Raw genomic sequence first — 144,179 nt, forward strand, 5'->3', positions numbered from 1 at the left:
GTTCATAGCTGAATTTCATCAAATATTTAAAGAAGAGCTAAGACCCATCATTCCTAAAGTATTCCAAAAAGTAGAAGAGGAGGGAATACTTACTTCCAAACATTTTATTAGACCAGCATCACTCTAATACCAAAACCAGACAAACACATCACAAAAAAAGAAAATTACAGACCAATATCCCTGATGAACATAGATGCAGAAATATTCAACAAATATTAGCAAACCGAATTCAAAAATACATCAAAAAGATCATCCATCATGATCAAGTAGGATTTATTCCAGGGATGCAATGATGGTACAATATTAAAAAATCAATCAGTATCATATACCACATCAACAAAAACAAGGACAAAAATCACACGATCATCTCAATAGAGACTGAACAAGCATATGACAAAATTTAATGTCCATTCATGATAAAAACTTTTAACAAAATGACTATAGAGGGCAAGTACCTCAACATAATAAAGGCCATATATGACAAACCCACAGCCAACATCATACTTAATAGTGAAAAGCTGAAAGCTCTTCCTCTAAGATCAGGAATAAGGCAAAGATGCTCACTCTCCCCACTTTTATTCAACGTATTACTGGAGGTACTAGCCATGGCAATCATAGAACACAAAGAGATAAAGGGAATCCAAATTGGTAAGGAAGAAGTTAAACTGTCACTGTTTGCACATGACATGGTATTATACATAGAAAACCCTAAAGACTCTGTCAAAAACTATCATAACTAATAACTGAATTCAGCAAAATTGCAGGACACAATATTAATACACAGAAATTAGTTGCATTCCTGTATCCTAACAACAAATTAGCAGAAAGAGAAATCAGGAAAACAACTCCATTTAAATTGCATCAAAAAGAATACAATACCTAGGAATAAACCTAACAAAGGAGGCGAAAGACCTTTACTTTGAAAACTACAAGACATTCATGAGAGAGATTAAAGAAGACACCAATAAATGGAAATACATCCCGTGCTCATGCATAGGAAGAATTGATATTGTCAAAATGGCCATCCTGCCTAAAGTAACCTACAGATTCAATGCAATCCCTATGAAAATACCAATAGCATTCTTCAATGAACTAGAACAAATAATTCTAAAATTCCTATGAAAACACCAAAGACTGCACATAGTCAAAACAATCCTAAGAAAGAATGAAGCTGGGGGGATTATACCCCCTGATTTCAAATTCTACTAAAAAGCCACAGTAACCAAGACAATTTGGTACTGGCACAAGAACAGATCAATGGAATAGAGTAAGAGCCCAGATATAAACTCACACATATATGGTCAATTAATATATGATAAAGGAGCCATGAATATACAATGGGGAAATGATAGCCTCTTCAACAACTGGTGTTGGGAAAATGGACAACTACATGCAAGAGAATGAAACTGGATATACAAAGAATTATTTGTAAACTCAAATGGTAACTCAAAAGTAAACTCAAAATGGACCAAAGACCTGAATATAAGTCATGAAACTTTAAAACTCACAGAAGAAAACATAGGCAAAAATCTCTTGAACATGAACATGAGCAACTTTCTTCCTGAATACATCTTCTTGGGTAAAGGAAATAAAATTTAAAAAAAAGAACAAGTGGGACTACATCAAACTAAAAAGCCTCTATACAACAAAGGACACTACAGAAGAAGAAGGCATCCTACAGTATGGGAGAATATATTTGTAAACAATTTATTCAATAAGGGGTTAACATCCAAAATATATAGCAAGCTCATATGCCTCAACACCAAGAAAAGCAAATAACCTGAGTAAAAAATGGTGGAGAACCTAAACAGACATTTCTCCAAAGAAGAAATACGGATGGCCAATAGGCACAAGAAAGATGCTCCACACCGCTAAACATCAGGGAAATGCAAATTAAAACCACAATGAGATATCACCTCATACCAGTTAGGGTGGCCAGTATCCAAAAGACAAGAAACAACCAAATGCTGGCAAGGATGTGGAGAAAGGGGAACCCTCCACTGTTGGTGGGAACGTAAATTGGTTCAACCACTGTGGAAAGCAATATGGAGGTTCCTTGAAAAACTGAAAATAGAAATACTACTTAACCCAGGAATTCCACTCCTAGGAACTGACCCAAAGAAAACAAGATCCCTGATTTAAAAAGACGTATGCACCCCTATGTTTACTGCTGCACTATTTACAATAGCCAAGATATGGAAGCAACCTGAGTGTCCACCAATAGATGAATGGATAAAGAAGAGGTGGTACATATATACAATGGAATATTATTCAGCCATAAAAAGAAAAGAAATCCTACCATTTGTAACAACCTGGATGGATCTAGAGGTTATTACACTCAGTGATGTAAGCCAGGTGGAGAAAGACAACTGCAAAATGACTTCACTCATTTGTGAAGTATAAAAACAAAGCAAAACAGAAGGAACAAAATAGCATTAGACTCATAGACACCAAGAAGGGACTAGTCGTTACCAAAGGGGAGGTGTTGGAGAGGGTGGGTGACAAGGGAGAAGGAGATTAAGGGCACCATAACTTGCAATCACAATATCAGTAGATCACAGGAACAATAGCACAACACAAAAAATACAATTAATGACTCTGTAACATCTTACTACATTGATAGGCAGTGACCACAATGGAGGGGGTGGAGGACTTGTTAATATGGAAGAATGTTAAACACTGTGTTGTGTATGTGAAACCATCATAAGATTGTATATCACTGATACTTTAATAAAAAAAAAAGAAAATTCCAAACTAGTTTAAACTATATCAACTCACCCAGTCTTACTTCATCTGTATGTTCAACAAAATTATTTTGATGTAAACCTTGTACATAATTCCACCTGCAAATATTTCAATATATATTCTAAAAGATAAGGACTTTACAAAAATAATGATGTCCATATCACACCTAAAATAAATCATTCTTTAGTATTATTATTGTTCAAAAGGTTCTACTAGAGTAGAGTTGAGGGACAAGGACAGGTCCAAGTTCAGGAGTCATCCTCTTAGAATCCTCCCTGCTATAAGGGCAGGGCTTTCAAACTCACAGTAAGAAACACATCTTAGGTTGCACCCCAGTGCACTAATACCTACATATATAACTGAAACAAATATTTCACAAAACAATATTTACATTTACCATATGGGCTCTCCATTCGCTACTCTCCCCTGTCTCTCTCAATCTTTTAATGCTTTCTGCAACCCACTAAACTGACTTCACTTTACACTGTATTTCTATTATCTATACTTGAAAAACCATCTTAAAAAGCAAACTTCTAAATATTAACTTAAAAGGTTTGAGATAAATTTCGGGTACCTATTCTGAAAGGAGGGACAGAGAAAAGGATTTCATCTGCATGTGTCTGGTGTCACATGTCAATCCATTACACATTCAGCTCATTCATATCCCAAATTGCTCTTATCCATATTGTTCATAATTCTCCTTTTGCTAGAGATCATTCTAGCAGAGTGTACTTAATAGCTTCAGTATAAGTATACTTAATTGTGTATTTATAAAGAGTCAATACAGAATATTGAGATTCCACCGCCAGTTTCTTCTATTTGAAAGTGTATCAGTATCTCTGACCATTTCTGCTTGATATTTCAATATCTGCTTTGAACAAAATAGTCGAGCACATTTGTTTTCTATATACTTATAATGAAAATATGGACTATCACCCATCTACCCAAATTACTATAGATTGAAAATTTAATCAAGAAGTAGAAATAATTCCAAAGGTCAAAACAAAAACAAACAACATTTATCTCTTTGAGGGTAAGTTCTGTTGATAGCAGTCTTCACTTTAGAAATCTAAACTATGTGACCTTAGGTTCAACTGAAACAAATAAGCAGCTTTCAAACCAAATTCCATAAAAAAAATAAACTCCTTCAACACTAGCAAGTACAATTAAGACCTTGCCACATCCATCTTTAGTAACTATACTCTATTTAATTCTTAATACTTAATATACTTCAATAAGTCCATTCCTTGGTTTTTGACCTTTGAAGAAATGAAAGATACTCATCTTACGTAACTTAAAAGAGCTTTATTTAGTATATAATCTCCATACAATTCAGTAAAACAAATTATAAAACCTCTTTGTAAGATTTTACCCATAGGATGTTAAATACAGAATACCAGTTGCCAGTTGACATAAGAAGCCACTCTCCCATCTTAAAAGCTTTTTTCCACAAGCAGACAAGCCCTCTCTTCTAGGCCAAAAGGTTGTCATACATAACGGGAACATATTAACCAAAATATATGACTTGAGAACATTTTAATATCTTCTTATTAACTCCAAGGTTTAAATGAAATTTTAAAAATGGAATATTTCTATGTTAATTCAGGCAGGTTTTAGCCAAAAATGAGCTAAAACGGTTACATCTTAGACAAAATTCATGTGGAATTAGAATAAACATTTTTAGTTATTTGTGAAGTAAAGATGCAGACTAGATGAAATAGCTACACATGTCCTTGTTATCTGGCAGCACTCACCACACACATACATACACACACACATACATATATATATTTATCTAGTGATCTCACAAAGGTCAAAAAAATCATCTTTAAGTGGACAACAAATGGCCTATATAACACCTAAGTATGCTCCTGGCTAATATATCTTAAATGAATCCCCATTTTTTAAGTCTGTAATAAAAGTGACTAGAACATTTCAACTATAGTAGAATTTCTATTAGCCACTATGATCAGCATCAGTCATTTAATGAAGTCATTTAATGAAGTAACTAGATTAAAGTAGGAAATCATAACTTTTAAGTGTATAAATGTACATTCATTTGCTAATCTTTTGATGTAAAGCCAAGGCCTTTCCTTTGCATAAGGGTCCAATAATTGCAGTTCTATTCTTGCATAAATTATACCAATAATATGACTTGGGTACATTTTAATACCTTCTGGTCAATCTAGATTTATATAAGGTGGAACAAATACTTACATAAACCTATGAAGCAATCTAAGCTCATAAATTTTCTTGAATTTTATGTTTTTCCCAATATTTTATAATTTTCCCAATCTAATTTATAAGTAATTTTTATTAGCAACTCAAACTTTATCAAATCTTACCAAAGCATCCAAGATATTTTTTGCAGAAATAACCCTTTCTCTTTACACCCATATTCTCTAGGCTTATGTTGAACTAATATACTTACAGTAAGAAGTAGCACTTGCACAAAGAAGTTCAACATGGGTGTAGAACTCAAGGGAGGGAGAATACCAGGAAGAGCCCCCAGCAGTGCTGGGTGGGCAGTTTACAAGAGGAATGGAGACTGTCGGGGGATCTGCTGAGTCTTGTAAGTAGAGGTTAATTAAGAGCACTTATTGTCCTTAGGTGTTCTTCTGAATGTTAACTCTGAAGCAAAATTAAGTGGTTAGTCTATCCATAAAAAACAGCCACAATTTGAGGCTATTACCAAATGTTAACAAAGTCACAGAGATCTGTATGGCAGGGGAGCTTAGGCACAGGTCATGTGCTTTGGCTTGGTAAAGAGCCAGGAGTCGGTCACTTTTTCTCTCTTGCCTCCCATGTACTCCAGAGAGAAATTTGTAAAAGAATACTGATGAGCACTAAAAATACTTAACATGATTCATTTAGAGATTTGGTCATCAGGAAATAAAAATGTCTCCTACACATAGTCACAGTGTCTTGGAAAGAGTGTATATATGGATTTTATCTTACAAGATTTTTTTGGCACTTAACATTTTTCACTAAAGACTTCATACTAAGTGTTTTGGCAATAATGGCACCTAAACTATGGAAAAAAGATCACTGTATGCCATCACTGCAGTGATGATAGCATAAAAATTTAAGTACTTGTTTCTTGCATATTGAAACTCCAAATGACCAAATGCTTAGATTAATACATATGGGAATGTTTCAAATAAATTGAAATATAGCTGAGAAGGTAATAGAGGCTTTTAAAAACAAAACAACACAGTCTAGCATGTTGTACCTTACATGTGCTTGGTTTCAATCGGAGTAAGGCACTCGCTGCAGGATGCACTGACCCATGCTGTCAGCTACAAGAGGCATGCGTCATTAGCAGCTGAATTGAAGTTTTAGTACTGATTAAAATGCTTTATTATTGTATTACCCTAAACTGCAGTAGTCTCCACCCTTACGATGGGACACAGGAAAGACATAATTGAAGAGTTTCAGTTGAATAATTTAATAACCCAGATACTGTCAATTTGTTATTTAAATAATTTGATAAAAGCAGAGTATCCTTACGTCTAACATGACAGTGTAAAATTTCTTTCTGAATACTGTTAGTAAGTAGCAACTGAATATAAAATCATTTGAACATATGATATATCCGTCTTGATGCCTACTGTAATTTACCTTCAATATAACTGCAAGGAGAAACATTTAAATCATTTCCAATTGGCAGGAACAAGGGAGAAAGTTGATTTCATTAGCCATCTTGATTTAATTAAGTGCACCATATGCTTTTGTCAGCAATTTTTACACATCCCCATGGTTAGAAATTAATTATAAAGGCAATTACCAAAAATTTTTTGAGTAGGTATGCATAATCCTCTTTGCTGTTTACAAATAAGCATGACTTAAGAGGCACTTGGTTACCTTTTAGTAAGGAAAAGAGTAACGCTATCAGGGCCTTCACAGTAAGAATGGAGACTACAAATCAAACTTGGTATGAAAACGCTCTCTGCCAAAAATATCATATTAGTGAATTAGTTCAGATACAACATTTAAAAAATATTCTGGCTTTGCAAGGTTCTAGGCTGTAAAAAATACAAAGGCTAAAAATAAAAAGTTTACAAAATTTTGCAAACCCAGTAAATTTAAATGTGTAAGAAATAAAGAAAAATTTTCTTACTTGCTGGATAGATTAAGTAGTATCAATAGGTTTTAAAATAATAACACTAAACAGTAACAAATTCTACTTGGCTACATAACATTTCTGTTCCTTTAAGGACTTACAAATATTAAACTTGTAATACTTTTCTGAGCCCAGCGTTAAAACATGCATGCACATGTGTATGTACACACACACACACACGCATACACTCACACACACATAGGACACATGCTACTAAAGTGCTACACATTACATTTCAGAGCACAGCAACAAAATTTTAACATACATACAAAGACATAACATGATCTTTAAAAATCTGACAACTGGAAAAGCTTATAAAATTTTTAGGTGAAACAGGACAATAAAGAGCTTTTTAAAAAGCTACCATTGGTCTTCATTAGTGAAATAATATTAAATAATTTAAATATGCATTCTCCTCAATTCGATTCAACCACAGCTGTCTTAAATCAGTTAAAAATTAAAAGTATTTCAAATCCGGAACAGACCCTGGATTTCCACAATAATATGTGGCTGCTCAGGCTACCTATGGAGCACTTATTTTTCTCCCCAGCAACAAAATCCTAGATCATTCTTAGAAAGTTGAGAACATTAGGCTAAAGAATACTGATGAAACAAGACGAAAAAGACTCAAGCTTGTATAAGATACTTCAAAGATGGTAACACTTGTGTAAACATCTGTAGAACTTACTCATATCACAGCTTTAAGGTACAGGCTACTAACTACATATGAAACATCATCTACTGAGTTTCATTATGGTAGAGTTTCTGGTATCAAAAATAGAGATTAAACAGATAGCTTTGTTACTTATTTCTAGAAATCTTGTAAACATGGAATGTTTTGTTCTGAAACACTCTAGTGAAGTATGCTGTATAGGGTGGCAGGTTTCTTTTTATCTCTTCACAGAAGCGAGGGTGGCCTGCAAGTTTCAAATCTGGATCATTTTCTCCTGGGCCATCCATCACCTAAAGCGAAAACAAAATCAAACACAATTTGGTAAAGACAACATATTCTCAAGAGGCAACAGAAGTAGCAAAAGATATTGGGTTTCTTTAAGAATGCTGTGTTAGTGAATTTAAATTGCATTATTTCAATTATCAGTGGAGATCTTCTGGTCCATCCCTTTCCCTTTCAGAAGTGTAAACCAAGGCTGAGGAGAAGAGTTCGCATCACTCAGTGGCAATGCTGGAACTAACACTTGCATGTCCTCGTTTTTAGGAACACACTACATTGTTCTCACAAAATGAAATAATACACCCAAGAATTGCTATGGTACAGAGAAAATTCTCTAACTCATTAAATGGCCTAGTTAGGAAAAGTTACACACAAAGCAAAATTTAAACACATGTCTCCGGTCTGTATTGTCTCAGAATTCAAGATGGTATGGACAATTATTTTCCTGAGGTGAAAATCTGAACCTCCTATTTTCCCCCCAGGCTTATTGAGATATAATTGACAGATAAAATTGTGTATATTTAAGATAACCTGATTTAATTCACATATAAATGGTGAAATGATTACCACAACCAAGTTAATTAACACATCCATGTTGGTCAAAGGGACAAACTTAAAATAAAAAGGTAAATTACTTCTGGGGATCCAATGTACAGGATGGTGACTATAGTTAATACTGTACTGTATACTTGAAATTTGCTAAGAGAGTAGATCCAAGTGTTCTGAATCTCAAATCCTATACAGTCAAGTTTTTTTCACATTTAGGCTAGGTTTATCATTTTTTCCCCACCTTATTTTATAAATCTCTCATCAGCTTTTATACTAATAATCATAAGCACACACTGCTTCTGAAGGGTGAAAATCTTCTGTTTACTCTATTTAAGGCTTGGCATTACTTCAAGAACATCTTCCTCAGAAGGAAGAAAGGAGAAATAGCTTGTTTTTCTGCTCTGGAGTATAAGCATGGCCCAGAAAGCTACGTTTGTGGCGGTGTGCCTGTGGATGAAAGGGGACACCCAAGGACAGAAAGCAGGTAGAGCAGTAACACTCTCCCGCCCTGGTGGGGGCAGGGGTACACAGAACACTGCTTTCACATTCCTCAGCTATCAGCCAGAACAATGCTTTGGAGCAGCAGTCTTAAAAGGTTGAGGTTTTATTTCTTATTTTGGCAGCAAACCCTTAAAAAATAACTTCAACACAGTCTTATGATACAAACCAGCTCAAGACTGTGTTGCTCTGTTTGACATGAAGTTGGGCACCTGAGCCCCCCTCACTTTCCCCATGCTTAGCTCCTGTGACAGTCCTAAAAGTGCCAAGGTAGGGAGTTCTGCAGAACGCAAAGAGGGTGAATAGCTGATTCATTATATAGCTCTATAAAGTATAAAAACATTTACATTACTTAGGGTTCAGACTGCCCCCTTCCCTCTACAGGAGGTGCCCTGCCTGTGGCGAGATGATGTGCTTACGTGTCCATTGGCAATATCCAGGAGGTCACGCAGCCGGCAGCCCCGGTGGTGCCTTCGCTCATAGCAAATGCTGTCTTCCAGGATTATGTAGTCAGTGCCAAAGGACCTCAGGAGGGCATGCACGTCCTCTGGAGATCTCTTTGCATATATCTGATAAACCTTCAAGATAAGAAAAAGTGGAATAGGCAAAATACCCTCAGCTGCCAGGAAGTTAACTGAAGAACCTCTAATGATATAACCTCCTACCAGGGATGAATTGAAGACCTAGACACCCAGCTTGCCTACCTCTTCCCATGCAGGCCACTCACTAATCTATAGTCCTGGGACATGTGTTAGAAATTCCTAAAAGAATATTGTAATTACTTAGCTTTGGGAAGAGGGAGAGTGAGTCGTGCTTAGTACATTTGGATTCAGACACCAAATAGATTTGGATTTAGAATGTATGATTTCATGTTATGAATATATTCATCAGTAGGTGCCAGTTCTAAGTATGTTTCACCATGGTGAGTAACACAGGTGAGTAAATAAGCAGAGTTGATTTATCTTTAAAAAGTGGACTTTTAGATGAAAAGGGTCCATTGCAGTGATGGTAGTTTGGGGCACATATACTTGTAAGGAGACCCAGCCTCTGACAATAGCAGTTGGGGGAAAAAAACCCATAGGGTCCCTGGCACTTCCTGCTTGACCAGAGGGAGACCCTATACTTATCTCCCTCATCCTTTCTGGAAGAAGAGCAACTTGTAGCACCCAGCAGCAGTTCAATGGGAGGCACCACGTTCCCACTCACCACCAGCATCATACACCTTAAGTGAATACACCCAGATGGTGAGCATTCTATATTCTGGGACTTGGCACTGGGAAAAGGTTGTGTGTGTTGGGGGAGGGGGTGGGGAGCTACAGGAGGCTAATGCAGAGGTACTGCTAAGTTTGTTGCCCACTGATTACTAATAATATATTTCTGACTCAAGAGATTGGGTTCTGAGAGCCTATTCAGTGGGTCTGTACAGGTGGGTGAAATGGTAGGGAGGTTATCTCCTCCTACTACTCAAACTGTGAGGTCATCCCATCTATCATCCACCACCAGGCCTCAAACTGAAAGCACTCCAAGAATCTGAAGGCCAGACTGAGGGCACTAGGGCCTTCAGGGTGTCAGCTTAAAGGGCATCAAGAACAGTACCTAGACCTTGGATCTTGGGGAGGGAGGAAGCACAGAGCTCCCTCTGCATCTGATGTCCATTCTGCATCTCCTGAGTCTAAGCAATATAGACCATCTCCCGCCTGAACTCTGGGTCTGGTGATCCAGGTACCAGCTCTCATTCCTCTGGCTAACTTGGGGCTATATGGAATACTTGTGCCAACTCAAAATTTCCTGTTTTAGCAGAGATCTAAGTTCAGATGATTCTCATAAGAAACGGGATTTAGTAAAAATTTTTTGCTTTTAGGTTAGTTAACTCTCACACCAAAAGAATATTTTCAACACTTTTTCAGCTACCAAGATGAAGTGACTGATATCAAACACTGAAAAGGTTGAAACCACTGTTGGTGAGGACTCAGGGAAACAGGTGCCTTTTTGCATGGTTGACTGGAATGTGAACTGGTATAACCTGCACAGAGGGAGAACTGGTGATGATCGATAGATATGCCCACCACCTTTTGACACCCAACAATTCCACCTCTAAGAGCCTGATGTACAGATATTGTATACTTGTACCTGTGCAGATAATGTACATACTAGTTTATTCTGTGGAACACTGTTTATATCACTGCAGAGAACAGGGAAACAACCTAAATGGTTAAATAAAATAGGCTACGTCTACATAGTATTATACAGCTTTAAATATAATAAGGAAGCTGTTAACATAATTATATGGAATGATCTCCAAAATATATTAAGTGCCAGAAAAAGCAAGATTTAGCATGCTACTTCTACAATAAAGGAGCAAATGATTAATATATGCACATACATATATTTGTATATGCATACCATGCCTGTAGAAGGGTGAGCAAGAAACTGGTAACATTATCTGCCTCCTCGGAGGGGAGCCAGTAGCTGGAAGACAAGGATGGAATGGAGACTTTTCATTATGTTCCCTTTTATATGTTCTGAACTTTGAACTATGTGGCTGTATTACCTATCAAAACACACACACACACACACACACACACACACACACACACACACACACACACATACATGAAATGGTTCATAAAAAATGGGACCAATATGCCTCTATTCCATTTCCTTCCTTCTCCAGTTCAAAAGTTTGATGGCTTTGTCCTCAAATGCTCTTCTCTGTACATCTCAAGGTGTTTTTCTTCTCAGTTACTCTTCTAACCAAGAGAAACATATGACCTAAGCAAAATGCCTTTCATGGATATGGGGCCAGCCAAAGTCTAGAATAGACTGCAAGCCCTGTGTGCTTAAGTTCTAATTTCCCCTTAACCTACAGCAGCATTAAGCCCCAGCTTTATCAAACACAAAGAAGTCCACTGGTGGTCCACAAATAGAAAGGAAAGGCATAGATGGGCCCTTACCGCTTTGGTTCGCTCTCTCAGGCTGTTGTCTTCGTAGTGTGGGTGGTTGGTTAAGGTCCTTCCTGTGCACAGCTTAACTCCTGCCAGCAACTGCATGCTTCCAGCAAACACAGCCTTTCTTGGAGTGTTAGAGCTAAAAGATTTTAGAGTCTAAATCAATCCCACTGCTAAAATCTCCTCAAAGACAATGAAGACAATATCACATTCTCAGGATCACCTAGCTATGTTAGGAAGGGCTAGGAGTCTTGGAGGGAAAAAAACACAGGAGGCTACTTGAGATTCTGATTTGCACTTAAACTATTTTATGAAAGTTTTTGTGTCTTTTTTTGACAATGGTTGGGAAACAGAATTTATTGTTTTGATAGGTTCACTCTTACAATCAATTGTCTTAGGATGTGGGTATCTCCTAAGTCTTCTAGGCTAAAACCCATAATCCTCTCCTGCTTTTGTTTCACAGGGGTAGATTCTAACAAAAGAGAACTTAGAAGTTTGCTACTGCTTTTTGTATTAAGCTTAACTAAAGGGTTGCCTATGAGTAAACAACAAATTATAAAGCCAGAAACTGCAGCTAATCATAAGTCAGTTTCAAAGGTTTTTGTCTAAAACAAGAAAAAAGATCACTGATATTATTATTACTTTTTGGAAAAACATTAGTAAAAACAAAAGAACATGGAAGGAAGATTCTAAAATAGCAAATATGCTATTATTCAATATGGGGATTTACAATATTTCTGATGTGGAAACACAAGTACTTTGTAGCCCCATGGTAAAATTTGGATATTTCACTGCTACTTTAAATATTTTTTACTCCCAGAGCAAATACAAAAGTAAAACAAACAAGCAAAGTGGAACAAAATGAAAGCCAATCACATTTTTGCTAAACTTTAAAAATCTAGATTCACTGCAATTTATATTTCCTGTGGCAAACTTAGCAGGCAAAGGGAGAAAGAATTCTTTGTCCTTAACTTAAAACATGCAGAACAGCAGATATAATGCTGGGTATTCTTCCTTCACAGATAGTTTTGCTGATACAGTCTGTGGTCTGTGTCTACAACAGCTAGAGAGCTTTTAACTGTTGAATGACACTTCTTGATTATAGAAAAACAAAGCAATTTTTACCAATGTTTGAACAAATGATGTATAAAATGAGAGGATAATTTGTTTTTATAGCTCTTTGCCAAGCTCCATAGTAGGCTGCCCAACCTGCAAACAATTTATTCTGTAAGAAATGTCACTAAATAATGACAAGGACTCAGGTTCAAACGGATTTACATTATATAATTTAAATGTCATTCCAGGAAGACCTGGTAGCATTTTGAACAAATAATCTCATTTATTTTTGAAGGTCTAGTCTTCAACAAGTTAATTATTGTTGGCCTAATGAGTAAACTGAGCATTATAATATAATGTGTGAACACTTGCTTTATCTGCATTTCAAAAATTTACAGTATTCAAATACTTCAAATAATTCATTAAATATAAAAGAAGCTGTAGGCATTTAAGGTTTGAAGTTACCCTACATCATATTTAAAATACACAGTACTTCTTTCTGCTTTGATAAAATGCAAAGGAAATTTGGTCCATTTCCTGAGTCCCACTGAGAAAATACTACACATGCAGGTTTTTGTCACTGGAAAGAGACTCTTTCCAGTCTTTTAAAGCCAAGTAGTTAAAATGTCACATCTCAAAATATTTACATCTACAGGTCTATCTTAATTGCACAATGTCAAAGAAAAATTTCAGGAACCAAAAACGAAACACTCTAAGGTCAAAAAGGAACAGGTAAGAACCACCAACTGCTGCGACATTTGGCCTTGCTGAAGTCAATGTGCTTTCTAATCACACAGAAAACCTGTAAAAGTACCACCTGGGTTTTGCTGAAAAGATATCAGAAAGTAAAGAAAACCCTAGTTTTTAATCTTTGTATTCTGGAAACATTATCAGCAAAAAGGGGTTAATAGTAACATATGCATTTAAATCCAAAGGAAAACAAGGCATACAGCACCTCAGTATAATGTGGAAGGCAGGCAACCAGGTGAAAACACACTGGCCAAGGCTGTGGAAGGTATCTCCTAGTTCTCATAGGGAAGACTGGGAGCCTGATTGCAACAAAATATCCTTGCTGCTTAATGAGATTTTAATCCCAAAGAATCTTGGTTTTATACTAAATTTAAAGTGATTAAAGACTCCAAAGACTAAAGACAGGAAACTAAAGATAGGACAGCATAGAACATTTTCTATTACTAAAAAATTAGAGCTATAAAAAGCTTCAACTAAAATAAAAAATCTTAAAAGTGGTGTCAACAATAAGAATAATGAAGAGAAGAATGAAGACAATAGTACTGAGATGAGGTCCAACATTTACCTAATGAAAAGGCAGTTAAAATGGATTGCCACCCCATGGGGAAGGAAATATAGCACAGAGAAGACAAGTAGTGACTCTACAGCATCTTACTATGCTGATGGACAGTGACTGTAATGGGTTATGTGGTGGGGACTTGATTAAAGGGAGGAATGTAGTAACCACAATGTGGCTCATGTGAAACCTGAGCATAAGACTGTATATCAATGATACTTTAATAAAAAAAAAATGGATTGCCACCCAGTGGTTACATGTTTAATGCAGTGTCCTATATATATACCTAGTTGGTGCTCAATAAATATCTATTAAATTGTATTAGTAAGTATACAACTTCAGGCATGAAATAACTTTATGTATTAAAGCTTCAAATGTTTTCACAGAAATCTAATTCCCTTTGGTATGATCATCTCATATGAATAAGTATTATCCTAAAATAATGCCCTTTGTTGTTCCCTAAGGTTATCTGTTTAGGCAAAAAAAAGGTCATAATGGAGCCCCTCAAGAAGAAAATAACCAATTCCTGCTGATGTGATGGAATCTTTCAATTTACCCTCCATGTAGAGAAGCCCTCAGTGAATACTTGGAAAGACCTGCTTTACAAATGGAAGCTCAGTGTCCCTGGAGCACATCAGTGATGCCTAAAGTAGGTGTGTGGTTTGCCCCAGCATCAAGTGCATGCAGCAGAGACCAGGAGATGGTGGGGAGGCATTTTCTCACACGTTACATTTACTTGCTCTGTACCAAAATGGAGGGTCACTTGAGGTGTCCCCTGGAGTTTCTGCAGGTCACTGTCTTAACCTGACTCAGAGGGTGCCAACTTGTAGTGGAAGCTGCATCCCAGCCCAAATAAATGCTTTCACGACTGCCCTGACAAAGGACAGACGTGAGAGTTTTCACTTTGGCTGAGAACAGAAGCAGATAGGGTGGGGAGAAAGAAGTGTCTCTCACTGACAGTGCTACCTGCCCGCCAGCGACCCACTCTGGTCTGGTGGCCTTCTGACAACTTCAGACTTTCACATATACTCCATGTATCTTTAGACAACAGCCTTTTCTCCAGCACACTTCATTCAGCCTTCCTCATTTCACAGCACTGTTACTAGTCAAAGTAGTAAAGTGAAAGTGGAAGGTCATTTTATCTTTCAAAACCAAGAAATCAGGACAGGCTAAAAGAACTAACAAGTTCATTCACATGTGTTTGAATTGAAGCCTACAGACCACAGCTGATTTAAATGTTGATTTGAACAAATATATTTTGTGTCTGAATAGACCCTGTTTTGTCATACATTCATCATCACTTAAGCTTATTTCACAAAACATGCCTAGCAGCTATTTTTGCAAAAACAATAATTTAGATTTGAGGATCTTAAAACAGGCAAGATTAGATCACAATGGAAGCAACTTTTTGGAACAATACAAATCCTTCAGTTGCTGAGAATTTTTTTAAAAAGTAAAAAGAGTATGTCTACACACAGAAAGAGGAACTGTTAGTAAAATAATGTCAGGAACAAAGACCACTTCCCTCAATGAGAAATAATAGATCAAGAGGCTGTGTTCTTTATCCTGGAATAATCTCTCATCCACAATTTTTCAGAACCAGAAATGTTACTTTAAATAATTTTCTGTGAGGAAAAGTATGAAAATAAAAGGCATTAAGATAAGTACAATCAGTCTGATACACCCAAAGACAACCTGGGGCTCTGCAAGAATACATTTTTAATGACACTCTAATTCCTAAAAGACTGGGGAGTGGAGGTGGGGTGTTTACAATGTTAATCCAGGTGGATCCTGAAGATCGCCGGCTTCAGGATTCTACCAGAGAGCGACTGACTGCTCTACAACTGCCATCAATGGTGCAATTTTAAAAACAGAAAGTATCAGTCTCACCTTCAGATACACGTCATAAATTTCCAGTTGACTATATTTAATGTAAAAGTAATTAGCTTTTCTTTATATGAATAACTCTTTTCTTATATACAATACTGAAGAAATTATTTACTCTATAATTGTCTGCCATGATTTAAAGTTAAATAAATAAAGACAAAGCACTGCTTCGTATTCTCAGCACTGGAGATACATGAAAAATTACTCATTGTATCTAGTCAAACGCAGTCTGACATTGGGACCAAAGCCACATACATATTTTAGATATAAATCTCTATAAAATCCATGTATTGCACTCAAGAGACCTAAGCTATCAAACATTTACCATCTCTTAATACACAAGCAGTGCTAAGCTGTACTGGTTAGTAAACATTAGTCATGAGCAAGAGCCAATATAGCTACTAAAAATCTAAGTGATGAAGACAATACAGCCGATCCTTTTAGAATATGTCATGCAGGATTTGCAACATCTACTTAAATGTGAATAATTACACTGCTGCTTTTTGGTTATAAAGTAGGGAAACAGAGTATTACAGGGCAAGCGAATATTGCTCAGTGTAGAAGTTTAGTTTTGCTAGTGGGAGGCATTAACAAAGCTTTGAAACACATGAATTTCATTCTGATGCTGAATACTGAAGCAAAGCAACAAAGTGCAGACAAAAATAACTAATATAATGCTAAAGCACTGTAGTGTTCAAGAGAGGAAAAGTTCTAGTTTTCATATTTTAAATTTTCTCTAGGCCTAGGCTTGGGCAATATGATTGTTAAAATGAAATCTCCACTGAGCTAGTTAAGTATGACTCTAACAACTACAGTTTACAGTATAACTTGTAAACGATTAACAAGGAAAGAATACATGTGTATGTGTTAACATTAGTGAAAAATTTGAATGGTATTAAAATGAAAGAAATGATAAAGATAAAATTGGCAGAGGGCATAAAACTTGATTTCCTTTGCTGTCAGTGTTTTGAAATGCATCCTCCAATTCTGTTTCTCTCTCCATGGGTATTTTCCTTTCTTCATGTGATTGTGTTAGAATATTTCTTGCATGGCAAGAAATTATTTCCAAATACAGAGTTTTAAAGAAAAACTCTCTGAGATGAATGTACTTCACAATTAGATTCAGAAAAAAACAAAACAAAGAAACAGAAAAAAACAAATGAGGTCTATAGTGACTCTTAGAAGGCACTTTACATTTTATTTAAAAAAATCCTCTTACTTAATCCAGTTCATCAGCTCCACTGTATCTGGATCATAGAATTCTCTCAATTCGGAGAGTTCATCCATCATTCCTGGCCAGAACTGAAACAAAAACAAAACCAAAACAAAATCCACCCCACACCCATAACTATCACTAAGATTAAAATGGAAAAGGAGAAACTGCATATAACTTGTGAATTAAATAAATGTGGTGACTGTGTATTAGAGCTACTTCTCCTTTGCAGTCAACCCTCCTAGTATTAGTGTGGTAAAGTCTGAGAAAAGTTTCTAAAATTATTTTGAGCCAAAGCTAATTAAGACTAGAGATGCTGTCAACTTTTAAAAATGAGCATTTATATTACTATAATAAAAATGCTGTTGTATGTGGTGTTAATACACAGTAAAACATTAGTTAAAATATGACAAGAAAAGCAACCACAAGAAAGTTCACAGCATATTAGAAAAATCTAACTAACATCCTGAAATCTACACTTAAATGTAGAAGACAGCACCATTTTAAAGCTGCAAAAATGTTTTAGAATATAGGACCTTGTTTTATACTCACAATTACCTGGAGAGAAAGATGATGCAGAAGGCATCATCAATCTCACTTATCTGTTTTCCATTTTACTAGTATTGAGACCTTGGCTCAGAAAGATAACCTGACTTGGGCAGGTCACCAAGTGGCAGAGCCGCAGTTTGAAACCTGATTGCAACTCCAGCTCCCTTTTCATGGAATAATATTGTGATTACAGTTTTAGAAATACAGTTTCAGGAATTTAGATTTCTATAGTAATCTGGGCAATACAGTAATTGTCTAGAAATCTGGACATATATACTAATATAATTAAAGGTACAAGGGGAGAGAATGATTTTTGAAAGTAGGACTCTCCAGGAAAATTTGGTACATTTGAATATTACATTTATGCCATTGGTGACTCTCACTCAACTTGAGTTACTTAAGATTATGCAGATAAAATATAAAAATTATACTTGATTCCATTGCTTTTCTAATATAACTTATCAATTTAACTCAACAATTAATTAAATGTTAATTGTTTTATCAAATGGCAATTGGCTAAAAAGATTTGATCATCTATATACATCCTCAGGTAAACTGTGGAATTCACTTCATACATTGGAATAGAAGGCCAATGACTATCTGTGCTTTATTAATGTTGAAAATAGAGTAATTTTATTTAAAACCACTAACTAGAAACAAAGTGGCACCTGACTGGTCTATGTTTTAGTTCTACCACTTTTTTTTCATCTCATCTTTGACTATTTTTTCTGCTCATTCACATCTTGTCTCCTGGGTGGGTGAATCAGGGAAATTGCTAGTGATGGAAGATAGGTGTTAGTATTATTGGTTCTAGGTTTTAGAAGAGATATAATAAAAACTACTGATTGGTATGTTTGTAATATAAAAACTACTGATTGGTATGTTTGTAATATTTCAATTATCCATTATCCCAATTAATTTTGATAAAAGAATACCAACTTTTAAATATATTCTAATTCTTTTGGTAAAAAAAATTTTGAAATATATGAATTCAATGTATATTAGATATTTTTCTAGTTTGAAAGTTGCTGTTAGTTCTGAAAATGTTAAAATCTAATAACATAGTCTTATAGTAAACTCCTTAAACAATAGAAAATAAGTGCTGAATTAACTAAACGCTGTTTCTAAATGATTAGTAGTTTATATAAGATTTCAGCAATCTAAGTCAATCAACATAAGGGTAATAATTTTATTAAACCCTTCATTTTAGAGTAGATATTCTACTCAGAATTAATATATGCTCTTCCCTTTGAAACAGGATTAACCTAGAAATATATATAGCAAAATTGGTATTATGAACAAGAAAATTTGAAATCCTCATTACAAATGCTATGTAAAACTAAAATCAGGCTTTGAAATACATGAGTTTATATTACTTATAGACAAATCTGTTCAATAGTTGGAAAACAGTCAGTTTCAGGGTTGCTCCTAATATACATAACATCTTTATTTTCATTGTGAATTTATATTTTATAAGTTTTGAGAAACTGAAATATCTGAACTATTTAATACAAGGAAAGCTGGATACATTAGGATTTCTAAAGCCCAACACTGAGCGGATAGGCCAGTGGTCTTTGGAATGATTCTTCAGTATTATCAGCTCTCTTACTCTGGAAATAGCTATAAAGATTTCCTAGAAATGGTGGCTTTTTCAGTGCTATAACTGATTCTTCAATAGCAACGGTTTTTAAGAGGGGTGTGGGAAGGGATTTTGCCCCAGCTCCAGGGGGATGTTTTGAAATGTCTAGACATTCTGCCTGTCACAACTGAAGTGAGGTGCTGCTGGCATCTAGTGAGGGAAGACAGGGACAGATGCCTGTCCTACAATGCACAGGATGGCCCTCTATGACAAAGAATTACCTGTTTAGATGTCAGCATCACTGCTGCTGAGACGCCTGTCGTATGCAGGGATTTCTCACTTGATGGTACATGAGCACCACCTGGAGGGCTGCTTAAAACAAGTTTCTGGACCCCACACCCACAGTTTCTGATACTTCAGTATGTCTGGAGCGGGACCCAAAAGTCTGTGTTTCTAACAAGTTCCCCAGTGATGCTGACACTACTTGTCTGGGGACCACACTTTGAGAGCCAATGCTCTACAGTTTATTTCTTCTATACTGTCCTTCCTCAATTTTATCAAGAAGTCTTCAAATAGCTTTACAAAAAAAAAAATCAATAAAATTTCAGATAAATAGCTGAGACATTAAAGAAACTCAGCCTGCACACAACACAGTGGAAAAAGATTGTTACAGTGTGAGTAACTCTTTAATGGTGAGGTAAGAATGATGAGCTGTATTTTGTTCTGTAAGGAGGGTGTTTTATCCCTCAGAATCAATGTATAAAGGTAGTTACCTCATTTATTATTAAACATATATTCTGTTTAATCCACAGATGTTGCTTTCCAGATGTTTTTAAGAAGTTTCATTTATTTACATTAAAACAATAAAATTCCCAGAGGCAGGGGGGTAGAAATAATCTATTTATATTTTCCAGTATCTAGGAATCAGCACCATGCTCTGCCCATAACAGTGTTTTGATAGAAAGGAACATGACAGAACATGATTTTTTGGATATTTACAAAACAACAGTGATTAGCAAACCTTTTTTCTTAGCCTAAAACCTTTGCTTCAAATAAAATCTTAAATGGAAATATAAACTTATTATAAAATAAATTTTTTATATTTATATTTAAATTATTAAAAGTTATAAAGCAAATACAACCAAAAGCTGATCCTCTCTGTGGGTGAGGTACCCCCTCTTTCCCATCTTAGCCACCATCTCAACTTGAGGGCTATATATAGACAGTACAGTTTCAAATCCATTTTTGCAATGTAAAACAACATTTGAAGAAAAAAATCTAAACTTAAAAAAAAAATGTAACATTTTTTTTAAAAAGGGTGAAAGCTCAGTTGGATGACACATGCTGGGCTACCTGTCCAGGTGACAATTCAAGCCTCTAAATATCAAAGATGTGATAAAGGAGACACAAAGTAGCCAGTCTTTCAATGATTCACTGTCTCTTATGGAGGATTCTTTGAACTGAAGCACAGTTAATGCTGTTTTAGAAATTAGTCAACGAAGAATATGAAGATTTTTATTACTTCCTATTGAAACTGAAGGATAGTCAACAAAGCTCATTTTAGACTGTGTATATTTATATGTGCCCAGCCCTCTTACAAAGATGATTTTAATTATTTAATAAAATATGTAGGTTAAAGTAAAATGAGAGGCATTAAGATCTCTTACTCTAGATAAAACTTTTTCTACTTTATTCACCTCAAAATAGGTCTGAAAACATCTTTATGTTTAGAATTTGCATCAGCTGAATAGTAAATTAAAACCAAAATTAAGTAGTTTTTTCTAAAATGCTTTTACTCGTTAAATACTATTTGGGAAACAAATCAGTTTTCCTATCAATGCCACCTGACTTTATAAGAAGAGAAGGAAACATTTACGACCTCTGCAAACCACTCTATTTGCCAATAATATACAAAGCACAATGAGTCAAAGCAATTATTCTGCTAAACAGATTAATGACAAGAATGAGGAAAATCAGTCTTACCTTGTAGCATAGATACAGCAGTATTAATATTGGTACTGAATACCGCATTATATATACCTATATGAGAAAGATGTTATTTAGATTACAAATATTTTGAACACTTTTGCCTTACAATTTTGCTTTGTAAACATATGCCTTTTTCATAAACAGAAAAATAACTTAATTGGAGTATGAGTCTCCAATGTGCCAAGCAACATAAGTGTCAATGTAAGGATCCCAATCATTCATAAGGTATTTATAGCCCCTTCTACCATATTGCCACCTAATGAATTTATAGGGCAGAAAAACTCAAAACTGAATTTATATGCTGTTAATTATGAGCATATCCTTATAAATAATTACTTAAGGATGATACATTATAATAATAATAGTAATTACTCTGAATAATGGAAGTATGAGTGATTTCTAATTTTTGTTTTTGTATTTTCAGTATTTCCAAATTCTATATTAATCAATATTATTAAATTTAGAGTCTGGAAAAATAAATAATTTAAGAAATAAAATTATTTAAAAATAACTCCTTATAAAATCATAATTTAAATTATCTATTTCTAGTTTCAAATTTTGGTATCCATTTTGTCAGACTGATGTACAGGCAACTAGTGAAAAAAAAAGAATTGGTATGAAAGAAATACTAAGGTTATAAAATGAAATAGAAGAAGGGAGAGCACTGACTCTCTTTGGGTTATAAAGATGGATCAGCTTTAGAAGTAACTCCCATATTTCAGGGCTGCATAAGCCAAATGATGCAAACACACACATGTGTGATGTCCAGAGGTACTTCATTCTGGAAGAACAGAAATAGGCAAAGGTCAACAAGTGCTCCTGTGCAGAAATCAGGTCCCACAGCCATAAAGGCAGCTATACTGTTTGTGATGGTAAAATCTTATTAAAACTATGTAGAATCCATCTGCCAAAGGGTTAGTTGCTAATCTCATTGCCTTCTGAGAACTATCATGTAAATAAAAATAGAGGAATGTTGATAATTAGGAAACACTGGTCAAAAATAATATTTTATACTGAAGACAGTAAACAAGGACATTTTTATGGGAATCATAATTATTAATGGAGATAATTGTCAGTTTCCAAATCATATTGCTAAACTGTGTCAGGTACAGAATGGTATAAAAAAAAATCAAAGAAATAAGACAAAAATACCTCATTGTACTCAATGCCAAAAATCCAAACAGAATGGTATGTATTAAGTTGTAGGCAGTTTCTGGTTTCAGGCTGATTGTGCACTTTCCCACTTTACCCATGGATTGTTGATTTGAAGAATTACTGAATAAAATAGCACACATACATAATTTTAGTTCAATCTTTTCTAAAGAAGATACAAGAAATTTATGCCTCATATATTTAGAAATGTATTATTTTCCTAAGATAAAATGAATCAGCATTCATCAATTTTGAATTTGTTTGAGGCTAAAAGTATAATATCAATGCATCAATAATTAGCATAACTAAAATTTAACAGATTTCATTTTAATTTAAATAAAAATTTAAAGTGCTTCAATCCTTTAAATTACAAGAGAAAAGAAAAAACCCTTTTGGAATAAACTGTAAGAAGTCTTTAAAGATTTTAAGAGTTACTACTACTCTTAATTTTTATAAATAAGAAAAAGTAAAAATGCATCCATAAATTAGATTTCACTTTCTTTATGAAACAATGATCACATTTTTAACCTACCAATACCTCATATGTATAACAAATTTTTAAAATCAAATATGGCTACATTTAAGTGACTACACCCATAAAATCAACAACGATTCCTTAACATCATTTACCACCTGTGCATGTTCTACTGTCTATTGCAATTGCTTTTTTCAGGTGGTTCCTTTGAATCAGGATCCAAACCTTTCACACTGCATTTCATCAATGCCTTCTTAAATTATCTTTCAATCAGTTAAAGTATCCCATCCTCTCCCAGCTTTCAAGGTGGTTTATTAGCTGAAGAAAATGTATCATTTGTCCTATAACTATTCTCCCTTCTAGATTTGGCTGATTTTTTCCCTGTGTTGGTGTTTAATACAGTTCTCTGTACCCATGTTTCTTATAAACTTGTAATTAGATCTAGAGGTTAATTATTAGAATCAAGTTCATTTGTTTTGGGAAGAACACTTCATGGGGATCTAATGTACTCTCTTGCATCATTTTGAGAAGCATGTACTGTCTGGTTGTCTCCACTTTAATGATGCTGAGATGGATGAGTGGATGCAGATGTTGCACAATTTGTTGTCATGGGGAAAAGAAAACAACAGTAAGGGCCACCAGCTAAAGATGAAAATAATAGTTTTATAAAGGCCCTGCTTTATCCTTCATACAAATCCAATAGACTTGGATATGTATGATACTTCTATGTAGCTAGAGAGCTATTATTTCCTATAATGCTCCTTTCATCACCCTAGATTCATTAAAATGATACTCTAAGGCAAATTTCACCACTGGTAATAATCGTTATTTATATATTATATATTACTACCCACATTCTGGCTTGCATATTGATACTAAAAGATCTCCTCCAGATAAGGAGAACATATGCTTTCAGCTGTCCTTGATACCTGAGAGAATTCTGCAACATCTCCCCCATGTCCCCAGCCAATCTAGAAAGCTCTTATGAACCCCATGAATACACAGCAGGGTGCCCCTTCAGTTGTATTCTTCACACTAATGCTGATATGCTGTAGAAACATAATGGTATCATCTTTCTCAGTCCTAAAAAGGTGAAATACTTCAAATACCTGGCAAGATAAAACAGCCTTCAAATTACTTAGAAGTTAATTTATATTAAGATTCCGTAATTCTTAAACTACTATATTAACATAGTGCTTTTCCTCTAATAAACTCCTAATATTCCTACCTGGTAGATGAGGATGTTGTAAAATCTTTATCTATACTCATACACCAAACCAGCCTACCGAGATGGCTCATAGATTCACACTGAGCATAGCAGACATTTTCATAAAACACTGCAGGCCATCTGAGTTCCTATTCTGCATGCAGTCTAAGAGTCCTGTGCACACTTGGTGTGTCTGGAATAATATTAAATTACACTGTCTAGAATAATTTCCATCTATTTTCACAGGGCTAAATTTTATCTTGGGCTAAGAACACTTCTGAAAGATACTAAAATAGTTTATAGTCAATGAAATATTTTCATGGTTCAATGTTGCTTCATTCTTAATAATCATGAAACACCTCAACTGATACAGGCTCATTTTCATGACTTTTTCCCAGCACAACTCTCTGGTGGCTGTGAATCACAGTTCACTGGCACCTTAATTGGCAAAGTAACTACATACAAAAAGGCTTTCTTCTGAGCTTCATTAAGTTTTCACAATGACAGTAGCTTCAACTTCTTACACTTAATTTTCTTTCAATTTAACATGGATAGTAAATGCAAAAATCTCCATCAGCTTGATAGTAGGTATTCTATAAGTTTTAAAAGTCTTTATATTCCTTTATATTAATTTTCTTTTAGATTACTAGACATGCTAAGTTTAAAAAAATCATCAAATGTTACTTAAGACTTTAGTAAATGCTATTAATTATGGTCTACTGCAACACAAGATCCAACAAAACAAACAATGGTTAAATCTTGATACTGCATGAAAAATAAAAAAGGCAGCTAGAAAGAGAAAGTAGAAATCGCAGGAAACTAAAATGGGAACAAAATATGAACTATGAATCAATAAAATACTAGCTAAGGATAGCTAAAATCTACAAAACATTCTCAGCATGAGGCACTATTTTAAGCACTTCATGAAGTTTTGACTTACTTCTAACAAAACCCTGCAGAGTAAACACTAATAGTATTCCTGTTCTACAGAAAGGGAAATGGGAATAGTGAAAGGTTCTATAACCAGCTCAAAGATTACAGCATTCCCAAGAGTACAAGCCAGAGTTAAACCCAGACCAGTTTGTATTGCATTCATTACTTTTTGCTGTCTTTTCACTACTCTACCCATACCTACTGAGAGTGGGATCCACTCTAAATTGGATATGTTCCCCCTTCAAGCTGAACAGTAATACTGTTTTGTGTCTGATATTTTGATTTCTAGCTTAGCAATTCTTCTGCAACATAGGACAAGTTCATTAAAGCATGTAAGTAGATTTCTGAAATACACCATACCTGAGATTATGGAAGACAACAGCTAATGCTGCAATCACTGTGATGGACAGAACAAATATATAAGCATAGAAGAGGAGAGTATCTGAAAGCCTTTCGAATGTATTAAAAGGCAGGAAGCCAAATGCTTCTTCACACAGATAGAGATTTGCATCAAAATCTCTAGGGAACAAATGGAAAGCAAAGTATTAAATTTAATACAAAATAAGTAAACTACAAATTTTTCCTCAAAATGAGCCTGAAATTAATAATTGAAGGCACAATGACAACTTAAGTTTAAAAGTTCCTGCTGATTTAATACAAAAAGGAACACAAATTTTAAATTCAGTCATACCTTGTTGCTCCAAACCCAAATTTTGCCTTCAGAAATTTAAATATGTGTTCATCTGACTTCAGGTTAAGAATTTTCTATTGAGAAGGGAGAAATGGAAAATTCTTATTAGTGTCTTATGCATGGTTTCCTTTTAATTTCCCAATGAATACATACACTCAGGGTCTAGTTAAATAGGAATGTAAGTGTGTGTGCACAAATGTGTATAAAAATTAGTAAATGTTTACAATAGTTTTTAGAACTGAGTAACTCTAAAGCAGGGACTTTAACACTCCCTCCACTCCTTTTTTTTCTTAGCAGAATCATTTTTTCAAACAAAAATCTTATGCATAAATTCAGTATGTAAAATAGATAAAAATGAGCTTCTTTGGGTTCAGGGAGAGGGAGATGGCTGAAGCCCAGCAAGTCCTATATTTTAGATCAGAACACTAATAATATGATGATCTGAAACCCACAAGGCCTGTTTGACTTCAGGGTTTTTTGTCTACAGATATAGCTGATGTAAGACTCATTCACACAAAGGCAAGTCAAGACCCAGTAGTGACCCTCAAGGGGTGAACAGACAAATGCCAGTGTTTATCATTAGTGATTATGTTATAATTTTATTTTTAATTCATGGGTTACAAAAATCCATGCAGCATAAATGGGTGAAGAAACTCTATCAGAAGAAAAACAAAGATAGAAAAGAGAATAAAATGAATCTAGAACTGAGGTCAGTAGACAAAAACATATTCACTAGAGATAAGCCAGGCCACAATTCTGGGCTTACACATTCTATTAGCAAACGCAAAGAGGGAGATCAAAGCATTTATTAATGTTACTTGCAGGGTTATAAGATTAAAACAAACCAGTTGGTCAGAAGAGATTCTAACAGTTCTGGAACTGAGACTCAAGAAATTTTTTTTTCATGGCCATGGTAAAAATAGTAAGGAGTCTCAAGGGCTATTTTTTCTAATTCCTCTCAGTGTAGGTAGCTGGCAAAACATCAAGTGCAATTCAATAGACATTATTGTTTGGGGAGTCAAAAAACAGTGGCCAGATATGTAGCTTTCAACTGGCTTAATCCAGGCATAGATTACAGAATTTGTGGAGCAGGGATTTGGATGAACCGCGTATCTTCTGTCAATCTTTCAGAAATGCTGATTGTTTTGCTCAAATAAGCTTTTGAACTGTGTGGAGTTTAAGAACATGTGACAAAGACATGTAGTGGAAGTGTTTAATGTGGCTGATTGAATGCAGAGTCTTTTTTTTCCTGACAGTCAAAGGCAGGAGAGGGAGTGCCATTCTCTCAGAGAGAAGAAGTCTGTACATGTACATGCAGATGTCCTTATTCTGAGACCAGCCATCTAGCAGCGGCAAAGCCATCTCAATCAATCACTGTAGTTTTGACAGTAAACCCTGTTTATTTATTAGCTTAACCCAATAAAAATTATGTGTCCATTTTTTTGTACCACAGTACAGAAAACTATCTTTAAAAAATAGAATTTTTTAAATTTAGAGAAATACTGGTTTAATCTTCTTAAAGTCAAGCATCTAAAAAGTTTAATAACTCAAAAGGTAAATTCCAGGCAGAACACGTTAAAGAGTTAATATAAATCAATTATTAAAGTCAAGAAAGCAATCTCGTTACTGAAACAAAGTAAAAACTGAATTAAGTGTCATTTTATTAACCTACCTTAACAATGTTGTTGAGAAAAAGTGTCAAACATAAAACCACAAATAAATGTAACAATAGTTTTCCAAGCTTATTAAGGAAGCTTCCAGTTTTCAGATTTTTCTAGAGGTTGAAAGAGTTGAGTTTTAATTCTTAAATTTTAATATAATTTCATAAACATTTAAGATGAGATTATTTAAATATTTAAAACACTGGATCATGCAATACACAGAGGGAAAATATATGTGACAAATATAACCTACTAATTTTCATGAGCTTACATTGTCTTAATATTTGTGATTTTCTAATAGCAAGTGAACCCCTTAATAATAAACTCATCTTAGGAGTTTGCCCTAGCCTTCTTTTTAAAGACCTTTGTAACCAGAGTATAGAATGTGCCACTTAGAAGGTACTCAGGATATAATGACTGAACAAATCTTTTGATCATTTATCCATTAGTTCATATATAACAGACACAGTTATAACCCAATTAAAAAGGCATAAAGAAGTAAATTGTGCTCTTTGATATATGAGTTTTCTTATAACTCTCAGATTACTTTACAGATTATTAAATATAATATCTAAAGAATTCAAATATGAATAATGTTTATTTACAACTAAGGTTAGAAGAATGAATGAGAATGACTGTATCTGATAGTCATCTGAAAGCCTGTTTTTCAAAATCTTTGTGACAGTTTGTCTATAGCAGCTCTTATGCAAAAGACTAGTTAGAAAAAGGATTTCTTCTTCGCAAATGGAAAACAAAATAGATTCTTGATAAAAAAGTGTTTATGAAACTATGTTTTCTACCTTTATCTTGCATCTACCTACCACTTCAGCATTTTATTAAAAATAAAAAAAATAATAATAATAGGAGAAATGTGGGATCAACATATAAATCAAGTACAAAAATCAAACGAATATTCATATTTGACCTGATTGTTTATAGGTCATAATGCATGATCAAAACCGAAAGTTTCTGTGATGACTGCCCTTGTACTGTTCACCATGTAAGAATTTATTCACTGTGTAAGAATTCGTCCACCATGTAAGAACTTGTTTGTTATGCTTCAGAAGATTGGAGACTGACGAGAATTAGGCTTGAGATGGATTAATGATTGTACATTGAGCGTTGACCCCCCTATACTGAATTTTATTGTTGTTAACAACCATTTGATCAATAAATATGAGAGATGCCCTCTCAAAAAAAAATATATATATATATAGTTATCTGAAAAAAAAAAAAAGTGTTTATGAGAAATCTTTCTCATATGCTTAGGAGAGAGAAAATAGGCTTTGTGACATTATTAAGGAAAAACAATTGACTCCTAAATCTCATGTGAATTTAAGGAACTTATGTCAGTGTTCTCAAATATGTTTGAAATGTCCCATTATTTCTAAAGGTATTTATTTGGATTCTCAAAAGTCTCAAAACAGAGTTAATTTTAATTCACTTAAAAATCAATAATATGGTATGGATAGAGAAAGAGTAGTTTTACTACATCAAATAATAACAAGGTGTCCACCAATTTGAAAGACTGTAATGAACATATTTCCACAAGCAACACGTTCTTCTTACTTTTGAATTCACATACAAAAAAAGGTAAAAAAGATTTATCTTTTAGCTTTAGATCAATGCTATTCAAATAAGCATCTTCGGCTAAACTCTGAATAAAGTTTCCAGTTCTCTAAGACATAATAAACATCAATGTCAATAAAAGGGATGGCACATCAGACGCCTGAAAACAGAAATGCCCTAGTGCTGTTTAGTGGGAATTTGGTAGTAAGTTTTCCTTTGTATCCTGTATGAAAATAAGGTCCAATCAACCACATAATTAAAAAAAAGTTTACTTTAAGGATAAAAGTCTTACCTGAAGTTTTCTTGCAATTAATACTGAAAGATTAAAACTGATAAGCAATGATCCAAGAATCATGGAATTAAAAAACTGAAGAACACAGACCAGGAATAAACCTGTTACCTGGATACCATATAGCCATGTTGCCTACAACAACCAAAGATTTGACTGTTAAACAGATTTTGTCAAGAGATTATGACATGCTAACACATTGGTCACTAGCCAGATACATTTCAAGTGACAAATAATGCAGGAATAGACCGAGCTTCAAGTGCTACAATCTAAAAAAGGAAACTGAATCATACACATTCTTTCTATAACTTTTAATTTCAGAACATTTAAAATTTCATAATACTAATTAAAGAGGAAATGAACAGCTAATATGAATTAGAAGCAAACAATAGTATAAATACTCTAGAAATAGGCAAATATGGTTTGTAGTCATCAATTTTCTTCTAAATTCTTATACAGTTACAGTCTGCAGTATTTTGTCATATTCTAGCAATCAGTATTTAAACATATTCCAACCATTGGTATTTTACTGCATTCCATTATTTCCTAACTTCCCACATTTACAGGGTTGTATCATACATCGCTTCATTTTATCCATTTATATATGGGCCTCATTCCCCCATTAGACTGAAAACTCCTGGAGCAAGGCTTTATCCTTCCACCTTACTGGTTTGTAGCAGGCAGCACAATGTAGCCGTCAAAAACATGAGCCCTGGAGTCATAGCACCTGTACTACAGTGCTGAGTCTGGCATAAATCAGCTGACGGACTTTGATGTGCAGAAATTAGTTCACTATGATTACACCTTCCTCAGAGCTGCTTAAAGATCCTGGCTTAAGGACTGGTTGTGGGATTGTATCAAAATGCCTAGCATATAATAAGCACTTACTAAAGATAGCTCTTGATGTAATAAAAATTGTTTAAACTCAACCAACTTGAACACAAAAAATATGCCACAAAGAAAACAAGAGAGCCTCTAATTAAGAGCTGATCCTTTTTCCCTTCTCTTTCAAATTAGATGATTCTACATTCATATTCACATATCAAAAATTCCACTTTTATGCAGTAGCAGGTCATATTTTCCCCATAGTTTGGTTTTCTTAATACCAAAGGAAACAAACTTATACCAAGCATTTAAAAGGAAGGCCTGCAACAGTCAGTGCTTTTGCTCGGTGTTACTGGAAACTCAGGGAAATGGATGCTTACAGCTTTTAGGATTATAAAGATAACATATCCTACTGTAGGAGATTTAGAAAACTCAGAAAAACATTAAAAAGAAAAAGTAGTGGATAGAAAGGTGGGCTCTTGAGTCAAAAGCCAATGCTATTAACTATAGAAATATTATTGATTTTATAGTGGTGAATGATATTTCAAGTAGCATTTTATTTATTTCACATTACACTGTGTAATTTTTTCACATCAATGACTATTCTGTAAAAACTTAATTTTAAATGGTACATAACATGCCACCATATGTCATAATTTGTCTGCCATTGGGTTACTTAAGTGTTTCCAGCTTTTTATTATCATTGAAATTAATTTATGAATATCCTTTAAAAAAATCCTTAGATCATTTTATCTGATTATAGTAGTCCTCCCTTATCTGTGTGGGATACATTCCAAGACCCCCAGCGAATGCCTGCTGTGGAAACTACTGAATCCTATATACACTATGTTTTTTTCCTACACAAATGTACCTATGATAAAGTTTAATTTTATAACTGGGCACAATGACACTAAAAACTAGGAGTAAAATAGAACAACTGTTAGAATATACTGTAATAAAAGCTAAGTGAATGTGTTCTCAAAATATCTTATTGTACTATACTTATTCCTCTTGTGATGATGTGAGATGATGAACTGCCAGTGTGATGAGATAAAGTGAGGTGCATGACTTAGCATTAGGCTACTATTCACCTGAAAGTATGTCAGAAGGAGGATCATCTGCTTCGGGACCATAGTTGACTGTGGGTAACTGAAACCATGGGTAAGGGGGGACTCCTGCAGCTCCTCATTTTGTTCACTGTTGTATCCCCAGCACCTAAAACAATGCCCACTAGAACAGTGGCACTCAATAAATATTGGAGGAATGAATGAATGAATGCCATTTTCTCAGGTAAAGGGGGAGGGGGAGACTTGTTACTTCTGAGTTGTGGTTAAAATCCAACTTTTCTTTTCTGACACCATCCTGGCAGCAAGGGGAAGGGATGCCTCATTCCCACTGGGTGGGATTGGGGGGATTCTCCTCATTGCCTTCACTGATCCTTCTGAGAGCTGGTGAAAGCTGTGCCTTCCCAACAGACTTCTGACATGGCCCTGACAGGAAGTGCGGAATACCTTGCTACAGCTGGGCAAGGTGGAAGTCTAGCCTCTCCACTGAACTTCTGCTGATGGAGGTAGACAGGCATGGGATATATAAGACAAAAAGAAAATCCAAGGAACTCACTGCCACATTCTTCCTCTGCTCTTGGGGTCACTAGGCAGTCTGCTTTCTTTTGTCACCTCTCAAAATCTTATGTTTATTTTATATGTATTGTCTGGGGCTTTTAGTTGTACTTAGTGGGAGGAATAGGGAGAAGTGCTTTTACTTCATCTTGTCTGGAACCATATGGAGTGCTTTAAAATGATCTCTTAGGTCATTGATGGTTAATGTGTCTTGTCTTTGCAATGGGTTAATAAAGCTTTATTAACCTCCGTATTCTTAATATTTAATGGAGTAAAAGTATATACTTTACAATACCATTTAGTGTTCTGCTTTACATTTTAAAACCCTATACACATTTCTGACTGAAAGCTTAACCTTTTGAATGGTAAGAGATTTTCGATCATCCACGAAAAGGTAACGTGCTGAAGAACATACTGCTTCTTGTCACTACATCAGGTTCTGAATTTGTATTACCTGTTTCTATACAATTATTTCTGACTCTTCCCCATTTGACATGATTACAGATTAGTGATTCCAATTTATGAAGGCTAAGGCTCCAAGAAGTTAAATAACTTGCCAAATTTTAAAGACCTAGTTATTTTCATAGCTGAGAGCAACAATTTGGTTTTATAACTTAGGATCCTTTCACTATACTACTGTTCCTTTTTAAATAGTGATACTTATAACAACTTCTAACACCAACATAGTTTCAAATATAAAAGTTCAACAAAGATTAGAATTTCATATGAAATAAATTAGCTGTATTATTCTTTAGTTTTTTTTTTGTGTGTGTGCACCAACAGTACCTTTTATTCTCTTTTCTCATTTTAGAAGAAAAAAATACAGGTTTGTAACAGAAAAATTCAGAAGATCTAAAGAACCAAAAGAATATAAGAACATTAATCATGTACCTGGCTGTCAATACCTTAATGAGTATCTTTCAGAAAGTTCTCACTTTCTCTCTATATATTTTACTTTTTAAAAAAGTGAGAGGGTAAACTAATGGTTATATAATACTCTATTACATAGATGCGCCATATTTATTTAATAATACCCTACTACCATCGACTTTGACTGTTTCCAGCTTTTCCTTACTACAGTATAACTAAAATGAACATGTTTGATAAACTCCTTAGGATAAATCTCCTTAGGAAGTGTTGGTAAGAGGGAAAACACATTTTTAGGCTTTTGATACCTACTGTAAAACTACACTACAGAAAAATTTTATTTTTTTCAAAATGGCTCAACATGATTAATTTATTTTTTATGTTAAAATTACTTGCTAGAAAGAGGGAAAAAGTGGTATTACATACAAGGAGGGGAAGGAAGATCAACTGGCCTAGTAGGTGCATAATATGGCATTTAGGCACTCCTTCCCCTTAGCTTACAAGTCACCATGGACAAAGTACAATGAGGTTACAGAACAGGAAAAGCAGGCAAATACAGACAGGAATAGATCAGCTTCATTTGCACATGTGGCTTTTGGAGGCATCTGGAGCTCTATTATCATTATTTAATAGCATATGTATATAAGCATTATACACACACAGACATATATAAATATTTTAACTTTGCCTTATCTACTGGCTTTATTGTATTTTACTTTCATAACCTGCCCCCTCATACTCCATCCAAATTGTTCTTCTCTTTTGTGACCCAGTTCTAGCCTCCCACTTCTATGAAATCTTTCTAGCCTAAAAAGAACTTTCTTCTAGACTTCTAACTCATCATTACTATAAACTGATGTCTATTTTTGATAGATAGATATATAGACATCTCCCTATTTGTTCTAGTTGTATCTTTATTTCCCAAGCTATATGTCAAACTTCCTGTGGGTGGGGAAATGTCTTACACAGGTTGGAATTTTCTATAATGCCTATCCTTTTACAGTGGCTCTGCAGATAGACAATGTGTACTTTAATGTTTCCCAATTCAGATTCAGTCGCTTTCCAAAGATTGTTGTACTGCTTTTGACATGGAATAAATGAGCAGCTCTTCTGGATTAGACCATATTACTGCCTTAGATCTGGAGATAATACGCTTGGAAAATGCTTATTGTTAATTCATAATAGTAACTATGAGCAATTAAAAAAATACACAATATATTAAAATATATTTCTGCACATGAAAAAAAAACATGCAATTAAATGTCAGCAGCACACAAGAAGAAAAACAAAAATTTCTTTACAATTGCCTTATTTCACATGTGACCACTGGCCAGTTAACAGGGATTCACATCCCTTACCTGTTAAATGTTACTATGAAAATTTTGTCAAATACCACAGAATTGTTGTTATATACCCACTGACTTTCTTGGAGAGAAAAAAGGCAATATATACAACACATCTTAAAAGAGCTAATTTACATTTTAAAATTAAAGTCATCTCTATGAAGGACAACTGATGCATTTGTGCTTTAAATAAGTCCATCTTTTAATGTAAAATAAGCAGAATAAAAGTTAAGATGGTCAAGCTATGGAGGTACTCTTTTCTGATAATATTCCTTTCTCTTAATTAAAAAAAAAAAAAAAAAAAAAAGGCAGTTACTGTGTGCTGACCTCCAATGAGTTCTGCACAGTGGTATAGAGGGCATGTCAAAGTGTGGGCAAAGGGTCTGTTTGTTTCTATGCAGAAGATCAAGGCCTAGCTTGGATACCCAGAAAATGAACTAAGATACGATATGAGGAGGAGCTTCCGGCATCAGCACTCTCTGGAGGACTTGTGCCGGGGGATGATCATCAAAAAGCCTCCCCAGGTATCCGGACGATGCTGCGGTTGTGGCTGCATCCAGCCCACCGTCTCCTGGACTTGCCATAGGAATGAGGAGGGAGATGTCTAGGCTGGCATGTGCATACAGTGAGACAACGAATTTGACCGGATCTGTACTGTTGGAACTCAACCAGGAGTTGGGAGGGGTGCAAGTTGTAGCACTCCAAAATCTCATGACTATAGACTATCTATGGTTAAAAGAACATATGGGATGTGAACAGATCCCAGAAATGGGCTGCTTTAATTTGTCTGATGGTTCAAGTACAGTTGGACAATATCCATCATATCATAGATAAATTTTCACAAATGCCTAGGGTGCCTAAATGGTTTTCTTGGCTTCACTGGAGATGGATGGTAATTATAGATTTGCTTTGTTTATGTCACCGTATTCCTATTATGTTAATATGTGTGTGCAAATTAGTTAGTAGTTTAAAACTTATACATACTTAAGGTACTATACAAGAAGATATGTCAAAGAAATAATCAATCCTCCCATGTTTCCTTCATATGCTACCTCTATAGCTTTTCTTCTTCCTTCCTAATTACAACCCTTAAATAGAATTCGTGCCTCATATCGAATTTACCGAGTATCATAATTCCTCCAGGTGGTAAAGATACCTCAAGACAAGTGCTGGGCATAGAAGCCACAGGGCATAAATCTGCAAAGAAGTAAAAAGCTAACCTTTGCAAACAATATGGCTTCTCTCTCACTTACCAACTTTACATTTCCCTGTATGGCCCCGGAAGATGACTGGTTAGCCAGAGACGGGTAAGATTCCTCAAGGGAGGAACAACCTAAGACAGGCACAGTCGCAGGGGGGCCATCAGGTGAGAATTTGGGGATCAACAGAGGTGAGGCTCAGAACCTCACCCCCCCTGCTTTGAGAGAAATCTTCTGCATCCATGGATGTCTTGCTGCCCTTGTCTAGCCTGGATTAATACTTAGTCCATAGTCCATAGGCACACACCTGATCATCTGATCATCTACATTTGCCCTCTTACAGCACTAAACTATGTTTTCTACCTTTATCTTGCATCTACCTACCACTTCAGCATTTTATTAAAAATGAAAATAATAATAATAACAGGAGAAATGTGGGATCAACATATAAATCAAGTACAAAAATCAAACGAATATTCATATTTGACCTGATTGTTTATAGGTCATAATGCATGATCAAAACCGAAAGTTTCTGTGATGAATGCCCTTGTACTGTTCACCACGTAAGAATTTATTCACTATGTAAGAATTCGTTCACCATGTAAGAACTTGTTCGTTATGCTTCAGAAGATTGGAGACTGACGAGAATTAGGCTTGAGATGGATTAATGATTGTACATTGAGCGTTGACCCCCCTATACTGAATTTTATTGTTGTTAACAACCATTTGATCAATAAATATGAGATGCCCTCTCAAAAAAATAAAAAAAAAAATAATAAAAAAGTTAAGATGGTCAAACTAGGCTGCATTAATTATTCATCCTCAATTGACCACAGCATATTTACATTATAGCTAAGAAATGCTTCAACTTTATCATTACACATGTGCATATTTTGAGCTTATTCTATAATATTAAACACTAAACAATGACCATCTCAAATGAGAAAAGAAACCAAAACTTACTTTCACTGCTGGCAACATGTCCAAGGAATCCAGTATGAACAGCACTAATGCTTGCATCAGCATCATAAACTGATTAAATTGCCATGTCAGACTAAAGAGAAAAGTTGATACGAAAATGGCAAGAAGTGTCAGCCTCTGTAAAAAGAAAACCTTTGTATAATTTACATGTCTCTAGTAATAAAAAGCCTTGCAAACAAATTTTCCCAAGAGCAGCCAATATCTCTATAAACCAAATGGAAAAACCATAAACTGTTGCTCTGAAAACCCTTGCATTTGTTATTTAATCTCTAAATATCCTAAAGTGACACTCTGCATATGCATATTCACATAAGGTATGTGTACTCCATACAATTATGGAGGCAATAATGGACCAAGTCACATCTCAAGAGCTAAGGCTTAAAAGTTCTGACAGTTTCACAAAATTGTGTGTGCATTTGCTGCAACTATTTAAGAATAAATTATGTACAGTACATTTTTAACATCAACAATGAGAACATTTTCTTGGCAAAGTAGGAAAGCACTCAGAAAAAGAAAATTTAACTCAAATTAAAAAACTGGTCATAGAATAAGAACTATACACATGCATGGGACACTATACACATCACATTTTCTGAAGCTTCTTAGATGAAACTGGAGAATTCAAAAATATATAAAGTATTATAAAAACTTACTTCAGAAAGAGGCTGTAAGTTTGGTCTCAGGAAATATGTAATTGCTGCTATTTGAATTGCAAAGAATGGTAGTGCCCAGTTCTCCCTCAATGGTATGGTAAACTCAACTCTTGTAGTGTCTATTCTGCATGAAGAAAACACAAATGGCCAATGCAATACTTTTTACTATAATTATCTCAAAGATTTCCTACAATGAAAGATATATTACATTAAGTATAGTCAGATTCTGGTTATTGGTTCTCAGTAATTATTTGTCCTTATCATCATCCCTGTAACATAAAATGGGCACTTGGAAAATTTAAGTAACCACTCCACATGTATGCAGTTAGCTAAGTGGTAGAACTGAGGTAGAACCCAGTTCAGTATGACTCCTGAACTCATGAATGCTCATGCCAAACTGCCTCACACTCTTATTTCTCTCTAACTTTATCAGTGCCAACTGGCAATGAATGTTTTGTATTCTCCCTCTATTTCTTTACTGCTTTATACTTGAGTTTTAAATATGTTAATGGTAATAATCTTTAAAACCTTCTTGTCTCCCTTGAATGTGAACCCCTAGAGGGAAAGTAAAATTTTCATCTTTGTGTACTCAGTCCCAAGAACTATCCCTACACAGAGTAGGCATTCAATAAATGTCTTTTATTTACTCAAAACAGGAACAATAAATTTGTCTTTGATTTACTCTTGGCAAGAGTAGTATGTTGGATTAAAATGTTAAGAGGCAGTGTAACAAAATGGTCTCACAGCCTGCATTTGAATTCTGACCAAGATTGAGCTGTGTGATATACATATGCATATATATATATATATGCCTTTTATCTATACATAAATACATATGTCTGTATAGACACACACACACACACAACTTAACCTCTTAAGTATCAATTTCCTCACCTCTAAAATGGTGATAATAATAGTACTTATCCTATAAGGTTGTTGAAAGAATACATATAAAGCATTTTGTAAAGTGCTTGGCATATAGCAAACACTCAGTAAGGGTAAAATAAAAAGTAATTTGCTTAGAATTACAAAATAAAATAATATTAAAATTCATGTCCAAGTTTTAAGACTTTAATATTGGTGTTACTACTCCAAGTCAGGTCATAATTCAATGTATCTTGAATATGTTTTTTAAAATGCTGTTTCATAATGATCCAGTATTTAGAAATTAATAGATATGAATTAAATAATGCAAGAACTTCCTTGCATTTGTACAATGCTTTCTGCTTTGCTAATTATAAGGTGCATACAACCCTATTAAAGTTGATAGTAAAGATATTATTAAACCTCTTTAAGAAATGAGATATGTGACTGGAGAAATACTGATCACAGATCAAATTGGTAACAAAATTGGAATTATTACAGATGACTGCAATTTTTTTTTTTTTTACTTTTGTAGAGATGCTGAATCCATGTCTGAGTTTCATGAAACCCACTTTTTTCTACAAGTAATAGTTTCCCCAGAGGGTTCTAAAGTTCTACTCCTTGGAACATAAACAATCACTTGGTCATTCCTGTTAAAGTATTTATATAGTATTTCCATTGTAGAGGGAACTTAATAATCATTAGTAGAGATATTTGCCAGGACTTTCCTAGAGAACTCAGGAGCCATTTGATAAAAATGAATAGCAAACACTGAGGGAAATATTTTGATAACATTATCCTCTATTATATTGTTTTTTAATTCTCTTGCATGGGTTTTTTGGATATAATTTAATTAAATCCCTAGATGATTGCAATTTAATGTTCTGTTCCTCAGCTGGAAATATATAGAAGTAGGATTTTCTACTTTATTAAATATGACAAGTAAATACTACAAAGGTAAACCAAAGAGAAAATACTCCTATACAAATGTGGCAGAACAACTTTCTCTGAACTAAAAATGAAGTAACTTCATTTTGACTTACATTTTTGAAAGGAAGAAAGGAACACTAATTGCAACTCACCTATTTGTGACATACCAGAAAGCTGCTACTAGTCCTGATAGCCATGTACCACTAAGAAGCCAGCTGGTTACATAAAGAGCTATGACATAGATTGCTTGGAGCCCAAACAAGGTGTAAATATAAAAATAAACTGGCTCTAAATAGTTCTGTAAAAAGGAACAATAAGAAATATTTGTTAGGAAGGCCCTAATTCTTCTCATTGCCATTTAATAACTATGACAGTGGAAACTGAGTATTTAGAAGCTTGGTATTAATTCCAAATAATAAGTGTGCATCACTCCTTCCCATGTAGAAGTGTGCTAGGAGCCTCTCTTTTCACTACCAAGAGCAGAAGAGGCAAGGAAGTCTTTGAGACTCTGGATTCATCCTTCAGACAAGTTTTCCTAACAGTCCATTACTACCTTGTTCATAGGAGAAGTTGTCACTGTGATATGGTCATTTTGCAAATTCCTTTTTTTAATTTCAAAGATAACTGAGGAGTGATTACATTTTTCCAAATGAAAATTTATCAGTTTCTAGACTGCAAAGATTTATTATAAGCCAGGAAACACCTATATGTAAAAACTATCTTATAAAAATATAAAAAGCAAAGTTCATAAAGTTCATAATATATATAAAAATTAGGGTATTGTTTTTATAACAAGACAGCTGAAGATCAGAATAATGTATGTGAAACTTTCAACTTACAATGGTAGATTTTGACTTTCATCTGATATTAACAATTCAATGTTAAAAACTACAGCATACCTGTATGGGTAGAACTCTATATAAAATACTGAGAAAAACCTCTTGGTAAATATTCATTCGTTGAAGGAGGTTAATTGTCCTCATAGATTCAGTTTTGTTATCATATATTAAGCCATGAAAACCTAGGTTAGTATTTGAAAAAAACAGGAAAAAATACAATTATAATTATTTATTCATTCGAAACTATTCATAGATTCCTTAGTACGTACTAGAGAATGTTAGGCATTGGGGATATAATAGTAAGCATAAAATACAATGCTACCCTCAAAGAGCTAACTTTAAATTAGATGGACATTATTTAAATGTTTTCACAAACATAAGTAAATTATAACTTCTGTGAGTATATTGAAAAAAAAAAGACATATGGTTCTTCTACAGAAATCCAAGCAAGAGTATTTTATATCCTCCTGCTGTGCCATCCTGCCGTAAGACCTGTAGTACCTCCTTTGGGAGAATATATGTGGCCTCCCCACTCCCCTAGGATAGTTTGGCCATTTGGCTTGTTCTGGCCGACACCATATGAGTAGATGTGACACAGACCATGTCTGAGCAGAATCCTTAAGGGACAGTGTGTGTATCCACCAGCAGACTGGCTCTCCGCCTTTGCCATGATAGCAGCATGTTTTAAATAGGGGCTGGACAATGAGAGAATTCAACCTGTTGTTGTAGAATTCTATTGCTATACTGAGGTCATTTGCTAATATAATCAAAGTAATTAATAGAAGGCGTGAATAGACAGTTCGCAGAAGAAAACATATACACAAGTCTTCACACATACGAAAAGACCCTCACTCCTATTAGAACAAATTAAAATTATACTGATATCATCTCTCACCCATCAGCTTGGAAGAAAATCAAGGAGTCTGACAATATACTCCGTTGGTGTGGCAGGCCCTTTTATACTGTAGTTGGGAATACAAAATGGGGTAAGCCCTATGGAGAAGAATTAAACAATATCTAGAAAAATTGCATGTGCATTTACCCTTTGATCCAGGAAGCCCATGTCTAGGAACTGATTTCAAAGACAGACTGGCAAAAAGACAAAATGACATAGGTCATTCATGCAGTGCCATCTATAAAAGCAAAAGATCAGGAGCAACCCAAATGCCCACCAACAGGAGGTGTTTTGGACTGAACTGTGTCCCCCCAAATTCCTAGGTTGAAGCCATAATCCCAATGTCTGTATAGTACCTATGAGGAGGTAATAAATGTTATGAGAAGCCCTAGGGTAAGGCCTTAATCTACGTGTCCTTCTAAGAAAAGGAACAGATAAGCAAGAGCTTCCTCACTTTCTATGCATGCACATAGAGGCAAGGCCATGTGAGGACACAGCAAGAAGGTGGTCATCTATAAGCCAGGAGAGGCTTCACCAGAAACCAATCCTGACAGTACCTTCATTTGGACATCTGGCCTACAGAACTCAAAGAAAATAAATTTGTGTTGTTTAAGCCACCCAGTCTCGGGTATTTTGTTACGGCAGCCCTACCAGACTAAGATGAGTGTTATGGACAGACTATGTCCCCCTAAAATTCATATGTTGAAACCCTCACTCTCAGTGTGATGATATCTGGAAATGAAGCATTTGGGAGGTAATTAGGATAAGACAAGGTCATGAGAGTGGGGCTCTCACGATAGGGTTAGTGTCTTTATCAGAAAAGACCCAGAGAGCTGCTCTCTGTCTCTGTCTCCCATGTAAGGATGCAGAGAAGAGCCTATCTGTAAGCCAAGAAGAGCATATACACCAGAATGTGACCATTCTGGCACTGATCTCAGATTTCCTGCCTCCAGACTGTGAGAAAATAACTGGTTTTTAAGCTACCCAGGCTATGGCAGCCCAAGGAGACAAAGACAAGAAAGCTACCTGAATAACTATGGTCATCCACACAGTGAGTACTATGCAGTTGGAAAAAGGACTAAGGAATATCTTTATATGATACCAACTCATGCCTGCATGAAGCTTATCTAAAACAAACCTATTAAGTTGGTGGTTTGGTTACACAGAAAGTACTCTTTTCAGTGACTTGAGAACACAGGAATGTTACTGTAAATGCCTACTGGGTTATATCCTAAGGACAAAAGAACTACAAAGACAGCTTGAACTGTTTTCAGGTAATTCTATTGTCAGTAGCAGTATTATTAGTTCCACTGAAAGTATTTGATTTTATTTTATATATATATATATACATGTACATAAATATACATATACATATACATATATATTTATATATACATATACATACATATATATTAGCATAAAATAAGTGATAATGTTAATGTCATAAGAAGTTAAATTTTCAACTTAAGGAGAGCAACAAACATAAAATCAAAAAAACAGATACCATTATCCTATTCTGAAATGTAGCTATATTCATATTTTCATAGGAAAAAAAAATCTCATTTCCTAGCTCTGCTCACTAAAAAGGCCTGGAGAAAAGCACCAGTTTAGTAGCAACAAGCATCTCCAGTACCAGACTGTGGTCTCTAAATAGCCACTATACAGAACATTCCTTGGAGAAATGGCTGATTCTAGGTCAGGGGCAGAAAATATACAAAATGAACTTGAAACATGTTGTCACACCAAAAAGCAAAGGAGTTTTCTAAGACTAGTGGAGTCATATCAAAGACAGCAGCCAATCTGAAGGGCATACCACTGGCCAAAGATTAGACAATTTGAATATATAATAATGCAAAAGACTGAAATATGTTAAAAATCCATGTGTTCATGATATTTTAAGAACAAAAGCTTTAGGGGATATTAGCGAGGCAGGTCATTCTAAAATAAAGGGAAAGGAACAATATTTATCCTACCTTTCCTTTAGAAACTGAAATTCTGGGTTACTAAACAGGTGATGAGAAAGTGTTTTTTCTTACAGATAAATTTCATTTGATTAATGATGAGAGGAATTATAGAATTAGAATATCACTTCCTTATGAAATTAACAGATTTAGGTAATGGTCATCAATAGTGCTAAGCCATTAGGTGAAAGGCTAATTGAGAACTTGATGGATGGATCAGTCTTAACCCACAAAGAGAGACAGCCATACATTATGTGCCCCTTAATGTGGAAGTATACAACACCATCTATTCTGCCAAGTTAAAACCTAAACTGGAGTAAGCCTCTAGATCTACTACCGACTAGCAGGAAATTCAGGAAACAGAGAAACATGACAACCATGGGTCTCCAGCAAAATCCAGGAAGTGGAGAACTCTATCAGACAACTGAATCAATGTTTTCAACAAAAAATTACACGAAAAAAGGATGGACAGATTAAAAGAAACACATAGCAAATAACTACAGTGTACAGGCTTTATTTGGATTTCAAAACTATACTAAAAATCTGTAAGACAATCAGGGGAATAAGTACGCTGACTAGATATTTGATGGTAAGTAATTTCTTAATTGTTTAAGTACGATAATGATAATGTGGTTATATATCAGAAATATACTAATATATTTACAGATGAAGCAATATGATGTCTTGGAGTTATTCTAAAATAGTAGAGGGTAGAAAGGAAACCATATTGAGTTGGTAACTGTAGTAGCTGGATGATAGATAGTGGAAATCCATTAGAGAATCCTCTATCTTTCTATGTTTGAAATTTTCTGAAAGAATAATCTTAACAAATGACTTAAATGAATTGAAACAGATCAACCACTGAGTTCATGATACTTAAAAAAGAAAGTACTCATTGTCCACCTTTAGAGCAGAGTTTCTTAACCTCAACACAATGGCATTTTGACATTTTGGGCTTGATAATTCTTTGTTGCGGGATTTGTCCTGTGCATTGTATAGGATATTTAGTAGTATCCCCTGCCCCCCCCCCCCCACTAAATTCCATTAGCACATTCCCCTCTCTTCCCCAGTTGTGATGACTCATAATGTCTTCAGACATTCCAGATGTCCCCCAGGGACACTACTGCCTTTCAACAAGAATAACTGGTTCAGATGATGCTACAGAAGCAACTCACAATTTTGTGAAATGCTAAGTACAGCTGATTCTCATTATTTGTCGTAGCTGGTTCTATAAAGTTGCAGTGAGAACTGAATTAGCAATACTGAACTAGTAGGAAATACAGAGTTAGATTCCTACAAGCCTCTGGTCATGCATTTTCATCAACTGATCAATACATGACCTTGAATTAAGGTGTGTTTCTGTTTAAAGACACTTTCCTTAATATATATTGTTGATTCATTATTCTAAAATAAAGGGAAAGGAACAATATTTATCCTACCTTTCCTTTAGAAACTGAAATTCTGGGTTACTAAACAGGTGATGAGAAAGTGTTTTTTCTTACAGATAAATTTCATTTACTTCATTACTCATAGCCAGCAGCACTCTAACTCATGCCTGCTTGAGGCTTATTTAACACATGCATTGTCTCTGTTTGCCTTCCTCACAGCCTTCTGTGCTTGAGACCACTGGGTATAGCATACCAGCACTATGCTTTGGGGCTGCAAATTTTAAACAGCAAATTACCAACAAAAAGCACAAAAATGTAAAACACACAGCACTCTATATAATAGACAGAAGACACTGTAGTATGGGCTGAAACAAGAAGGCAATGCATAACCTTGCTCAACCTCGGCTGGGAATGTGCCTATCAGTGACTAAAAAGTTTTCATTGCTCTGCAAATGTCTGTAAACAAATGTGAAAGGGGCACAAATATTGATTCTGGGTTTACAAATAAATTTTAGAGAGTAGGTGAATTTGCATATATATGGAATCCATGAATGAGGACTGACCATACAGGGAAAAAAAAATCAACACTTATTCTGCCTTTCTTGTATAAACTGTAACTCAGGGTAATCAAATAGCTGATGAGAAAAAAGTTTTTTATATAGCAGAGTTCCAGCTAATAAATACAGAAAGAATGATTGAATCAAACACCACTTTTGTGACTCCACTGTGATAACGAATATAGGCAATAATCACTAGAGGCTCCTGAAACTGTAAGTGAAAGGCTGATGGGTAATTAACCTTATTATGGGTGAATCTGACTACCAACTGATGAATTTTTATGGCACAAAAGAAAGAACCAAAATTTCATGTATCCTATTGTGATAAAATTATAAGTATAAAACATCACCTATAAAGAATTCTTGCCAAAAATACATCTGAATCTAAGAAAGTCTATAAAAAGGGCAATTCTCTGTCATGTGTACTTTACTTAACATGTGTACCATGGCAAGCATATCAAACATATATTAAGTAGAAGAGATCCTTTTGAGGCTTCCATTAGATGGAGTAAAGGTAAAGAGTATGGCTCTAGACTACTTAGACACAGTGAAAATGTGGGAAAATGGCAACTGCAAAATAAAGGAATGAATGGGGACCGGTGGACAAGCAGAACAACTGTAATTTTCATTTGTTTTATCAAATGCCTCATGTTTTTAGACAATAACGTTCACCTGTAAAAGACCTCTTCCAAAATGATCTTCAGAAAAATCAGCAGCAAAACCAAGAAATCACAAACAGATTAATTTTGGGATGGAGCCACACTGAGAAGAGAGGACAGTTACATAAAATATTATATAACTTCTTCCAGACAAAACATTTCCATGGATTATGTTAACAAGAAAAACTATACAAGTTAAAAAAAATACACAAGTTCTATAAAATTTATTATCTATAAAGCATTATTTAAAATGCTTTAGTGAAGAAGTATGTTCTGGGTGAAATATTGAAAAAAAATGCAGTAGATCCCAAATAAACTATTAGTTGTATTTACCTTGCATGAGGGTTGGAGCCTGCAGCATTTGCTTGTAGTAGGAGTAATACAGTCCGCATTCTGTTCTGAACGAGATTTCCCGCTCCACTTCCTGAAATGAAGTTGGGTCTACTGGGTTTACATGACCTAGTTATGTTTAAATATCTACTGTCACTGTAGAAACAGGATATAGAACTACAACTTAAAAGGAAAAAAGAACTCTGAAAATATAGTCTTAAAGAAATCTAGGCAAATAAAAACAACAGAAGTCTGATAACTGTTGGAGCTGGGTATGTATTACAGGGGTTTATTACACTATTTTCTCTACTTTTGTGGATGTTTAAAACTTTCCATAACAAACCATTTTTTAAAATGGGGACAACTAATTCCATGCAAGTTGATGTTTCAGAGTTAACATTTCTCTTTTATTTCATACAAATTAAAACTTTAAAAAGCCCACCACCATTTTTACACAATGTTAGTGAAAAACAAAATAGGGACAGGATAAAAACATCTCCCAAGTGAAAAGAACTATAATTGCATTAGACAACATTATATAAGATTAATAATTTTCTTTTTATATTAAGAATATAGGGTATCCTTAGTGAAATGGAGTAGACCTTTTACACGTGAACTTTACTTTGACAAGTTGTAGCCTTGGTGGGAAAATGGTCATGTAGGAAAATGGATACAAGAAATATTAAACTGCTTTTACATAGTCAATTTTAGAAGAATTTAAAGTATATTTAAAATTTAAAGTAATAGCTATTAGTCAATTTGGTTGTAAGATGCTTATATGAAATTTAAAATTTTAAATCATTAAAATATGGAGGCAACTGGTAATGAGGATGGGGAAGACTTTCTGGAATAATCCTATTAATACTCTTAGATCCTATATTTCAGATATATGCAAAAACATAAAGAACAAAAAATTATATTCTGTTATTATAGATTATTTTACACCAATGCTCAAAAAACCAGGTCTTAGCATCTGCAAAACACTGTCTAAAAATGTATTTCCATCCATGTTTTTTCCAATTACATCAGATCCATATTCCATAAACCCAACCTTATTTGGGGAAGATGATAAACACTGAATATCTTACTTTTAAGTTACCCGTTTAAAAAGAACGCAAACTTTTTTTTAGCTCATCTTTGTATTCCCCTACTTCCAACTACTTTCAAATAGTAATAAAGATTTCACTAAAAGAACCACTCATGCTATTTATCTTCAGACCTCAAATTATTTAATGTAGCTCTTCTATGCTTCAAATATTTCCTTAAATTTCTCCTATCTTTTAAAAAAGTACTTTGAATCAATTCATGAATGTAGCATTGAAGAAATATTCAATTATCTAAGACTATTAATATCTAATTAGTGACCATGAGAAAGAAAATAGTATGTCTTATCACAAAATTTTAGGAATTCAAATGTCAGTGGGCATGAATTTCCCATGTCTTCTCCTACTTGCTGGAGACCATATGGATGAAATGAAGGTAGACACAGGCTTTACAACTTACACCAAAATTCACTCAAAATTCTCCACAAATTTTGGATGCAAAATTATAAATATTCTAGGTAAAAAGCAAGATAATCTATACAATCTTGCTGATGACTTTTAACACCCAACACCAAAAGCCTATCCACAAAAGAATAATCATCATGTGGGCTTTATAGAATTAAAATTTCTATTCTAAAAGACCTTGTTCAGAGAGCCCAAGCACAAGACGAACTGGGAGAAAATATTTGCAAAATACATACTTGATAAAGGATTTGTACTCAAGATATACAAAAATCCATACAACAAAAAGAACCATTAAAAAATATTCTACTATTAAAAAAATGTCACCTTAAGATCCAAGAATTGCACCTACAGTACTTAGACGACTGCTTTGAAAAACTATGTCCCAACAAAAACCACCATGAGATTTTACACAACAGCTCTATTCATAATGACTAAAAACTTAAAGAAATCAGGACGTGCTTCAGTAGATGAATGCATAAGCAAGCTGGGGTACCTCCATGGGATGGTGACAATATGCTGCCCCAAATTATGCCTCTTGGACATAAAATTATATGAGCTGATTACTTTTAAAAAACAGACACAAAAGAATCACTGGAAACCAAGTGACGTGACCCTACTGTGAGAGAATTGTACATTTATAAGGGAATTCTCCATGTTTAAGGGTGTCTTCCTCTCTGTATCAGGAATACAAGGATGTCTAAATTTCTGGAAACTTATCAATGAAGGAGGCCTGAATGTAAATATGCACGACAACCACACCCTTGTTTACTGTGCTTTCCCTGATAACTTCCCATAACTGGCCCTCCATCTCAACAACTTTCTTCTGAAGATGGTATTAAAGATGACGGCTTGGACAGGGCATAAATCTGCAAAGAAATAAAAAGCTAACCTTTGCAAACAATATGGCTTCTCTCTCACTTACCAACTTTACATTTCCCTGTATGGCCCCGGAAGATGACTGGTTAGCCAGAGATGGGTAAGATTCCTCAAGGGAGGAACAACCTAAGACAGGCACAGTCGCAGGGGGGCCATCAGGTGAGAAATTGGGGATCAACAGAGGTGAGGCTTAGAACCTCACCCCCCGTTTTGAGAGAAATCTTCTGCATCCATGGATGTTTTATTGCCCTTGTCTAGCTTGGATTAGCACATAGTCTACAGGCACACACCTGATCATCTACATTTGCTCTCTTACAACACTGAACTATGTTTTACCTTTATCTTGCATCTACCTACCATTTCAGCATTTTATTAAAAAAAAAATAATAATAATAAGGGAGAAATGTGGGATTCACATATAAATCAAGTATAAATCAAATGAATATTCATATTTGACCTGATTGTTTATAGTTCATAATGTGTGATCAAAATCAAAAGTTTCTGTGATGAATGCCCTTGCACTGTTCACCATGTAAGAACTTATTCACTATGTAAGAATTTGTTCACCATGTAAGAACTTGTTCATTATGCTTCAGAAGATTGGAGACTGATGAAAATTAGGCTTGGGGTGGATTAATAATTGTGCATTGAGCATTGACCCCCCTATACAGAATTTTATTGTTGTCAACAACCATTTGATCAATAAATATGAGAGATGCCCTCTCAAAAAAAAAAAAAAAGATGACGGCTTGGGCCATTAAAAAAAATAATAAAATAGTGTTTTATTACTTATTCTTTTAAAAAAAACTAGGAGTAGAGGTAGGGTAGCAAACCTCCTTATATAATGGGCTTCCTTTCATAAAAACAAATTAATCCTTAGGAAATCAAACATGAAAAAAGAGGTCAATCAGTGTGGATAAAATGAAAGTTCCTGTGGCCAGGATTCTCACCTGGCCCTGGTTGGCTAGCCCACTACACACGTGTGGACAATATGGTGCTATTGACTCTAAACAAGAGCTCCACCCAGTGCTCTGGGTGACATGGTGGCATGGCTGCAGGAGAGCAGAGCAGAGGCTGGAGCACCGAGGACAGAGACCCAGAGGATGCCTATGAGGGCTGAGAAGCCCAGAGGCAGAGACCAGCTTGTTGCATGCAGACTTGCTCTGAGTGGATTAGATCTTAGTGACTGACCTGCCACGGTGGAAATAAAGTTGGATATAACCCTTTCACCCCAAGAACGTTCTACTGTCATTTCTTTGGTCACATTGAATCCATAGTGAACTTGCCTGGGGCTGAAACCCATTGGCAAGACAATTGTCGATAGTTGGCAGGGTTCATTGTTGACCAAGGAAAAAAAAAGGCTGCCCTCATGGGAGGAGTGTTTCAGCAGGCTGCACCTGTGGACGGGGAGACATTCTAGTGTCCCCCTGTGGACATGTGGTACTGAGGTCCACCCCAAAAGAAAGAACATTTGTTGCTTACTTAAATGGTGTCACTACGAAGGGCTGTGGAAATAATAAAGGATGTTGTGGTGGCCCGAGAGGAAGCAGCCCAATAAGGAGCAGTGGCCCAAGAATACATGGCACGAGAGCGCAGGCTGTCAGGTGCCGTGGTGCAGGTGAAGGATGTAGTGGAGTCCTCAGCCCCAGAAATGGTGGAGTGGAGGTTTGACACACAGGTGGGGGTGGAGGCCCTGTTGGTGTGGGAAGCATTGGTTGAGACCCCACCTGGTTGAAAGCTGGTGGAAAGCCAAAAGGACTTGGCAACCGCGTGTTCTTTCAGGAGAGGTGCAGCCTCCTCCTCAGGTTGTGGAGCACTCCATGCTCTGCTTGTATCCTCAGGCTCAAGCACAAAAGAAATACAGTCTGCTTCTTGAAGGAAGAATTTAAAGGACCCCATGAAAGTCACAAGAACCCAGATGTGAGTTGGTTTGAAAAGGCAGGAGCAGACAGAAAGAAACTGGATGACTGGAGCAGTGGCAACAACTGAGACCGGGGAGAGGGGCCCAGAGGCAGAAACCGGCTTGCAGTGTATGCAGACTCGCTCTGAGTGGATGAAAGTTCTGTGATTGACCTGCCACGGTGGAAATAAAGTTGGGTATAACCCTTTCACCCCAAGAACATGCTACTGTTATTTCTTTGGTCACATTGAATCCAGTGAATTTGCCCAGGGCTGAAACCCACTGGCAAGACAATCAGGTTCTGAAATTTAATTTCATTAAGTACACTTGCTTTATAAAAAAGAGAACATAAAACGATGTAGCTCTTTTTAGCTTTTATATTTGCTACTGATTTGTGTGGTATCTTTCATAGCAGTAAAGGCAACTCTTCCTAAGCAATCATTTAGTTCCATTCATTAAAATCTTTGAGAAAAACCACTTTATTACATTTGATAACATAAAACTAAACTGGTATCACTCATTTCTAGAATGTTCAAACTCCTACTTGGTCAAGTAACTATAAAGATGGAAAAAAGAAAAAACACTGCTTGAAGTATTAAAAGCTGACAGTTTCTGTGCCCTGCCCCTCTCTTTAATATACCCAGAATGTATAAAAAACAGAGGGGGTCCTAATTAGTAAAAATGCATTCAAACATGATTAATTGGCAATCTTGGCACCATCTGTAGAGAACCAAGTGCTATATACTTTATTAGACAGACACTTGCAAGTTTACATCTGCTTCATGCTAAGAGAACATCTGCTTTACTCATTCAAACACTTTTCCAGTTTTACAGCAATTTATACTTTGCCTAGATTGTGCCAATGGAAATGTACACCAATAAAAGTTACCCTCTAAAGAATGCAAAACGAACAAATACTTCATATTTTAATTTGCATAGATTCCATAGGGAAAGCAATGTTGAGAGAATAAAAACATTTTCTCTGATGATGACAGAAAGAAGTGAAAAGATAAACGAATTGTATTTTTAAGGAACTGTACAGCCCAAACCATTTACATAGTAGTTTATATAGTAATTTAACAGAAGCACTAAAAGGAAAATGCATCAAGAAAAAAATGATTGTTCACAATGAATGATTTGCATCCTCTGGCCACACACAAAAGGTCACAAACCCTTTTGGACAAATAACACTCAATTTGCAAAGGAAACATATCATCAGTTTTTAAAAATCTCATGTAAATAACTTTAATATATTGAACAAAAGTTTAAATGTTATAAACTTTTATTTATAAATTTGCCCCCAAAATAACAAGGCTGCTGGTAGTGAAAAAGACATTGTAAGTTTAACTATAAATGTAATCTGTTTCAGAATTAAGTTAACAAATCATTTTACCATGGAACAGTAGCTCATGATAAGACAGCTGTTCTTGAAGTTCTATACTGGGAATCAGGCCCTTAACAAACATATTTATGGCACATACATGGTTTATTGTCTGGTTAAATTCATGTCCATCTGTTAGAATGGAATGATGCTTACCCTGAAGTTGATTAAAGCTGTGACATGTGATAATTTCAAAGCACTGTTTGTAGGTTAGACTATTGTTGAAGTGACATTACTTCCACTGGGCTCACAATGAAGTAATCATTAGTCCTGGTACTACTGTAGTTACCATTCTGTGGATCAGCCCTGTTTATTCTAAAGACTCCTTGCTTTGCAAGAGTATTCAATGAGAAGATATGCAAATTCTGTAATATCAGATAAGAAGAGTAACAGTAGAAAATGTCAGCATAAGGGAAAAAGACCGGAAGAAAAAACTGAGTGACTTGAGTGCTTTTAGCCAAATAAGGATTAACCTTTCCTTATCACTGGACATTTATTTGCTGGGAAAATGAAAAGCTGTAAGAATTTAGTCCTCGATTCCAAGGGACTTAAGTTTCAATGATAAACAATAGTGTACTTTTTACAAAGGAAAATGACTATTCAAGGAAAGACAGGCATCAATTAGTAGGAATGAATAAACTATTAAACTAGCCTCCCCACTGGATTCTGTGCTTCATCCTCCAATCTATCTTCTTCATTCATTCATTCGTTATTCACACATTCATTAATTCACCAAATACCTATTGGCCAACAAGTGATAAGCATTCTTCTCCTGGGAGATTCAGAAGAAAAAAAGACACAAATCTCTGCCTTCTTGGAATTTATAATCCAGAGCAGATAGAGAAGAGAACAAACAACAAACTAAAATATAAAAAGTAAAGCAGAGAAGGCGATAGAGAAGGGGATGTGATCTTGAAGTGTGATCTTGAAGGTGGGCAAGGAAGGCCTCACTGACAAGTGACAATGGAAACCTGAAGAGGTGAAGCAGTGAACCATGTGGAAAAGACCACTAAGAGGTCAGGAGGCTAAGGATTTACCTATAAAGGAGCCAAAGGATCAGCTGGAGAGGTAGCAATAAATCCAGGAGAATGCATGGCCTGGAGTCATGAAAACATGCTAATAGGTCAAGAGAAATGAAGACTGAGACATGACCACTAAATTTAGCAATGTGGAGGTCATCAGTAACATTCACTTGAACTTTTTTTTTTTTTTTTTTTTTGAGAGGGCATCTCTCATATTTATTGATCAAATGGTTGTTAACAACAATAAAATTCAGTATAGGGGGGTCAATGCTCAATGTACAATCATTAATCCATCTCAAGCCTAATTCTCGTCAGTCTCCAATCTTCTGAGGCATAACAAACAAGTTCTTACATGGTGAACGAATTCTTGCACAGTGAATAAATTCTTACATGGTGAACAGTACAAGGGCATTCATCACAGAAACTTTCGGTTTTGATCATGCATTATGACCTATAAACAATCAGGTCAAATATGAATATTCGTTTGATTTTTGTACTTGATTTATATGTTGATCCCACATTTCTCCTGTTATTATTATTATTATTATTTTTAATAAAATGCTGAAGTGGTAGGTAGATGCAAGATAAAGGTAGAAAACATAGTTTAGTGATGTAAGAGGGCAAATGTAGATGATCAGATGATCAGGTGTGTGCCTATGGACCAAGTATTAATCCAGGCTAGACAAGGGCAGCAAGACATCCACGGATGCAGAAGATTTCTCTCGAAGCAGGGGGGTCACTTGAACTTTTTAAGAGCAGTGCCATGGCTGCATGCTGACTGGAGTGGGTTCCAGAGAGAGAATGGGAAGAAAGCGGTTCCTTCCTTTGACAAACCTTTTGGGGAGTTTGTCACCCTTTTGGGGACAAACAAAAATCTGGGGGAGTTTTGATGTTAAGGTGAGCAGGCAAATGGGACAGTGCTAAAAGAGGAAGTGGGGATAGAACAGACTTTTCCTCTCAGGATGGAAAAAAAAAAGCAACAGAATCAACTGCGAGAGTGATGTGATTACATAGAAGACTGGGGACAGGATTCTGCACACATGGTTGAGAAGGAAAGTCAGCATAGATGGGCGCAGATCCAGGCAGACTAATACCTTCAGTTTGCTTCTTTTTTATCAGTTAATGGTGTTGAGAATACACTATCCCAAAATATGAGCCTTGGCAGACTGAATATTTTAAGCTGAAGGAATTTGAGAAATGGCAGATGCAGGAAGGACTCTCTGACCTCTCCCTTCTCCCCTGAAGCAGGTCGTAAGATTCTTGTGAGAGGTGCTCTCCCCACACTCAGAGAAAAAGAACATCTTTATCTCCAAAGATGGAGGGAGATTGAAAGGAATTGCAACAGGCCTTGCTAAATTCCCCCCAGTTCATTACCCTTTTGTTCTATTATGTTCTTTCAGGGCTTTCCTACCTTCACCAAATTTAGCATAAAAATGCTGAGGTTTAACCATTTCTTTGGGCCCTCATTTCCTTATGAAGGTTCTCATGTCACATAAAACTTGTATTAAATAAATTTGTATGCTTTACTCTTGTTAATATCTGTCTTTTGTCAGTTTAATTTATAGGATCCCAGCCAGAGAAACTAGGAAGGAAGAAGGAAAAATAATTTTTTCCTCTCCTATACAGTGAAACAGAAAGCAATACCATCAGCTCACAGTGAACACTGGGTAAGGTCTGGGGAAGAAAAGGTAACATAGTCATTCAGGAGAGCTGGGGAGTAAAGTGTAAGCTGGGGAATAAAGATGAAGGAGTGTAATAGGAATGCCAGGCAGCACTTTTTAAAGGGGCCATTTGGCGTCTTCCTTCCTTACTAATTAGACAAATTTTAAAATAAAATATTTGGGTTTCTGTATATTTAACTTTGTATTTAATCCCTGCTACTTTCTGAATTTTCTTTTTGTTTGTAATAATTCTTCAGGTTACTCTCTTGGGGTTTCCAGGTCATGTTATCTGCAAATAATTTTACCTCTGCCTTTCCGAGTTTTATACTTTTTACTTCTTTTCGTGTTTGTGTACCTCCAAAGCACTGTTAAGCAGCAGTAGTAATAAAAATGCTCTGGTGCTGTGATATTTCCAGCCACATGTACCTACTTAAATTTATTTAAAATTAAAAATTAAATTCCTTGTTCCCAAGCATATTTGGCTAATGGCTACAGGATTAGCACAGCACTGATAAAGAACTTTCATCACAGAAAGTTCTATTGGATAGCATTGTTCTAGTGTTGCCCTAATGAATAAGGTCTAAGCATTTGGTTTGAGATATATACATGCTTTACTAAAAAATAAATGTGCATGCAGGGAAGATGGCGGAGTGAGTAGTTCAGAGGCAATCTCCTCCCCAAAACATATATATTTATGAAAATACAATAAATACAACTATTCCTAAAAGAGACACCAGTGGATGCAGTACAACAGCCAGGATACATCTACACCTGTGAGAACTCAGCATCACACGAAGAGGATAAGGTACTAGATGTGGCAAGGCGGGACCCAAACGCTCCCCCACCCCAAAACCCAGCGGGAAGAAAGGAGTCAGAACGGGGAGGGAGTGAAAGCCCAGGACTGTTAAACAACTAGCCCTAGAAATCCGCACCCGGAACACAGACACAAGGTGCACGGGGAGCTGGATATTACAGAAACGGAAAAGCAAAACCTGTGGGCAGGTCCCCACAACCGGCGCCCCTGAGACAAAAGAAAGCGAGTGCTTTCTGCAAGTCTTAGAGACAGGGACCCCATAGCTGGACGAAGTTGTCCTGGCAGCTGGAAATACCGGGGAAACTTAGGTGCCCTAAATGGAGGCACTGTAGCTCTGAAGCCCCTCATAGGACTAGGCAACCGGCCAGTCGTTCCTCTAACTGGCGCGGACCCTGACACACGGGCCCAGTAGGAGAGTGGGAGTGCGAGCCGGGGGCGGCAGCGCTAGAAGGAACCAAGAGCAGATCCGTGTGCCGCAGGGATAGCCCGCAGCGGCGCGACCCAACAGCCCAGTCGCGGATCACGCACACCGGCGGCAGTGAAGCCAGAGCTCGGTAGGAGCCTGCGCGGAAAAGCCCCGCACACACCAGCAGCGGAGCCAGAGGGAGCAGGCGCGCTCCCAGGAACTGACTGGAATCCCAGCCCAACGCACAGCCGCCCAGGCCAGACCCAAAGGCTGCTGCTGTCACACAGCTGCCCGGCAGGGTCGCCACTAGCACAGAGGAGCGCACCTGGCGTGCCTGCCACTCCCTGCAGGGCTCCGCGCTGCTCTGACAGACACCCCACCCATAGCAGCTTAGGAGATCAACCCGGTGGCTGCTCCAGGAGTGCAGGTAGCCGTTACAGGCAGTGGAGAAGGGCAAGGCATCCAGCAACCAGGAAAGGACTTTCTTCTCCCAGCTGACACACCCATAACCTGCCTGCAGCCACTGCAATCACCATGAAAAGGCAAAAAAATCTGGTCCAGACCAAGATAGTTACACCTGAGAAAGGATCTGCAGAGGCAGACCTAACCAGTCTTCCTGAAAAAGAATTCAAAATAAAAATCATAAACATGCTGACAGAGCTGCAGAGAAATATGCAAGAGCTAAGGGATGAAGTCCGGAGGGAGATTACAGACGTCCGGAGGGAGATCACAGATGTCCAGAGGGTGATTACAGAATACAGAAGTGAAACAAACTCTGGAAGGATTTATAAGCAGAATGGATAAGATGCAAGAGGCCATTTGATGGAATAGAAACCAGAGAACAGGAACTCATAGAAGCTGATGCAGAGAGAGATAAAAGGATCTCCAGGAATGAAACAATATTAAGAGAACTGTGCGACCAATCCAAAAGGAACAATATCCGCATTATAGGGGTACCAGAGGAAGAAGAGAGAGAAAAAGGGATAGAAAGTGTCTTTGAAGAAATAATTGCTGAGAACTTCCCCAAACTGGGGGAGGAAATAGTTGCTCAGACTACAGAGGAACACAGAACTCCTGAGAGACGGGATCCAAAGAGGTCAACACCAAGACACATAATAATTAAAATGGCAAAGGTCAAGGACAGGGACAGAGTATTAAAGGCAGCCAGAGAGAGGAAAAAAGGTCACCTACAAAGGAAAACCCATCAGGCTATCATCAGACTTCTCAACAGAAACCTTACAGGCCAGAAGAGAGTGGCATGATATATTTAATGCAATGAAACAGAAGGGCCTTGAAACAAGAATACTGTATCCAGCACGATTATCATTTAAATATGAAGGAGGGATTAAACAATTCCCAGACAAGCAAAAGTTGAGGGAATTTGCCTCCCATAAACCACCTCTACAGGGTATCTTAGAGGGACTGCTCTAGATGGGAGCACTCCTAAAAAAGAGCACAGAACAAAACACTCAACATATGAAGAATGGAGGAGGAGGAGGAAAAAGAAGTGAAAGAAATAATCACCAGAGTGTGTTTATAACAGCTCAATAAGCAAGAGAGGCCAGACAGTAAGGTAGTAAACAAGCTAACCTTGAACCATTGGTCACCACAAATCTAAAGCCTGCAATGGCAATAAGTACATATCTTTCAACTATCACCCTAAATGTAAATGGACTGAATGCACCAATCAAAAGACACAGAGTAACAGAATGGATAAAAAAAGCAAGACCCATCTATATGCTGCTTACAACAGACCCACCTCAAACCCAAAGACATGCGCAGATTAAAAGTCAAGGGTTGGAGAAAGATATTTCATGCAAACAACAGAGAAAAAAGCAGGTGTTGCAATACTAGTATCAGACAAAATAGACCTCAAAATAAAGAAAGTAACAAGAGATAAAGAAGGACATTACCTAATGATAAAGGGCTCAGTCCAACAAGAGGATATAACCATTATAAATATATATGCACCCAATACAGGAGCACCGACATATGTGAAACAAATACTAACAGAATTAAAGGAGGAAATAGAATGCAATGCATTCATTTTGGGAGACTTCAACACACCACTCATTCCAAAGGACAGATCCACCAGACAGAAAATAAGTAAGGACACAGAGGCACTGAAGAACACGCTAGAACAGATGGACCTAATAGACATCTACAGAACTCTACATCCAAAAGCAACAGGATACACATTCTTCTCAAGTGCACATGGAACAGTCTCCAGAATAGACCACATACTAGGCCAGAAAAAGAACCTCAGTAAATTCCAAAAGACTGAAACCCTACCAACCAACTTTTCAGACCACAAAGGTATAAAACTAGAAATAAATTGTACAAAGAAAGCAAAAAGGCTCATAAACACATAGAGGCTTAACAACATGCTCCTAAATAATCAATGGATCAATGACCAAATTAAAATGGAGATCCAGCAATATATGGAAACAAACGACAACAATAACACAAAGCCCCAACTTCTGTGGGACGCAGCAAAAGCAGTCTTAAGAGGAAATTATATAGCAATCCAGGCATATTTAAAGAAGGAAGAACAATCCCAAATGAATCGTCTAATGTCACAATTAATGAAATTGGAAAAAGAAGAACAAATGAGGCCTAAGGTCAGCAGAAGGAGGGACATAATAAAGATCAGAGAAGAAATAAATAAAATTGAGAAGAATAAAACAATAGAAAAAATCAATGAAACTAAGAGCTGGTTCTTCGAGAAAATAAACAAAATAGATAAGCCTCTAGCCAGACTTATTAAGAGAAAAAGAGAGTCAACACACATCAACAGAATTAGAAACAAGAAAGGAAAAATCACGACGGACACCACAGAAATAGAAAGAATTATTAGAGAATACTATGAAAACCTATATGCTAACAAGCTGGGAAACCTAGGAGAAATGGACAACTTCCTAGAAAAATACAACCTTCCAAGACTGACCCAGAAAGAAACAGAAAATCTAAACAGACCAATTACCAGCCACAAAATTGAAGCAGTAATAAAAAAACTACCAAAGAAAAAAAACCCCAGGCCAGATGGATTTACCTCGGAATTTTATCAAACATACAGAGAAGACATAACACCCATTCTCCTTAAAGTTTTCCAAAAAATAGAACAGGAGGGAATATTCCCAAACTCATTCTATGAAGCCAACATCACCCTAATACCAAAACCAGGCAAAGACCCCACCAAAAAAAGAAAACTACAGACCAATATCCCTGATGAACGTAGATGCAAAAATACTCAACAAAATATTAGCAAACCGAATTCAAAAATACATCAAGAGGATCATACACCATGACCAAGTGGGATTCATCCCAGGGATGCAAGGATGGTACAACATTCAAAAATCCATCAACATCATCCACCACATCAACAAAAAGAAGGACAAAAACCACATGATCATCTCCATAGATGCTGAAAAAGCATTCGACAAAATTCAACATCCATTCATGATAAAAACTCTCAACAAAATGGGCATAGAGGGCAAGTACCTCAACATAATAAAGGCCATATATGATAAACCCACAGCTAACATCATACTGAACAGAGGCTGAAAGCTTCTCCTCTGAGATCAGGAACAAGACAGGGATGCCCACTCTCCCCACTGTTATTCAACATGGTACTGGAGGTCCTACCCATGGCTATCAGACAAAACAAAGAAATACAAGGAATCCAGACTGGTAAAGAAGAAGTCAAACTGTCACTATTTGCAGATGACATGATAATGTACATAAAAAACCCTAAACCCTAAAGACTCCACTGCAAAACTACTAGAACTAATATCGGAAGTCAGCAAAGTTAGAGGATACAAAATTAACACACCTGTAGCTTTCCTATACACTAACAATGAACTAATAGAAAGAGAAATCAGGAAAACAATTCCATTCACAATAGCATCAAAAAGAATAAAATACCTAGGAATAAACCTAACCAAGGAAGTGAAAGACCTATACCCTGAAAACTACAAGACACTCTTAAGAAAAATTAAAGAGGTCACTAACAAATGGAAACTCATCCCATGCTCCTGGCTAGGAAGAATTAATATCGTCAAAATGGCCATCCTGCCCAAAGCAATATACAGATTCGATGCACTCTCTATCAAATTACCAACAGCATTCTTCAAGGAACTGGAACAAATAGTTCAAAAATTCATATGGAGCCGTCAAAGACCCCGAATAGCCAACGCAATCCTGAGAAGGAAGAATAAAGTGGGGGGGATCTCGTTTCCCAGCTTCAAGCTCTACTACAAAGCCACAGTAATCAAGGCAATTTGGTACTGGCACAAGAACAGAGCCACAGACCAGTGGAACAGAATAGAGACTCCAAACATTAACCCAAACATATATGGCCAATTAATATTTGATAAAGGAGCCATGGACATACAATGGGAAATGACAGTCTCTTCAACAGATGGTACTGGCAAAACTGGACAGCTACATGTAAGAGAATGGAACTGGATCACTGTCTAACCCCATACACAAAAGTAAACTCCAAATCGATCAAAGACCTCAATGTAAGTCATGAAACCATAAAACTCTTAGAAAAAAACATAGGCAAAAATCTCATGGACATAAACATGAGTGACTTCTTCATGAACATATCTCCCCGGGCAAGGGAAACAAAGGCAAAAATGAACAAGTGGGACTATATGAAGCTAAAAAGCTTCTGTACAGCAAAGGAAACCATCAATAGAACAAAAAGGTATCCTACAGTATGGGAGAATATATTCATAAATGACATATCCAAAAAAGGGCTGACATCCAAAATACATAAAGGGCTCACACACCTCAACAAACAAAAAGTAAATAATCAAATTAAAAAATGGGCAGAGGAGCTGAATAGACAGTTCTCTAAAGAAGAAATCCAGATGGCCAACAGGCACATGAAAAGATGCTCCAATCAGAGAAATGCAAATTAAAACCACAATGAGATATCACCTCACACCAGTAAGGATCGCCATCATCGAAAAGACAAACAACAACAAATGTTGGCAAGGTTGTGGAGAAAGGGGAACCCTCCTACACTGCTGGTGGGAATGTAAACTAGTTCAACCATTGTGGAAAGCAGTATGGAGGTTCCTCAGAATGCTCAAAATAGAAATACCATTTTACCCAGGAATTCCACTTCTAGGAATTTACCCTAAGAATGCAGCACTCCAGTTTGAAAAAGACATATGCACCCCTATGTTTATCACTGCACTGTTTACAACAGCAAAGATATGGAAGCAACCTAAATGTCCATCAGTATATGAATGGATAAAGAAGATGTGGTACATATACACAATGGAATATTACACAGCCATAAGAAAAAAACAGATCCTACCATTTGCAACAACATGGATGGAGCTAGAGGGTATTATGCTCCGTGAAATAAGCCAAGCGGAGAAGGACAGGTACCAAATGATTTCACTCATATGTAGAGTATAAGAACAAAGGAAAACTGAAGGAACAAAACAGCAGCAGAATAACAGAACCCAAGAATGGACTAATAGTTACCAAAGGAAAAGGGACTGGGGATGACGAGTGGGAAGGGAGGTATAAGGGCGGGGAAAAAAGAAAGAGGGCATTACGATTAGCATGTATAGTGCGTGGGGGACACGGGGAGGGCTGCACAACACAAAGAAGACAAATAGTGATTTTACAGCATCTTACTACGCAGATGGACATTGACTGTGAAGGGGTTTGTGGGGGGGACTTTGTGAAGGGGGGAACCTAGTAAACATAATGTTCTTTCTGTAACTGTAGATTAATGATACCAAAATTTTAAAAAAATGTGCATTCATTTTCCTTTTAGGTTTTGCTGAGATGGAATTCACATACCATACAATTCACTCGAAGTATACAATTCAGTGGCTTTTGCTATATTCACAGTTATGCATACATCACTACAGTCAGTTTTGGAACATTTTCATTATGACAAAGAGAAATATGGCACCCCTGAGCTGTCACCTGCAAATCTCTCACACGCTCCAGTGTGATGCAATCACTAATCTATTTCTGTCTCTTTACATTGGCATATCCTTGGCATTTCATACAAATGCAATAATTCAAGATGTGGCTCTTTTCAAGATGTGCCTGGCTTGTTTTCAAGATTCATCTACATAGCACATATCACTTATTTCAAAATTGCTGAATATTTCATTGTATGGATATACCACATTTTATTTATCCATTCATCCACTGATGGACATTTAGGTTGTTTCCTCTTTTTGGTTATTATGAAAAATGCTGCTATGAACATTCATATACAAGTTTTTGTGAGGAAGTGTTTTCATTTTTCTTAGAAGTGCTAGGATCATAGGTTAATTCTGTGTTTAACTGACAACCTGCTAGACTATTTCCCCAAGTGGCTGCTATCACTTTACATTCTGACCAGCAGTACTGAAGGGTTCAAATATCTCCACATCTTTGTGAACACTTGCTAGTATCTTTTTATTAAAGCAGTGCTATCTCTGTATTTTGATTAGAATTTTCCTGATAGCTAATGAGGTTAAGCATCTTCAAATGTGCCTACTGGCTATTTGTATACCATCTTTGGAGAAATATCTATTCAAGTCCTTTCCTCATTTAAAAAATTACATTGTCTTTTTATTATTGAGTTGTAATAGATATTAAGGCCCTTACCAGACATGATTTGTAAATCTTTTCTCCCACTTCTGAGTGCTGTCTTTTCACTTTTCTTGATAATGTACTTTGGGGCACAAAATTTTCTTATTTTGATGAAGTTCAGTTTAACTACTTTGCCTTTAGTCACTTGGCTTTTTGTGTTGTAACTGAAGGTTTGGCCTAACACGAGGCTATGAAGATTTATTCATATATTTTCTTCTAAAAGCTTCTTGGTTTCAGCTCTTACATTTAGGTCTATGATCCATTTTGAGTTAATTTTTGCATATATTATGAGGAAGGGGTCCAACTTCATTCTTTTGCACATGAATATCTAGTTGTCACCAGACCATTTGTACAAAAGATTATTCTTTCTCCACTTAATTGTCTTGGTACTCTTGTAGAAAATCAGCAGACCATAAACCTAAATGTTTATTTCTGGACTCTCTAAACTATACTGTTGATCTATACATCTATCCTTATGCTAGTACCACAATGTCTTGATTACTGTATCCTTTTATTAAGTTTTGAAATCAGGCAGTGTGAATCTTCCAACTCTGTTCTTTTTAAAAATTTAGACTATTTTGGCTCCTTTGAGTTTGCATATAAATTTTGGGACTAGCTTGTCAATTTCTTTAAAAAAAAATTCCACCTAGGATTCTGAGAGGGATCATGTTGAATATGTAGACCAATTTGGGGAGTACTGCCATCTTAACAATATTATTTTCCAATTTATGAACATGGCTTAAGTTTTCTCTTTTGTTAAATTTATTCCTAAGCATTTCATTCTTTTGTTGCTTGTAAACTGTTTTCTTAATTTCATTGGTTTTTGCTCATTGCTATAAACATAATTTTTGTATATTGCTCTAACAACCTGCAACCTTGATAAACTCACTTATAAGTTCTAATAGTTTTTTTAATGGATTCTATATAAAAGATCATGTCATGTCAAATAGAGACAGTTCTATTTCTTCCTTTCCAATTTAGATGCCTTTCATTTTCTTGCCTAATTTCCCCGACTAGATCCTCCATACAATGTTAAATACAAAAGGCTACAGCAGACGTCTGTGTCTTATTTCTGATCTTAAGGGGAAAGCTTTCAGTCTTTCACCATTAAGTATGTTAACTGTGGGTTTCTGGCAGGTGCCTTTTATGAGACTAGAGCTCTCTTCTATTTTTAGTCTGTTGAGTGTTTTTTTTATCATGAAGTGTTGTCAAATTTTGTGACATGATTTTTGGTCTCTTTTTAGATAATCACATGGTTTTTGTATTTTATTCTCCTAATGTGGTGGGATCATCCACTGCAAACTCATTCTTATTTTGAGTTACATATGTTACAAGGAAATGTTTGAATTTTTTTCAAATACCTTCTTTGCATCTTTTATAGTACTAACAAGCCAGTATAGTAATAGATTTCCCAACAATTTTCTTTGTATTCTTGGCATAAAAATAACTTTTTCCTGCTGTGTCATGCTTTCAATGTGTTACTAGATTCTCTTTACTAGTATTAATTAGGATTTTTGGTTCAATATATATAAGTGGGATTAGTCTCTGAGTTTTGTTTTTTCATATTATCTAGATTATATAGTTGATTCTCATTATCCATCTATTTGTAAATTTGCCTACTAGCTAAAATTTATTTGTAACAACAAAACTGACAGAATCAATTGCTGTGCTTTTGCAGTCTGTGCAGTGTTGAAAGATTTGACTCACCTAATGTGCACGGTTCCCAACTGTGATCTGCCTCTTGTTTCAGCTCTCACAGAGCTGATCAATCAGAAGATGAAGGGAGTAACACAGTGCAACCCAGTGGAGGAAGCCCCACCTCTGGGGCAAGGGGGATGGGGTTTGACTAACAACTGTTAGTGGGCAGCCTCAGGCAAGCCAACTTAACTTTTCTAAGCCTCATTTTCTCTTTTGTAACATAAAGAAAACAGGCTGCCAGGAGTTTTTAGGATTTAAGATAATAACCATGTAAGATATATGTGTGTATGTATTACATGTACATATTTCCCCAGCAGTAATTCAGTGTTCTCAGTGACTTTATAGAATATAACTGTTGGGAATAAAGAGAACATAACGGCTGGTAATAATATAGTTATACTCTGATCCTCAGTTTTTGGTATGTTTTGCCTGATTTATAAGAATAATTTGGAAGTCCTTCTCTTTGGTGTTCCAGAAGAGCTCAAATAATTGGGAATATTTTGGTTCTTCAAGAGTTTGGTAAAATTCCTCCATAAAATCAGTGAGGTATGATATTTGTAGGGGTGAGGGATAGGTAGCTCTTTATCAAGCTTTCTCTATCAGATCTATAGAAATAATTGTGTTTTCTGGGGCCAGTTTTGGTAATTTATGTTATTCTAGAATATCATCCATTTCATCCCTTCATAATTTGCATAGTGTAAGAATATAGTACTTTATCCTCCATTTACCCCATGGTCCCAAATACATAAGCTGGTGAGAATTATGCCTGGACTTGCCTGGGGCTTGTCCCACCTTATCTCTAAACATCCCGACCCTCCCCCAAGGCAACAAGTCAACCGTGAAGGGGAGACTCACCAAATTGAAGGCCAGTGTTGGGTGAGAAGACGAGTGACCGGGGAAATGGATGGTGAGCCCATGGAGGAGAATCGGGCAGTGAGGGTTCCCAAAGCAGCTCAAGTTCCCGGAGGAAGAGCAAAGTCAATGGGAGAGCCTCATCCGAGTCACGGCACCAATGAAAGGGTATCTCACCGCAACCCTCCTTACCCAGAACGACTCAGGAGACACGGGCCCACGCAAGAGACTTTATTATCTGAAAGAGAAAGTGGCTGCCCCAGAGGGGGAGAGAGAGAGAGAGTGAGAGAGAGGGAGCAGTAGGACAGCGAGACAGAGAGACAGAGAGGACAGAGAGAGAGCAGCAAGAGCAGAGAGAGCAAAGAGACAGAGAGAGCAGTAAGACAGAGAGACAGAGAGAGCAGCAGCATGGTGCAGAGTTGTGTCTTTTATTGTGGTGGATCCGCTTGGCCTGCCTTGGGGGAGGGTTGGGATGTTTAGAGATAAGGTGGGACAAACCCCAGATAAGTCCAGGCATAATTCTCACCGGCTTATGTGCTTGGGACGATGGGGTAAATGGAGGATAAATTACTATATTCTTACACATAGAATCAAACATAACAGTCTCCTGCAGCTCTTTACTGTTATGGTCTCTATTTCTACTGCCATATTGAAGGATATCTGCAGTTATTTGTTATTTTTTATTTGGGAAATTTGTACTCCCTATCCCATTTTTTTCTTTCTTTAGTTTTCACCCCCAAAATAATCATTCATTTATGTTTTCCTACTTTGTAGTTGATTAATTTCTCCTCTACCTTTATGCCTCCTCTGTTGCTAGATCATTTATATTCTAATTTTGTAAGTGGAATAATTCATGTTTATTCATTCTTATTTCATAATATAGTATTTAAAAGTGTTAGGCAGGGAAACAGATATGAGCAGGGTGGAAAGAGAATAAGGCCAGTAAAACCCACTAGAAGGGATTCAAGGAGTTAAACAATGAAAAATAGAAAGCTCAGAAGGCAGGAGCAACTTGGCCTAGAAGTTTGAATACTCCCCAGATAAAGAAAAGTATCTCAGCATAGCCTATCCTTTCATTGTGTCAATTAGCACATACCATTGTAAGATTTACTTTAGCTGGCTCAAAGGCCCAGCTTATTCATGAAGAATTCTATCTTAAAGCTAAGATTGCATTTTCATCAAACGGATGGTGGCTCAGCCCACATTACAGGCAGGGCAGACAGATGGTCTTGACTGATGCGCTTCCAGACAGAAGCTGATATCCTGGAAAAGAATCAAAGCAGTATATTGCTTGTGTCAAGATAAAAAAAAAAAAAAAGAAACCTAATGTCTTATCAAAGATGGACATTCTGAGACCATTTGGCAGGTCCACAACTGGCCCTTTGTCACTTTCCTGAAAATCCTCAACTGCCTATAAAGCCCCGGACCCTAAAACCTTAGGTGTGCTCCTCTCTGAGGTCACCCACCCTTTCTAAGTGCGTAACTTTAATAAAACTCTTTCCCAACCTTTCAGTGCGCTCCTCTGTCTGAGGTTGCCTGTACTTTCTAGGTGGGTGCAGCCTTAAAACTTTATCTCAGTCTTTCAGCGTGCCTCTTCTATGAGGTAGTTCACACTCCCCTTTCTCCAAGTGTACACTTGCTCTCTTTATATAAAGCTTAAACCTTTCAGGGCGCCTCCTCCCTGAGATCATCTACACTTTTTCTCTCTTTAACTGCTTCATTACTGTGTCTCTGCCCTTCAATTCTTTGTTGCGGTGGGGACAAGAACCAAGGAAAATACACAACGCCCCCTCTAACAAAGGTATAAATTTTCTTCTGAGTACTGCTTTAGCTGTATTCCACATCCTGAATATTGCTTCCATCATTTTCTAGATTTCATTTATAATTTCTATAAACTGTTTTAATTTCCTCTGTGACCCAGAAGAAATTTCTTAAGAAATATTTTTAGATTTCCAGGAAGTAATTTTTCTTAACTAGTTAGCTCTGATTTTTATTTTAATGAATGAATAAATTAACAAAAGAAGACAGTGTGAGTTCAGGCCATTCCCCTTGTCAGGAACAAGCTAAGATTATGCGCTTATCACATTGTGATTAGAGAATATTGTTCATATAATTTCTATATTTTTGGATGAGATTTTGTTAATGGCTTAATGTCAATATTTTATTGAATGTTCTGTGGATTTTTTATTAGAACATATATTTTCTTTAGATATTGATAGATTATATCTATCATATTCATTATTGTCCCTAATTCTTCCATATCCTTATTTTTGTCCATCTGTTTTTGAACTGAGAAAGAATTAAACACTCAATACTTAGGTGTTTCTGTATTTTTGTAATTGTATTTTCTATGGTTTTTACTTTATGAATATTGATGCTAAGTTATTTGGAGCATGGATAGTTTTATCTATGGTCTGCATTTTTAACATTGAAAATTTGCCCTTCTTTAACATTTTGTGTGATACACTCTTTTCCTTTTTTGCATTTATTTAGTAAGTCCTTATCCATACCTTTGGTCTAATCCTTCTAAGTAACTTTGTTCTGGGAGGATCACATAGCATGTGATTTGGATCTTGCTTTATGATCCAGAGTTCTTATTAGGTGAGTAAAGTACAATTGTATTTATTTATATAAAAATATTTAGATATATTTGTTAATACATTTTGTATCAGGTTCTTCTTGCTCTTTAGAACAATCCTTTACTATGTGACCTGTGTCTGCTTGTTTCTGCGTGCGTCTTTTAATTTGGAAGATTTACATTTTTTGTTCTGAAGGTACCTTTATAACTTCAAAGGATAACTTAATTATTTATTTCTATGTATAGTATCTACTGACATTCTATAACAAGTAATGATCATCTTATGAAATTTATACTACTCTGCCCAATTTGACTCAGTATTATTTTCCTTGGAATTTTCTTTTGTATACTATATATCTAATTCTTGACTTATTTTAAAACAAAACTCCTTCACTTCTAGCTATAAAAGATAAATCAGGATATTTCCACCATCTTTTCCCTTCTTCTTCTAACTTGTGTTATTATATTATTTTGTTACTATTAGATAGTAATTATAACATTATGTTATTACATTGTTTATATATGCTTTGTTCTGTACCTAGTCTTAGTCCTACTGTTGCATAAATTTGAACCTTACTGATGATCTTTCTGCCATTGTTTTGCCTTTAATCTCTTGGCTGGATAAAGTTTTCCTCTACCAATTTCTTCAGGTATCCTTAAAAAAAAATATATTTTCCAGAATAAAAAAATTTGTATGGTGCTCTATACTTGATGGAATGACTGGATTAAAGTATGTAAACACACTCTCTTATGTGAATCCTTTATAGATATAACTTAAGGTCTTTCAGCATTTATTTGCTACTGTGTAAAAGTTGGAGCCAGATTAACCTTTTTCTCTCCTTATTGGTAACTTGGTCTTTTTTCTGGATGTCCAAAGGTTTCTCACCTCTTAAATCCAGTAATTTTGTAGAATTAGATCCTGCTAATGATTTTTCTAGGCCAAGTTTTCCTGGGACTCATTGTGCCCTCTCAATTTGTAGATTTGTCTTCTTTTATTTTGAGAAAGTTTTCTTGAATTATATCTTGAAGCCATTTGGTTCTCTTCTTTTGGGACACAAATGTGTGTTTGCTGTTGCCTTCCTCAGCTGTCACTAATACTTAAGTTTACTAATTTAATTTCATCTATTTTTATTAGTCCCATCCAACATTTCTCTTTCTGTGCTTTCTCAAGACTCTAGTCTCCTGTGTGTTGCTTTCAACATGGTAATTAATTCTATTACAGTTATAGCTTAATTCTATTTCTTGCCTAAGTTCTGCCAGTTCATGTCTCCTGTTCTTTCGTTATCTTTCCAGAGAGGATAATACCTGTAAAGATGGTATATACCTTCTTATATCCCTGCTTTGAATTCATTTTCCATGGTGGCAAATGTTTTATTTCATTTATTTGTTAATGTAACATGTTCAGTCATAATCTTCATGTCTCTGTTGTAAAATCTTTCTGGTGGCTGTTTTTCATCTCTCATTTGTTCTTGTTTTTCTCCTCCCTTTTTTTTCTTGCAGTATCATTGTACAGATCTTGTAGTTCCTTTCGATTACTAATCATTTCTGAGTGTGGCAAGTTCTTATTAAACCAGCTACTTGCAGGAAATTCATTTAGGGGAGAAGCCACAGCCTTAACTCAGGACGGGTTTACAAGAATGAGATCCTTAGACTTTTCCTCATTTTAGTCAACTGAGATTGGTAGCCTTGGGGCTATTCAAGATGCAAATTTATTCTCTAGCCCAGTCTTCTTAAATTCCACTTTTATAAAAATAGCTTGTCTCTGTGATTACTCCCTTTACCCTGCCTAGCTTGCTGCTCTTTCATACCAAAGTATATGTAGGGAAGCTTCTGTCAAACCTCTTCACATGTAACCCCTGTCCTACCCAGGGGACCTTTGGTCTTACTCTTCACGATATGCTTAGCAACTTTGGAGAACTAGGCTTTGTGGCTTCATCTGAGATCAGCAGCCCTGAGGCTCCTCTCTTGGCACTGTTCCACATTCCTCTGAGTTTCTCTATTTTTGACAACTCTTTCTCATATAATGTGGATTACAGACCTCTCTTAGCTTCATGAAAGATGGAATCTGTTTTTCACTTTCCTTAAATGCTCTGACGTAATTCTGAAAAAAGGGACTGACATCTTTACACTGCCACTTTAAAACAAGAAGTAAAGTAAGAAATTTTAGGGGTCTAACCACACAATTAGAAACAATCTAACCAAAATTGGGAGCATAGGAGCAGTAAAATAACTAAGAGTATAACAATTTCAAAAATATTGTTATATAACTGTAAATATTTACATAATAAATGTTAAAGTTTTTGAAAATAATATAACTATATGTGGAAAAAGCACATTATGTATTTGATTATAAAAACTATATTGGGATCATAAGTAAGTAAAATACATACACATATAGGATGAAGAATGGAAGGGAACAATGAAAACTGGTTTTTGTTAAAGGTAATGAATACTCAGTAATGTCTTTCATTTAAAAGTTTTGTTGTCACAGTACAGTCTGTGAAATAAAAAACACATGTTCAAAATATACAAAGAATCAAGACCATATAGGTTTTTACTCTAGCATCTACTAAATACAAATTAAAAATACACTGACTGGTTCCTCACTTGCCAGTACTTAACTATATCTTATCCCTGAAGGCAAGCTCCAAAAGTTGTATTCTTCTGTTTTAGTTCCAACCTAGATCTTTTATAGCAGCCAGTCATCTCCCCATCTTCCCTACCTTCCCAACTTGCTTCACCCCAAGAGGCTAACTCTACTTCAAGTAGACCATTATTATCACTATAGACCACTGATAATGTACTGGGTACCAGGGAAGTACAGCAAGTAAGAGCATGGGCTTTGAACTTTTAGTCTGTTTTGCTTTAATAAAGGGCAACCAAAAAAGCAGGTTGCATTTAAAGGACATTTTAGAGTCAAAATGTTTGGTTTTGGAGACAACCAGATTAGATACTTGTAAAATGCACCTAAAATAGTGCCAAACACATAGCAGACATTTAATAATGGGTGTTCTTAAAAAATCTCATATATTTTTCCAGTTTCCCACCAAGGGAAATATAACACAATGGTTAAGACAGTAAGAGAAGAACTTTCTAATTTAAAAAATATGCTAGGATAGGATACTACATATATACTTTCTATGAGCATTTAAAACCAACATCTACAGCTTTCAAGTTGCTCTGTTCCAAGGTTCTCACATTTCAAATACTAATATTGCTATGAACACTTAGAAAATAATTTTGAATGCACAGACGCAGTGTGTGATTTGTTTATTTTATAAGCAATATTTTAACTCTCTGCATAATTGCAACTAATTTGAAGTATTCAAGAGAAGATCAAAGTATTTTCATAAAAAACTAGCCTAGCAATTTTGGTTAAGTTACCACAAATACAAAAGGACAACAGATTTACACTTCTCAAATATTCCCAACATCCTCCATTATAAAAACGGTGTAAATTATAGGACAAAATTTATAAAGGCATATTAACTCTGAAAATGAGATTTTCCTTGGGCTCTGATCAGTAACACCTCTGATTTTCATTGGTTATTCAAAGATAATATACACATATTTTTAAATTACATAAAATTTAAAATTTAGTTCCTCAGTTGTACTAGCTACATTTCATGTGTTCAACAGTTATACTGGACTTGTGGCTACTGTAGTGGACAGTACAGACAGAGATCATTTTCTTCACTGCAGAGAGTTCTATTGGGGAGCACTGGGTTTATGCCATCTAAGATAAAAAATAAGCCAAATGCCTATGCTAGAGGTATCATCAGGTTTGAGAAACAGAACATTGGAGGATTCTTCTGTGATACACACATATGCACACACATACACACACACATGCACATGTACATACATCTGCTCTGTAAGATACTGCTTGAAATAAAGGGGGAAAAATGCAGTGAGACTAAGCTCAATTGTAAGTTTTAGGGGACGGGTGGTGAGGAGAAACCTGTCAGAGCACCAGCCTGTTTTATAGCTTCTCCCAGATGGTAGATGAACACAGGCAGAAACTAGCCTAGGGTCTCTTTCTCACTGGACACACTTCTCAAACAATCTTGCCCACATATCTACAAGCTGGTCATATGAAAGTGTCCATTTTCAACACAGAAGGAACTCCTGCCTTTGGATCCATAAATCCAGCTTCCTTTACTCTACATCTCTACTTGCACTGTTTTTACAATGACTCACTGTAAACATCCAAACCAGAACCTATCTTTTCCTGAATTGCTGCCCCCTGTGTAATAAAGAATTTGGCTGGTCTTTGTCCCCAGTTCCTGGGAGGAATAAACCCTCAAATTTTCTGAATGAAAAGAGTATCTTTGTTATTCATGGTGGACCCCTTAGGACCCAAATCAGATAGTCTCTGCTAAGAAGGTAACTCATGGAGGCTGGCCATGACAACCATGTGATTACAGGGCTGAGCTTCTGGGCCAGCTGTTATCAGCAACCTCTGGGGAGTGGTGGAGGACTGTGCCCACAACCTATGAGTTTGGCTGAACTCTGGATAGTTGGTGTCAGAAGTTATTGGACCCTCCAGATCTGCTCCAGCTGCAGGGCTCATTATCACAGTGAATACCCATCTATTCATCTGCTAATGGGAGAAGGCAGGTCATTACTGGTGATTCTTCCCTCTCAGTAGTCCGCCACGCAAAAGACCAATCAACACAGCCTTCCAAGTCTACCACCAAAAAAGCTCTGACTCTGTCCACTTCTTTCCAACTTCTGTCCAGGCTACAGAACCTGACATGTTCTGGTCTTTTCCTCCCTTTTACCATTCTCCTCATTGCTCATTAAATTCTGGCCATATGTGCTTTCTCTCTGGTACTTGACAAGTTTATTCCTACTTTAGAGCCTTTTACTTGTCACTCTGTCTGCTTAGAATGTCATCACAGGCCTTAGCATGGCTGGTTCCTTCTTATCATTTAAGTCTAGATATAGAGCTTTTAAGTCATCCTCAAAATGGTCTGCTTTTCCTCCCAATTTCAGGTAGCTGCTCAGTAACTATCTCATCACCCTGTTTGATTTTTTACCACAGTACTTATTTCTTGGTAGTTTCTGGCTCTTTTAATCTCATCAGAATTAAGTTCCACATCATATTCAAATGCTATATTCTCGGGGCCTAGGTCAGTGTCAGGGACCCATAAGATAATCATTTACTGAATGTCTTAATTGGATATTCAGATATTACTGAATCCAAGGAACTGGATTCTTTTGGTGGTTTCCTCTCACTGTAGTCTTGCCCTAAAGTGCATTCTCCACACTGTAGCCTGAGCCATCTTTGAAAGACACCAATATGATGACATCCCTGCTTCATTAAAAAGAGCTCATTCCTATGTTCAAAGAAAGGTCAGAAGCACAGAGGAAAGGTCCCTTTGTGATCTGGCCTCTGTTTACCATTCCGAATATATTCCTCTCCCCATCTATTCTCCAGCCAGGCTGAACTATGCCTATATACCTTAAGCACTCCAGACTCTCTCACACCTCAAATTTCCTGTACATGTCTGTTCCCTATGACATTCACCTTTCTAATTTGCCTGATTAAAGCTTCTCATCCTTCAGGTCTCCTTAACCAACACTTCCTACAGAAAACCTTCCCTTATCTTCCAAAACTGGGTTAGGCTATCACTCCTGTCTGCCTCCACAATACTCCATCTCACCCCATCACAGTCCTGATTTTGTCTGCCTGTATCTGCTTCAAGAGCGTAAGCTCCTTGGAGGTAGGGGCCTTGTCTTATTTGGTGGTTTTGCTACCACTGAACACAGTGCTTCCTTGCAAAATGTACATGTTCAATATATATTTATTGTATTAAATTATTACACTGGAACAGCTGCTGGCAAATTCATAAGTCTTCATTATTCCTTCCATGTTCCCCATAGTGTTTAAAGGTTATCCACAGAAAAGGCGCTCAATAAGTACCAGTTAAAAGTATAATAACTTCCTTAACCTGGTAAGAGTAAAGAGGGAAAAATCAAGGATGCTCAGGTTTCTTGATAATGAGGTACACTTATTTGAGGATACTAACAAAGCCACTTTTAAGTTTTAAAGAGCTAGACATATAGTTTAAAATTAAGTTATGTGATATCTTTCAGCACATCTCCTTACTACAGTTATTAGCATTAAATTTCATCTATATGCCCACACAGGGATATCACAACATTTATTCAAAATAATTGTGTTAATAAATATGCATTAAATTGTGTAATTTTAGGGAATCTGTATATAAGCACTCCATTTTAAAGAGATATGGGTAAGTAAAATTTTTCTTGATAAGAAAAACTACCAATTGTCACTGAAAGATAAGAATTATTATTCTTTGGTACCATGACAATTTGCATAAATATATATAGACAAATACATGCTGTACTTATAAAGCAGTATGACAGACTTTTAAAATAAACATATTAGAAGTTATTCATATAAATTACATTTGTCATCCAAAGTAGTCTCCGTTGGAGACTCATTCCAGTAACAGAACCAAAGCTCAAAAATATTTTGGGAAACCCTCTTTGGAAATTGTCTTTAGATGCTGCATTGATTCTTTTGAATATTCTCACAGATGACAATCTTTGACTTGAAAGTGAATTTTACCTTTTTAGGCAACTAGTCATTAGAAGCCATGGTAGTAAATAAGAGCAAAGATCCTAACAATTTGGATCAAGTGTAAGATACATTTGGATGAAAAACACTGGCAATGTGCATTGTTTTGTATCAAAAACACTTACAATGAGTCAATTTCCTTGTGTAAGTGATGTTCTGAAAATAATACCAAATTTAAAGACAATTAGAAATGTTTTAAAAGAGACAGAGAAGAAAGACAAAGAAACTGATGTTTAAAAGTCAGACCCTCTTAAGAATGTGATGAAAATTATGGCTCCTTTATTATTCACAATAGCTAATATATGGAATAAACCTAAGTGGCCGTTCATAGATGAATGGATAAAGAAAATGCAATACATATACACAATGGAATATTACTTAGCCACAAAAAGAATGAAATCTTGCCACTTGTGACAACATGGATGGATCTAGAGGGTATTATGCTAAGTGAAATACGTCACACAGAGAAAGATAAATTCCGTATCTTTACATGGGCAATCTAAAAAATAAAACAAAACAGAAATAGACTCAAACACAGAGAACAGATTGGTGGTTGTCATAGGGGAGAGGGATGGGGGGATGGGCAAACCAGGGGAAAGGGATAAATAGGTTAAAAAATATTTTTAGGTTTGATTATTGTAACATGGTTCTGCTTTGGAGATCTGGGTGAAGATTATATGGGAATTCTTTGAACTAATTTTACAATGTTTTGTTGGCTCTGGAATTATTTCAAAAGGTTAAAAAATATATATGCATAAAAAAATATATATATATGTGTATATATATATATATATATATATGCATATTTAACCTAAACAAAAAAACCTGATCACAGTGTCAAAAAAATTAAAAAGAATGGCTCCTTTCCCCAGAAAAATAATGACTCCTCACCCCAACCTGGATTACTTGTAATATTAAAGGTACAAACACATTGAGATCATCTATGAAGATTCATAGATTCCACAGTGTAGAGTAGTGGCTTTTTATTTTATTTTTTTACTGTACCTGACAGAAAAAAAAAATGTATACTGTGACCCAGTTTGTACAGCTATACATACAATTAAAATAAAAATTTTACAATTCTCAACCCTAGTATATGTGCTAGTACTAAATGATTGACTACAAAGATTCTGATTACAAAGTTCTGAGTAAAACACAGAGTTTTTACTCTATAGCCAAACCTTTTAAAAGATTGGATTCTTTATGGCAAAACTGCATTGTTTTGGTCATTCATCTATATGGCTACCACTGATAACTAAATCACAGAACAGTTATGGAAACTTCATACCTTAATATTAGAAAACCATAAATCATTTTCATGTAAAGTGGCCAAGTAGACAGATGTAAAAAGTCCAATGCAAAGGGCAATGGTTACACCAACTGTAAATGACAAAATCTTCCATAATCTTCTATTGGTACAACCTTTAAGGAAAATGAAACAGGTAAATAACTCAGCACAGGATTTAGAATTTAAGAGTTCTACTTCACACTATCAAGTATGCTAAGTTCTAGCTGCCTATCATTCATGAAGCTTTCCCTGTCCCTAGCGGATAGATAGGGCTCCTTTCTGATTCCACAGACTTGTTTTCACGCTTTTATTATTTTTACCTTATTGTAATTAACTGGTCACTTGTCCACTTACCCAATGAGAGTGTGAGCTTCTTCAGGATAAGTACATTATCTTATTCGTCTTAATATCTAAGGGCTTGTGTTTGGCCTACTTCAGTAACTGGTTTAACTCTGAGGGTTGTTCAATGGAAGAATAAATGAGTTACATGTCTAGAATATAAACTGTCTTTTAGGTCTAATTACAATTTGTGGTGTATTCATTAAAAGATACCAAAAACCTGATTACTTAAAATTTAAAAACCCAAACCCACAGGAAAAGAAATCCATCATAGCTCAAGGGGCATATAAACTAGGCAAAATATTTATAGCACATAGAAGAAAGCTTAAATATCCTTAATATAGGATAAATACCTTCAGGATAATAAAAAACAATGAATATTCCATAGGAAACAAAGAACATGAATATGCAATGCACAGAATAAAAAAAGGGCAATAAACTTAATAGACAGGAAAAAAAAGGTTCAAAGTCATTAGTATTAAAGAAATGCAAATCAAAACACTAAGCTCTAACTATTAAAATGTTGGTCAATTTGATAGCTTAAAAATGCTAATACTATCTTTTGGTAAGGGTACAAAAAACCCCGGATTTTTCAAGCACTGCTGGTAGAAAAATAAACTGGTACCTCTCTGGAATGCAACATAGGGAGTAAAAGCCACCAAAGTAATCATACCATTTGACTAAATGTAGGCATATGCCACAAATAAATAAGGTTTTAAACAAACATTTGGCCACAAGGATATTTATCACAGTTCTGTTTGTATAGGTAAAGGGTTAAAAATCATTTAAGTATTCAACCAGGAATTAAATAAATTATGCTATAGCTACACAATGACTATACATTGACAATATTTTAAAAATACACTGACATGTTTATAACATCATAAGAGAAATATAGCAACATAAAAAAAGCTAGGGTCTCAATGTTGCAAAACTATGAATGCTTGAAGGTATGTAAGTGCAGAGAGTGACATTTAGACAGCAAGAAAAAGTGTCATAGGTAGTAGTCTCAGGATGGGTGGGTTTTGGGGAATATTTTTTTCCTTTTTGTTTTTCTTTAGTTTTCAGTTTTTTTTCTGACATGAATAAATATTGTTTTGGTAAAATGAACAATCCTTAAAGTTATATATTAATTTAAAAAACAAACTTGAATTTGCATTGTCCAAAACTGCTAAGTTGGATGGCATGACTTAATATAGATTAACTTTATTTTATAAAACTGTTTCCCCAAATTACTTTGCTAGCTCTGGCTGGTATAACATGGCTGCAATTAATATGAATTCTGTCAAATATCCAAAATAGCTGATGGACATGGAATTTTTCATGCCTACTTTAAAAAATCTTGACAGCGCTTAGTTAAGAAAGCAACTCTGAAGGCAGTAAGTTGGTAATTAATGTCACTTGATGAATGGCTTTGCAAGAGTCTTCAGCGTTACATAAACAACTTACCAAATTCTAACCACTTTCTCACAAGAAAAAAGCAAAGGAGAAAATTTCAGGAATTTGACTAAAAATAAATTAAAAATGTTTGATTCATCTTTCAACACTTTATTAAAATGAGAAACTCATTCAGAGTAAGGCTGTATAGTGTCAACAGCATACACAAACCAGAAAAATTAGAAACAGACTAAAATATGAACAGTGTGGGGGAAAGCATTACTCTACAAAGTCAGAGGATCAAAGGATCAAACTATTACAACCAAAAGCTACTGAACAAGAGGTGAGAAACAAGGGGTTCTACTCAGAGCTCTTTCATCTTTTATCCAATTATAACTGTCAAGCCAATATTACCAAAATGTAGTCAAATTATTTGTTAAACTAAAAATCAGGGTATTAGAACAAGGTTCCTCAACTGTTAGGTCTCACTGAATTTTTATCCTATCAGACAATGATATTTTCACATGCAGAAATAAAAGCAACCTCCTAAAATGTTGCTTTAATTTAAATCACCTACCAGATGGCAATTTATTTTCCAACTTCACATTTTCTTCTTGTGCTGCATAATTCTCAGAAATTTCTGTGGTTTTTATTCCTTTTCTTTGCCTGATGGATATCATGGTGTCAAAGACTTATATGCATTGTCCTTCCAAACGTTCCCGCTCCTACAAACAACAGTGAAGTCAATTGCCATCCATAAGCAGTAACCTCCCTCCTGAAAACATCCTGGGCTAAAGTGAATTTACTTGAGTGTATTCCCTCGCTTAGCATGCCCTCCCATTTTCCCATTTTAACCAGCCTTCAAAAGCTACTCAAAGACACAACACAAATATTTACTTTATATTAACACACCATATTTATGAAATGCCTATTTTACAGCAGGCACTACCATGAGTTAGGAATACAGGTAAGCATCCCAGACAAGCCCCTTTCTTCCAGGAAGCCTTTTTTCTTTGGATGCGCCAGCCCCTGCTGATCCTTTTCTTTTCGGAGCCATAGCAGTTAGCATAAAATTTATCACATAATTATGTAGTTTTATATTCTTTTCCACAGTTCTGCATTACGTGAGAGGTATTCAGTAGTAAATCTGATAGACTAATTTTGAGGAATTGAAGTACTGTTTTGTCTCAGGTATCTGAATTTTCATACTGCTGTTCTTTTAAATCAATTCACACAGAAAGCTTTAGGAATGTGCCTCAGTGGTGATGGCAGCGGGGGTGTGCCAATCAGGGCAGCTGCTATCCTAGGGAGCAACAGTGGGAGGAAGACAGGGAGCAGGAGCCTGGTTTGGAAGCAGCAAGTGGGAGGCGTGGGTATGGTAGCAGTGAGTAAGCTGGCTACAGTCCCCAGAACATCTTGCTTCACTCCTCTGAATGTGATTAACGTTTTACTAATAATTTATTAAGTATGCCCAGTTGCTGGACACGATTGTGTGGGCAGTTTAATTCCTAAAGGTAAACAACTTGCTCTATAGAAAAGAACCAACCAACCGACATCGTACGATTAATTTACTCACTCATTCATTCAAAACTAAGTGAGAAGCAAAACATACTTTTAAGTACAACATAAAATGGAGCATCTGGAGCAGCGAGATAGAAAAGGAAAATCCGCAAGGTCGTAGTGCCAGAGACGGGCTCACCCCATAATTACTTCATCCTCCAGTCGTGCCCTAAGGGCTCAGAGGGGAGTTGCAAAAACCCCACAACATACGCTCTAACACGTTACAACAGAAGGGAAACAAACATTCGAGTGCCATCTACGTGTCGGGCACTGTGGTAACCGCACGAACTACACGACCGAAGTTCCCGCATTAATTACAAGGAATGCCATCTTAATGTTTGAAAGGGGTAATGAAAGCGCGGCTGTGTTCTTGATCACTACGACGGGCTGTCCTGTACCGAACATCCCGGGGTCGCTGCAGCGCACGTTATTCGGCTCACCTTCGCACACACCCCTACAGCCCCAGGCCCCCGCAACGCCGCGCGACGGCCGCCGGACACGTTGAGCAACTTGCTCCAGGTCACCCGGGGAGTCGCGCGGCCGCGCAGGCCAGGCACCAACCAGGCCTCGTCTCCGCCCGCGCGGCCAGAGCGAAGTCGCCCGAAAACGCGACCGCCCTCCGCCAACTTCCTCACTCTGGAGTTGCCGCCCTGGGCCGCATTTCGGGCGGACGAACGCGCAGCCCCGTCCCACACCCGGGCAGCCGAGACGCTGCGAGGGCCAGCGCCGCACCCCCTGACTGAAAGACGCGGCGGGGCGGCCCGCGGGCTGGCGCTCGTCGCGGCGGAGTCCGCAGAACGCCGTCAGGCAGGGCTCAGCGCAGCCTGCCTGCCGGCCACTCCGAGGTCGACAGCCGAAGCCCCGCGCCCGCGCTTCCCCTCGCGCCACCGCGGCCCCACACGCTGCCACAGACCTGCGGCCTCAGCAGTCGTCGCGCGGCTCCGGGCAGGAAAGGAGGCTGGCCGGGCTGGGGGCGCTGAGGGCCGCGGGGGCGGGGCCACACGACAGCACGCCACACGCCGCGGGGAGCGCGAGGACCGGGTAGCCTCGGAGCTTTGTGCGACACCCCAGAAACGGGGAACTGGGGGCGTTAGCGGCCCTGGGGAAGGGGCGCGCCGGGGAGGCCGGGCCGCTGAGGCCGCGCCCATAGGCCCTGGGAGCCGTCCGTCAGTGTGAGCCCCCGCCCCGTCTCGTGCGGCGCCGGCCGGAAGGAAGCGGCGCACTTCCGTTCGCCGGGTCTGGCGGGTTTGTTAAGTCCTGTGACCCCCCGGGGACTGCGCGCGGAACCGTGGGATAGCCGCCGCCAACCCGAGGCCTCCACGTTCCTTTCTTCCCCGCAGACTCCCGCCACTCCAAGGCCAGGAGACACGGGCGGCTCGGGAAAGCAGGCGCCCGGCTCCGAGAGGGGTCGCCTCAGGTCGGATGGCGGGAGCTGTGGTGCCACTGCGGGGGGCCTGAGCGGGGGCCGGCGCGGGGCCCCGCACAGCTCTTCTTAACCGCACGGGTGGATGCGGAGGGTTCGGTTAGGCGTGTTGCGTGTAAGCCCACCGACCACGCGACCAGCTCAGCTTCCCGCCAAGTGAGGTCTGGCGCGCCCCCTTCCCGGGTCTGGACAAATTCCCAGGTCCCGGCTGCCGCTGATGTGTGCTCGGAGGTCTTGTACTGACCGCACAGGAGAGTATCCACAGAGATACTTTGGCGTCTCCAAAGATTCCCCTCTTATGTTGGGGGGTCCTATTTCCTTCTTAGGTTTGTCTTCCAGAATATGCTCCCGTGTCAGTCCGTCAACGAACTGGAGTGTAAAGCCTCTTGAGAGCGCTACAGTGCGGTACACCTGGATATCTTTGTTAATTACACTGCAAACTGCAAAGCAGTGTAACAGATAAAAAGCCTTTTGTCAGCAGATACACAAGCCACATGTTAATTGATTTTTTTGTTAAGGAATGGTCCTCTGGGTCCTTCTGTGAAAAGACTGCCCATCTGGCTGATTCCAACACAGAATCACTTCAGGAAGCCTATCCTAGTCACCCCTGTTATTTTCTCCTCCATGTGTCTTGCTATTAATAACAAGTGCACTTTCTGTGCAAATACAGTTGAGGTATCTGCTGGGTGGCTTTAATAAAAATAAATGCCAGCTGTTTGTTCAGATGGCATTTGTCATGTTTCACCATGGTTTCTTTGATGGTTGGGACCTGAGAGCAGGAACTGTATGTAGTCTTTCACCTTAAGGAGCTGTACATAAAAGAGGTGTGCGCTTAATAAATACGTATGTAAATTTATTCCTTATTAAATAGGATTTTCCCCCTTGTTAATTTTATAGAGCTTTTTCTAAAATTGTCTCATTCTCAGAAAAAATGTGTGCATGGTGAAACAAGCATCCCTCTTGAGTAAAGGGAATAGAACTCAATAGCAGCTGCTTATTTTAATGTTATAAAATGGCTTTACTAAGATAAAGCTTTGAAACTTCTTAAGTAGTTTTCCACTAATGAGAGTAAGTCTTGGGAATGAATAAGTAAATGAGGCCTTCGTTCTGATACACCAGCTCTGGGAATGGTGAATAAGGAGTAGTGAGCCTTTTTCCCCAGTGAGGCCTGGTCATGGACTGTGACTGCAGTGGTATACGAGATTAGTTGTTTGTATTATGTTTTGAAACCCAAATAGGTTCTCTGGCCTTTCCCCTATTGGGGCCAGCAACAGCTATGGTGTGGTCCTCTAGAACAGTTCAACTCCCAAGTATGGTCTTGAGACCCACCTGAGGCATCACCATCCCTCTAACAAGGGGGCTTGTTAGAAATGTAAAAAAAGAATAAATGTAAATTATACTGTAATGTATAAGGGTAGAGGCCCAGAATCTGTTTTAAGTGCTCTGTGTGAGTTTGAGCTCAGCAAAGTTTGAGAGCTATGGAAGAACCTTGGTGCTCAAAATGTGTAGGTCAGTAACCTGGGACCTTTTCAGGAGTGCAGGACCTCAAGCCCCGCCTACTTAGCCAGAATCTGCATTTTAATATAATCTTCAAGTGTTTGTACATCACACTTTGAGAAGCACCACACTGTTCACATCCTTCCTATAAAAACATATGCCTTGGGACCAAGGGAGACAGCTTTCCCTTTACATTGGCTTTTTTCTGTCTGATATACAGTGTTCCATTTTAAATTGCTTGGCTTAGTGGAATGAACACTCTTGATCACTCCTGTGTTCTGTAACAAAAGACTCCTAATATTTCTCCAGTCTACCTTTCTGGGATTCATTTTCAGTTTCTTTTGTAAGCTCCTCTTCCTTTGAAAAAAATCAATGATTTCTCTGGCTCATGACTACAATTTCCACTGATTCTCTGATGCCTCATAAATTTTTGTGTCCAGGGAATCTCCTGACCTCCATTTCCGGTATATCCACTGCCTATTGGACATTTCCATGTATGCAAGCACCTCAAACTCAACATGTTAAAAATTAAGTGTTTTCTAATCCCCCAGCTTTTCCTCCCAGGAGCCCCACTTACCTAATTGTGCAAGTCAAAAACCTAGGAGCTAAATTTGATTCCTGCCTCTTGTGAAATCCATATATCCAATCAATGACTTCTGCTGGGCTTATTCCTAAGTAGTTCAGAACTTGTTCAACTTGTCCCCACCTCTCTTAATCCAAGTTACCGTTTCTTGTTGGAATCAATTCAGTAGCTTGATTGCCTTACCTCTCTACCTGCCTGCTGCCCTGCTCACTCAATCCACCCTCCATGTAATAACCAGACTGATCTTAATAAAATATAAATCTTTTGAGTAAAAAGCTAACCTTTTCAAACAATATTGCTTCTCTCTCACTTACCAATTTTACATTTCCCTGTATGGCCCCGGAAGATGACTGGTTAGCCAGAGACGGGTAAGATTCCTCAAGGGAGGAACAACCTAAGACAGGCACAGTCGCAGGGGGGCCATCAGGTGAAAAATTGGGGATGAACAGAGGTGAGGCTTAGAACCTCACCCCCCGTTTTGAGAGAAATCTTCTGCATCCGTGGATGTTTTGTTGCCCTTGTCTGGCTTGGATTAATACTTAGTCTATCGGCACACACCTGATCATCTACATTTGCTTTCTTACAACACTAAACTATGTTTTCTACCTTTATCTTGCATCTACCTACCACTTCAGCATTTTATTTAAAAAAATAATAATAATAATAAGGGAGAAATGTGGGATTCACATATAAATCAAGTATAAAAATCAAATGAATATTCATATTTGACCTGATTGTTTATAGTTCATAATGCGTGATCAAAACCGAAAGTTTCTGTGATGACTGCCCTTGTACTGTTCACCATGTAAGAACTTATTCACTATGTAAGAATTTGTTCACCATGTAAGAACTTGTTCGTTATGCTTCAGAAGATCGGAGACTGATGAGAATTAGGCTTGGGGTGGATTAATGATTGTGCATTGAGTCCCCTATACAGAATTTTATTGTTGTTAACCATTTGATCAATAAATATGAGAAATGCCCTCTCAAAATATATATATATATAAATCTTTTGGTGACTTACTTTCTTTGTAAAAAAGGCTCAACATAGCTTACAAGTACTGTCATGGATCGGGCTCCATTTACCAGTCTAGTCTCATCCCTACTTAATATTCATAAATTTCCTTCAAAGTTTTTATAAATGGCTTCTTTGTACTAAGATAAAGCTTTGAAACTTCTTAAGTAGTTTTCCACTAATGAGAGTAAGTCTTGGGAATGAATAAGTAAATGAGGCCTTCGTTCTGATACACCAGCTCTGGGGATGGTGAATAAGGAGTAGTGAGCCTTTTTCTGTTCAGCCTTTAAATGTCAAATGATCCTTGCTGCCTGGTGTTTATACCCTTGTACACTCCCCTTTCACTGAATCGTAGTTGTTTTCTGTGTGATTAATAGAACACCATGTAGTGACATTGTGGAACTTCTGAGACCAGCTCATAAATGACATCCCAGTTTCAGCTGTGGCCTCTTGGATTGCTCACATAGGGGGACCCCAGCCTCCAGGTTATGAGGATATGCGAATAGCCTGTGGAGAAGGCCACATGGGCAGTAACTGGCCTCTGGCGGACAACAGGATCACCTTGCCAGGCATATAGGTGAGTCACCTTGGACGAATATCTGCCAGCTCCAGGTCAGCCTTCAGAGGACTGCAACCTCATGAGAGATCCTGAGAGAGAACTATCCTTCTGTGCCACTCCCGAATATCTCACAGAAATGATTAGGATAATGCTTATTGTTTTAAGCCACCAAGTTTGGGGTAATTTTGTTACACAAAAATAGGTCATCAATACAGTAATAACCCTTCATATAGAAGTGTCATTACTTAACTATTCCCCTCTAATTGGATATTTAGGTTGTTTCTAGTTTTATCCTATTACAAGCAATGCTGTAGAGACTATGCTTTTATTTATATAATTCTTGAAGATGTATTTCTAGGAATAGAATTGCTAGAACTCATATTTTAAAATATAAATATTGGCAAACTATGTTCCAAAAAGGTTAAAAATTCTATTATGTTACAGTTCTACTAGCATATATTATGTTGGTTATTTTTCCATGCCCTTGCCAACGAGTATTTTTAATCTTTGCCCATCTGAGGTGACAAATGATACATCATTTTAAGTGTATTAGTGAGATGGAGACGGTTAACGGGTTTAGTGGCTCTATTCATGATTTGTCTTTTCATGTTCTTTGGCCAGTCATCAATTTAGTCGTGATAGGAAGAAATTATTTCTAGATTATGGATAATACCTTTTTGTCATATACCTTGTAGATATTTTCTCATGGTGTACCTTGTATGGTGTCTTTTACTACGCAGTGATTTTCTATTTTTATAATCTTTAGCTTCTTGGATTTTCCATCATGCTTTAGAAATTTTTTTCCATCCCAAGACTGTAAACATTTTTAAATATATTCTTGAAGTTTTAAAAAATAGTGCATCTTTTTAATATGGATGAGATAGAGGTCTGTCATAGTTTTTTCTAATTGGCTAGTCAGTTGTTTCACTATCATTCCTGCCTTATTGACTTGAATTACCTGTATCACATACTTGTTGGTAAACTCACTATTATGTTTAAATGATTTTTAAAAAGAACTAGTATGCAACAGTTCCACATATTTTAAATTACTGTTTACTTATAAAATGCTTTGATATTTGGGAGAACAATTTTCCTTTCATTTTACTTCTTGGCAAGCTTTGCATATTTATTTGCTCATATAAACTTTGTAATCATTTACCAGTTTCCAAGAAAGAATCTGAAGAATTTTACTGGAACTGTATAAAATTCTGGGATGTTTGGGAGAAATGAGATCTTTACAATGCTGAGTATTCTTTTGTAGGAACACATATTCAGGTGAAGATAGTTTGGCTCACTACATATGTTTTTCCTACGGTACTTTCATCAAATTTGTATTTTGCCATCTTGTCCACAAGAGTTGGTTTTTTAAGTGTCCTGATAAAAGTTGGAGCAGTAATCTTCAAACTTTTTGATTTCACATTTATCAGACAAAAAATGTTGTCTTCTCCCTCTGTGTGCATTAGCTGAAGTAAATACAAATGGAAACCCTAATATATTCTGCCTGCATCACATTGTTTTATACACTCCTTGTGTATAACCCATGTCAGACACACAGAGAGAGATAGGGTGTGTCAATGGCATTCTTCTAGCCTGGTTTGTCATGCTTGGTCTCTGGGAACCTTTGTGGGGTCCTAAGGATCAGCTTCCTCAGTGCTCACAGATGCATAGGAATTGATATTACACTTGAGTCCTTCCCTCCTTTAAAAAATATTTATCAATATATTGTTCCTTCCCTGTGAGATAAAGAAAAGGCATATGAAATATTGTGAGTTTTTTTTATCTCTTCCTTTGATCAACTTTGTATTAACTAGATTTGTAGTGGTTTAGAAGAGTGAAATTTATAGGCAGATTAGCATAGGCACACAGGGTCTGTTACAGAGTATTTAAACGTCAATTTTGTTTCATTTTTCCTTGTAACACCTGCTGCTCTTAACCTCTACTTATTTACATTCCCAGCTACACCTTCCCTTTTCATTTCCATGTTTAGAATAACTGTTGTACTTACATATTTTTGAATGGGGACATGATTAGTCAAGTTATTCAATTAAAGCAGATGGTGATGCTTTATCACAACAGATTTTGCCAAATGTGACGATTCCTAGATTTTGGCTCTTCTAGTCCATAAACCAGTGGCCTTACTTGTTTTTTTCCCTATTTGTCCCTTTGGATTGTTCTAATGTCATTCCCTGTATAACAGGCAAACACACACAGGTGTCTAAAAATCCTAGAAGTAGGTATTTCCTATGGACAGATGCCAAGGCGTATTGTCTGGCTTGGGATTGGTTTTTCTGTAGGAAAAAGTCAAACTTCAGCCAGAAATGTATATTTCTCACACTCTCAAATTCAGATATTTTATCATGCCTTAAATTATGGCTAATCTAGCACTGGGTTAGATTTTCACTGGCACTTATCATGTGCTCCCCTTAAACGTTCCTGAGTCCACCATGGATACTGATAAACTTAGCCTGAAGGATTCTTTTGTGTATAACAATTCACAGTTTTGATTGCAACTCTCCTGAAGGCTTCTAATACACAAATGAGCCCAACAGTTGTGTAGAGACTACTGGATGGATTCTGTATTTTAGTGAGTGCCATGTGATAGAGAAGCAAATAGAGCCACCTCTGAGAAGTTTTTAATCACAATCTCTTGATTACCTTTTGAATTTTCAATCAAGATACCAGGAAATGAAGTTTGTATTATCTTTCCCTATATCTATCATCAACCAGTTCGTTTATATAAGAACATGCATTATCCATGGTGCAATCCCCCAACAAAACGAAGAAAATTGGTCTTGAAGTTGAAAAATATCGTAACTATATTTGTTACTAAAATACAGATATACAATATACTAAGGTATTCAAATTTCATGGGAGTGGGAGGTTGATTAGGGAAAAAATGTCCAAAAAAGGCTCTTTAGGGGAGTGATAATAAAAAATAAAGGTTGAAACACTGATATAGATTAATTTTGGTGGGGCTCTGCCCAGATCCTGGGGATATAATCTTCCCTTTAAAGGATTTTTACCATACAGATGATTCCTGACTATAAAGGTTCCACTTAGGATTTTTTCAACTTTATGATGGAGTGAAAACCATAGACATTCAGTAGAAATTGTATTTTGAATTTTGAATGTTGATCTTTTCCTGGGCTAGTGATATGCCATAAGATCCTCTTGTGATACTGAGCTGGGCTGGGCTGGGCAGGGCAGCGAGCTGCAGTTTCCAGTCAGCCACATGATCACAAAAGTAAATAGAAGATACACTCAGAACCATTCTGTACTTACAAAACCATTCTTCTTTTCACTTTCAGTAGAGGATTCAGTAAATTAAAAGAGAAATTCAAATAGGCTTTGTCAGATGATCTTGCCCAACTGCAGACTAATGTAAGTGTCTAAGCACATTTAAGGTAGGCTAGGCACACGATGTTCAGTAGGTTAGGTGTATTAAATGCATTTTTGACTTAGGGTATTTTCAACTATGATGGGTTTATCAAGATGTAGCCCATCCTAAGCCAAGGAAGAGCTGTACATAGATGGGTGAAGGGACCGACTAGTAATAGTGGGTGAGGATTCAGTATTAATTAGGTGTGGCTCCAGGAGGGAGATTCCCCACCTGGGCCAAGTTACCATGAATCAGATGAGACTGAAGAGAGAAAAGGGAAAGGGTAGGTTGGGGAGTAGAGGCTTTTTTATTCTTGTCGCTCAGTCTCTCCCAGCATGCACCTCTCTCTCTCCCTGCACTCTCTGCCCCATCTCGCCTGGCCACACGCCCTAGTGCTCTCGCTCTCCAGCCAGGGGCAGCCTCCACTTCAGTCCCTTGCCCCTTCCTTCGGGAGGGGAGGAACTCTGTAGGCAGGTCCCTGGTGACTGGCAGGCACCTGACCAATTACGTACCAGGAACATAGGGGAGGAGAGGATGCGCATTTCCTCTCCATCCCTTGCCCTGGACTGGCAATCCCATGATGTACTGGCAGCTCTGCAGCAGTGAATATCACATTTATGTGCAAACAGGCCCTTATTATGCCTGTTATTATCAAGGCCAGGCAGAATTCTGGTTGAAAACTTCCATTTTCCCAACAATCCACTCCTCCAAAATTCTTGCCTTGCGATCTGTGTGCCTCCAATATTCCCCAATGTCCCCTGTGGGAGAGAGCTAGAGCACTGTACTCACATTAACAACATACAAATAACAACAGAAATTATGATATAGATAAAAATAAAACCATGACAGTCCTCAGGCCTGAGGCCAGCTGCATTCAAAGTCCTACTCAAATTGAGTCCATAGCCTGAATGTTCCCTGGGAGGCCAGCAGCTGAACTGACAGGGAGCCCCAGGCATGCTTAGCAAGCAGCAACTGTGGCTAGGGGGTGTGCCCAAATCATAGAGACTGTAGAAGGGAACAGCCTTAAGGGTGATAAGACTCATGTTTTAATGTTACTAACACAGGTAAATCTTGTCAGTCAGGTAGGATACATGTAAGAGAGTGGCCCTGTGATAAGGACAGTGGCAGGAATGTGGTCCTGTCCTGGTCCAGCATACCAAACATTCACCCCTTTCCCTGTGGGAGTTACAGATGGGTTGATATGTAGGGCTATAGGAGGCCATGCACTGGCCATAATGATAAAATAAAACTCCCCCATAATATGCTCTTACCTTCTTGCCATTTTGGGTACATTACCATGATATTTGGAGGCCACTCTGCTGTTACTCCAGGAACACACAGGAGGCCAACTTCCAGGCCTTGCCCTTAAGGTGCCAGAAGGGGCAGCTATTGCTGGTCTATGTGTTGAAATGTCCAAGGCCATGTAGTCTCTAGGTTGCTGTGGGACTCGGTCACACAATGCACTCCTGCTGGGCTCTACTGACCTCTTCAAATGTCAGAGGCAGACCTCATTGACGGGCTACAAGTTACATTGTCTTCTGCCCTGGACTAAGTTGTCTGCTTCATCATTCCCTTGGGATGCCAAAGGCAAATGGCCTGCAAGCTGCTGCCAGAGTGCTCAGTCATAGCTTTCTCCAATCACATGGACATCCAGCTCACGAGGCCTTGATGGGTCTGTCTCACTCAAGGCCTCCATGGCCCTCACTGTCTGTTTTGCAATGGTGGAGGTAAATGCACACATTTTATTCTAGCCCCATCTGATGCTCTTGCATACCAAGCAGCACAGGGGCCTCAGAATTTGTGCCAAGTGCAGGATAAATACTCTTCAGTAGCCTACAAGACCCAAAACCTCTTGCAATAATGCCACATTTATCTGTTAGAGAATCAGAAGTGAGCATAACATCATACACAATATTGGACTCACTATTCCCAAGGGGATTCAGGCTTGTTCCACTCAGCCCCACCCCTGCAACCATTTATAACAGTGGCGGGTGGCGGGGGGGTGGTGTCCCAGAAAACTGCTCAGAGTCTCAATAAGTCAGGAAGCATTCAGCTCCTGTGTTCACCAGAGCCAGGACACACTACACGTTCACTGGGGACTAATAATTTACTGAAGTACTCAACATGTGGCCACTGGTGCAAGATGCCCCAGTCAGTCCCCCAAGACGGGTGCCTTGACCCTCCCCTGTCAAACCATGGCACTCAGTCGTTATCTAGCAAGGGTCCAGGTGGGGTCTGTATGTTCTCCCGCAGGAAGTCCTGCAGACACACTGGCTGGACCTGGGGCTTTGTTTCTGACTTCTATTTCTTAGAGCTCAGAGACTGGACTCTACTGCTCTGGCTTTAAGTGTTTCCACAGCTCTAGCAAGATCTAATTGGGCTGTCTGTCAAGTTTCTCTTTCCCTTCCCCCTTTTATCAAATCAACCCACATCTGGGTTCTTGAGACCTTTATGGGGCCCTTTAATAACTCTTCTCTCAATAGCAGATTTTATCCCCTTCTGTGCCCTCATTGTCTCAACTTCTCCTCCCAGATACGCTATAGTACAAGTAACCTCATTTATAGGTTGCCCTGAGTAAGTGAGGGGCAAGAATAGTCCCTAGGGACCCAAAGAGGGACGGGGGAGCTGTGTGGAGCACCAGATTTCTCATACCTGTGGTGAAAAACTCCTTATCTGGGCCCTGATGGTCCATACTGTAGATGATATTTTTCATGCCCAACTCCTGCAATACCTGTTGGAGCTCAGCATACGTCTGCCATCTAGTAGGGAAATATGGCAAATCACCCTGATTAGGCCATACAGTGTAGTGTGCCACTGTCAGCTAATCCAGCAGCTCTGGGGTCTGATGAGCATTTTGTAACCTCTTCTGGAGAGAGGGGTGAGTTGTCGGGGAAACCAGTTTCCCCATTTCTGACCCAGACAGAACAATGCTGTCTACTCCTGAATCCCAAAGACGCAAAAGCCATGTGGGCAGAGGCTCTGAAGGCTTCTGCCGAGACCGGGAGCTCAAATCCACCAGCTCAGCCTGGGCATAGGGGGGAGCATGGAGTGCTCCACAACCTGGGAAGGAAGCTGCTCCTCTCCCTGAGGAACCTATGGTTTCTGTGTCTGTATTTTCTTAACTACAACTGGGTGGGTTTTTAATAGGGGAGGGGTTGGTGTCTCTGGCTGCAAGTCCGGGTCCATGCTCAGCCCTACCCTCTCAATCCTTGCCCAGCTCCTCATCCCCCAGCTACTCCTCCCCTGATGTCTCATCTACCATCAGAGCTGAAGGCACCATCCCTTCCTTCACTTCCCCCACAGCATCTTGCAGCTTTTTCTCCTGCTGCTCCTTCCTGTGCCACTGTTTCTCAGCAGTGCAATCTCAGTTTTTAGTAGTCTTCTTTCCTTCATATACCATCCTGCAACTTGTGTTCCTGTTCTGTCACTTCCTGCCAAAGCGCATCTCTCTCCTTGGTAACCTTTTCCAATGCTGTGAGAAACACCCAACCCACAGTTCTCGCCACTGCATGGGCACTCAGTTCTCCTAAGGAGTCCCCTATTTTGTGGAGGGCCAACTCCACTGCCTCAGGCATCCCCACTCCTCCCCAATTCTGGGGAGGGGCCCACTCCTCTAGGAGGCAAATCACCCTGGACCAAATCCCCAGATCCCCACTGGGGGAGCCCTGGGTGTTTCTCCACCACCCATAGGGAGATTCCCAGGTGTATCCCTGGGCATCTCCCCACCATCCATAGGGGCAGCCTGCTGAAACATGACACCAATGAGGGCAGTTCTTTGAGTTCACCAAATCCTGCTGACTACACCAAAGTGTGGCTCAGGGAGGAAGGGGGTTCCCCTCCTAGGGTAAGTTGGCTATGAATCCAATGAGACTGAAGGAAGAAAAGGGAAAGGGTAGGTTGGGGAGCAGAGGCCTTTTTATTCTCATGGCTCAATCTCTTTCTTGGTGTGCTCTGCTTTCCTGGTGTTCTGTTCCCCCTCTTGCTTGGCCAGACTCCCCAGCTCTTGCTCTCTCCCTGGCCATGGCAGCCTCCACGTCCTCCAGCCCCTTCCTCTGAGAGGAACTCTGTGGGCAGGTCCCTGGTGACTGGCAGGTGACTGACCAATTACATACCGGGAATGGAGGGGAGGAGAAAATGGCCATTTCCTCTTCACCCCTTTCCCTGGACTGGCAACCCCAACTGACTGGTGGCTCTGCCGCCATAAATATCACATTGATGTGCCAATAGGCCCTTATATGCCTATCATTATCAAGGCCAGGCAGAATTCTGGTTGAAAACTTCCATTTACCCCACATTAGGATACAGGTTGGACTGTCGAAACACCTCAAAATAAAGTGGCTGAAATGAGACATTTATTTCTCTGTCACCTAAGCAGCCCAGTTCCAGTGTTAGTTCAGACCCATGGTCTTTGTCTCACCACTCTATCACTAGGGTGTCACACTTGTTCTTGTAGTCAGTGACGGCTCATCACCACATTCAGTTAACTGACAGAAAAAAGAAGGGAAGGGGGTGGGAATCCCCTTAATTTTAAAGGCACAACCCAGAAGTTTCATGTATCATTTCTACTCATATCCCTTTAGCCATAATTTGGTCATATGGTCTCACCTATAAGAGCGACTGGGAAGTAGACTAGACATGCGCCAGCTAAAAGTTCTACAACCATGTGAGAGGAATGGATGTTGGAGAAGAACGGGCAATGTCTGCCACAACCCATGCAAAAAGTGTAACTGACACTTGAACAACCTGAGATTGAACTGTGCAGGTCCACTTACAGATTTTTTTCAATGAATAAGTTGAAATTTTTTTGGGAGATTTGCAATAATTTGAAAAACATTACTTCTCTAGCTTACTTTATTGTGAGAAGAGTATATACAACATACAAAATACATGTTAATTGACTATTTATGTTATTAAGGCTTCAGCAGTAGCTTTAACTACCAAGGCTATTAGTAGTTTTTGGCAAGTCAAGTTATATGAGGATTTTCCACGGCATGGGTGTCAGCTGCAAAGGTAAACTGTACTTTCTTTTGAGGGTTGATGTTCAATGTGTGTGTTAGGCTTGTTTCTTTGATGATCGTGAACTCTGTAATCACAGCAGTATAAAAATTCTTTTGTAAGGCTAGTTTTTGGGAATGGCTTACAACTGAAGAGGCAGAACCTGAGAAATGCAGTTATTAGTAAAGGGTCCAAAATCAGTCTAAAAGACATTTGGTGACCTGATTGGCTAAGTGCAGATTCCCTAGTTTTAAGATCCCCCTGCCCCCCACTATTTATGGAAAAAGTTTTTTTTTTTAACTGGAAATTTAATTTTATTGGATAGGTCACTTGGGGACATTAAGAAATTCCATTTAGTGATGTTAAGTGTTTTGTGTAAATCAGCTTAAAGGTGCTATGTAAATGCAAATTACTGTGTAGGTAAGATCTGGCGTTTTCTTGAATTTCAAGAACAAACTTTAAAGTATTTAATATAAGGCATGAGCATGGGTGCAGCTAGAATTCAATTCTGGCACTTCTACTTACAGAAAACAATGCTACTGTTTAAAGGCTTCATTTTTAATTAGAAATCATGCTGTCTGTATCTCACTTTCATCATACATATTTTTTGTTTTGTAAGGTATAACTTATAGCTGGAAATACGGCTACTAAGCTCTTTGGTTCCATGCAATAAGTGACATCAATGGATAATGGTGACACACAGGGGCTGATTTGATTTTATCTTTGCCACTTCTGCCATTTTCCTACCTGATCATAAGAGCTACAAAAGCTACACCCCAGGACCACAGGACAGCAGCCCATATGGAGGCTGGCATCGGGATGGGCCTGCAGGGACACCACAATTAAAACTGTTCTACACAGGGCTCCTGCAGATGAAACTGTCCTTGTGAGAGATGACTAGGAGGCTGACTTATGTCAGTCATGCATAGTCTGGGACAGGCCACTTCTCCCCGTCTCCAAGGTAGTCCAGTGCATGGTACTCACTCCCATCTAGTCAGCGGCTGGTCATATTGAGTGCACAGAATCCTAAGTATGATTCTCTCTCCTGGGGCCTAAGTTTTGCCAATGATGCCAGCTTATCTGCTTATTTAGGAAAAGGGCCATTTGCACATAGTCCTAAGTAGCAGTTGTAGGTAAGAGAGAATAGAATGATTATATAAACGTAACATGACAGTAACTTAAGTCTGACACTTCCTCCTGGACTATCTTTTCAGATGTAACATGAATTGTATATAATATTCTAGGTACTGATAAGCCAGGTTTTTCTTTTTCTTGTGTATTTTAAATGATAGGATATTTTTATGTTTATCCTTCTTCAAAACACAAACCAGTATGGTTCGTAGGTTCCCTTCCAAGGTTGTAAGAAGCTTTGATACCATGATTTATAAGGGTAGTGTAATCCTCCAGCCCCACAAGCTAGTTAATGCTCATACTGTGATAGCCACCACTGTTTGAGCTCCAACAAGGCCAGGTTTTTTATAGACGTGGTCACTAATCTTCAAAACAACCCTCGAAGGTTTAAGTATCACCATCAGTTTTACTGATCAAGAATCTTAGGCTCAGAAAAAGGTTCAGTGCTTTACTCATGGTGCTTAATAACGAAGCACCATCCATAACTATGGTCAGAACTCGACTAGGTATTTTAAAAATATTCTCATTTGATCCACATAATTCTCTGAGGGAGGTATATTGTTCATTTTACATTTCCAAAAATAGAAGAAATAAATGAATTTAAAAGAGGTTAAATATAGTAAAGCCAAACTATTTTATCATCGCCACTTCTGCCATTTTCCTACCTGAGCACTGATTTGTTGACAGATTCCAGACTAGCCGAGGTAGCAAAACCACTCCATGCTCATCCCAGCCAGCTGCGCCCCAGGCACATCCTCCCCTTGCTTCAGATGGGACACGGTGACTGCTTTCCTATTAGGAAGATTCCTTTACTTTTTTTCCCTGCTTTTTAAGTTTAAAACTGGTCACATGATACTGGAGCCTCTTCAGCAGCATTTGCACAATGGGCACAGGTTTGCTCCACCTGGGCAGATTCTGAAGAGCCTCATTTTGTAGTTTTTAACCTATTTAGTGATATTCTGTAAGGACTCTAAGATCATCTGTACAGAAAGGCACTACCTCACCAACTGTGTTCTCATGCTTCGTTGGGAGAAGGGCTTAATAGATACCCTTGAAACCACTGGTTTCCCACAATTATTTATTCCAACATAACTTTTTTTTGTAGAATGTTAATTGTAAGGGATCAGAAATAAAAAAGTTTTTTATCTGAACCATGTCTTGCTGTACTTTTTCTCATAAGCCTGAAATAGAATTTTCTAACACCTTTTGTGGTTGGAAATACTGAATTTAAATAGGACTGTGGATACAAACAAAAAAAGCAAGATGTGGATTGATGTGCCTATTTCAGTAAAATGCAGCCACGTTATTTCTGAAATATGGGTACTAAAATTAATAAAATGACAAGTAGAAAAAACAAAAATCTGGAGACGTGTAGCACAGTGGCAATACGCCTTTAAGTAATGCTGTTAGATACTAATAAAAGGCATGAAAAATAACTTGTTTTTATTTTGTTGAGGGTCTCTTCAGGTCACAATTCTCTGTTGTGTATACATTTAAGTGACATACTTTATTAATAATTAAAAAACATATTATTACTGATACCAATGGCAATGACATGTATAACTATAAGAATTCTTTTTAATTTTCCTTTTAAGAAAGGAATCAGAAAAATGACAGTTGGGTCTGAACTCATGGTTATGGATTATTTTCTGATTTGGGTAAATAAAACTACATCTACCTAACATGTAATGTCCTTTTCAAACAAACACCCCATGTACCTCAGTAGTACCACTGTACCTGTCTTACATTTTACAAAAAAAAAAAAGCCGTATTTTTCTCATAAGCTGTACTGAATGGCACCTTTATTCTCTGGATTAAGTGACACAACTGGTGCACATGTTTGAGTTAGGAAGCAGGAAGATACCACCATTTGATGATTTTGTTATATAATGGTAGGAATTTATATTAGATGCCTAAAACCAAACTTTTTAATGCAACAACTGATTTACTATAATCTATTTTTGTAAGGCAAACCATTTAAACAATACTATTGGAAAAACAATCAGTAGACAAATCAACTATGTCATAATCTTACAAATACTTAATGGTTCAAATGAGAAAACTAGACACAGTATATTTAATGTGCCACCTGAAAAATGAGGTCTACAGTCCCCCAACAGAGCATATGAACTAGATTTTGCTGCACAAGGACTCTGAAAATGGTTCAAACATCTTACAGTCACTTGGATTCTGAGATATAAATCCAAACACAATACCTAAAGAAGCTTATGTATGATGCTAATTAAAAATTTAAGAATTTATAGGGTCAAAGATGTTCATTTTACATCTGTGTAGAAGAGTGCTGTGATCCTTCTTAGCTCTTCTAGTTTAATCAATAGTTCTACACCAAAGCCAACTACAACCTCCACCCAACCCATGAATTTGGCTTTAAACTCAAAAGAAACAAAGTGGGGCATCAAGGTCTCTTTACTTATATCCTGGACTATTCAAGTAAACAGTCACTCTGGTTGAGCAGACTAGCTCCCATGGTCACCTTGCGCCAGTTACACATGCAGGTAGTGTGACTGCACCATCATCTTTGTGCCCACAGCGCTGAAAGGGTGAAGCAGGAGGGCACCATCAACTCTATAGGGGTGTCAGCAAGAAAACAAGCCAATGTTCTTTATAGCAGCATTATCTATTATTTAATCGTAAGTTGTTATTTTAAACGAATTGTGTTTGGCTTTAAATAGCAGAGATGAAGAAATAATGAGTTAGGTTAGAGTCACAAATTATGGATATGGGCTTAAGAAAAACAAAGACTTTACAAAAATCACAGAGGGAGAACTAATATAGCTGTTATATAACAGGGCTATAAAAACCTTTGTAAAAAACTTTTCTCTTTCTGGTACCTTTAAGGCACTGATCATACTACTACTGTTCTTGTTCAGAGGTCAGCAAACTTTTTCTATCAGAACAGATAAGTACTTTGAACATTGTGGGCCATATGGTTTCTGTCACAAACTACTCAATGCTGCTGTCGTATATCATAAATAGCCATATACAATATGTAAACAAATGGGCATGGCTGTGTTCCAATAAAACTTTACAAATATGAATGGTAGGCCAGATTTGAAGCAATGGCTGTCATCTAATCCCCCTTCTGTACCAGCACTGTCCAACAGTAATAAAACATGAGCTACATATGTAATTTAATATTTTCTAGTAGCTACAGTAGAAAAAGAAAAACAGGTGAAAATTTAATAATATATTTTACTTAATCCAAAATGTCATTTCAACATGTAATCAATATAAAAAACTAATGAGGTAATTTATAGATATATATTTTTGGTAGTAAGTCTTCAAAACTGTTGTGTATTATACACAAGACTATGTAGCATAGCATACTAAACATATTTCAAGTGCCACACGTGGCTAGTGGCTAACAAATTGCACCATATGTTCTGGATCTTCTATGCTGGGATTTCTACAAGTACTCTGGAGTTTAGTGACACAGTGTTGTGACTTGGTCCTTGAAAGATGGAGACTATATGTCCCTACTGAGATAGGACAAGGGATTACATAGGTTGAGAAGAAACAATTGGCCCCAGACACTTTGAGATGGACCAGGATTCTAGGGCGCAAACTGGTAACCAGGGCAATGATACAGTCAGATGACTTTAGCTTCAGCTGCCAATGCAACAAAATCTAATGTGAAAAATTACTTGATTTAGACCACAAAACCATCAAGTTGTGAATGTAATATTGTAATCTTTGGCCTTAAATAAGGAATGCTAATTGTCACTAATAGAGCTAGTTTTTAGCACTTTGACTACAGGATTTAAACCATGTAATGCAAAAATGTGATTCTGAAGATAAAATGAAGAAGTGTGTAAAAAGGAAAAGATCTTCAAAATTAATTTGCATTTTTAAAGACAATTAAAACAATCTAAATGCCTTTTCAATTATCTTCCTTTAACACAGTTTAATGGTAGTCAGGAGTTTAACAAGTTACCAAAGGGCAATCACAAGCCTTATTTTAAACCTTGGGAAGTCCTTCATTATTTAAACCCAAATTTCTAAGAGATTAAATCAGTATTTCTAAGACAAGAATAGATATAACCTTTAGTTAATAAAACTTAGAGGCAAGTGTTTTTAACAAAAAGTTTATTACCAAAATACAATATTAAAGTCAATACATGACAAACTCCTGTAAAGCAAAATAAATTATTCTAACATTATACAGTATTTCCAAAGGTAGTTAAAGAAGCACTATAGACCTTGCTTCACTGTTTGATGAACAGATAAACTGTTCTACCATGAACACAATCCTAGAGTTTTAGGCTTTAAGGCATGCAGCTTGAAGTGCAGGATAAATTTACAAAATGCAAATCATCCTATTTTAATAAGATACAGTGTCAGAATTAACTGTAGTCTTTACATGTCAGTGTTCCAGAAATTTTTAGACTTTGGCTAGAGAAGCAATGCCATAGTGTTACACAATACTTATTTCTTAAAAAAATACTTGTATTCATGTTCATGAATATCAAACTCAAATTTCTATTAAATATATTTTATAGAATATTACTCAGAGCACCTTCTGTACAATAAAAAAGATTAAATAAATGTCTATGAAAACTAAAAATATAGTAAGTTTCAATAGAGAAGCCTGCTTGTCTTTGTCAAGCCAAGTACATTGTGGGAAGATACAATGTAAACACGGGTGCCCACCATTTGCTTTATGAGAAAAGACAGAGAAAATAACGAAGCCACCAAGTTGTCTCAAATAGGATGAAAGACCTAGAACAAAGGCTTCATCAGTGTCACTATATTGCACTGGCTGGACACAGAACTTAAAAGCCTACAGATCAACTGGAATATAGGCATGGTACTATTAGAACACTGGGGTTACCAACGATATTCTGGATTATTAGAGAAAGAGAGAAAATGATAGATCCCTGACAAGTATTATTTATAATGATCAGAATGCATCATCTTCCCCCTCCCTACCTCTGACTTACCCATTAAGTTTATTTTAAAAACTATTTTCACTATCAAATCTTAGTGTTCACAGTGGACAAATACTATGAGCTTTATAGGGCAAAAGATCTAGTCTGAATAAATAAAATGTTATTCCTACAAAGGGAATTCCTGCTATTTTAATATCTATCTCTTGTACAATTAAAATTGCATATTTAGTCTTCATTATTACTTTTAGAAATACTCAATTATTCTTAGCAGTAGAGACACTGTTAACTTAAGGCTTGCTACAAAATGATAATGGGAGGGTACAGAATATCCTTGGTATAATGTTCTTCCTACAGGTCAGGAGAAAGCTTCTGAAAACATTCTAGGCCAGAATCAGATGAACTTTTAAAGGTTTTGAATTTCTGGGTTAATTTTTTCCCATGAGCTAGGGATATTTTAAATTCATGATTCCAAATGGAAACTTAAAGAACAGTTGATGGAAGAGGTTTAAGGAAAAGAAGAAAGGAAATTAAAAACAAATTCACTGTTGAAATTTTGTGGGGTTTTTTTTTTTTTTTTTGGTTATTAGTATTTTCCAAATGATTGAATAAAATTAAGACAAGGAAAATTTATAAAACAAAATTCGTCTAAGTTTGTTAATTTTCAAAACAGATTTCTACAAAGAAACACCGAGTTTTAGCTAACAGCAATGAAAGAACTGAGTGGCAATAATGTGATAGTGGAACCACTTGAAATATTTAATTTGAATCTGAAATGAAAAATATTTGTTTTAATTATGAAAATGAGAGAATAAATATAAATCCACATGCAGTTGATTTAGAGAATATAATTTGGTATACATCGCTTCATGTTATCTTTTAAAAAACCTGGTATTTAAAACAATATCAGAAATGAGTTTTCACATATAAGTTAAAGCTACCTAAATTAAAGAGCTGCAAAGTTACAATTACTTTTGTTTACTGAAATATCATCATGAAAATGAGATTAAGAAAACAAATCAGGTTGTGTTTTAAGATGCCTGGCCCAGTTTAGTTTCTAATGCTTAGTTCCTTAGATCTTAAAAATATTCATTCATTCAATTCATACCTAGACTTTGGGGAGAGACTTCTTTCCTAGAATGTGTCTACAGAGTATCCCATTCAATAAAGTTCAGAAATAGCACCGTGAAGATGGTGCACTGCATAGAGCACCGGCCTTTTGACTTGTAGGCAGAATTTATGAACAAAACAGTGTATATAAATAAATTATCAGAACCACAAAAGCAAAAAAAAAAAAAAAAAAAAAACAACCCCCAAACATAAATCGTTTTCTTCATCTTTGAAACACCATAATACAAAATATGTAATCACATCTACCTGATGGTGAGTTATAATGCAAAAGTTGTTTTAGTTGGTTTTCCACATTGCACACTAACAAAATGGAGTTTTCTAGACAGGAGAAACCCTGTAGACTTGCAAAATGTTTGTTATTACAAGCTTTATAAGCAACCTGAATTTTTACTTTATTTAGCCACACTTGATTATGCCTCTTATGTTAAGTGTAACAAAATTAAAATCCAGAAGTAAAATCTCAATAACAATACTCATTCTAAAGGACTTCTAAATTTCACCCTGTTCCCCCAAATGGTTTTTATTTGAGTTCAAACTATTTCCAAGGTCTGATGATCAGATGCAAGTTTTTATTGTTGGTTGCTTTAAATAGACTCAGATAACAAGCTTGTTTTAGTTTAGAAGAGAGGATGAGGCAGCCTATGAACTACTGAGAAAATTGCAGTGTTCTAACACTCTGAAAAGAACCTCTGGGAAGTGCACTATGCTCAATGAATTACCATTTTTATGAACCTTGAGATTTGGTTTGAGTTGGTGGGAATTCACCTATTTCCTCCTTTGCCCACAAGAAATTTGCTTTAAAATTAAGACAATAATTTACATCTTAAATTCCTATTTACAGTCCAGATTTGGATTTAGAGGTTTTCTTTCTTTCTTTCAGTAAACTAATATATCTTAGATTGAGTATATGATTAATTCCTGTAAGTTTGGGGAAAGATTTAGGTAGATCATTTCAAAGCCCTCTGATGATATTTCTTCCTTGTTGACTCTTGGCAACGCTGAAAACCCCTCAAGAGAAATGACTCCCATTTCTCACAAGAGGCCTGTCAAAATTGAGAATGAAGAAAACTAAGCTCTGCTTAAGACTGTGACACTTTCTTAACAGTATGTTTTAGACTTGAAAGCTCTTTTTCAACTTTTTCACTTGGATTTGTACACTATAAGCTTTTACTAATAAATACACTCAATGCTAAAAGAGGTAACAAGGGTTAATAATACAGGATTACATCTTTGCTTCTACCTCAACTTACTTCCTCTCACTGAAAATATTTAAATATTATTACTGCTTATCCATTTGGAATTCCTTTTATTACATTACAAATTTGGTTCTAAAGCCACATCTGTCATTTCCCCAAAAATCAATAACTATTTCTTTTGTGTCTTTTAAGTACTGATAGCACAAAAGTGGAATGGTGGTATAAAGGATTCCTCTTCTAGCATACTCCTCTTCAAGTAATTATTCAATCTAATTTGTGTTTAGAGTTGTGCTGTGGTCTTTATTTAGGATGATGTTTACGATTTCACCCTCATGCTCTTTCATATGATCCAAGAGATTCTCTTTGCTGGTAGATTCGAACCCACAAATACAACAACAGAAGAGTAAAACGCAATATTCCGTACCATGAGGGGCCGGACTCGAGTTTTTTTCTAAACTATATGAGGTATTACTTGTAGGGCTCAATTTCTCATTCTCACTGGGACCTTTAACTTCACCAGGAGTCTGGGAAATCAGCTCTGAGGATGACACCAAATTTTCTGAACATCCAGTGACAGGATCGGCTCTTTCCTCACTCCTGTGTAGTGGAGTCTTTTCAGAGGATTTACCCAGAACTCTTAAAAAACAAAACAAAACACACCGAACCGTGAGTTGGTTATAATATAGGGCTATATGTAATCCTAACTTTATATATAACAACAGGAAAGGGGTAGGATCAAATACCTGCCACTTTGTGAAATCGCATCATTAATAGCCTTGTTTACTTGTTCATAGTTATAATTTTGGTCACTGGCATGCTTCCACATATGAGACTTCAAAGAAGGAGGATGGCTGCATACATACCCACACAGAGAGCATCTAAAAGACAAGTAAGAGGGAAATCAGATCAATCCTATGACATCATTTACAAAAATTATGGTGATTCTATAAGCAGTTATTATATTTCTTTGAAGCCTTACTAGACGTATTTCACTAAATCTAAGATTGTCACTGAATTTAAGGGACATATTAATTTCAGAGGCTAAATGTCCTAGATTAGAATCCTAGAATCAATGAAATAAATCTTACATTATAAAGAATTTGTAAGAATCAAGACAAACATCCCAGATTACTTTAGCTATTAGAGTATTTGGAAATATTTCTAATATAGTAACATATAAAGTCCTTGCTTTAAATTATTAAACAACATGAAAAGAAATATACACAAAAATCAATACTCCATAACACTCTATTTCTTAAGACAGAAAAAAGGAAATAAATTTCTACATGAACTCTGATTATTTATAGAACCACATAAAATGGTAAAAAAAGTAGTTGTCCTGAAAAGCTTCAAAAATTTTGATTTCATAAATAAAATAATAAACTTAAGAAGTTTCTATTCAAATTACTTCACATAATTGGGTACACTTGATAAAATCTGAACTGAGTGAAGTAATTAAAAAAATTAACAGACTATTTTCAGAGCACTTACAGGTTTATCCCTACTCTCTCCTGCATCCAGTTCCTATTATTAACATCTTGCATCAGTGTGGAATATTGATTACAACCAATATTGATACATTATTAGTAACTAAAGTTCACAGTTTACATTAGGGCTCATTCACTGCATTGTACAGTTCTATGTGTTTTGACAAATATATAATGTCGAGTATCCACCATTACAATATCATACTGAGTAATTTCCTTGCCCTAAATATCCTCTGTGCTCTACCTATTCATCCATCCCACTCACTGAATCCCTGGCAACCACTGATTCTTTTACTGTCTCTACAGTTTACCTTTTCCAGAATGTCACATAGTTGGAATCATATAATATGTAGCCTTTTCAGATTGGTTTCTTTCACTTAGCCATAAGGCATCTAAGGTTCCTCCATGTCTTTTCACGGCTTGATAGCTCCTTCCCTGTTGCTGAATATTATTTCATCGAATGGATGTTCCTCAGTTTGTTTATCCATTTGCCTACTCAAGGACATCTGGCTGCTTTTAAGTTTTGGCAATTATGAATAAAGCTGCTATAAACATTCATGTACAGGTTCTTGTGGATATGAGTTTACATCATTTGGGTAAATACCTTGGAGCACAATTTGCTGGACAGTATGGTAAAATTATGTTTATTTTTCAGAAAACTACAAATGTACTTTTATTTAAAAGACATTATATTAAGCATTCAATCACAAACCTAACAAATCAGGTAACTTACCTGAACTCTTCCCCACAATAAGAGAAATGTTCAGTAATAATGAAGCACAAAGGAAATCAAAAGGCTTAAGAGTAAAGAAGGCAAATTTTGCAAGGACTAAACTCTTATTCTAACCCACTTTTAACTTTATGATGACATTCAGCAGTATTATCTTGTATGTTCTGAAGCTTCAAGTCCAAAGCCAATGAAGGGCTTCTTACCTCAAGAAAATATCAGGGCACTTACAGGTAATAAACATACAATTTTTGAAAGAACTTCCCAGAAATTCAAACATACAAAAATATGTACAATTATTATTAATGATCAGAGAAATGAGTCAAACCCATAAAAGTAACAATGTTAGTAAGTCTGATAATACCATTTTTGCACAGATATGGAGAAATGGAAATAGACAAATTGCATGTATGTATGTACAAGCACTCTGAAGAATAATTTGGTAACATCTGTTAAGACTGAAGAGGCACACACCTGTGATCCTGCAATTCCAGTTTTCCAGGGGTCTACCCTGGAAAGACATTCTTACACTGTTGATAAAGATACATATGCAAGAATAATCACTGTAGCTGTGAATAATAAAAACAAGGCCAGAGCCCACAACCAATAGTTTTCTACATATGGAAATAAATTGATTTATTTTCATATAATGGAACATTATACAGTGATTAAAATTAAAGAACTAGATATACACTTACCACCACAAACCTATGTCAGTAATGATCAGTGGAAAGAAAAAGTGAGTAACAAAAGGAGTTGTTTGGTATATCATTTAAATAAATAGTTAAAACACCAAAACCAATATGTATTATTAATACACACGTAGGTATATACATCTACACTCACACAGGCACACAAACATATGTAGCAAGTTTTTAAAAAATGCCAGGAAATTATATATATTAATATCAGGACATTGGCAAGGAAGGAGTGAAGAAGTAAGGAAGTGAGGTTCTAGCTGTTCCTATATTTTATTTCTTTAAAATGCAGTAAAATGTTTAAAATGCCTTATTTACTTTAAAAACTCATAGCCTATTCTCTTGAAAACTTTATAGCTTACATTACATTACTGGCTACACAAACAGAAAACTAATCTTATTCTGCCCATTTTTACCTGAGATGCAATACTTACTAATATATCTCAATAAATCTGTTTTCACTAACATTTAGAAAAGGGTCAGCAGTTGTCAATCACTCTCAACCCTATGCCACTGAACTCAGTGTCCATACCTATGACTGTACTCATCATACTGTGGAGGGAGTGTAATGTGGTTACAGTCCCCTGCATAGTGTTTCTGGATTGGTTCCCAGAAAGGAGCAACTGCCCTGCACTACTGTGGCCTGGCACCCAACTCGACACTGAGTGTGGGAGTGAAACAGCCAAAGCCCACCTGCTTCCACCAAGAATAATGCCTTTTAACATGTCAAACATTTACATGGTGATTTATAATATAAAGTACCTTTTAATTTATATTATGCAAAGGGGAAATATATATGAAATCTTGGCTCTTCAGATTACTGACTCTTCACATATATTCATATTGTTGCCCTGAAGCTTCACCAGAAAATTCTGTATCCAGAATGAGCCACAGAATGCTGGATTCCCTGAATGAAAAGTCAATCTTATGCAAAGAGAACTTCATACTTCAAGAAAAATGGATCAGGAAATAAATGCCAAAGATTGCAAATTTGCCCCACAGAACATCTACAATGTTACTCAAACCTTTAAAATATAAGAGTGGTGAATTATTCAGTTAAATAACTGATGTGTCCTTTAAAAAAAATAAACTTTAATTTTAGAATGGTGTTAGAGATTCATGGAAAAGTTGAGTTTCTCCTATTGTTAACATCCTATATTATCATGGTACATCTGTTATAAGTAAAGAATCAAAGTTAATACTTACTCTAAGTCCACACCTTATTCAGATGTCCTGTTTTTTTTTTTTGTACCTAATGTCCTTTGTTCCAGGATCCCATCCAGGATACTACAGTACATTTAACTGTCATATCTCCTTAGGATCATCTAGACTATAAAGTTTCTCTGATTTTGTTTTTAATGACCTTGACATACTTGAAGAATACTCGTTAGGTATTTTGTAGAATGTCCCTCAATTTGGGTATGCCTGATGCTTCTCTCATGTCAGAGTAGGGTCCTGGGTTCTTGGTAGGAAGACCACAGAGGTATAGTTCTATTCTTATCATATATCATATATCATATATCATGTATCATATATCATATATCACATCACATCACATCACATCACATCCAGGGTACATGTTATCAACCTGATCTAGCACCTGGCTGAGGTCAAGTTTCTCCACAATAAAGTTACCCTTTCTTATTCTTTCTTTCCATACTGTACACACTGGCAGCAAGTTCCTATGTACAGTGCACAATTAAGGAGCAGGAATTATAATCCATCTCCTTGAGGACAGAGTATTATCTACATAAATTATTTCAAATTCTTCTGTACAGGAGAGTTGTCTATTGTCCCTCATTTGCGTATTTATTCAATCATTTATTTATATCAGTATGGATTGTGAATACATACTTTGGGATTTAATCCAATATTACATTATTTATTTTGTTGGTCAAATTACTGAGGGCTAATTATCAGTTAGCTCCAATGTCCCACCGACATACTCTTTGTTCGGTGTGTGGAGCACTTTACTTTTTGGCACTACCAGATGCTCCAGGCTTACTCTGTATATTTCCTGCCCCAGACCAGTACTAGATCAGTCATTTCTCTAAGCCATTTTTCTGGTTCCTTTTATTGGAGAATGGTATTAGAAACCAAGATTTAGGTACTGAGTGACTGCTTTACTTTTATAAATAATTTATTTTCCTGAGTTCAAAATCCACTGTGGATAATTAGAAATACACAAGAAAAAAAGGAGAAAATAAAAATCACTCATAACATTACCATTAGATGTAACCAATTATTATAATTTTGATGTATATTTCCCCATCTTAAAATACACACAAAATTGGGATCATTCATGTTTTTTATTTTGTTAATATTGTTAAATTTTATATGTAAAATATAATATATAACAAGCCTTCTATAGTAAAATAAACTTAATATAACTTAAGTTTTCTACTATAAAGTATTTTGTGGCTGCCCAGAATTCCACCATTGGATGGAACCGGTAGAATAACTATCCACAACTCATTATTATTTTATGCAAAAATATTATTCTAAAAATTGACAATTACAAACTTCTAGTTTGTGGTTCAAAATCTAAGAAGCTTGGGAAATGCTATTCCATCCTAACAGTAAGCAAAAAGCTGAACAAACTGAAAAAAATAGAAAACTCTTCTTAGATATGTAAGAGAAGTGAAGTTACAGGGCAAACCATTGCCCTCAAAATTGGAGAGACCAACAGGCAAATATAGAGAATAGCAACTTAGTGGTGTAGAAACCCAAGAGCTGAAACCTCCAAGGAACCAAGGCTGGAATAGGGCAACCTGACCTATAATTGATGAATTGCTGGAGGCTAAGTGTGGACAGTATAAGAGTAGAAAACTTGAGGGTGATGCAGTCATTCTTCCCTCCCTTTTGGGTTCACCCTGGGAATTCTACCAGGTTCTTAGGGACTACTGGAGAAAAATTCGTTTTTTGCTTCAGGCAGGTGGGGGTAAAAGAACCATTGTTAACTACACTCAGCATTCTTTTCTTAATAAGGTCTGTTCTCAGGAAAAACTATTTAACCACAGCCAAACTGGCTGGAGTTTCATCAGAGCATAACTGACCTGAGAGGGAAAGGAAATACCAAATTCCAGCCCACTCTAACTATTTTGTCCCAAGGAGGATGTAGGAGACTGAGAAGCATGTTTAAGGCTTGCAATTTAGAGTCTAAGAAGTACACTAAAAGGCTGACACCTAATCATAGGACTATAGAACATGTCTCTTCCCCACACTACTACACTATATTATTTAAAGGCCTATTTACAGCAGTGCCTTTTACCCAGTACATCATACTTAGCTATCAAGGAAAAATTACAAGACATACTAAATGGCAAAAACCAAAGTTTGAAGAGAAAAAGCAAGCATCAGAACAAGACTCATTAATGGCAGGATGTTGCAATTATCAGACTGGTGATTTAAAACAACTGACTGATATGCTAAGAGTGTGAATGAAAAAGTACACAGCATGCAGTAGCAGATGGGTAATGAAAGCAGAGAGATGGAAAGTCTAACAAAGAACCAAAAAATGCTAGAAATTAAAAATACAATAAATTAAATGAAGAGTACCTTTGATGGCTTATTAGTAGACTGGACACGGCTGAGGAAAGAATCTCAACAGAAACCTCCAAAATTGGAAAGCAAACAGTAAAGAAACTGGGAAAAGAAAGACAACTGCAAAGGTGTAAAATATGCAAAATGGGAATGCCACAAAAAAGAAAGGAACAGAAGAAATACTCAAAACATTAACTGAGAATTTCCTCAAATTAATGTCAGAAACCAAACCACAGGTCCAGAAAGCTCAGAGAATACCAATCAGGATAAATGGCAGAAAAACTACACCTAGGCACCCAGGCATATAACTTTGAAGTACAGAAAATAAAAAGACAAAAATCCTGAAAGAAGCCTGACGGAAATAAAGCACCTTATGTATAAAGGAGCAAAGGTAAGAATTTAACCTGGCTTCTCCTCAGTGACCATGAAAACAAGAGTGGTATATGATATTTAAAGTGTTGAAATAAGAATCAACCTAGAATTCTGTATCCAGCAAAATTATTCAAAAGTGAAGCAGAAATATTTTATTAAACAAAAATTAAAGGAATTTATTTTGCAAGGAATTTGCTAGCTATAGACCTGTCTGTCTTACAAGAATGTTAAAAGAAGTGCTTCAGAAAAAGGAAAAATGATATGAGCCAGAAATTTGTATCTATATAAAGTAAGGAAGAGCATTAGAGAAGGCATAAGAGAAGAAAAAATAAAAATTTTTATTTTTCTTAACTGATCTAAGGTATTTGCTCAAAATAACAGCAACAATGTATTTGATTATGTATGCTTATTATGTATGTGTATACACAAACATACTTATGTATGAATGAAATGAATGACAAATGATACAAGGATAGGAGAGAAGAATTAGGATTATTTTATTATAAGGTACATAGTGTTACTTGAAAATGGATTTGGATTAGTTATAAATGTATATTCCAAATTCAAGGGAAACCACTAACATGAAGTAAAAAAATGAACTATAAATGGATGCTAAATAAAAAAGGAGAGAAAATGCAATCATATAAAATGCTTAAACCCATGAAAAGCAGAAAAATACTGGCGGAAAACAGGAAAAAACAAGGGCAACAAATATAAAACAGTAACAAATATGACAGATATAAATTAGACTGCCAATTATCATTTTGAACATCAATGGTCTAAGTACACCAACTAAGAGACAAGCATTGTTGGAGTGCATTGAAAACAAGAACCAACTATATGTTGTCTATAGGAAAACCATATTAAATATATATACACATACAGAAGAGGGATGGAGAAAAAGATGGCGGAGTAGGAAGGCAAGGTAGAAACCAAACACATACAAGAGGAAAATACAGCAAATACAACTCAACCTTGAAAACAACCTGAAGACTGCAGAACAGACTACCTACATGTGGGGAAGAACAGAAGACCTCACAGAAAAGGGTGAAGCAGCAAAGCCAAGATTGAGCAGGACCCAAGCTCTCCCCCAACCCCAGCCTACAGGTGGGAGAAAGAGGAATGGAGCAGGGAGGGGTTAGGAGCCCAGGAATGCTGAATGCCTGGCCCTGGAGATCTCTGGGAGCACTAGCTCACATTAACGTTGGTTCTTGTGATTAGTGGGGCTGGACACCAAGGACAGGTGGAATACTCAGGGAGGCTGAGACTCCAGCCACTTGTGGAGAACAGGCAAACTCCACTGGTCTCCCTGAGACAAAAGCAGAGGTGACAGTCTGAAAGACTTATTAGCAGTGGGAGGAGTGCCAGAGGAGCGAGGATTAGACGGAGCTCTCTCCTCAGGAGAAAGGGTAGGTGGATGATACCTCCCAAGTCCTCCCTTGGCCCAACAGGTAGGAAACTCTGAGGAACCCCAGATGCACCTCGCTGGCAACGCAGCTCTGAGGCTCCTCCCTGCACACACTTGCCAACCAACACACTTGACCCAGCAGCAGTGTCAGACTTTGCTGCCTGGCAGGCAGAGGGAGACTCTTCCAGCTTTCTTCAGTCTGTTTTAGCCCAACTGGAGAAGTGACTGCAGGAGCCAGTCCCAAGAACTCCTTCTGCCCCATGGTTGTCCAAGCTGGGTGCTACATGTTGGGGCTGGGCAAAGCTGAACAGCAGCCTGCCCACCTCATTAACCCTGCAGCCCTGCCACTGCTGCAGGGCAAGCAGAGGGCAGGGCACCCTGCCCACAGTGATTCCAATAGAGACTTCTGTGTTGATCACAAAGGTGTGGCTGAAGCAAACTGACAGTCCAGACTCAGACCACTACAGAAGACAGACAGAAAGGCAGCCCAGCCCACTACACACCAACAGCTGGAGCTCCTGCAAAGTAGAACCAGATATCGGAGAATAAAGAGTCTTGAGCTTCTGGGCACCAGAGGACACTTCCTTCATAAAGCTATTACTTCATAGGCCAGGAAGCATAGCAGAGCCATCTAATACAAAGGAAAAAACACAGAAACCCTGACAAAATGAGTAGGCAGAGGAATATGTTCTGAACAAAACTATAGGACAAGACACCAGAAAGAGGGCTAAATGAAAGGAGAGCACCAATCTTTATCAATAAAGACTTCAAAGTAAGTCATAAACATACTCATGGATCTACAGAACAATATTCAAGATCTCAGGGAGGATTTCAACAGAGACAGAAGACTTGAAAAAGAACCACTCAGAGCTGAGGAATACAGTATCTGAAATGAAATATACAATGGAAGGATTTAAGAGTAGATTATTGCAGGCAGAAGAGACAGTGAGATGGAAATTAGAAAACAGGAACAAATGAAGCTGAGGAAAAGATAGAAAGAAGGATCTCTAGGCATGAAAAGAGAAAAAAGATTACTTATAAAGCAAACCCCATCAGGCTATCAGTAGACTTCTCAGCAGAAACTTTACAGGCCAGAAGGGAGTGACATGATATAGTTAATGTAATGAAACCGAAGAACCTCCAACCAAGGATCCTCTACCTGCTAAGATTATCATTTAAATTTGAAGCAGGGATTAAACAATTTCCAGATAAAAGTTGAAGAAATTTACCACCACCAAGCCAACCATACAGGATATGTTAAAGGGATTGCTGTAAATGGAAATGTTCCTAAGGCTAAATGGCTTTCATCAGTAAAAATAAACCCACAGTAAAGGTAGTAGAGCAATTAATTACCAAGCAAGTATAAAATTAAAAGAAAACAAAAGCAGCAAAGTCTACTATTCACAAAATCAGTCAAGGGATACACAAATGGCACAGATTATGACATCTAATACATAAAGTGTGGAGGAGGAGGAAGAAGAAAAGTACTTTTAGATTGTGTTTGACATAGAGCAATCAGCAATTTTAAGATACACTATTGTATAGTAAGGAAACCATTCTTGAACCTTTGGTAACCACAAAATTAAAGTCAACAACAGATACACACACACACACATATCCAATCGTAACACTAAAGAAAACCACCAAATTGCAAGAAAAGTATAAGAGAATTCAAGAAAGGAACAGAGAGGAGCTTTAAAAACAACCAGAAAACAATTAATAAAATGGGGTAAGTACATATCTATCAATAATCACCTTAAATAAAAGTGGACTGAATGCCCCAATTAAAAGACACAGAGTGGAAGGATGGATTAAAAAAAACAAGACCCAGAGGAGGATCAAGATGGCAGTGTGAGCAGGGCAGCAGAAATCTCCCAAAACCATATATACTTTTGAAAAGGCAGTAAATACAACCACACCTAACAGAGAGACCAGAAGATACAGTACAACAGCCAGGCTACATCTACATCTGCAAAGAACTCAGCATCTCACGAAAAGGTAAGATACAAAGCCGTGACCGGAGCACTCCCCACACCCCAGCTCATCAGCGGGAGGAAAAGAATCCGAGTGGGGAGGGAGTGGAAGCACAGGACTGCTAAATAACCAGCCTGAGTAATCTGCACTGGGAGCACAGACACACATTGCACGGTGTACTGGATATTCGAGACGAAAAAGTAAAATCCGAGATGGAAACTGTGAGTGGGTCCCCATAGCCAGCTTCTCTGGGTCAAAAGAAAAGTGGGTGATTGTTCAAAGTCTTACAGGTACAGGGGCTTAATAGCTGGATGGAATTGTCCTGGCACACTCAGCCCAGCAGGCTGGGAATCCTAAGTTACTTCAGGCACCCTAACCCCCTGGGTGACAATGCAGCTTTGAAGCCCCTCATGGCGATAAGCAGCCTGCCATTCGTTCCCCACAGCTGGCACTGCAAACAAACCCGATGACCCACCACAGCGGTGGAGCAGCCAGAGAGTAGCCATGCCCACAGCAATCAATCAGAGTCTCCTCCGAGTGCGCAGCTAACAGCGACAGACCCAGAGGCTGCCGCCGGTGCGTAGCTGCCCAGCACAGACAGAGGAAGTTGGAGCAAGGCACAAAGGGGCGCTGTTCTCGCAGAACACACCTGGCACGCCTGCCACTCCCTGCAGGGCTCTGGGCTATCCCAAGGGCTGCCCTGCCCATGGCAGCTCAGGAGATTAACCCAGAGGCTGCTCCTGGTGTGCAGGTAACCGACACAGGCAGCAGAGAAGGGCAAGGTGACCAGCAAGCGGGAAGGGACTTTGTTCTCCCAGCTGACAAATGTGCCACCTGCCTATGATCACCTCTATCATCATGAAAAAGCAGAAGAATCTGGTCCAGTCAAGAATCACTCAGACAACCCCAGAGGGAGGGCCTGAGGAGATAGATATAGCCAATCTTTCTGAAAAAGAATTCAAAATAGAGGTCATAACAATGCCGATGGACCTGCAGAGAAATATGCAAGAGTTAAGGGATGAAGTCAGAAGGGAGATTACAGAAATGAAATAATTTCTGGAAGGACTTAAGAGCAGACTGGATGAGGTGCATGAGACTGTTAATGGAATAGAAATCAGAAAACAGGAATACAGAGAAGGTGAGGCAGAGAGAGAAAAAAGGATCTCTAGGAATGAAAGAATATTAAGAGAACTGTGTGACCAATCCAAACGGAACAATATTCGCATAATAGGGGTACCAGAAGAAGAGAGAGAAAAAGGGATAGAAAGTGTTTTTGAAGAAATAATCGCTGAAAACTTCCCCAAGCTATGGGAGAAAATAGTCTTGCAGACCATGAAGTCCACAGATCTCCCAACACAAGGGACCCAAGGAGGACAACACCAAGACATATAATAAATAATATGGCAAAGATCAAAGACAAAGACGGTATTAAAGGCAGCCAGAGAGAAAAAAAAGATCACCTACAAAGGAAAACCCATCAGGCTATCATCAGATTTCTCAACAGAAACCTTACAGGCCGGAAGAGAATGGCATGATATACTTAATGCAATGAAACAGAAGGGCCTTCAACCAAGAATACTGTATCCAGCATGATTACCATTTAAATATGAAGAAGGGATTAAACAATTCCCAGACAAGCAAAAGATGAGGGAATTTGCCTCCCACAAACCACCTCTACAGGATATTTTAAAGGGAATGCTCTAAATGAAAGCACTCCTAAGGCTAAACAGATGTCACCAGAGAAAATAAAATCACAGTAAAGAAAGCAGACCAACCAAATACTAACTAAAGGCAAAAAACAAAACCCAACTATTCACAAAAGCAGTCAAAGGAAACACGAAAGAGTACAGAATAAAACACCCAACATATAAAGAATGGAGGAGGAAGAATAAGAAGGGAGAGAAATAAAGAATGATCACACTGTGTTTATAATAGCTTAATAAGAAAGTTAAGTTAGATGGATAGATAGTAAAGAAGCTACCCTTGAACCTTTGGTAAACACGAATCTAAAGCCTGCAATGGCAATAAGTATATATCTACCGATAATCACCCTAAATATAAATGGACTGAACACACCAATCAAAAGACAGAGTAACAGAATGGATAAAAAAGCAAGACCCATCTATATACTGCTTAAAGAGACTCACCTGAAACCCAAAGACATACACAGAACAAAAGTCAAGGGATGGAAAAACATATTTCATGCAAACAATAGGGAGAAAAAAGCAGGTGCTGTAGTACTAGTATCAGACAAAATAGACTTCAAAACAAAGAAAGTAACAAGAGATAAAGAAGGACATTACATAATGATAAAGGGGTCAGTCCAACAAGAGTATGTAACCATAATAAATATATATGCACCCAATACAGGAGCACCAACATATGTGAAACAAATACTAACAGAATTAAAGGAGGAAATAGAATGCAATGCATTCATTTTAGGAGACTTCAACTCACCACTCACTCCAAAGGACAGATCCACCAGACAGAAAATAAGTAAGGACACAGAGGCACTGAACACCACACTAGAACAGATGGACCTAACAGACATCTACAGAACTCTATACCCAAAAGCAGCAGGATACACATTCTTCTCAAGTGCACATGGAACATTTTCCAGAATTGACCACATACTAGGCCACAAAAAGAGATTCAGTAAATTTAAAAAGACTGAAATTCTACCAACCAACTTCAGACCACAAAGGTATAAAACTAGAAATAAATTGTACAAAGAAAGCAAAAGGCTCACAAATACATGGAGGCTTAACAACATGCTCATAAATAATCAATGGATCAATGACCAAATTAAAATAGAGATCAAGCATTATATGGAGACAAATGACAACAACAGTACAAAGCCCCAACTTCTGTGGGATGCAGCAAAATCAGTTCTAAGAGGAAAGTATATAGCAATCCAGGCCTATTTAAAGAAGGAAGAACAATCCCAAATGAATAGTCTAAAGTCACAATTATTGAAATTGGAAAAAGAAGAACAAATGAAGCCCAAAGTCAGCAGGAGGGACACAATAAAGATCAGAGAAGAAATAAATAAAATTGAGAAGAATAAAACAATAGAAAAAAGTCAATGAAACCAAGGGCTGATTCTTTGAGAAAATAAACAAAATAGATAAAACCCTACCCAGACTTTTTAAGAGAAAAAGAGAATCTACACAAATCAACAGAATCAGAAACGAATAAGGAAAAATCATGTCAGACCCCACAGAAACACAAAGAATCATTAGAGAATACTATGAGAATCTATATGCTAACAAGCTGGAAAACCTAGGAGAAATGGACAACTTCCTAGAAAAATACAACCTTTTAAGATTGACCAAGGAAGAAACAGAAAATCTAAACAGACCAATTACGAGCAATAAAATTGAAGTGGTAATAAAAAAACTATCCAAGAGCAAAACCCCTGGGCCAGATGGATTTACCATGGAATTTTATCAGACATACACAGAAGACATAATACCTATTCTCCTTAAAGTTTACCAAAAAATAGAACAGGAGGGAATACTTCCAAACTCATTCTATGAAGCCAATATCACCCTAATACCAAAACCAGGAAAAGATCCCACCATAAAAGAAAATTACACATCAATATCCCTGATGAACATAGATGCAAAAATACTCAACAAAATATTAGCAAACTGAATTCAAAAATACATTAAGAGGATCATACAACATGACCAAGTGGGATTCATCTCAGAGATGCAAGGATGGTACAACATTTGAAAATCCATCAATATCATCTACCACTCACATCAACAAAAAGAAGGACAAAAACCACATGATCATCTCCATAGATGCTGAAAAAGCATTCGACAAAATTCAACATCTATTCGTGATAAAAACTCTCAACAAAATGGGTATAGAGGGCAAGTACCGCAACATAATAAAGGCCATATATGATAAACCCACAGCCAACATCATACTGAACAGCGAGAAGTTGAAAGCTTTACACCTAAGATCGGGAACAAGACAGGGATGACCACTCTCCCTACTGTTATTCAACATAGTACTGGAGGTCCTAGCCACGGCAATTAGACAAAACAAAGAAATACAAGGAATCCAGATTGGTAAAGAAGCAGTCAAACTGTCACTATTTGCAGATGACATGATATTGTACATAAAAACCCTAAAAACTCCACTCCAAAACTATTAGAACTAATTCAGCAAAGTTGCAGGATACAAAATTAATACACAGAAATCTGTTGCTTTCCTATACACTAACAATGAGCTAGCAGAAAGAGAAGTCAGGAAAACAATTCCATTCACAATTGCATCAAAAAGAATAAAATACCCAGGAATAAACCTAACCAAGGAAGTGAAAGACCTATATCCTGAAAACTACAAGACACTCTTAAGAGAAATTAAAGAGGATGCTAACAAATGGAAACTCATCCCATGCTCTTGGCTAGGAAGAATTAATATTGTCAAAATGGTCATCCTGCCTAAAGCGATCTACAGATTTACTGAAATCCCTATCAAAATACTAACAGCATTCTTCAACGAACTAGAACAAATAGTTCTAAAATTCATATGGAACCACCAAAGACCCTGAATAGCCAAAGCAATCCTGACAAAGAAGAATAAAGTAGGGGTGTTCTCGCACCCCAAGTTCAAGCTCTACTAGAAAGCCACAGTAATCAAGACAATTTGGTACCGGCACAAGAACAGAGCCACAGACCAGTGGAACAGAATAGAGACTCCAGACATTAACCCAAACATATACGGCCAATTAATATATGATAAAGGAGCCATGGACATACAATGGGGAAATGACAGCCTCTTCAACAGCTGGTGTTGGCAAAACTGGACAGCTACCTGTAAGAGAATGAAACTGGATCACTGTCTAACCCCATACACAAAAGTAAATTCAAAATGCATCAAAGACCTGAGTGTAAGTTATGAAACCATAAAACATAGGCAAAAATCTCTTGGACATAAACATTGTTAGGCTGAAGAAAGGAAAAACAAGGACATGCAAACAGAACAGAGAGATGCCATAGGGGGAGAACAGACCAGACCCCAAAGTCCGTGCCGTATATGGAAAGGGGACAGCTCTCCCTGAATTCCATCCTGATGTGCCAACTAAGACCCGGATGTCAGCCTCCTCCCTCTTGGAAGGAAAAAAGTTTCTAGTTGTCTATTATGTCACCTTTAGCCAATCATACCTCTCCACGCCCCCTAGGATAGCTTGCCCACTCCTCCCCATCCTAATCCCTTATAAGCCCTCCACCTCCCTAACCAGGGGTGACTTCTCTGGCCTGTGACAAGAAGGCCACAGAACCTCACCCGGGGGTATTTAAATAAATTACCTGGCCCTTTGTTGCCTCTCTTTGCCTGCATATTTCGGCTAGAATTTATCTTAGAAACATGAGCAACTTCTTCATGAACATGTCATTCTGGGCAAGGGAGACAAAAGCAAAAATGAACAAGTGGGACTATATCAATCTGAAAAGCTTCTGTACAGCAAAGGACACTATCAATAGAACAAAAAGGCATCCTACAGTATGGGAGAATATATCCGATAAAGGGTTGACATCTAAAATATATAAAGAGCTCATGCACCTGAACAAACAAAAAGCAAATAATCCAATTAAAAAATGGGCAGAAGACCTGAACAGACACTTCTCCAAAGAAGAAATTCAGATGGCCAACAGGCACATGAAAGATGCTCCACATCACTAATCATCAGAGAAATGCAAATTAAAACCACAATGAGATATCAACTCACACCAGTTAGGATGGCCACCATCCAAAAGAGAAACAACAACAAATGCTGGGGAGGATGTGAAGAAAGGGGAACCCTTCTACAATGCTGATGGGAATGTAAATTAGTTCAACCACTGTGGAAAGCAGTATGGAGGTTCCTGAAAAAATTCAAAAAAAATGCCATTTGACCCAGGAATGTCACTCCTAGGAATTTACCCTAAGAATACAGCAGCCCAGTTTGAAAAAGACATATGCACCACTGTTTATCACAGCACTATGTATAATAGCCAAGAAATGGAAGCAACCTAAGTGTCCATCAGTAGATGAATGGATAGAGATGTGGTACATATACACAATGGAATATTATTCAGCCATAAGAAGAAAACATCCTACCATTTGCAACAACATGGATGGAGTTAGAGGGTAGTATGCTCAGCAAAATAAGACAGGCGGAGAAAGAAAAGTATTAAATGATTTCACTCATCTGTGGAATATAACAAATAAAAAACTGAAGGAACAAAACAGAGCAGACTCACAGAACCCAAGAATGGACTAACAGTTACCAAAGGGAGAGGGACTGAGGATGGGTGGGAAGGGAGGAATAAGGGGGAATAGGGGCATTATGATTAGCATGTATAATGTGGGGGGCAGGGGACATGGGGAAAGCAGTATAACACAGAGAAGACAAGTACTGATTCTATAGCATCTTGGTACACTGATGATGGAGTATGTGGTGGTGACTTGATAATGGGGGAGTCTAGTAACCATAATGTACATTAATGATAACAAAAAAATTTTTTTTAATAGAATAGAAATCACACAATGTCTGCTCTCAAACCACAGTGGAATTAGAAATCAATTAATAGAGATAACTGAAAAACCTCAAAATATTTGTGGAGATTAAACAACACACATAGAAAAGCTATGTAGGTCAAAGGCAAAATCTCAAGAAGATTTTACAATAGTTTGAACTAATGAAAATAGAACTCATCAAAATGTGTGGGATGCAGCAAGAGCAGTACTTGGAGGAGAATGTATAGCATTGTATGCATATAATAGAAAAAATAGAAGATTTAAAGTCAATCATCTAAGCTTCCACCTTAGGAAACCAGAAAGAGAAGAGCAAATTAAATCCAAAGTAAGTAGAAGAAAATAATAAAATCAGAGAAGAAATCAATGAAAATGAAATCAGAAAATCAATAGAGATATCAACCAGCGAAAATCTGGCTCTTTGAAAAGATCAATAAAATCAATAAAACAGTAAGTAACCAAACTACTTAAGAGAGAATACAAATTACTAATATCAGAAATGATAGAGGGGCTATCACATCCCACAGACATTAAATGGATAATAAAGGAATAACATGGACAACTCTATGTACACAAATTTGATAATCATTTATCAAAGTATATTAAATGCGAGTAATTATAGAGCACAAACTTCACTGGTAGCTCTTCAGTCCACTATGTAAATAGAGTTGCTTCATGATCAGTGAGCAATCAATCATGTCATTTCTTTAAAAGTCTGTCAGTGATTGTCACTCCTATGCAGGTCACTAACAGCAAAGCATGTAGTTATGACAGAACTATGAGACATTTTACAAAAATGGATAATTGAAGAAGGAACTGACCAACAAAATGGAAGTGTACCAAGAGACCAAAAAGTGCTAACAGTGGAAATGAAATTCGACTCAAGTGTAAATGGAGTTATAGAACAACTTAGCTGACCACAAGAATCTTGACACTGCAGCCATTGAAGAAACTCTGGATGGACAGCCAGAGGATTTACACAAGGTGATCGTAATGACATAGATGAAGTTATGTTGGTAAAAAATTCTGTATTTACAGAAACTCTTGCAGATATTTTATGATATTGAAAGATCAAAGGATAAAATGTTGAAAGCTGATCCATACTCAGAAAGGAGTATGACAACTGGCCAAGTCACAGAAAAGATACCCCATACTATATAAGGATCATAATGAACATGCAAGCACTGTGCAAACTACTTTTGATAAGCTTCTCACAAATAAATAAACACTTTAATTTCTCAATATTTCCAAGTTTTAAGTTATAGTGTACTAAGTTAACATGATTTTCAAAATTTTCTATATAACAGTAAGAGAGAGTTTTCAATTCTTTAAGAAAAAACTTAGAGGTTGCAGAACAATCATAATTTTCAGCACTAATTACTAAGATTGGTTTGCATGGCTTCAGTTTGCATGGTCATAGAGTCCCCATGATATTGTACAAACCAAGGACTACCTGTGTACTTGTATATACACATAAATTCTAGTGTGGCTATACATACCCATGAACAAGAAATGTACATAATAATATACAGGGTGAAAACTTTAAATGCTATTGAGAAGCAACAGATAACTGAACAAATGGAAAAAGTTCACACCTTGTTTGAATAAAGTTATTGTTTCTAAATTCACCTAGAAGCTTAACAGTATCCCAATACAAATAACAGATTTTAAGAGGGAACTAGACCAGCTGATTCTGAAGTTCATATATGCATGTATATACTACACCTAATTAAAATAACAAATAAAAAATCAAACCACCTACAAAATCTACACACTTCACTTCATCTCATTACCACCTCTCCCGCAGAATTTGGTTTAATTTGCATATGTAATTGAAAAAATGCTTTGTTGTGAAACTAATATAAAAGAGTAGTATAAGGTGAATATGCAATTTAAAAAATAACAAACACTGTGTACATCCTACCTGCTTAAGGAAAACATTACCTTTACCTTAGGAGCTCTTTGTGTGTTCCTCCAAGATCACATATCTCTTCCTCCCTAAAAGAGGCATCACCTTTCTGTATTTTGTATTGTGTGATTGCTTACTTTTTCTCAATTTCACCTATACGTATGCCAGAACAATTGTTTATTTGCATGTTTTTGAGCATATAAACAGAATCATACTTTATGTATTGGCTTGCTTGTGTATCTCAGCTCAGTGTTTCTGACATTCACCCATGCTGATAGGGATAGCTCCATTTATCACAGGGTACCTACACTTTGATTTTTACCTTTACAATTTCTCAATTTCTTTAATAAATGAGCAACACATTTAAATGTTGTTTTTAGTATTTACCCAGCATTTTAGTTACGTTTACTGGGAAAGTTCTTCAGGTTATCTACTTTGCTGTCTGAGATGGGATGCCCTGCTTATAGTTGTTTAGTTTAAGTTGCTAACCCAATTTCTGTCCTCCTCAACTGGTCAGCAAATGTTACCTTTACATAAACAGTTTCCTGACTATATAACCTATATTCCATATTCAAAAATGGAACATACAGGCAAGTACAAATACCAGAAAATTACTTGCATAACTTCCCAGTCTTTATTTAATGTACATATATAGATCTAAAGTAAAAGTGGAATACTACAGATTTATAATCCTATTTTTGACAACATTTGACAAGCACTTTTTCAAGTTAAAAGTTATGCATTTTCAATGGGTATAATGCTACATCCTATAAAGCGATTTAATCATAATTTAACCATTCTACTATTATTATAGAGTTTGAATGTTTTTGATCTTTTTAAGATTAAAAAATTCCTGTAACAATTATCTTCTCCATTTACATGTATCACTGATTATCCTGTAAGATAAGGTATGTTTTTCTTTCTCACAATTCTTAAGAATAATAAAGAAAAAATTGGACACTCAGTTAACATATAGAATATTATAAATAACCTTTGAAACTTTCAGTGTGCTCCACTTTGATTGCCTTCTCTCCATTTTCCAGAGATAAGAACATTCCTGAAGTGTGGGACAAAACCATTTTTAAGGCTTCTGATTTGTTAGCATTTATGACATCAGGGAAAAAGGAGGTATGATGAAACAGGTACACTTAAATAAATAATGGATATTTATGTAAGTGGTGAATCACACATTCCAGAAGGAAATACTAAAATTATTTTTAGACTAGTTTGCGGAGGACAAGTATACCTTAAAGAGTATTAGAAATACCTAAAATTTAGAATGAAATACCACTTACAATTAGAAATGCTCTTTTCTAATACTTTAATCTATGAGATAACCTTGAGTCTATCACTTTCATTAGCTTTCCTATATAAACTGCATATAGATGACATCTTTTACTTTCTTGCTCTAGTCATTTCAAATTTCTCTCTCCCATCCTGTTGGACAAAGACTTATTTTTGTATGAAGTCCTTAAAATCTTTTTTAAAGAAAGGGAGAGAGAGAGATAAACCAAGAGCAGTATGCTGAACAAACAAGCCCGAATTCTATGAATCTACCTTACCTGGTACAAAGGTTACTCTGAAAGGACACTTACAACGGTAAATATTCATTAAGAGATTTCCATTAAAAAAAAAAGTGGGAAAACTGATATGACTAAGCACTTACTAAAATGATTTTCAACTGATCAGAGGAGAAGGGACACTGCAGGAGATCATCAATCTCAAAGTTATGTGAAGGTAGCTTAAATCAGTTTTTATTTGCTTTTTTACAAGTTTCCTTTAGCTACAGTATTACCTTCTCATTTTTCATTTCCTCCTCACCTTCCTACACAATTCCATGGAGTAAACCAAAAACTCTTGGTTTAAAAAAATGAGAATGAATTGCTATTATACTATCATCCTGTTTTAGTCACTTCACTGTGCTTATTTTCTGAAATTGTCTTGTTTACTTATTTATCTATCTATCTTCTTACATGAAGGTATAAATTCTATGACCATGTGTTGAGTCAGAAAATGAATAGCTGACTCCATACCAACCAGACCAAAATACATGCACTACCTACAGAAAGCAAGAAAATGTTCTGCAACAGAAGGGTATATCTAAGAGAACCATGTCACCAACAGACCATCAACATCCATACTTTTAATTATCCTGCAAAACAAAGCAAACCAAAACCAAACCCAAACAAAACCATACTGACACAAGAATAGCAGCAGCACATTTACATGACATCACCTATCATAATTTTGTTTTGCATCTGTAGTGGAACTGCCTGATGTTCCTGTTGAATCATTTTGTACTTCAATTATTCAAGACTATCCAGGCAAAGTTATAAGTGTGACCCAAGGAAACAAGTGAACGTTCTAAACAGCCTACTTGCCACTCTGTGTAGGCCTGGAAAGCAGGCTGGACCAAAGCTTTGGAATGCCAGAATGAACACAACTTCTGTCAGCCAACCAAATCCCACCCACATGAAAAATGATTTCTTCCCGATGCAAGAGAATTATTTTGGCAACCAAAAGAAAACCAGTGTAAAAACCTGTGATCCTGTGATTTATAATTAGAAATATTTATTTGGTCTTTTTCCCCATTCCTGGCACAGAGCCCATGAAACCCCTATTCTGAATACAGCAATAAATGTGTCTTCTGTTATGTTCATGAGATGATTTTTAGAAAACCCCTCAGTAACCTAAAGATGGGACTGATTGCTAGAAGAACTAACCATGTGTTTACAGGGGTTGGAACTTTTAGTCCCATCCACCTTGGGGAGGAGGGAGGGGTTGGAGATTTAACAAAAATGAAGCCTCCATAAACCCCAGAGAACAGTTTAGCTTCTGGGTTGGTAATCACATGAAGGTGCTATGACAGTGGCACCCTGGAAAGGCCTTGTCCTATTACCTCTTCATCTGGCTGATCTTCTGTATCCTGTATAATATCATTTATAACAAACAGGTAAGTGTAAGTAAACTGGTTTTCTGAGTTTTGTTGGCTGTTCTAACAAATCTCTGACTTAAGGACAGTTGGTCAGAAGCACAGGTTAATAACCTGGACCTGTGACTAGTGATTGAGTGGGGGCAGTCTTCTTGGACTAAGCCCTTAGTGGGATCTGATGTTATCTGTAGATAGACAGCATTAGAACTGAATCAAATTTATAGTACTCTCAGTCAGGGGCTGCTGAAAATTCAATTAATTGCTTGGTGGTATGGAAAAAATAAACATTGGAAAACCCAAGGCTCCCCACAGTTCGCCTAAAAAACTGTTTTCCTATAGGCTTTCTCTCATTGCTAATAGGTCAGATACTTTAGTCCAAGAATCTCAGGGAAATAAAAATGAGGTTAAAACACCCTATTTCTCTGGCCTAGAACCTTACTTGGACTTAACTCCAGGTCTGATTCAATTGGAACAACTGCCTTGAGGAGTTAGGCAGAAGAAAGCAGAGCCTGGATGCCCTACACGATTTGAGGTGACCTGAGTAGGGAATGCATAAAAAGATTTCAACAGAAATTTTACAATAGGGTTTGTCTTACCACCTTCAATTTGTTTCTATGCTTTAAAAGGAATAAAGAACAAAGGCCCAAAGAAATGGCCACTTCAAATTTTTGTGATGAACCCAAGAAGTCTTCATGCCACTGTGAAAAACAAAATCGTTCAGTTTATACCTTCAAAACAGAATATATTTTTCCCCTCCAAATTAAACTATCTGCTAAACTTTTTTCCTTAAAAGAAATTCCAGTTTTCAAAGACTTGAGTTTTTCCTCAAGCCAAAACAATTGACAAAACATTCAACACCCCTTGATCAAAAGGGACTTAAGAAATCTTTAACTATGGTAGAAGTGATGGTATGCGACTTCTGAAGATAGATCATAAAAGGTAATACAACCTTTGTGTACTTCTTATCTAAGCATTCACTTTTGGTAATTAGCACACCTGGAAAGTCCATGTGGAGAAATTGTGTCTGTGTTCCAGCTGAGAGCCCAAGCTGAGATCCTGGACAACAGCAAGCATTACCAACCAGAATGGAGGGAGCCTTCAGATGACTGCAACCCCAGCTGTTGGCATCACCTGCAGCCTTCAAGTCTTTCCTGCTGAGGTCCCAGACCTTAATGAAGCAGAGAAAAGCCATCCCTACAGTGTCCTTTCCAAATTCCTGGACCAAGAAAACAGCTCCTGTTTAATACCACTAAGCTGGGGATGGTTTGGCATGCAGTGGCAGCAGACCTCATGAAGAGCTCTCTCTGGCACATTAGAGGCAGGCAGAGTAGCATAGCCAGCAGGAGCAAGAGTTCAAGCCCTGGCTCTGTGACTTGTGAGAGAAGTTGGGGAAAGTTGTTTAATTTATCCAGCCTCTGTTTCCCTATGTATGAAACTGGGGACTGATATTCCTAAGTACTGGGCTGCCCTGAGGATTAAGATGGTACATATCAAGTGCTTAGCACATTAACTGGCCCACAAAAATGTTAGCTATTATCATTTCTAGGATATTTATAAAAAGATCAGACTTTATACAATGGTTGACCACACTGAGGGGTAACACTGTCATTCCACAATGTCATTCCCACTGCTTAAAATCTTTGTGGATTGTTTTTTGCCTTTATCTTTTTAGGTTTCTTTCAGTTTTTGTGCCATATTAGAAAACTGGGATCGTTACCACATAAGCAACAACAGTATTTTTGACTCAGTTGATATGCATCCCTGAAAATCAGGCTCATTATTTTATAAGCACACATTTTTTACCTCTACCGTAATCATCTAGCCAATCAGAGGCTATTTCTAAAAATCAACATCAGTCTCAGAGTACAAAGACACAGAAGTCCTAACCACAAATAAAAAGGTTAATATATTTGCAACCAACGGAGAAAGATGGACGCATGAGAAGTGAGGAAGAAAACTCCTCCCAAAACTTCACAGAACACAAAAATACAGGAAATACAACTAATCCTGAAAGAGCAACCAAAGGACTGCAGAACAGACAGCTTACATCTGAGGAAAAGAGCAGACCGCACAGAAAGGGGAAAAGCAGCAAAGCTGTGATCCAGTGGGACCCAAGGCCTCCTCCCAACCCCAGCCCACATGCAGGAGGAAAAGAAATGGAGTGGAAGGGAGTAGAAGCCCAGGACTGCTGAACTCCCACCCCTGGAGATCTGCTCTGGGAGCAGGAACCCACATTACATGGTGCTCTGGAGATTAGTGGGGTTGGAAAGCAAAGATCGGTGGAATACTGGGTGAAACTGAGATTCCAGCTGCTTGTGGAAAATAGATACACACAACCAGCCCTGTGGGACAAAAGAAAGGCAGTCTGAAAAACTTCCCAGAAGGGAGAGGGGTGCTAAAGGGGTAAAGATTGCACAGAGCATGCTGCTCAGGAGAAGGGGCAGGTGGGCAAAATCAGCCTGGCACACTCAGGTTGGGAACTCTCAGGAGCTTCAGACACTCCATCCCCCTCACTGGTAATGCAGCCCTGAGGCCCCCACTGCAATACACAGCCTGCTGCTCCTTCCTCCCAGAAGGCACCAGTCTGCACACCTGCTGCCCCTGCCATTGTGTCAGACCAGCCAGAGAGTGGTCCCACCTATGGCAGCAATAGGGGTGTAGCACAGAGGCTCTTCCCTGCATGCTCAGCCCACTAGACATGGCAGTGGAGGCAGATGCTACAGCCAGGAAGGCAAGAAAGAGTTCTTTCATCCTGGCAGGTGCCGGTTCCGCTTGCCTGAGACCTCAGCCATTGTTATAGGTGCTTGGCAGCTCCAGAGAGTAGAGCTTCTGGGCACTAGAGGGCGCAGCCTACACAAAGTTATTCCACGGGAATCACTAAAAAATGAAATAGGCAAAAGAATTTGTTCAAACAAAACTGCAGGAAAAAATGCCAGGAAGAGGGTTAAGTAGCACTGAAATCACCAATTTTCCTGATAAAGATTTCAAAATAAAAATCATGAACATGCTCACAGAGCTGCAGAAAAATATTCAAGATCTCAGGAAGGACTTCAACAAAGAGACAGAAACTAAAAAATACAGTATCTGAAATGAAACACACAATGGAGGGATTTAAAAGCAAATTAGAAGAGGTAGAAGAGATGGCAAATTAAAAGAAATCAGAGAACAGGAAAACAAAGAAGCTGAGGCACAGAAAAAAGGATCTCTAGGAATGAAAGACTAGTAAGAGAACTGTGTAATCAATCCAAACAGAACAATATTTGCATTATAAGGGAACCAGAAAAAGAAGAGAGAGAAAAAGGGATAGAAAGTCTCTGTGAGGAAATAATTGCTGGAAACTTCCCTAGTCTGGAGAAAGAAATAGTCTCTCAGGTCATGGTGGTGCAGAGATCTTCCAACACAAGGAATCCTAAGAAGACAATACTAAGACATATAATTAAAATGGCAAAGATCAAGGACAAGGAGAGCACTTAAAGCAGCCAGAGAGAGAAAAAAGATCACTTACAAAGGTAACCCCAACAGGCTGTCATCAGACTTCTCAGCAGAACTACCTTACAGGCCAGAAGGGAGGGGCATGGTATATTTAATGCAATGAAACAGAAGGGCCTCGAACCAAAAATACTCTCTACTCAGCAAGATTATCATTTAAATTTGAAGCAGGGATTAAGCAATTGCCAGATAAACAAAAGTTGAGGGAATTTACCTCCCATAAACCGCCTTTATAGTGTACTTTAAAGGGACTACTCTAGATGTAAGTGCTCCTAAGGCTAAATGGCTGTCACCAGATAAAGTAAAACCACAGTAAAGGAACTTAATTAATTACTAAGAAAATGCAAAATTAAATCAATTATGTGCTAAGTTAGTCAAGGGATACACAAAGAGTACAGAATATGACACCTAATATATGAGGAGTGGAGGAGGAAGAAAAAGAAAGGAGAAAAAAAGAAAGAACCTTTAGATTATGTTTGTAATAGCAAAGTAAGTGAGTTAAGTTAGACTGTTAGATGGTAAAGAAGCTGCCCTTGAAACTTTGGTAACCGCTGACCTAAAGTCTGCAAAGGCAGTAAGTACATATCTATCAACAATCACCCTAAATGTAAATAGACTGAATGCACCAATCAAAAGACAGAGAGTTACAGAATGGACAGAAAAACAAGACCCATCTATATGCTGCCTACAAGAGATTCACTTCAAATGCAAAGACATACACAGACTAAAAGTGAAGGGATAGAAAAAGATATTTCATGCAAACAATAGGGAGAACAAAGCAGGTGTTGCAATATTTATATCAGATAAAATAGACTTCAAAACAAAGAAAGTAACAAGAGAAAAAGAAGGACATTATATAATGGTAAAGGGGTCAGTCCAAAAAGAGGATATAGCCATTATAAATACCTATGCACCCAACATAGGGGCACCTACATATGTGAAACAAATACTAACAGAATTAAAGGGGGAAATAGCATGCGATGCATTCATTTTTGGAGATTCGAACACACTACTCACTCCAAAGGACAGATCCACCAGACAGAAAATAAATAAGGAGACAGAGGCGCTGAACAATGTGTTAGAACAGACGGACCTAAAAGACATTTACAAAACACTCCACCCAAAAGCAACAGATACACATTCTTCTCAAGTGCACACAGAACATTTTCAAGAATATATCACATACTAGGCCACAAAGAACCTCAGTAAATTAAAAAAGATTGAAATTGTACCAGCCAACTTCTCAGACCACAAAGGTATGAAACTAGAAATAAATTGTGAAAAGAAAACAAAAAAGCTTAGAAACACATGGAGGCTTAACAACATGCTCCTAAATAATCAATGGATCAATGACCAAATTAAAACAGAGATCAAGCAATATATGGAGACAAATGAAAACAACAGCTCAATGTCCCAACTTCTGTGGGATACAGCAAAGGCAGTTCTAAGAGGAAAGTACATAGCAATCAAGACCTATTTAAAGAAGGAAGAACAATCCCAAATGAACAGTCTAAAATCACAATTAATGAAACTAGAAAAAGAAGAACAAATGAGGCCCAAAGTCAGCAGAAGGAGCGACATAATAAAGATCAAAGAAGAAATAAATAAAATTGAGAATAATAGAAAGAATTAATGAAACCAGGAGCTGGTTCTTTGAGAAAATAAACAAAATAGATAAACCCCTAGCCAGACTTACCAAGAGAAAAAGAGAGTCTACACACATAAACAGATCAGAAATGAGAAAGGAAAAATCACTACAGACACCACAGAAATACAAAGATTTATTAGAGAATACTATGAAAAATTAGATGTTACCAAACTGGACAACCTAGAAGAAATGGATAACTTTCTAGAAAAATACAACCTTCCAAGACTGACCCATGAAGAAACAGAAAATCTGAATAGACCAATTACCACCAATGAAATTGAACTGGTAATAAAAAAACTACCCTAAGAACAAAACTCCTAGACCACATGGCTTCACCGCTGAATTTTATCATTTAGAGAAGACCTAATACCCACCCTTTTTAAAGTTTTCCAAAAAGCAGAAGAGGAGACAATACTTCCAAACTCATTTTATAAAGCCAGTCTCACTGTAATACCAAAACCAAGCATAAACACCACAAAAAAGGAAAATTACAGACCAGTATCCCTGATGAACATAGATGCAAAAATACTCAACAAAATATTAGCAAACCAATCCAAATATACATCAAAAAGATCATACATCATGATCAAGTAGGATTTATTCCAGGGATGCAAGGATGGTACAATATTAAAAAAATCTATCAACATCATACACTGTATCAATAAAAAGGACAAAAATCACACAATCATCTCCATGGATGCTGAAAAAGCATTTGACAAAATTCAACATCCATTCATGATAACAACTCTAAAAAAAAATGGGTGTAGAGAGCAAGTATTTCAACATAATAAAGGCCATATATGACAAACCCACAGCCAACATCATACTTAACAGCAAAAAGCTGAAAGCTTTTCCTTTAAGATTGGGAACAAGACAAGGATGCCCACTCTCCCTACTTTTATTTAACATACTACTGGAGGTCTTAGCCATGGCAATCAGAAAACACAAAGAAATAAAAGGCATCCAGATTGGTAAGGAAGAAGTTAAACTGTCACTGTTTGTACATGACATGATAAAAAGCCCTAAAGGACCCTCCAGAACACTACTAAAATAACTGAATTCAGCAAAGTTGCAGGATACAAAGTTAATACACAGAAATCTGTGACATTCATATATACTAATGATGAACTAGCAGAAAGAGAAATTAGTATACCAATTCCATTCACAATTGCACCAAAAAGAATAAAATACATAGGAATAAACAACTAAGGAGGTGAAAGACCTATATAATGAAAACTACAAGACACTCCGTAGAGAAATTAAAGACAGCAATAAATGGAAATACATCCCATGCTCATCGATAGGAAGAATTAATATTGTCAAAATGGCCATTCTGCCTAAAGGGAAGAACTAATATTGTCAAAGTGGCCATCCTGCCTAAAGCAATCTACAGATTCAATGCAATCCCTATCAAAATACCAACAGCATTCTTCAACAAACTAGAACAAATTGTTCTAAACTTCATATGGAACCACAAAAGATCCCAGATAGCCAAAGCAATCTTGAGAAGGAATAATAAAGCTGGGGGGATTATGCTCCCCAACTTCAAGCTCTACTACAAAGCCACAGTAATCAAGACAATTTGGTAATGGCACATGACCAGACCCAGAGAGCCCAGATATAAATGGAACAGAACAGAGAGCCCAGATATAAACCCACACATACATGGCCAATTAATATACGATAAAGGAGCCATGGATATACAATGGGGAAATGACAGCCTCTTCAACAACTGGTGTTGGCAAAACTGGGCAGCTACATGTAAGAGAATGAAACTGGATTATTGTCTAACTCCATATACAAAAGTAAGTTCAAAATGGATCAAAGACCTGAATGTAAGTCATGAAATCATAAAACTCTTAGAAGAAAACATAGGCAAAAACTCTTGAATATAAACACAAGCAACATTTTCCTGAACACATCTCCTCGGGCAATGGAAACAAAAGCAAAAATGAACAAATGGGACTATATCAAACTAAAACCTTCTGTACAGCAAAGGACACCATCTGTAGAACAAAATGGCACCCTACAGTATGGGAGAATATATTCATAAGTGACATATCTGATAATGGGTTAACATCCAAAATATATGGAGTTCACATGCCTCAACACCCAAAAAGCAATTAACAGGATTAAAAAATGGGCAGAGGATCTGAATAGACACTTCTCCAAAGAAGAAATTCAGATGGCCAACAGGCACATAAAAAGATGCTCCACATCGCTAATCCTCAGAGAAATGCAAATTAAAACCACAAGGAAATACCACCTCACACCAGTTAGGATGGCCACCATCCAAAAGACAATGACAAATGCTGGCGAGGATGTGGAGAAAGGAGAACCTCCTTACACTGCTGGTGGGAATGTAAATTAGTTCAACCATTGTGGAAAACAGTACGGAGGCTCCTCAAAAAACTCAAAATAGAAATAGCATTTGACCCAGGAATTCCACTCCTAGGAATTTACCCTAAGAATGCAGGATCCCAGATTCAAAAAGATATATGCACCCCCATGTTTATCACAGCACTATTTACAATAGCCAAGAAATGGAAGTAACCTAAGTGTCCATCAGTAGATGAATGGATAAAGATGTGGTACATATGCACAATGGAATATTATTCAGCCATAAGAAGAAAACAAATCCTACCATGTGCAACAGCATGAATGGAGCTAGAGGGTATTATGCTCAGTGAAATAATTCAGGCGGAGAAAGACAAGTACAAATGTTTTCTATTATTTGTGGAGTATAACAATGAAGCAAAGTTGAAGGAACAAAACAGCAGCTGAGGCACAGACTCCAAGAAGGGACTAGCAGTTACTAAAGGGGAGGGGTGGGGAGGGCAGATGGGGAGGGAGGGAGAAGGGGATTGAGGGTTATTATGATTGGTACACATGGTGTGGGGGTGTCATGGGGAAGACTGTGTAGCACAGAGAAGATAAGTAGCAACTCTGTGGCATCTTATTACACTGATGGACAGTGACTTCAATGGTGCATGGGGGAAATTTGATAATATGGGTGAATGTTGAAACCACAATGTTGTTCATGTGAAACTTTCATAAGATTGTATATCAATGATATATAATCACTTAAAAAAAGTAAAAAAAAATGTATTCATGCAAAAAGCAAAAATGTTAAAAAAAAGGTTAATAAATTTGACTACATTACAACTAGAAATTTCTGTTTGCCAAAAATGGTGAGAAATTAGAAAGCTAAGCCACAGCTTAGGAGAAGGTTATGTGCAACTCCGTAACAGACAAAGGACTTGTATTCAGAATATATAAAAAACTGCTGCCATCAGTAAGAAAAAGGCACAGAACTCAAAGAAATGGGCAATATATTTGCGACAGCATGGATAGACCTAGAGGGTGCTGTATGAGGTGAAATAGGTTGGTCAGAGAAGTATGAATGCCATATGGGTTTGCTTGTGTGTAGAGCCTGCACAGGGAAGAGATGGTTGGTGGCCATGGTGTGGGTTGGGGGATGGCTTAGCAGGTGGGGGAGATGTAGAGGTACAAACTTCAAATGATAAAACAATATAGTCACAGGGATGGAAGTGTAGCATAGTGAATATAGTTCATAATATTGAAATAATTTGTATGGTGACAGATGGTGGCTACACTTATCATGGTGAGCACTTAATATATATGACTCATGAATCACTGGGTTGTTCATTTGAGACCAATATAATATTGTATATAAAGTATATTTCAATAAAAAATGATTAAAAAAAAATAGCCCATAAACAAAAGAAAAGATATCAATCTCATAAATCATCAGGGAAATGCAAATTAGAGCCACAGCAACATAGCACTATACATCTACAAAAATGATCAAAATTGTAGACAGAGTGCAAGTGCTGGTGAGGGTATGAACTGGTACAACCACTCTAAATTGGTATAACCATTCTGGTAACTACTGACAATATGTGATAGCTGGACAAATATACATACACTATTACCTAGATACTCTACTCCTAGGTATAAACCCAATGGAAATGGACTCACTTCATTTATGCACCAAAAAAAAGAAAAAAACATGTAAACAAATGTTCGAAATAGGATTATTCATAATGGGGGGGAAAATCTGGCAATAACCCAAATATCCATTAACAGAAGAATGAATAAACTGTAGTTTAGTCTGAAAATGCAATACTGTACAGCAATGAAAAGGAATGCATTAGTTCTATGCTGGATTACACACACTGATGTTGAGTGAAAAAAAGCTTGACATAAAGAATACATACTGCATGATTTCATTTCTAGTAAGTTCAAAAACAGGCAAAACTAATTTATGATGTTTAAGTTGGTGGTTACCTGGGTAGGGGAAGGAGGTAGGGAGGTAGTAGGTGATTGAAGGGCACAAGAGGGTGCTATTAAGGGACCTCGACACAGCATAGGGACCTCGGCTGTGACAGTATCTCTACCTGGGCACAGCATCTTGTAAAGTAAATGAATATGCCATGCCTGCCTATCTGGGAACAGAATTACTCTTTTTTTTGCCAAATGATGTTACTGTCAGTAGTTCTGCCCGTTTCTGAACTTGAAATGAAATCATATAGGACATATTTTTTATGTCTGGCTTTTTTTCATGTAATCCAGTGTAGAATAATTCCTTTTCACTGCTATACAGTGTAATCCAGCGTAGAATACATTCCTTTTCACTGCTATACAGTACTGCATTGTCAGACTGCAAAAAGAGGTTGACATTTGCTGTTAGACAATGAGTTAAGAGGGGATGAAGGCAGAAACTGGGTCCAGCTTAATTATGTGCCAGCATCTCACATAATGAGATTTAATTTTGTGTCCATGATGGTCCTGTAAAGCAGGTGCCTTTACTATCCTCATTTTAGAAATGATGAGAACAAGCATAGAGAGGTGAAATAGTTTGCCCAAGGTAACAAATGCTATGAGTCAGAGAGCTCAGATTCAATCCCAGGACTATCTGACCCTAAAGCCAGGGTTCATATACATGAAGCTACAGATACTGCAGCAAATTACATAACAGGCACATAAAATATACAATGAACCTGGTCTGCCCTTTTGCAAAGATTCAAAGTTGTGCAAGAAGGCACTCTTACTCTGTAAGATATTTATTATTACTACTTGTGAGCATGTCTCTTAAAAAATAGGCAATCAGAAATGTGCCGATTTCTGAGAAAACAAGAAAGGGTTCTGAGAAAGGGTCTGGATCCTGAAAAAGCAAGCTCAAACTCTGACCATAAGGTTACCAGGCAGCAAAACTGAATGAAGCATATATGAAATAAGCCAGAAAAACAATTTTGATAATTCAAGAGGGCTGTGCTTACTAGCTCAGCTTAAGGCAAACAGTATATGACAGTGAAGACAAAGTCCTAGAAATACATTGGAATAGAGTATGTTACTCCATAATGCTCTGCAGACTGCAAATCCCATGGAGACAAAGGGGGATGTGCATTTAAACTATCTGAAGGTTTAAAGAAGAGCCACAGATCTGAAAGTTGGAAAATAAGACATATGAGAAAAGGTTAATAATAATTATATGGAGGAGGATGTACAAAATCTTTCTTTTCTAAGACATAAACATAAACCCAGTGACAGTGCAGCATGAATAAATTTGGAAAAAACATACTGAGACTCCCTTGATGTAACAGAAAGAGGATTCTCATAGGATGGTGTCCACTGGTAGGAAGACCCTGGGACAACTGCAACCGATCCTATGAGTCTGTGAATATTTTAAGAACATAAGAAAACATGATCCCTAAAACACCAAAAGCTATCAAAACAAGTCTAAACTTTAGGACTAATAGAATTAGGTAGATGTGAAACTCTCCACTATAGAAACACACTCAGTCATTAGCCTCTTCCGAAAATAAACAATTGTATATTTGAGAGTTTGTTTGTTTACTGCTTGTCTGTAAGCTTTGCGATTTCATTACGGCTTTTTATTACAGCTACAGTGTAAGAGTCTAGCACAGATCCTTGAACATAATTATTTGCTCAATAAATATTTCTCCAAGAATTCAAATGAGCAGTTTAATTCTAGACCCAGAGAATGGAATGTTCTTTTATTCTTGCCCAGATCACACGAATTTGGCATGGTATGTCATTAAATTTATGAATAAAGACACACAAAAATTCATATTAGATGAGCTAGTATCCTCTGTTTCCATCATGTTCTTCTAAATACTTCCTAGTGTAAATCATAAATTATACATGTTAACCATCTACCCTCCTCATCTACAATTTATGGTACTACAGTTTATTGTCAATAATGTCAGTGGCCTTCATTATACTCTGGGGAAGAAAAAATCTTTCTTAGGGATCCTTGTTTAAAAAATGTTTGAAATCAGAATAGACACACTGAGGCAAGGTCAAACACCTTGCACAGAGCTACAAGACTCTGTAAACAGATATACTATCTGAAGGGTGATATAAATCTTGCTGGTTAGCAAATTGAACACATACTAAATGTTTAAAACCATATAGATACTGAGAGAGAGGCACACTGTAGGAACAAATAATGGCATTTTAAAGCACAATCTCTCAGGGTTTCATTTAGATACTAATGCAGTAACTTTCCCACTTGTGTCATACCTATAAAAGCTGGAGAGAAATTAACATATGGGACAATTTTCACAAGAGTTCACGCCCATGGCCTAGAACCACTGGTCATGGTCTTTGGCTTAGCTCTGAGTAGGAACCTGATGTTCCATCATGGCTTCGCATTGGACAAATTGCTCTGTGGTAGTTGAACAAACTTTGCAAAAAAAAAACAAAACACTTAAGTTTAAGTATAAGTTAAACTTAAATATATATAAAGTTTACTCTCAAAAGGCAAAGTTCCTTTAGGAAATAATGATTTCTATTTTTCTATTTTGATTGAGAATATCTCTTTTTTCTGACTTATGTATTAGAATTAGCTTTTGGGGAAAATCAAGTGACAAAATTAAATTAAATGACCTTATTCTACACATGCTAGTTTAATTTTCAAAAACAGAATTTTAAATAAGGAAGTTTACTGCTTTTAAGTTTCAAGCATCTTTTGTGGGACTATTGACTTAACTTCCAAATTACTGATATGTACTCTAAGCACTGAAAATTGCTATGATATACCCAAATGAAACTGAAAACATAAACTGACAGATATAGACATCTTCCTATATTTTAACTAGACAAAATGTCTATGGTCCTAAGACTCAAGCTTAAAGGTCATATTCCTTAACAAACTAAACAACACTTTGAAACCAGTGAGTCAAAATTTCTTAGCGCTTAACCTGTTTAAGCAAGTATTATGAATTTTTAATTATTGCTGCTTTTTCTTTACTATAAAATAATTTAATGCAAGCATTACAACTCTCGGATCATCACACTTACCTGTACGGCTTATCTGAGTTATGGATTCGTCTGTGGTTTCTGACACCAACATATGTTGTACTTGTATAATCACACACATCACATCTATACTGTTTCTGGACTGAAGATTTATTTCCTAGACAAAGTATTTCAGAGTTTTAGCGACATGCTTTGATTAGATTCAAATGGCAGCACTTACATTCCATAGTATATGAATATTTATACCACACAATATTAACAATTCAATCAAGGCTTTCTCACTGTTTAATAAAGTTAACAAGTTTGAATGTGGCTTTACATGTTCTGCATCTGGACTATCAGAAGACACAAAATGAACATCTAAATATAGATACACTGGGGTTGGTTTCTGCATAACCTTGCACAAAATTCTAAAATATAACGAACTTGATGCCAGATGCCCTGCTGACTATGTAGCAGCTGAATTAACCAGAGATACATTTTTAATTTGAAAGGTGTTAGGCTAATCAAAATTATATATATGGTCTTAAGGAAATACTGATCTGTAACAAGCTGTAATTTAATATTATAATCCAATATTATAAAGTATGGCTATAAAGCATATATAACAAACTCAATATAAGAAGCCTAAAGCTTTTTCACCCCATGGGTTCCCTTTGTTTATAAATAAATGTCACCTATCAATGCAATAATGGAAGAAGGAAAAGCAACTGTAAATTATTAAGTGCTATATAATATAGTATAATTATATCTAGTAAACTGACAGGTTACAGGGACAAATCCTCTGACTAACATGACTACGCAGCTCTCTGAAATCCAGGAAACATGGATCCAGTGGAAATAGGCCATGTTACTAAATTCATTCTGCAATAACAGGGCTGGGTAGTTCAAATCAGGGTAAGCTTGAGATAATAAGATGAACTTATGAAACTGTTCTTGAAGCTACTTAACACTTTACTCTTATGTCAGCATAAAGGCCACAGGCCATTCACAGCCTGACAGCTTTACATTCAGAAACAAAGTAAGCATGTAAGCTGAAGAATAAACCATAGTAGTAAGAAAGCTTAGGTGGAACACTAGTTAGTACACAGTGTTTAAGAGCAAAAATAAAAAAATAAAAATTGATGAAAAATAAAAAACCTACACTGAAATTTTGACAAAACAAAGAAAATCCTTAAGTTAAATTTAAGCTTTCTAAAATTGGTATTTTCTTTTGCTAATAGCTGCTTTTGCCAGGCAGAATAAAATGTCCTAATTTCCTGGTATAAATCTATAACATTAATATACACACTAATCATAATTAAAATCTAAGTATTGCTCTTAATTGGTAGGTTAAAAACTTGGGACTTCTTAGTGGCACTGTTCCAAATACAGTTTTTTAGAAAACCCAGAAAAAAATGAAGTGTGAAATATTGGATAATGGTTTTGTGTGAGAAATATTACAGATCAATGACAACTAATAAAAATGACAGATGGAAAACTTAATATAGCACAGAACGAGAGCCTGTGCTACTTCAAGCAACTGTTTCTAATGGAAAGAATGTTAGATTTAAAGTTCAAAAATTTGGGCTTAATCCTTGCTCTGCCACTTAGTACCAGCATCATCACAAATTATTTTATCTCTTGAGGTTCTCATCTACAAAATGAAAATACTAGAACCTCCTATCATGGTTTAGTAAGCTCAGGAGCATTCTGTATTTTTCCTTCACTGCAGTCTATATGTTACCTGCACGTTTGCGTGAGGTCTCTTGACCTGTTGGTAGTGCAGACTTGCTGAGGGCAGGGATTTACCTGTTTTGTTTACACTGAATCCCCAGGGATTGGCAAATTATAGGTTTGCAATAAATAACAATTTGATTCAATGTCATGAACAAACCGTTTGAAAGTGCTTTGCCCATAGCTCTATTAAAGCACCTGTGGTGTCTGCTGACATGCCCATCAGTAAGATTCTGTCTTCCTCCTGCGCTGGGTTCCTCAAAGGCAGTGATGCCTTCATTGTATCCCCAGCATATAAGCATGGTAGCCAGCACAAGAGGGACACTCTATGCCATTTGGCAGACGAATGTCCGAGGCACCATTACATAGGACATCTAAGTGAAAAACATGCTCTGAAGTTATCTGTGCTATTGTAAGTGCCTGAGGTTGGGGACCACAGAGGCACACATCTCCCAACTTGCTCAGTAAGTTTACTAAGTGGTTAAAAAGCTTTTAATAAAACATGAATTATTTTTCCTCTTTGTGAGCTAAAAACTTGTTCTTTGGTCTGACAACCAGGCCAAAATTGACTGCTTTATATTCGGACACTTTTGACAGATCTAACATTTAATTAATGTTAAGTATCAGAATAGGTGTAAGTATGTAGGAGGTTACCAGTTGTGTGAATTGCTACACTAGTAAAGACAGAGAAAAGCAAATGGAGTGAGGTAGGGGAAAAATAAGCATGGCAAGCCACTGAAAATCCATACATTTCACTCCCAGAAACAGTATGATCAACAAAGAAGAGATGCTGCAAAATGGAATATGGAAGACAGATGCTAACACTGTAAAGCTTGAACTGGCTGTTTTAATTTTGAGCTGACATTTTAATCTTTTTTATTAAAATTGTGAGTTTATATTTGTTAACCCATTTGGACAGTTTTAAATTACTGCTGTTGAAGATGGTGCTAGAAAAGACATTCTACCACTGGCATTAACCACAGGTGGTGCCACTGAGTAGTACTTACTTTATTCTTCATTAGGGATTTACGGTCCAATGATATCAAATGTTTTAATGTCTCCGTTAAAGGGGATATGGAAACACAGTGGATTAAAATAAAAGGAGGCATTTAGGGCTATTTAGTAAAAAGGAAACAAAACTGTTTTAGCTCAGCCATCTATCGCAGAAACAGATGCTATGTCATAAACTCCTTTTGTTTTGGATAGTTTTACAGGGATGACATCTGTTTGACAAGGGAATTTTGGTGCTACAGTGGTGTCAAAATCAGTTCTTTCAGAAACATTCTAGAATCAGTTATGCTTTCTGGGGTATAATTTAATGAAACATTATGGTAAAACATTTTACTCTGCAGTTGTTTCTAACTTTAATTCTTAGGAAATCTAAAAAGGAAAGTCACCCCAATATGTTTTATTTCCCATAAACACTATGTACCACAGTTGAGACATTTAAAGTATATCAATTTAAGTGAGCTGATCCAAGGAAACACAGCTTATTATGTTTTCTCCCTAATTCTCCGGATGTGGCATCCGCCTTTTCATGGAACTCTAATTAAATCTTTTGATTCTAATATTCCTATTAGCAAGAACTCGGCCGACTGGTACCTAACTAGTACATAAGAAGATGTGGGTTTTTTTTTTAATTTTTTTTCAAATAACACAGATGAAATCTGGCAGTCATACTTGGATAAGAATAAGATCACAGCAGGAAGCCTCAGTTAAAGTTTGAGGTGGGGGCCCACCATCTGCAAAAGTGGTTCTCAGTGGGTCAACTGTACAGAGAGGGAGGGGAGGCTTGTTCTGCAGTGCAGCTTCCCTGGTTTGCTGAAATGTCACCTACAAGTTTATGCTCTATGTGGTTCTTACAGGACAGCATAAATAACGACATAGTATACACCTGCATGGCTGAAGCTGTGTACTTACTAATAAAGTTCTTCATTTAGTACTTGAAATTTCCTCAGGAAAAGAGATAAGATTCACACATATCCATAGTATAAAAATAGAGAATATATACAGCTTTGTCCTGAAAATAACCCACATGACAACAAAGGGCATTTTTTTTTACTTCATATGCTAGTCAGTGCAGCCTGTATTAAAAAATGTACAAATACCTTCCTGAACACATTTGCCATCAGTTGTATCAGTGTAAATTCTTGACTCATTAGACGTTGCTACTGACAAAGTATCTAGAAGACTGTGTTGCTCTCTCTCATGGTTCCTCAGCTGACTCTAAAAAATTGAGAGAAATTAATATGCAGTTACAATAAATATACTTGCACAATTACAAAAAGGCTATAGAAGAAGGAGTTAATTGCTTTCATGGCCTAGAACACATTATTAGTATCTTAAAATCATATGTACTGAAAAGATTATTTGATACATTTGACAATTTATGTAAAGAAATACACTATGGAAATCACAATCTCCTCAAAAAGGCAATTCTTCTTTCCACATTTTCTGCAAGGAAGACCCTGATGTCTTAGGAGGTCTTTAGGTATGGCATGTACATACTTACTGGACCACTGGCAGGCCCAGAGGAATGGAGAGAAGAGTAGTGTCTTCAGAATAACTCAACACTCTCATAAAAATAAGTCCAATCAGTAACTGCTACACTACTGCTAATTTTTGCCTTTAAATGTCAACTAAATGTGTAAGGGAGACTTGATGGGAAGATGCTCTTCCAAGGATATTTTCCACCTCCACCTCCATTTCCACAAATCAAGAGTACAGTAGCAAAAGAAACTCCTGGAAACTTCTGGAATTTACTTTTGCAGCCCAACTGGATGTTATTTCTTGTCCAGCAGCCAGAGGGCATCTCAGAATTTCATGAGGGCAATCCAACTGGGTGAGAAATCTCAGACTCAAAGGCTGTTAAGATTCCTGATTACAATTTTACTACCATCTATACCCCAACTCTAGATAGTATGAGCGAAAAAGTATACATCCCAGGTAGCCCTTTGGGATTTTTTGTTCAGTCAACTGGTACAATAAAGAAAAAGTTATAAACCAATGATTCAAAGAATGCAAGTTTCCTTTACAAAAGTAGTATTTTATGCTGGTTGTTGGTTTTAAGGTAGTACATGAGGAAAAAAAAGTCATACAAATTCTTGAAAGTCCTTTAAACCTCCCATAAAACATAGCATACATAACTCTATTTCCACTGCACTGTCTTTCATTAAATCCAATATGGCCCAAATCACTGGTTGGTCATGTAGCAGCTGAAGTGAATGACCTGCATTTTGGGGCTACATAAGGTGAAAAATATTATTTTGCATTTATCATATAGGATTTGTGTAAGTCAAATGTGTATAATATCCCTCCACTGTACACACCCTTGTAATTACCTTGCGTTGTAAAATCAATGCATTTTAAAAAAGACATACATAACTAGACCACTAAAACAATAAACAAAGAGACTATTAAGGAGGTGGCAGGAAGGGCAAAGTACTACATGGGAAATTTCGATGACCTAGATTTCAGTCCCAACTTTAACACTAACCAGTTGGTATTCCCCCCTGAGAAATTACGGAAATTTTCTGAGCCTCAGTTTCCTATCTGTAATACAAGGTGGTTGGACTGTATCTACAAAGTTCCCTCCTTGCTCTAAAACTCTAAGGTCCTCAGAACGATTTTCTGAACCAGTGCTTACCTTATAATGAAAAGACTCCTCACACTGCTTGCACTGGTATAGTCTGGTTTTACAGTGGTTGATCATGTGGTTCTCCAAATCTTTGCTGTTGTCAGCTATGTGCTCGCAGATAGGACACTGATATGGCTGTCTCTGTCGATGGACTCGCAGGTGCTGCTTGATGTAGCCTTTGTTACCACTGGCATAGTGACACAAGCGGCAGCGGTAGGGCCGATCAGTGTTGGGGATGTATTCTACTACACTGCTTCCTGACAAACTTGTATCGCTGTTGGGTTGGTACTGGGCATTATCCTGCAACTCTTTCAAAATGTCATCATCTGAAGCATTTTGGTCTGTCCTTTCCCTCAATTTTTCAATTACAGTGAGTAAGGACATGCTGATGCCTGTCTTAACTTGCCCATCTGACAATTCTTGCCTCGCCTCTGGGAGTGCTACCAAGGTAGAGTTGCTTTGGTTAAAACTAGTTAATCCATCTGAGGAGTTTTTAAGTGGTGACATCATTTTAGAGTATGCTGCTAATGTACTATCTACTTGCCTTTGTCCAGTATCTGGGGCTAAAAGGTTTATATTTCCATAGTGCCCAAGGTTGGCTCTTGTTAGTTCCGCTGCTCTTATAGGCATTGTGACCAGGGCTTCTGCAGCTAATGAGTGTAGTCTAAGAGACTCAGAATTTGTCCTTCTTCGGCCTGGTGGTGCGTTCTCATCAGTAGCCAGTCCTTTATTTATTAACTCACTCTCTTTCTTCTCTGGATTGCTCCAGCCTATGATCAGTCCCCCAATATCAACAGCACACTTGTCAGCATGATAAACTTCATCTCTCCCTTCACATTCCATCTGGGCTTCTGCAGAGCTCAGGTTCTTCCCCTCTTCAATTTCAGCACTCATGAGGAAATGTTTCTGTGAAAGAGTTTCTTCAGCACTTGGCAAACGCTCCACTATCACATTAACATGACCTTTTTTATTTGGGCTACTGCTAATGATTTTCTGTGCTGAGGAAAGTAGGCTATCAGCAATCAGATTTTCCTCCATGTCAGAAATCACCTCTAGCATTTCTTCCTCATTAGAGTCAAGGGTAACTGACTGACTTACGTGAACACCTCCTTCCATGGGCTGTTCTAAAGGAGATGAAGATGACAATTGTTCTGAGCTGCAAATCTGCACCTGTACTGAAGGCCCGTTGTGGATACTCAGTTCACTGTCTCCAATAGCAATGACTACTGCACCAACCGCACTGGGTGCTGCAGCCACTGAAGAATCCAGCAAGCCTAAGGGCTCATTTTCATTTTCAAAGATTGGATAGGAGCAATCAACTTCCCCAGCATGTTTCCAAGCATGTGTTTTCAACATTCTCTGCTGGCCACAAGTATAACTACAGAATAAGCACCGATACATGCCATACTGTTCATAGGCATACCATTTCCTCCTACCCATTTCCACCATCGATGCAGTGGGGACACTTTGAGTTTGGGGACTGTCCATACTTACTGGGATGTCAGGAATGGTTTCACTGTTTCTTTCTGTGGTTCCCTGACACAAAGAGTTGGAGGGGCTTACACACTGTTGGGCTTTGGACTGTGTGTGACTGTTGGCATCATTTTCGTGGTCATTTACCACATGAGCTTCAAGTTCCTCTTGGCTTTTAGATGTAATATGGCACTCTGAGCACATTAGTATCACTTCATTCTGCTGACCATGCTGCTTGATATGATCTTTTAACACAGAAAAAGATGATGACAGAAACTTACAAAGGCTACACTGGTAAGACATAGCCTTCCCATCATTCTGCGCAAGAGAGTCAGGAGTAAAATGCATTTGTGACATGTCAGCTCTTCTAATATCAACAGCAGGCGTCGGGGTTACTTTAGCTGGAATCTCACAAAGTTCTTGAGTTTCATGAGTGTGCACTGTAGCACTTGAACGTGAACGTTTTCTCCCGATTAAAAGACACTTTTGTGACTTTTCATTTTCCACTATTTTGCTTAATTTCTGGATAACATGGATTAATGGATCTGTTTTAGCTTTTCTTTGTTCATCATTTTCCAAAGATGAACTGATGACAGTTTCAGCAGTTAGTATAGCTTCCTGTTCCCTAATATCTGGCACCAACATGACAACACTGTTGCTTTCTTCCATATCTGAAAAGGATAATACACAACAGAAATAAGTAACAGGTTACAGTCTAATTCCAGGCATGTGTTTCAGGAAGTCTACATAATCTTAGAGTTGAAGCTAATCTAGTATTTTCTAACTTAGGAGAAATGTCAATATTCCTGGCTATCCCTGATCAGAGTTAAGTTGTTTAGAATTTCTCTTTGGAATGGTATTTCCTATCAAGATTGATGATGAAGACTTTTTCAGCTTTCTTTGGAAATGACTTTTAACAATCTGCATCACCTTTTTTCTTCACTTCCTTTCCCCTAGACATCTACCTGGATGGATCCAAGCAGTACTCCCTGCCTTTTGCACAATGGCAAAAAAAGAAAAAAGAAAAACGACAAGACTCCTATTCCTTGACTGAGGAACACAGACATTCCCAGGATATAGAACCACCTCAAGTTACTATGAAATACCATTCTTTAAAGCCAAAACATGATTGATACAATTCTTGGGAGACAACATCTTACAACAAATATACTTATAGTTTTATTATTAAAATCATAAATTTTTTTCTCCCCAAATCTTTGGAATTGTGAAAATAAATAATGTAATCTATTGTAAAGGGCATAGTGAATTTTGAGAAGTACTATGCAAATGAAACTAAATAAAAGCATTGATCCAGTTCCTTCTTTCAGTTCCTCTGATTTATCTTCCTGAATATAAACCACAAACTGCTGTGGTTTTTTTCTAGAGGTCATATTAGTGGTCAGTGACTACTCATAGGCACGCATATATACATAAACATTTTTTTTTTCCTGAAAGGGAAAGGGGCATTATAGAGGGAAAAAGTTGACTTTCCAGTTGTATTTCAGATCCAAATATGCACAGGATCTTAGTAGGGGTTATCTGTAGGGTCTAGTAATGTGTTTTAGGCAAGGAAATCACTAAATAAAAAATACTCATGAAATATCTTTCAGCCTAAAACTAGAATACTCTTATTTCCTGGCAGTTCTTTCATTTCAAACATTTCCTTTGGCTTAAAGTGAGATTAACTTGTTGACTTGGATCACATTTCTAAGGTTAGGCTTTTCTCCAGCAACAAGTTTTGTTTTTCCACATTTTAGGTGCATTCTGGAATCTTACTCACAACATTCAATAAATGCCAGCGAAATTTTTAGTGGCACTAGCTAGAGACCATAAACTGTACTATTCTGAAACCTCAGGCACAGGCTCTCTAAAATAAATTCTTATTTTTGGAGGTGAATCACGACTCACATATCATGGCTCAACATATAAGAGTTTAAGAGCCCTTTAGCTCTTGCCATGATCAAACCTCAATTCCTGCCAGACCCCACCAGTGCTCTGACCAGCTTCAGAGCCACTTCTCCCGTATCAACACTTGGCAGCAGTTATGGCTTGTCCTCTCTTATTTTCTACTCTGTCTGGCATGTAATTTTCTGTATCTAGGTCCACATCAGGCAAAAATGCAAGCATTTTACTCTCAGCTTCTTTAGTACATCTTCCCTTCTTTCTAATCATCAGCTTTTCTCGCTTTTCCACTTCTAACTGCACTCATGGTGGGGCAGGCATTCCATAGTCATCACAACAGCTCTCCCAGCTCCCTAAGGCCAGTGGTCCTTTAGCCACTCTCTCCCTAAAAACTTGAGGGCATTCTCTCTCAAAAGACTAGTTCCTTTACATCTTTCACATGTAGGAAGAACAGGAAGTGTTTAAAAATCTCTAGACTCAACTTTGAATCACTAAAGAGAGGAACAGTGGGGGGCAAAATTTATTTCTTTAGAAAAATCCTCTACAACTTCTTAAGTCATCTTACTGCCTGAGAATTCCAAATGTTTAGGCCAAGGGGAGCTGTGGCTCTTCATGTGACTACTGATTTCCCTTTAGGGTCATTCTCATTAGGCTTTATTTCTTTTAGTTCAATTGTTACATGAAATTAGTCAAATAGTAGTTAATAATAACAATCCCTGTAAATTCTATTTCTGGCACAAGATTTGGTGTTCTGTGGCTCTAAGTTCTCCTTTCCCATGAAATGTGACATCTATGTAGGCTGATTGATAATGTGGAGGTTAACAAGTGAATATTTGCTCAACAGGCTTTGTACACCCACAGGGTACACAGGTGACTCACGTTATCCTCTTCTACTTAGAGATATAAGAGAGAGACAGAGCAGTGAAAATTAGTCCTTGTGGATATTTCAGTGTGTACCTTACAAAGAAAGTAAAATGAAGAAGAGGAGTTCATCTTATCTCAAGGAAGACTAATACAAAAGAATCTGACAAAACATTCAGATTTTTAAAGCTGTGTCTGCTCAGGCATTAAGAGCTAATGGAAATTTGCAGCAGATGCTCCAATTTTCCCTGAACATTTATGTAAGTATCTCATTTTAGAGGCTGCATACATTTGGGGATAAGTACAGAAATGGCAGCTATAAAACAGATATGACAACATAAAATACACATCAAGAAACACCTGAAAAACCAGTTTGGGTCCACATGGCAAAATCAATGCACAAGTTAAATCTCATTAAAACAAAAGTCTCTGTTGAAAAAGGTTAGATAAACAGCTCATAATAAAGTATAGACAGAGAGGAAGTTGACCTTAAAGCTGGCTCTTTAAATTTTCACAAAAACTTCATTAGGCCACCAATGTGCATATAAATGGGATTGCATGTCAAGTGAAGTAAAATTTATTTGAATAATAAAAGAGATGAAAATAAGGGGTACAAATACAATCCCAGTGGCTCAAGAATGATGACAACATGGATTATGATAATCTGCCTATTATCCATAGCCTCGAAGAGATCAATGTAAATGCAACTTTAAAGAAATTACCATGGTTGTGGGGGTAGACAGGGTGGGGATAAAGTAAGAAAAGCAAATTTTGTTAACTGATGTTGAGTGATGGGCACTTATAAATTTACTATACTATTCCTTCTACTTGTGTAACTGTTTAAAAGTTCTCCAAATAGTAACAGAAACAATTGTTATATGCAAGGCACATAGCAAATTACCAGAAACAATGGAAAAATTTTAAATTAACAATACTCATGGTTTAAAACTGAGTTCAGTGTATAAGACACACATGTTTA

The 144,179-nt window shown here is 37.1% G+C and overlaps 2 protein-coding genes across 17 annotated transcripts in view; both read right to left on the reverse strand.

Moving 5' to 3' along the window:
- Window positions 1-4,030: 4,030 nt before the first annotated feature.
- Window positions 4,031-79,375, reverse strand: DPY19L3 (dpy-19 like C-mannosyltransferase 3). Of its 9 annotated transcripts, none has more exons than XM_037021452.2 (19): window positions 78,683-79,375; window positions 76,787-76,934; window positions 74,494-74,627; window positions 45,285-45,375; window positions 39,552-39,673; window positions 38,805-38,950; window positions 36,859-36,982; window positions 36,188-36,322; window positions 29,375-29,506; window positions 27,525-27,626; window positions 25,853-25,926; window positions 25,522-25,680; window positions 22,547-22,669; window positions 22,064-22,175; window positions 21,389-21,445; window positions 17,284-17,366; window positions 11,822-11,954; window positions 9,287-9,445; window positions 4,031-7,831 (listed from the first exon to the last, which is right to left on the reverse strand). In XM_037021452.2, the coding sequence occupies exons 2-19, from the start codon at window positions 76,887-76,889 to the stop codon at window positions 7,670-7,672; spliced, it is 2,151 nt and encodes a 716-aa protein (XP_036877347.1). In that variant the 5' UTR covers window positions 76,890-76,934; window positions 78,683-79,375; the 3' UTR covers window positions 4,031-7,669. The 9 variants fall into 9 exon arrangements, with proteins under 9 accessions (XP_036877347.1, XP_073082186.1, XP_036877348.1 ...); XM_073226085.1 differs by lacking the exons at window positions 76,787-76,934; window positions 78,683-79,375 and adding exons at window positions 40,534-40,580; window positions 65,114-65,280 and having other exon boundaries at window positions 74,494-74,619; XM_037021453.2 differs by lacking the exon at window positions 29,375-29,506 and having other exon boundaries at window positions 78,683-79,374.
- A 17,068-nt stretch (window positions 79,376-96,443) lies between these two features.
- Window positions 96,444-144,179, reverse strand: part of ZNF507 (zinc finger protein 507) — a 51,853-nt gene continuing 4,117 nt past the window's right edge. For 3 of the 8 annotated variants that reach the window (XM_037021654.2, XM_037021653.2, XM_037021652.2), the window contains 6 exons: window positions 138,974-141,108; window positions 137,436-137,553; window positions 133,654-133,768; window positions 131,909-132,001; window positions 100,329-100,463; window positions 96,444-100,221 (listed from right to left, as the gene is read on the reverse strand). In XM_037021654.2, the coding sequence (XP_036877549.1) occupies window positions 99,855-100,221; window positions 100,329-100,463; window positions 131,909-132,001; window positions 133,654-133,768; window positions 137,436-137,553; window positions 138,974-141,106 (2,961 nt within the window). In that variant the 5' untranslated portion in view covers window positions 141,107-141,108 and the 3' untranslated portion in view covers window positions 96,444-99,854. Of the gene's footprint in view, window positions 100,222-100,328; window positions 100,464-114,569; window positions 115,206-122,162; window positions 122,335-131,908; window positions 132,002-133,653; window positions 133,769-137,435; window positions 137,554-138,973; window positions 141,109-144,179 lie in introns of those variants that run through there. The other 5 variants (XR_012126979.1, XR_005062202.2, XR_012126978.1 and 2 more) reach the window with 5 other exon arrangements.

The sequence above is a fragment of the Manis javanica genome, chromosome 17, assembly GCF_040802235.1.
Source record: "Manis javanica isolate MJ-LG chromosome 17, MJ_LKY, whole genome shotgun sequence".
NCBI classification, from domain to species: Eukaryota; Metazoa; Chordata; class Mammalia; order Pholidota; family Manidae; genus Manis; species Manis javanica.

Excerpts from the sequence above, each read along its gene's own strand:
- DPY19L3 (XM_037021452.2), bottom strand. The coding sequence starts at position 76,889 with ATGATATCCATCAGGCAAAGAAAAGGAATAAAAACCACAGAAATTTCT. Across the intron at positions 27,627-29,374 it reads TAATTGCAAGAAAACTTCAG|AAAAATCTGAAAACTGGAAG; the intron begins GTAAGACTTTTA and ends TTCAACCTCTAG. Across the intron at positions 9,446-11,821 it reads TGAGAGAGCGAACCAAAGCG|GTTTATCAGATATATGCAAA; the intron begins GTAAGGGCCCAT and ends CTTATCTTGAAG.